Genomic DNA, 144,179 nt, shown 5'->3' with positions numbered 1-144,179 from the left:
TTAAATCGAAGTCGGCTCCACGTTCAGGAATTTAGGGTGGGAAGAGGTGGAGACAGATTAAGTAATCCCGCATTGTCACTCTGTAAAAGCAAATGTGTTTTATGACTGAAGAGATATTTCATTTAACTCAAGACATCGCCTATTCTCCCGCTCCTGATCAAATTCTGGTGTTCGAAATTATTTCCATCATCAGGATTCTAAGCGGCTACGTCTGAGTCCAGCGTTACAGCACATGTGCGTTAACGTCCTCTGCCACGGATGCGATGGTGTCTAGTATCCTTGTTTTTGTCACAAAAAGCTGTACGTCCTAGTGCTTTATATCACCGTTCATCGGCATTGATTGTAACGTCACAGACATTTATATTTTACTTGAATGAAGACTTCAGTGACAGAGAAAAACCTATAATGCTATTTGTCGGTCCCCAGGCTTTATGGGGTCTGATGGAACGTGGTTATGTCTGAAGTATAAAAACTTCAGAGCTTCAATAGCATTGGAAAAAATTTGTTATCCCCTAAGAATAAATTTATGTAATGTTAGATGTTTCGTACTTAGGATTATGACTATAACATATTTCCATTTCAGTCTTCTGTAGAATAAACGAAACTGTCAGTAACCTTTAGTGACTACATCTACATACATACTCCGCAATCCACCATACGGTGCGTGGCGGAGGGTACCTCGTACCACAACTAGCATCTTCTCTCCCTGTTCCACTCCCAAACAGAAAGAGGGAAAAATGACTGTCTATATGCCTCTGTACGAGCTCTAATTTCTCTTATCTTTGTGGTCCTTCCGCGAAATATAAGTTGGCGGCAGTAAAATTGTACTGCAGTCAGCCTCAAATGCTGGTTCTCTAAATTTCCTCAGTAGCGATTCACGAAAAGAACGCCTCCTTTCCTCTAGAGACTCCCACCCGAGTTCCTGAAGCATTTTCGTAACACTCGCGTGATGATCAAACCTACCAGTAATAAATCTAGCAGCCCACCTCTGAACTGCTTCTATGTCCTCCCTCAATCTGACCTGATAGGAATCCCAAACGCTCGAGCAGTACTCAAGAATAGGTCGTATTAGTGTTTTATAAGCGGTCTCCTTTACAGATGAACCAGATCTTCCCAAAATTCTAACAATGAACCGAAGACGACTATCCGCCTTCCCCACAACTTCCACTACATGCTTGTCCCACTTCATATCGCTCTGCAATGTTACGCCCAAATATTTAATCGACGTGACTGTGTCAACCGCTACACTACTAATGGAGTATTCAAACATTACAGGATTCTTTTTCCTATTCATCTGCATTAATTTACATTTATCTATATTTAGATTTAGTTGCCATTCTTTACACCAATCACAAATCCTGCCCAAGTCATTTTGGATCCTCCTACAGTCACTCAACGACGACACCTTCCCGTACACCACAGCATCATCAGCAAACAGCCGCACATTGCTATCCACCCTATCCAAAAGATCATTTGTGTAAACAGAAAACAACAGCGGACCTACCACACTTCCCTGGGGCACTCCAGATGATACCCTCACCTCCGATGAGCACTCACCATCGAGGACAACGTACTGAGTTCTATTACTTAAGAAGTCTTCGAGCTACTCACATACTTGGGAACCAATCCCATATGCTCGTTCCTTAGTTAGGAGTCTGCAGTGGGGCACCGAGTCAAACGCTTTCCGGAAGTCAAGGAATATGGCATCTGTCTAATACCCTTCATCCATGGTTCGCAAGATATCATATGAAAAAAGGGCGAGTTGCGTTTCACAGGAGCGATGCTTTCTAAAACCGTGCTGATGCATGGACAGTAACTTATCTGTCTCAAGGAAATTCATTAGATTCGAACTGAGAATATGTTCGAGAATCCTGCAACAAAAAGATGTTAAGGGTATTGGTCTGTAATTTTCAGGACCCGTCCTTCTACCCTTCTTATATACAGGCGACACCTGCGCTTTTTTCCAGTCGCTCGGGACTTTACGTTTTTCGCCGCCGATCTTTTACTTTCCCCGACGAACTGTGGGACAAGCAGCTTTCCAGCAGGAGGGGGAGAACAGAAAGTAGTGAGTGCCTCTCATTAGCAGTCTTCTGTCAACGAGTTTTCTATAAGTTTTAAATCTTGGAAGAGTGAGTTGCATAAAAGACGACTGCGACGACAATGAAAGCCAACAGAGGTATGACGAAGGAAAATGAACTGTTTATCAATATATAAGACTAGAAGTCTCACGGCATGGCTGGCTGATTAGTGCGCTTGACATCAAGGTCATTAGCACCTTTACTAAAATATTTTAAGATGAATTTGGTTAATGTGAACAGAAATCGGATACACCCAGTCTGTTTTCACTCATTCTCACACATCCGTACACAATCACTCAACATGTAATAATTGCTTGAAACAGTGAAATCCATCAGGTGATTTATTTTACTGCTCACCATTTCCGTTAAACCCGCTGGAACACGAAAACCTTCTCGAACGGCAGGCTGAGCCGGCGCAGCCTTCTGGGCCGCCACCGTCTGGCGAACACAAGCCGCATTCGTTGGTCCGTGGACAACTCTTCCCTCAAAGGGAAACCGTTTCACCGGAGCCATCTCTGTGCTGCGGTAGCTACGTTTCCTGTGGCCGTAGCTTACGAAAACTGGCCTTTCATCACGCGCGTTTGCTGACACAGCTGGATTAATCGACATGCAGTAAAGAGCCGCACAAACTGGCACATCTCTGCAGCCAGGACTAAGCAAGATTGATGGCGGGAAACGAGGAAAGAAAACGCAAAGCCGTTAAGCATACATGGTTCACTTCTCAAGAAGTAAAGGAAAAAACAGACCTTATTCGCACCCTATTGTACACATCATTTCATCTGCCATTAATCTTAAATCAGCTGCGCACTTTTGACACTGACATTCAGATTGCCTCTGCTGTTTTGTTTCTTTGACAGGTTCGTCGCATCTCTTACTGCCATTACAAAGTGGCAATGTTTTCTTCATTTTGATTAATATTATGCTTTTTTCCTTCGAATCCATTCTGTGTAGTATATCCCCATGGCTCGTTTCCCCAAGTTTGAAGCGATAATAACGTCAATATTTCCATGAAGATGTGTCGAAATTTCTTTTGACATTTTGGTAGTATACAACAGACTTCAAGACCGTATAATCTCATCGGATACAAGAAGTGTGTCAAAAATCTAGTGCGATGTGTATCACGATCATTCAATGAAAACAGGAGTATACCGAAAGGAAATCACCGGTAGTGCCGTTCCACGTATCTATTCATAGAAGCAAAAACTCCAGTCGATTTTTACGCTTCAGACCTGACCAGAACTCTGAGATCCATACTGTTATTTGCCTGTACTGTTGGCTTATTCGTTCACTAAGGAGCAATTTCTTGTGTGACTGTGAAAATGGAGACTGTACCCTTTATAAGCGTTACACAATGACAAGATGTTCTACTATAATGATTTTTGTACCAGTGTGACTCACTACCGCACAAGTTAAAAACGTGTAATACACACTTTTGAGCCACACATTATGAATGCCTATTTAATAGCGCGTTGGTCCACCTTTGGAACTCAATACAACAGTGATTCTGCGTTGCATGGGTTCGAGAAGTCCTTGGTAGGTTTTCGGAGATACGTGACAACAGATGTCTACTCACAGGTGGCGCAATTCCCGTAAATTGTGAGCGCTGAGCTGGCTCTCCAGATGTTTTCTATCGGGTTCAGATCAGGCAAATTTGGTGGCCAAGACAAAAACGTGAGTTCGCTATCACGCTCCCTGAACCGCTGTAGCTCGATTCAAACCTTGTGACACAGAGTTATCCTCCTGGAAGATGCCGGCGGGGAAGACAACCATGAAGTGGTGGTGGTGGTGGTGGTGTGTTTAAAGGGACTAAACTACCTGGTTATCAATCCCTTGATTCACAGGAAGATAAATGGTATGAAACGAGAAGAGCAGACCTGTCAGCTCCAGAGTGTCATCGTGGTTTGAAACTAGCGTGACAGATTTAGAAGGATATTTCAAAGTGAGATAAAACCCAGCCAGCCAATAACTATAGCTGGACACTTAAGAATACGCGAACAAATGTCGTCAGAGTCAGTACAACTACAACGGGGATAGAAACGAATATAGGGTGAGAAAGTCCGAACTGTGAAGACTAGTGACCTAATTAGCTTAAACAGAAATAGAATACGTACAGAAAAGTTTGAAAACGCATGTCAGTGCTGAGGGAGAAAGTAGGCTGACACGACTCTTGACACTGAACGTGGACATGCATTAAATTTTGCTATAAAATTCGCTTTCCGTCAGGAAACTTAAGACTTTGGTAGCTACTAACCCATTGTCCGCAGGTATCTTAGATAGTGAGGTCGACACGCTGACTGCTCGTCACACATCGCAAGCAGCGAACACAATGCTAGAATCTGAGCGATCGTGAGACGACTACCACAGCTGGATTGAAGGGAGTCTTCCTGACACGTAAGGAAATCGTGCGAAAGTGTGGTGTGGCCCATACGCAGTTGGTAGATTGCGATGGCATCTTTCCGAGAGGCCTGAAGGCATGTAGGCCATTCCTTATTGGTCCCCTTGATTTTATACCACTTGAAATGACCTTCCCCAAAGGGCAGTCACTTCTGTAAATTTTAGAAAAGTGGAGGTCATACCTTAACAGGGGACCATAAGTAATTATGCCGAAAAAGTGGAACGGAAGATTGGGAAATAAGCGAAAACTGATGGGTGTCAATGTCTGAGTCATCAAGCTTCACTACGTATGAGACTCCTTTTAGTCGTATCTTACGACAGACAAGGAAGAACCGCGGGTCTGTTCTAGCCCCAGACACCGCAGGGGGAAGCCGTCATTATGCCTTCGACGACGACGATATCCACCACCACCACAGGTCCCACAGAACCCAGGTGGATGTCCCCCACGGAGTAATACTGGACCCACCGAACTGCATCTGTGGCGCAATGCACGTTTCGTGTAGCCGTTCGCCTGGATGACGGCCTATCCGGTCACGACCATCACCTGGAGTAACAAGACATGAGATTCATCTGACCATGTGAAGTTTTCATTGATACGCGGTCAATCTGGATTATCCCGTGCCCAGTGCGATAGTAGTTTTCGTTGGCTCGACATGGGAATATGTGGGGATCGTCTGCTTGGAGCCTTAGGTTCAATTTACACTAAACGGTGTGCAAAAGAACACTCGTACCAGTACCACATTTGTACTCTGTCATCAGACCAGCCACGAATCTCTGCGTATCGAGCTGTACACAGTTAAGAAGCCTCCGACCTCAACGTTCTTTGAGGGCAGTGGACGTCCAAAGCCTTGTCTCCTACGCATGGTTTCTCCGTCCTTCAGCGAATTCATGTGAAGTTCACGACACTGGAACGCCCACAGCAACCAGCTTCGCCGCTTCCGAGATGCTCGGTCCCAGGCATTGAGCCACAACAGTTTGCCCATTGTCAAAGGCGCAATGCCGAATTTCCCTATTTGCGTCCCGTATCATCCCTAGAATAATCTCTCTGTTCCGCTTGTATTCTTTCCTTACCCCACCACGTTCCCACTGCGCCATCTGGCGTCATTCCATCTCACGGTGGGCAGTGGTCGTAATGTTTTAGCTCCTTTGTATATTTATGTGTAAGATTACATAATGAAGTAAATTATCGTCACTCTTAAGTTCATTTTTTGACGAATATTTGAGCGGACCGAAAACAGGCTGCCTAGAATTTACAAAATAGATTTTTGTCCGAATATTCGTAGCCAAGCGAAGCGTCTGAAATAGAGAAATGGGGGAATCAAATTGACCAATGTCAGGTCTACTTCTCATAAAAACAAAGATTTCATTGTTTGGAAGTTATCTGAATAATTTAGAAAAGCTTAGTGATTTGAGGGAAAATTGTGAATTGATTCAACCAGCTGCTGATAGCTATCTATATGAAGTGTCACAAAGTTCATCTTTTCAAGGTTCAGCTATTCTACCTGTAAAAAGTTTCTTTGGTGTAGAAATTGTGAAATTCTTTCTTCCATCTTTAAGAAACTGAATATCAAATTACGGCATTAACTGACACTTCTCTGCTTTCTGTTGGTCTGTAGACTCAGGTGACAGAAGTCATTTGATAGCGATATGCACATGTACAGTTGGTGGTAGTATGGCGTACACGAGGTGAAAAAGGGCAATGCTTTGGAGGAATTGTCAATTGTGTTAACGTAATCAAATGAAAGTTTCCACGTGATTATGGCAACACGAGAAGAATTAACCGACTTTGAGAGCGTAATGGTAGTTGAAGCTAGATGCATGGGATATTGCATTTAGGAAATCCTTAGAGAATTCAGTATTCCGCGAACCACAATGCCAACAGTGTGCCGAGAACACCTAATTTTAGTCATTACTTCTCACCAAGGACAACGCAGTGGCCGACGGCGTTCACTTAACGACCGAGAACAGCGGCGTTTGCGTAGTGTTGTCAGACAAGCAACACTCCGTGAAGTAACAGTAGAAATCAGTATAGGACGCGTACGACGAACTTACCCGTTAGGACAGTGCGGCGAAATTTGGCGTTAGTGGGCTATGGCAACAGACGACCGACGCGAGTGCCTTTGCTAACAGCCCGCATCTATGGTTCAAATGGCTCTGAGCACTATGGGACTTAACATCTGAGGTCATCAGTCCCCTAGAACTTGGAACTGCTTAAGGGGCTCCGGAAAGGCTTAAAATCATGAAAAGTTCAATTTTTACTTTTTTGCGTTTTCTGAATCTGCAGACTATTACCTTTTAATAGATATATAATTTATTCAATTCCGAAGACTACAACTATTTTTAAATTTTTTTTGAAATGTGTTCTACATGGGCGTGACCACTGTGGCGCTGTTAAACTGCTGTCAAATGGTATTATTAACGTCCGTGTTCATCAGGTGCATTTTAGTGATGTGAGATAAAGTATGTGTTGTGGCTAACCTATTTTCAGAGACTTAGCAGCACCTGAACTGTTGAAAAAGTGTATTCACGGAAAAACTCAAAACCCCAGTGAAAGTGTAAATAGTGTTATATGGTCGAGAATCCCCAAGACTGTATTTGTTGGAATAGAAACACTTCACTTTGGTGTGTATGATGCTGTTGCGACTTTCAATGATGGCAACATTGTAAGGTGCAAGGTATTTAGAAATATGAGAATGAAGATAGGTTCTTACATGGTACGAGCGATGCTTGCTTTAGACAAGGAACGCCTTCGGGCTGCAGACAGGACTGTAAAGAGTCTAGAAATACAAGCAAGAGTAAACAGGAGGAGGAACAAGAGGAAGCTGGAGGAGGAGTTTGCAGAGGATGAAGATAATCCATCCTATGGACCTGGAATGCACTAAAAAGTTAATCCAATCTTTGTCGCTCGATTCCCAAAACTTTTATTTTCTCATACTAATTACATGTTTTCTAAGGATCTTCCAAACATATTTGTTTCAAACTTTCAGTAAATGTTAGACAGTACCTTCTGCATAATTTAACACAGCCTTTTTCCAAAAAACTGTATATTTTTGAATATATAAATAAAAAATTGCAAAAAATGTTGTGAATTTTCATTACAATTGAAAAAAATCTTTAATAACTGAACCAAAATTTTGTAAAATCCCTGTGTTAAGTTGTAGCCCATATTCCAATAAATAATCTGTAAAAATTTTAACTTCCTACCTCAAATACTTTGTGAGGAAAGATGTAATTTATAAGCGTTATTTTAACATTGCAAGTATAGGGCGTTCCGGAGCCCCTTAAACCTAACTAACCTAAGGACATCACACACATCCATGCCCGAGGCAGGATTCGAACCTGCGACCGTAGCGGTCGCGCGGTTCCAGACTGAAGCGCCTAGAACCGCTCGGCCACTACGGCCGGCAGCACGCATCTCATCGCCTGCAACGCCTCTCCTGGTATCGTCACCATATCGGTTTGCCCCTGGACTACTGGGAAACTGTGGCCTAATCAGACGAGTGCAGATTTCAGTTGTTAAGTGCTGACGGTAGGGTTCCAATGTAGCGCCGACCCCACGAAGCCAGAAGCATGGACCCAAGTTGTTAACAAGGCAATGTGCAAGCTGGTGGTGGCTCCGTACTGGTGTGGGCTGTGTTTGCATGGAACGGACTGGCTTCTCTGGATGTTCGGCTACTTTGAGACGATTTGCAGCCGTTCAATGACGACGTGTTCCCACACAACGATGGAATTTTTTAGCGATGACGATGTGCCATGTCACCAGGCCACACGTGTTCGCGACTGGTTTGGAGAACATTCATGACCGTTCGTGCGAATGGTTTGGCCACCCAGATAACCGGACATGAATCCCATCGAACACTAACATAATCGGGATATCTGTAGGTGCACAAAACCCGGAACCTGCAACACTTTCGCTGTTATGGACGGCTATAGAGGCAACATGGCTCTGTATTTCTGCTGAGGACTTCCAAGGACTTCTTGAGTGAATAATAATAATAGAATTTGTCTAAACGTAAAAAATAAAATGGAGAAGATAAAACATTTGATGCATCTTATTTGCTGTACATGATCTAGTGCATCATTCAAAGACGTGTGGATGTTTCTCTTATCAATTTTACTTCCTAATTTTATACAAATCATTTTTCTCTTGAAAACATCTTTTCTCTCGGATTAGAAGCACGATAACGTAGAACATGTGAATAATTTACGTAGCTCAGTTTGGATTGCTTATCCTGTAGATGAAATAACTGTGTGGTTCAATATCCGGGTACAAGTCTTTCGATTGAACGCCACTTCGGCGACCTAAGTGTCCCTAACCTACCACCGTTATCCAATCAAGGAAAGGATACCTACAATTTAAAATGGAATGCGATTCACGAGTCGTTCTGGGTGGATTCTCATATCGTTGCGAACTGAAGGCTAGACTGAAGGAAAACAAAAACCGGGACACTATCTCTGTTTCGAAGCAAGCGCTTTACCACTACACCACCAGGCCCGAAGTTTATCCTACCATTACTAAGACTATTTTTCCGTACTAATTTTTTTAAACACCATCTTCTGCAAAAAGCAGTTTTCCATTTTATTATTCTTTACCTACCCATATTTCGGTTTTGTGTTGTATCTTCAGTGAGTGTCTCTTTCTGAAAGTTTTACTTTCGATTGAATGGCTGGCCCGCTTTTGAGCGTTTTTTTAGCCTTAAGCCGTGTCATTTTTGGCCATATTGTACATTCTTTGTGTGTTTTGTAGGTTTTAACTAGCCATATTGTTTTCTAAGCTTTTTCCCACTTCATATTCTTAAGTTTTCCTGTACAAAACTTAATTTTAATGAACATATATCGCCACATTCATAGATATTAACAACTTAACCGTGAAGTTTTGTTTTGGGGGGAGAGGTCTGTTGACCAGATACACAAACGTCCTCATCGATCTGTTGTGGTAACAAACCAAAATATGGATGAGTGAAGATTTTATCAGAACCGCGTCCTCGTTTACATTTAATTACGCAAATGTGTTGCCTGTAGCTGCGTGTCCGCTGCCATCCTTGCTCGCTACCGTTAATTCCGCTACGCGGCCCCAATTACGCTTGGAACATCCCGCTTCGACATTTCTCATTTCGTAAAAGCCTCGTGAACGATTAGTTCATCTAAGTGCCAAAAAACACTTAGAAAAGAGAATTAGAGAACAGACTGCGAAACGAAACAAAGATGTAGAAAGTTTTAAGGGGATGCGCCAGATTTTTAAAAATTATTTTCATTCTCTTCTCATACCCTAATTTCCACTTTTGGACGTAGACGCACTCTGTCAGTTCTCTGGTCTTACTCCTGTCCAACTTGGGATACATTAATTTTGGACGGAAAACTATTCCTTTTTCGTATATTATGTGGTAATATTAAAGCCCAAAGTTTTTTATAGATTCAGTCCATTACACGGTCCTTCTTTGTGTCCTCCTCCTGCTTCAATAAACTTCAGATTTTTTCTGAAGTCACTTAGTTTCACTGATAAGGCCATCGATTTTTTTATTTACTTTTGTGACTTCGCTTTGAATGTTTGTTCTGCCTCATTTCTTGTTTCCTTCTTTGTCCTAAGTGATAACACATTGATGTTGCTCAGGTAGTTAGCCGTATAATTTTTCATTTTTTTTAAATTTTACTACCAATCATTTTGACAAGTGAATTTTTTGATGTATGATTTCTCTTTTACATTAATTCCCTTATTCTTGAGTTAGATGAATTGGTGGAAAATGGTGTTCTGTCATGAGAAAATTGTTAAACTTCGTACAGCGCGAATTGTGGAGGGGGGGGAGGAAGGGGTAGGTAGGTGGGGAAGAATGGAAGGAAACTGAGTGTGGATGTTCCTCCAAAGTATCTGATGAATTTATCATTCTTCATATTTTATAAAAACGACTGGCGCGGGGAACTGAACTTCGTCACAGATCATTTTTTCCGAGGTGCACAAGATTGTGTGAATGTTGTGTAATAAACATTAGCACAAGTTGGAGCTTCTTAGTCGGTTTTTAAGTCGACCTATCTGTTATTTCTATCGTTATAAGAGTTACACTATAGTTTATTAGTTCATCTATTAAGTTATAACACCTCTTCGAAATTGCTAAGCTAACTAAAGTCTACTTATTAATCTGACGCGGATTCAAATTTTTGAATTTATAGAGCATATGCATGACTTTTAATTAATGGATTTTGATAAGTCAGGCATTGCAGAACATATGTACGATACAAATAATAACTACTAAAGACGGAAGAAACTGCGAAGTGTCCACCCAAAGATTCGATTATAAAGGACAGAACATCTAGACGGTCGATTTTGTCCTGTTTTGTTCTCATGCCTAAGTGTGTTTTCTTTTTCTTTGCTTCCTCCAAAGTCCAATAGCTGAATTTGGTGAAACAATACAGAAAATACAATAGCTAACGACGTAACACGTACGAAACGAAAACAAGGGAGACATCGCGTTTGCCATTAGTGTCACCCCAAAACGAACGAGCTGGAGGCTGTAAAATGAAAACCGCTGAAGGGATCGTAATTCCATTGCCTATGGAAGCAGATGTGTTCCCTATAAGATTGCCGAAGCCGCGAAGTCGCTGCTAGAGGGACATGGGCGAAAATCCAAGTAACGACAGAGCTAGCACGTGCACGCGCCGATCATCCACCGCACTCAGTCGTGCTGAAACCAGAAATAGAGGCTTCAAAAGAAGAGCGAACGGGTGTAGTGCATTTAATGACAGTGGAAGGCGTACCGAGACCGGGAATTCATCAAAGAATGGCGCAAGCGTACGAAGAACTAAGTCCACTGCAAGGACAAAGTAATGTGACGTGGGATGAATGGCTAGAAGACCCCGAAGGGTAGGTTCAACTGCCTAATTGGAAAGGTTTTCCCTATCCTTCGCGCCCGCAAACACCTTTCCATCGGGAAATGAGCTGTGTATGTAAGTGTAACTTGTGTGTAGGTGATGTGTTTGTATTGTGTAGTGTCGCGTTGGAGATTAGAGAAGAGAAAAAAGGAGATTAAACCCAGTGTCTGCACATAGTCAGCTCCCCGCGAATAGCACCAAGGGGTACCGGACTTGACATCCCCATCCCACGTACAGATCAGCAACCGTGTCACATGCCTTCACTCCATGAGAGAGTGCGGAGAAATTTGGCAGGACATGTGATCAAGAACTCGACGCGATCACCCCACCTCCCTTTGCCGGTCAAATACTGGCAGCGAAAATTTCATTCATTATCGGGATTCGAACCTGTTTATCTCTGAATCGAGCACCACCAGAGAAACGTGCATTGGCTACGCAGGCGTGTGTTGCGAGGGTCAAGTCGTGGCACAAGAGGACCAAGGAAGGACGGCTATCGTTGGTCGATGACGCACGATCTGGAACGCCACACCGCATTACCGATACCATTGCACAGCAGGTGGATGTCATTATTGAACACCGGCGAGCTGGATGTCATCAATTACCCCAGGGGTCGGAATGAGCACCGGAATTGCAATTTACTACCGATTATTCTGCAGACACTTGTGCCATTCTTCGATGAATCTCCTTTCTCCGCAATACTTCCACTGTGAGGAAACTGACTACACCCCTTTGCTCTTCTTTTGAAGTCACGATTTCTGTTTTCAGCACTAATGAGTGCAAAAAATGGCTCTGAACATTATGGGACTTAACATATGAGGTTATCAGTCCCCTAGAACTCAGAACTACTTAAACCTAACTAACCTAAGGACATCACACACATCCATGCCCGAAGCAGGATTCGAACCTGCGACCGTAGCGGTCGCACGGTTCCAAACTGGGGCGCCTAATACCGCTCGGCCACACCGGCCGGCACTAATGAGTGCACTTAACTGTCGGCGCCTACATGTGATCGCTCTGTAGTCACTAGGGTGACCAACATTTGAAATGGTTTTGAGAGAGATGACAAACATTTGTCCATGATTTTAAGGGAGATCCACCCGCAATCCATTTCAGCTGCACAACTACATCGCATTTTCTCGAAATGGGTGAAAGTGGATATTCAGATATAAAAAAATAGCCATCGAGACACATTTGGAGGTAATTCCACGAAGCAAGAGAAAGGTTTTAGAGTGAAAAGTGTGTAATGACACGCGTTTCTGATGTGCATTTAAGAACGGTATGCTGAAACCTATTCAAAGAATTGGCTATACTAACTACAACTTCTTTGAATTACTGATAGCACTTCGTGGTTCAAATGGCTCTGACAAGGGAACCTCCCCATCGCACCCCCCTCAGATTTAGTTATAAGTCGACACAGTGGATAGGCCTTGTAAAACTGAACACAGATCAATCGAGAAAACAGGAAGAAGTTGTGTGGAACTATGAAAAAATAAGCAAAATATACAAACTGAGTGGTCCATGTGCTAGATATGCAACAATAAGGAAAGGTCAAACTTAGGAGTGCCGTGGTCCTGTGGTTATCGCGAGCAGCTGCGGAACGAGAGGTCCTTGGTTCAAGCCTTCCCTCGGGTAAAAAGTTTTAACTTTTTTTCAGTTTATGTGACAAACGCTTATGTTTTCATCACTTTTTTGGGAGTGATTATCACATCCACAAGGAAACCTAAATCGGGCAAGGTAGAAGAATCTTTTTACCCATTCGCCAAGTGTACAAGTTAGGTGGGTTGACAACATATTCCTGTCATGTGACGCACATGCCGTCACCAGTGTTGTATAGAATATATCAGACGTGTTTTCCTGTGGAGGAATCGGTTGACATATGACCTTGCGATCAAATGTTTTCGGTTCCCATTGGAGAGGCACGCCCTTTCGTCTACTAATCGCACAGTTTTGCGGTGCGGTCGCAAAACACAGACACTAAACTTATTACAGTGAACAGAGACGCCAATGAACGAACGGACAGATCATAACTTTGCAAAAATAGAGAAAGTAAACTTTTCAGCCGAGGGAAGACTTGAACCATGGACCTCTCATTCCGCAGCTGGTCACGCTAACCACGTGACCACGGCGCTCCTGAGCTCACACTCTCCTTGATGTTGCCTAACTTGCACATGGACTACTCAGTTTGTATATTTTGCTTATTTTTTCATAGTTCCACACAACTTCTTCCTGTTTTCTCGATTGATCTGTGTTTAGTTTTTCAAGGCCTATCCACTGTGCCAACCTATAACTAAATCTGAGGGGGGTGCGATGGGGAGGTTCCCTTGTGAGCACTAAGAGACTTAACAGCGGAGGTCATCAGTCCCCTAGAACTTAGAACTATTTAAACCTAACTAACCTAATGACATCACACACAGCCATGCCCGAGGCAGGATTCGAACTTGCGACCGTAGCGGTCGCGCGGTTACAGACTGAAGCGCCTAGAACCGCTCGGCCACTCCGGCCGGCAGTACTTCGTGGGATTAATATTTGTTACAGTGATTACTGACTAAATATGAGAGAAAAAGGCAGTCAATAACGGAGCCGGGAGGATTAAAAAATGCTATAGGATGGAAGATCCCGGGAAATACAGGGGAGATGGTCACCCTCAACGTCACATGATTGTGAAGTAGTAGTAGTAGTTGTTGTTGTTGTTGTTGTTGTGGTCTTCAGTCCTTGAGACTGGTTTGATACAGCTCTCCATGCTACTCTATCCTGTGCAAGCTTCTTCATCTCCCAGTATCTACTGCAACCTACATCCTTCTGAATCTGCTTAGTGTATTCATCTCTTGGTCTCCCTCTACGATTTTTACCCTCCACACTGCCCTCCAATGCTAAATTTGTGATCCCTTGATGCCTCAAAACATGTCCTACCAACCGATCCCTTCTTCTAGTCAAGTTGTGCCACAAACTTCTCTTCTCCCCAATCCTATTCAATACCTCCTCATTAGTTACGTGATCTACCCACCTTATCTTCAGCATTCTTCTGTAGCACCACATTTCGAAAGCTTCTATTCTCTTCTTGTCCAAACTAGTTATCGTCCATGTTTCACTTCCATACATGGCTACACTCCATACAAATACTTTCAGAAACGACTTCCTGACACTTAAATCTATATTCGATGTTAAATTTCTCTTCTTCAGAAACGCTTTCCTTGCCATTGCCAGTCTACATTTTATATCTTCGCTACTTCGACCATCATCAGTTATTTTGCTCCCCAAATAGCAAAACTCCTTTACTACTTTAAGTGTCTCATTTCCTAATCTAATTCCCTCAGCATCACCCGACTTAATTCGACTACATTCCATTATCCTCGTTTTGCTTTTGTTGATGTTCAACTTATATCCTCCTTTCAAGACACTGTCCATTCCATTCAACTGCTCTTCCAAGTCCTTTGCTGTCTCTGACAGAATTATGTCATCGGCGAACCTCATAGTTTTTACTACTTCTCCATGAATTTTAATACCTACTCCGAATTTTTCTTTTGTTTCCTTATGTCCCTCTAAAGGCGACTTTGTAGCCTCGGCGCTCTTGCAGGGACCACACCTCCTTCCACACGCAATGGTATTACGATCCCTTCTCTGGTTTTCATTTTAAAGCCTCAGGCTCGTTTCTTTTCGAATGACCCCAATATTTCTGCGATGATATTAAAGGGTATATTAATATACAGTCTGTGAGGTAGGAGGATAAAAGATATCGCCTTAGTTCTTTCACAACCCAACAAGGGAACGTTTGTCCTTGATGCAATGTCCATAAAGCATTAGTCTGCTTTGAATAGTTGACAAATATGCAAGAAGAGACACGAATGCAGCTTAATCGTCGCTTTTATCAAAGATCTTTGATGCCGACTGCCAAACGTTGGTTCATTGACAAAAATTAAGATTGGATAACGCAAGACGACAATGATCCTTAGCACCGCAGCAGATTTTGCAGCGAATGGAAAAAGGACAAAGGTGTACAGATACTGGATTGGCCATCGCAGTCACCTGACGCTAATGCTATTGATATTGTGTAGTCTCACACCAAAAAAGTTGCAAGGAAAAAGGATCTTTACTCCGGAATAGCTGTCAACGCAAATTCGACGCATTTGGAGGTCTCTTCCACGTAAATACACGGGAAACTGTTTCAAGCATGCCTCGGCGATGCCAAGCAATTGACGCTGCGGGTGACTGGACGTATTATTAACTGTAATTGCGTTTTCTTTTGTTCATATGATGTATATATATGTTTTAGTTTGTTGCCAAATACATTTTTCTACTGTCTAACCCGATCACGATGTAACGTAACAGACTGTAGCTTAAAATTTATGCAAAGGTAACTGCAGCGGAGTTTAGAAACTTGTATGTGTGTCGGGTAACGTGCCAGTAAACATTGGTCATTGCTAGTCAGTATCTCCAGTTTCAGTATTTACGTAGTGACTGAGAAACCTGAGAAAAATGAGCGTCCCAGTTGCAGAAAGGCATACAAATTTTTTGCTATTATCTATGACCAAGTAATTCTTGTCGAAGATCTATACATCTAACAGAAGATGAGAAAACTTGTAAACAATAATGTTTACTTTCTGTATTGGTAAGAAACATGACAGACGTATGACGACTCAGAAGTAAATAGGTCAATAGTTAGCAACAATAGCTAGGAAACAAAGTAAGAATACAAGAACCTGTCTTTGGAAAGGAAAAGTATGACAAGACAGCTGGTTCACGTTTCGTGTATTATCAGCATATAAAAAACAAGGCAGATCTAGTTCTTTAACTCACCTCTTGGAAAGTTACTCATGATTAAGAAGTGTGGGCATTAAATAAAAATTGAAAGCAAGAATAGATGTACCAACAGCAGCATTACATCACAAAATAAAAATCGGGATGGATTAATTTTTGCAGAAGACTGTAAAAGACTCGTTCACTGACTAGAGAAAAAGCAGCTATAACGGTGTGGCCGCACGAAAAGATTACCTGAAGGAAGATTAAATGCAACGAAGAGCTTTGTGCAGGAACTCGACCAGAAAATCAATACATTTCTCGGGGAAAGGGCTTATTACAGCGTATGAGCATGAGGAAAGTTCTCCTTACTCTTGAGTATTGGAATGAACGGCCCCTTCTCAGCTTCCTTATCGTCGAAAGAAACATTCAGGCTTTATCAACGACCTGCACTTCATTGAAGAATCAAAACAGACACGACTGAGTGCTCTTGACTGATAACACTTTGGAATAGAATCTCAACAGTGCATCAAGTGGAAAAATAATTGACAATTATATGTTCGTTGGTGCACCAGATACTTATCTCCATAAACGTGTTCGTAGTGAGGTGATACATGTACGAGTAATATCATTACGATTTACCTGGCCTTAACGGAGCTTTAAATTTATACCTGTGTACAGAAATACTCCTGAGACAAGGAAGTCTTTTCTTGAAAGACGTTTTTAATTGTGACCATAAAACAGAGAGATTACATGTAAATAAATTATACACAACTGCAACCAGTCACTTTTTCATTAATTATGCTTTATTACATTAACCGGTTTTCGAACTCTTTCAGGTTCATCTTCAGATGATTTCGGCAGAATCCGGGAAGTTACATCATTACTGGTAGTAGCATAATGCTGGGTGCTGGTTCTATGGCAGAAAGATGGGTCACACTTCAATGTATCGCCATGACTATACCTTATCTTTCGATATCGATGTAAATTTAGTTTTTACTTACTGCGACAGTATAGGCGGCTTTTTTCGTATCTGTCTGCCTCCATTTTGATGTCCTGAACACTTTCACACGAACTATATTAGTTCACACTTTAACAGTGACACTTTACCAGCATCCAGCATGCGCTTTACAACTGTTGCTTATAACAAAGATCTTGACAGAGAGATATGGCATAAGCCTACTTTGTGCAGAGATGTAATTTGTTGTTCTTTACATGTGTTAAAGTCGATATAAGGGCAAGTTTTTTCATTAGAATGTTGATAACGTGAGAGCACTAGAGAAAATAATAATAAACTACTAAAAGAATAAATTTCAGGTGATCTGTTATGTTATTTCTATTTGTATGTTACAGGCAGTTTATATATATATATATATATATATATATATATACACACATGAATCCCTAGGAAACAATAATACAGAGTTATTGGTTCTGCAGTGAGGTGCAGTTGTCTGCATGACTAGGACTTGTATATTTAAATTAATAAATCTGAAGATTTGTTATTAATTTAAATATACAGGTCCTAGTCATACAGACAACTGCACCTCACTGCAGAACCAATAACTCTGTATTATTGTTTCCTAGGGATTCATGTGTGTATGTATATATATATATATATATATATATATATATATATATATAAACTGCCTGTAACATACAAATTTAAATAACATAACAGATCACCTGAAATTTATTCTTTTAGTAGTTTATTATTATTTTCTCTAGTGCTCTCATGTTATCAACATTCTAATGAAAAAACTTGCCCTTATATCGACTTTAACACATGTAAAGAACAACAAATTACATCTCTGTACAAAGTAGGCTTATGCCATATCTCTCTGTCAAGATCTTTGTTATAAGCAACAGTTGTAAAGCGCATGCTGGATGCTGGTAAAGTGTCACTGTTAAAGTGTGAACTAATATAGTTCGTGTGAAAGTGTTCTGGACATCAAAATGGAGGCAGACAGATACGAAAAAAGCCGCCTATACTGTCGCAGTAAGTAAAAACTAAATTTACATCGATATCGAAAGATAAGGTATAGTCATGGCGATACATTGAAGTGTGACCCATCTTTCTGCCATAGAACCAGCACCCAGCATTATGCTACTACCAGTAACGATGTAACTTCCCGGATTCTGCCGAAATCATCTGAAGATGAACCTGAAAGGGTTCGAAAACCGGTTAATGTAATAAAGCATTATTAATGAAAAAGTGACTGGTTGCAGTTGTGTATAATTTATTTACATTAATATACAGTCACGGTTCTAAAATATCCGTAATGGATAAGCATAAAGAGAGATTACAAATCTGCAGCAATGTTGCCACAGTATATATACCTTTTACCGTATTACATTGGTCTCTGAGTATCCCTGGTGTCCGACATTATCTAAAAATTAACATCTCCCCCGTTGTCGAGAAAGAAAACTAAGGCCATACAGTTACCAGAAGGCAGAAAAAATTAGTGATGTCTTTCTCCAAGTCAATAAGACGAAAATTTGTAGTTTTACAAACAGCAGGGGTATTATTCTGAATAAACATCCGGAATGCGTATACGACTACATCTATGACTACCTCTTGAGTTGAGAAAAAACACTAAAAATTGTCGAACTTACCAGCAACTAATGTCCACAGAAAAATGTCCTCGCGTGTTTCGGCGCCTGACTGCACCTTTCTTATTTCCGTCCTTTCTAACGCGTATTTTTATCGCAACCCCTCTAACTGTAGGCCACGAGAAACCCATAAAGTGGAAGCTCGAGTGTCTAGTAGCAATTTACTGCTAAGGCTAGTTTTATGTCTTTCTTGCTTGCTTGCTTCGCTTCACTTCATTTCACTTCCAGAACGTCCTGAACGACCAATTAAGCCTCATCACCAGCCTTCCCATATTTAGTTCAACAGTCTAGGAGGCATACGCACTTGTGGTAAAATGAGACACTACAATCATCAGCTTCAATTCGAATTTGGCCTGTTTTAATTAGCTGACTCACAGTTAAAGAACAAGCATTTTTATTATCTACTTTGAACGATGATGCAAAGCTGTTTTGTTTTTCAAAGAACTACTCCTCCATAACAACGCAATTTTCGTGTTTCGTTACGAATACGTACGTCGAAATTGTGTCATCTGCGCATCTCTCGTTTCTCGTTTTCGTTGATGTACTCTGGGCCTAAATCTGTAACAAGCGTTTGTACTTTTTTGTTCTTGCTGAACTGAAGCTCTGATAATTTAAAGGCTGGTTGTACAGGATCAAGTGCTGTTACGTATTTGGGATTTGACAGCATGCAACCTGCAAAGTAGTCCCAAAAATGTTTCTTTGCTCAGAAAGTAATTGTTTTTGTATATTTTCTTCAGATGGCAGCAGTGATGGATGACTACCGGCATCTGAAAAATTCTACAGAAACTACGTTTTAAGCCATTTAACCTAGCGTTTTCGATTATTGCTGACGACATATCGTCTAAACAGCAGGCCACTCTGTATAACAGAAATTTTAAATTAATGAAGCTCCAGGGGATCTCTCAACAAAATAAATAGGAGAGTTTTAAATTTCAGCCTAAAACAGAAAACCAAAATTGTGTACAAAATTTTACAGCAGTAAAAATTAGAGCCGTATAAAATGAAATGGGTGTCTAAACGGGTATGAGTAAATAAAAAGAAATAAAAGCAACACGTTTTGCGGTAGTTGGTGATTTTTCAGATGAAATATAATTCGCGAACAAAGGAGAAAGGTTACAGGAGCACACTCAGCCATATTCTGTACGTAGTGTCACCGTCATCTCCTGACGTTTCCCGCTTAACTTCTATCAAATTGTGTATCGAGAGCAACATTTTTCAACATCAGAGGCACTTTAATCCATAATTTGGATACCACATGAAATCATCGTGATAATGATACAGGCCACTCATCATACAAAGAAGAGATCATTTATTCAGTCAGGTTATACTGGTCACACTGTCTCAAGTCAGAGTTTAACGATAAATTATAGCGACATCGTACGTATAAGAGACCTGCCACTAATGAAGACACATCAGAATATAACGTCCTGACAACATCATGGTTGCTAGACACAGCAGTATCTAGTCAGGGATGTGGATTCTGAATGTATCCTAGTACAGAGGCACCACAGGGGTACAGCAGTCAGAATTTTCGCATATCTTGACGGGTTTTATATCTGGATAATAACGTACATTTAACATGTGTCTGTTGTATAAAAGCATCTGACGTTCGTAAAGAGAGGTCTATGTCAATCGTTGGGGTATCGGGAATCTAAGGGCTTAGTTCGTGGGACGAACTGGAAGCCTTTTCTAACGGGCTATCTGTTCTTCACGTATTTTTTAGATTGATGGTACACGCCATGTGTGTATTTGTTAGATGGCTGTGATGCGGAGTAGTCTGACCTGGACTGATTGCAATGGCTTTAGGTGCTAACCTTGCTACTTTTCCCACATATCTCAGAACAATACAGAATTGCACCCTATATTATGTATATATACACGCAGCATAACAAGTTCTATTGAAGCAACGAGACTTGTTGAAACTCATGAGTCATGGAATTGAGGAACGCCCATTTGGAACATATCAGTTCGCACAAGTATGTTGGGTTATATGGATTCTAATCAAATCGTCCACCGAGTTATGCTAGTAAATTTCCCTTGATAGCACAGTACTTTAACTAAGGATAGGCTCGATTTTAGATCAGCTTCCCTGTTAGGATATTAGGTTTCTGTAGCACTGCGCCATCTCTTCGGCACCAAGTTGGTTCTCCAAGACAACTTCACACTGGAAATGTAGAAAGGATTAGGGCGTATCTTACATACATGCTACGTGGTTTAATAACAACTGATCGTGATCCTGCTTAAAGTTTTGACCTCAAATAAAAATAAGATGGAGCATTACCCGCGAAAACTCTCAGAAATCTACAATGTATATAACTGTGCGAACAGGGCCGGCCGCGGTGGCCGTGCGGTTCTAGGCACTTCAGTCCAGAGCCGCGTGACTGCTACGGTCGCAGGTTCGAATCCTGCCTCGGTCATGGATGTGTGTGATGTCCTTAGGTTAGTTAGGTTTAAGTAGTTCTAAATTCTAGGGGACTGGTGACCTCAGAAGTTAAGTCCCATACTGCTCAGAGCCATTTGAACCATTTTTTGTGCGAACAGGTACGAAGCTTAATGTTCAAGATCTTGAAATGGCATAGAATGAGCAGACAAGAAAACTGGAGGAAGTGATTCATAACCCCCATTTCAAGAAATAATTTTGGTGATCCACTGGTCAAAAGACAAAAAAATCTTCACTTTATCTGGTCTAACGTGAATTCTTTACAGACTAATGGAAACACTGGTAGAAGCCGAACTCGGGGAAGATCAGTTTGGATTCCGTAGAAATATTGGAACACGTGAGGCAATACAGACCCTACGACTTATTTTAGAAGCTAGATTAAAGAAAAGCAAGCGTACGTTTCTAGCATTTGTAGACTTAGAGAAAGCTTTTGACAATGTTGACTGGAATACTCTCTTTCAAATTCTGAAGGTGGCAGGGGTAAAATACAGGGAGCGAAAGGTTATTTACAATTTGTACAGCAAGCAGGTGGCAGTAATACGAGTCGAGGGGTATGAAAGGGAAGCAGTGGTTGGGAAGGGAGTGAGACAGGGTTGTAGCCTATCCCAGATGTTATTCAATCTATATATTGAGCAAGCAATAAAGGAAACAAAAGAAAAGTTCGGAGTAGGTATTAAAATTCATGGAGAAGAAATAAAAACTTTGAGGTTCGCCGATGACATTGTAATTCTGTCAGAGACAGCAAAGGACTTCGAAGAGCAATTGAACGGAATGGACAGTGTCTTTAAAGGAGGATATAAGATGAACATCAACAAAAGCAAAGCGAGGATAATGGAATGTAGTCGAATTAAGTCGGGTGATGTTGAGGGTATTAGATTAGGAAATGAGACACTTAAAGTAGTAAAGGAGTTTTGCTATTTGGGGAGCAAAATAACTGATGATGGTCGAAGTAGAGAGGATATAAAATGTAGACTGGCAATGGCAAGGAAAGCGTTTCTGAAGAAGAGAAATTTATTAATATCGAGTATAGATTTAAGTGTCAGGAAGTCGTTTCTGGAAGTATTTGTATGGAGTGTAGCCATGTATGGAAGTGAAACATGGACGATAAATAGTTTGGACAAGAAGAGAATAGAAGCTTTCGAAATGTGGTGCTACAGAAGAATGCTGAAGATTAGATGGGTAGATCACAAAACTAATGAGGAGGTATAGAATAGAATTGGGGAGAAGAGGAGCTTGTGGCACAACTTGACCAGAAGAAGGGATCGGTTGGTAGGACATGTTCTGAGACATCGAGGGATCGCCAATTTAGTGTTGGAGGGCAGCGTGGAGGGTAAAAATCGTAGACGGAGTCCAAGAGATGAATACACTAAACAGATACAGAAGGGTGTAGGTTGCAGTAGGTACTGGGAGATGAAGAAGCTTGCACAGGATAGAGTAGCATGGAGAGCTGCATCAAACCAGTCTGAGGACTGAAGACCACAACAAACAACAATAGTGGGGAAGTGCGACACTACAGGAGCAGACACTTTACCCCTCTGTAGCCGACCACAATTACAATCTGAGAATCACGCAGATATTCAGCGATCTTCCAATGCGATCACTGGAACAGAGAACAGCTGCCGAAGAATCTTCGACGCGTCCTATTCGAGACGTATTCCACCAACTATTAAGTTTTCCCCCAGAACATCCCTCGTTTGGTGACACAGACAAGAGGACGGACGGTGGGGGGTTGGGAGGAACCACCAACAGCACACTTTACTAGGACGTCTAATGGCAGCACAAAATTTATAGTACGTGATTCTAAGTTTGTAGTTCTCATTGAAACTGGCAGCGACCGCTCTGTACATGAGATGTTGAATCAGAATTGAAGTAAATGAATGGATGTGCACATTTTCAGAAGTAGTCGAGTAAACAAAATTAAGATGCTGAACAGTGTGAGAGTTGGCAATACCCTTAGGATTTAAAGGTTGGCTACAGCGCGCATACACAAGCTCTGGAATCTAAGATATTGTTGTTGCGCTTCGCAGCGCACGGATTAATGAGTGGAAGTTTGGAAGCCAGTGTAGGAGCCCGCCTGCTGTGGTGCGCACGTGTGTTGGCGAGGGGTCGTCGCCGAGCTGCCGTACTACCGTGTCCGCCAGCGGCGACACAAGATTTGGTATTGAGTTTATATTTTTTATAATTTGCAGCGCGCTTATTAATTTAAAGAAAAGGGTTTGTTTATGTGCGTAGCAGCAGATGGTAATTTTGATAATGACAGGAGTTGAATTCTTAAGGGAAACCATTGTTAGGCGAATAGATTAAGTATTGATTTTGTCATTTATTTCTTTTGTAATTGTGAGGGAATTGTTTCACTATGTATTTAATTGAGAAGTATTTCAGGCTGTCTCAAGAGTTTGATTAATTTGTAATATTGCTTTACTGCCATTGGAGGCAGATTTACATACGAAGCGATTGTTCAAAGAGCTTCTAGCGTTTTGTTAACTGAATGAGAAAGAATCACTTTCAGAATATAGTTTTTGAAAAAAAGGAATTACTTGTTTGGGTTATCACTTATCGAGTTTAGATTTGACCGAACCCTTTCTCTAGAATTATATGTAGTTGTAGTAAGCAGCCGCAGCAAAGCAGGAGCCGCCATACAGAACATGCATTGCACTCAGCATGAATAATAGGTTTTTTATGTTTTTGTTAAATAATGAATTGCAGCAGATCAAGCAGTGGCAGCAGAAAGACCAATCAAGTTATTTGTTGCGCACACGACCAATTAAAAGAAAAAGTTTAGGCGATCTCTGTAATAGTAAAGTTAACAAGAGTACAAGCACGAGATTTTCAGTAGGAAACACGAGATAAGAAGATAGAGCTCGCGACTTTCAAGCGCAATTCACCTTCACCTGAGGGCGGTGCCGCCAAACTTTTCTTCAACCAAATCATGATTAAAGCTCTGCATTTACAGGTTACAATACCAATATTTCTCGACACCAATTTCCAATAGGGGAGTTCTATAGCCTAGTGTCGTAATGAATCCATGAAACAGAATGAAGTAAATTTGTGCATCTTTAGCTATGGAACTATCGCAGAGTCATTCTTTTAAAAATATACTGTCCAACACGAACGACGATTTCGCTCTTTAAGCGAAAATGTAGCGAACACCAAGCAGAGTTCCCGGCCCGTTATCTTTGAAGCTTAAACAGCCGAAGAATAAATCTCGTGCGCGAACAGTACTAAGTTCTTCGTTAATAAGCGTTTATGGTCGCGTTCATTTTGGTGAAATGAGTCGGGAGAAACCTCTGGGAGGTGGCAGCTACTCTCCGCATTACTTAATACAAGGCAGTGAACAGACGTAGTCATTATGACGCTAACAGCAAAGCTGGTAATTTGTGGGCTTGACGTTCAATTACGGAAGTAGAAATTTTGCAGCATTTTCGTCATTACAAAGTTCATATTTCCAGGAGGCCCACGAGCTACCGCATAGCCGCCACCGTGTCATAATTGTGAATGCTGCTGCTGCTGCTGCCGCCGCCGCCGCCGCCATGGCCAGTGCAGGCAAGTCCATCGAAGATAAAGTGGAAGACACCAGTATTCAGTGACTTAATGTGCACAAAAGGTTCAGTGTCCAGACGGAGAAATCACATCTGTCTCTAAGATTAAAGATTTTATTCGCAGCAGTCTTCTTTTTATTGCCATGTTCACCATAGTTCACCCTAGTTTCCTGCGACGGATTGCGAGATTTGCCTTTTTTTCGTTGTTGTTGTTGTGGTCTTCAATCCTGAGACTGGTTTGATGCAGCTCTCCATGCTACTCTATCCTGTGCAAGCTTCTTCATCTCCCAGTACCTACTGCAACCTACATCCTTCTGCATCTGCTTAGTGTATTCATCTCTTGGTCTCCCTCTACGATTTTTACCCTCCACGCTGCCCTCCAATACTAAATTGGTGATCCCTCGATGTCTCAGAACATGTCCTACCAACCGATCCCTTCTTCTAGCCAAGTTGTGCCATAAGCTCCTCTTCTCCCCAATTCTATTCAATACCTCCTCATTAGTTATGTGATCTACCCATCTAATCTTCAGCATTCTTCTGTAGCACCACATTTCGAAAGCTTCTATTCTCTTCTTGTCCAAACTATTTATCGTCCATGTTTCACCTCCATACGTGACCACACTCCATACAAATACTTTCAGAAACGACTTCCTGACACTTAAATCTATACTCTATGTTAACAAACATTTCTTCTTCAGAAACGCTTTCCTTGCCTTTGCCAGTCTACATTTTATATCCTCTCTACTTCGACCATCATCAGTTATCTTGCTCCCCAAATAGCAAAACTCCTTTACTACTTTAAGTGTCTCATTTCCTAATCTAATACCCTCAACATCACCCGACTTAATTCGACTACATTCCATTATCCTCGTTTTGCTTTTGTTGATGTTCATCTTATATCCTCCTTTCAAGACACTGTCCATTCTGTTCAACTGCTCTTCCAAGTCCTTTGCTGTCTCTGACAGAATTATGTCATCGGCGAACCTCAAAGGTTTTATTTCTTCTCCATGGATTTCAATTTCTACTCCGAACTTTTCTTTTGTTTCCTTTATTGCTTGCTCAATACATAGATTGAATAACATCGGGGATAGGCTACAACCCTGTCTCACTCTCTTCCCAACCACCGCTTCCCTTTCATACCCTTCGACTCGTATGACTGCCATCTGCTTTCTGTACAAATTGTAAATAGCCTTTCGCTCCCTGTATTTTACCCCTGCCACCTTCAGAATTTGAAGGAGAGTATTCCAATCAACATTGTCAAAAGCTTTCTCTAAGTCTACAAATGCCAGAAACGTAGGTTTGCCTTTCCTTAATCTTTCTTCTAAGATAAGTCGTAGGGCCAGCATTGCCTCACGTGTTCCAACATTTCTACGGAATCCAAACTGATCTTCCCCGAGGTCGGCTTCTATCAGTCTTTCCATTCGTCTGTAAAGAATTCTCGTCAGTATTATGCAGCTGTGACTTATTAAACTGATAGTTCGGTAGTTTTCACATTGTCAACATCTGCTTTCTTTCGAATTGGAATTATTATATTCTTCTTGAAGTGTGAGGCTATTTCGCCTGTCTCATACATCTTGCTCACCAGATGGTAGAGTTTTGTCAGGACTGGCTCTCCCAAGGCTGTCAGTAGTTCTAATGGAATGTTGTCTACTCCCGGGGCCTTGTTTCGACTCAGGTCTTTCAGTGCTCTGTCAAACTCTTCACGCAGTATCTTTCATTTCATCTTCATCTACATCCTCTTCCATTTCCATAATATTGTCCTCAAGAACATCCTTGTATAGACCCTCTATATACTCCTTCCACCTTTCTGCTTTCCCTTCTTTGCTTAGAACTGGGTTTCCGTCAAAGCTCTTGATATTCATGCAAGTGGTTCTCCTTTCTCCAAAGGTGTCTCTAATTTTTCTGTAGGCAGTATCTATCTTACCTCTAGTGAGATAAGCCTCTACATCCTTACATCTGTGCTCTAGCCATCCTTGCTTAGCCATTTTGCACTTCCCGTCGATATCATTTTTGAGACGTTTGTATTCCTTTTTGCCTGCTTCATTTACTGCATTTTTATATTTTCTCCTTTCATCAATTAAATTCAATATTTCTTCTGTCACCCAAGGGTTTCTACTAGCCCTCGTCTTTTTACCTACTTGATCCTCTGCTGCCTTCACTATTTCATCCGTCAAAGCTACCCATTGTTCTTCTACTGTATTTCTTTCCCCCGTTCCTGTCAGTTGTTCCCTCATGCTCTCCCTGAAACTCTGTACAACTTCTGGTTTAGACAGTTTATCCAGGTCCCATCTCCTTAAATTCCCACCTTGTTTTCGTTACTCATGGCAAAAACACGGGTATCATCCACACTCTTATTGTGAATTTTATCTGGCACAGACGTTTCACAGAATGATTGTACAAGGAAGAGCTGTCCACAAACACAGTGAGCAGCCGAATATGTTACTTATTTCTAGCTGTATGGTTTCTAGAAATATCGGCAATGACTACTAATGCTAAATAACATTACCCAAGGCATGATACTTCGCCGCAGACCAAATGGGTCGTCGTTTAACACGTGTCACACAGAGCTGGAAAGCATGTTACTACTGCTGCGGTCGTTTCATAATCTTTTTTCACAAGCAAGGTTTAAGTATCTTAAACGCTTACTTGTTTCTACTGTAATTAACGAGTGTCAGTATCACGTCAGTCTTAAGTATCTTCCGGGACTGTTTTATTTTGTCCATCCTGTACTCGTAAATATCTGTTACATTCGTATGAACGGTTAAGAAATTTCCTAAATGAATGAGGATACTATGAAGCTACAGTTTATATTCGTAACTGCTTAAAGAGAAGCCTGCAAGATGTTTGTGAATCCCACACACAATTTTAATTATTTTCTTTTGCGCAACGAGTTTGTTTTTCCAAACGAGAAGTTATCCCGGAACATTATCCTGTAAAGCAACAGTGAACCAAAACATGAAAAAAACTCACCGACTTATTTATCGCTAATTTCATTAAATATTGTGATGGTAAAATTAGTTAAGCATTTTAGAAGGTAGACTGCATGGATTTCCCCGTTTTTGTTTCCATCAATATGCCCAGATAAGAACTTTTTACCCTGTTAATTATATAGGATGATCAAAAGTTTCAATTCGGAGGCTGTATCGTCTAGAATCCGTATGCCGATTAGGCAAAATCGCTGTGAACACTGAGGCAATCATTCCACCGACGCACCAGGTGGAACATACCCGTTTGATAGAGAACGGTTTGTTGCTGCGTGAAGTCTGTAGTTGTTTGCTGCACATCCTCGTCCGACAGGAATCTTCGACGCTTCGAGGGCTTTTTTACGGGACCAAGTGCGTGATAATCGCATAGGGAGACATTAGGCTAATAGAATCTGTGCTCGAGTTGCACTGTCCTTAACGGACGAGGTTGGCCTCCCGCATCGACCGGAGTTTTGTGTCGAATCGCGACTAGCACCGACCTTAGCACATCAATTCCTCAACGGTGGTTTTCGACATATATGCTGCCCCTTACACATTCTTAATTCTCCGATGGATGTCTTCTGGTGTTTGTCCTTCAGTAGGCAAGGAAAGAATAACATCATGTTGGTCCGGTTTGGACACGTATGGTAATAATGTCGCCATAGTTGCCGTTTCCGCACGTCGGAAAGATAGAAATGCCACACTAATTGCTTATCTACATGTCGGTGACTACACAACCGCATCTGAGCATTGTTACGCTGCAGCAACGTCCTCAAACGGAAACACTTAAATCGTCGCTTATATTTGTTGGTATACTAGGTGGAAAATTTTAGGAAGTACATAACTGTATGAACTGTGTTTTTCAAAGGTTAATGCTAGCCGGTTTGTGCAAAAGCAGTCAGTAACTTGCACTAAATAATCATTTATCATTTTATCTGTTGATGCTTCTTTGTTCGGCTTCGCAACACTGCTTGTATCATCTGTAAACGAAACTAATTCTACTTGTTGACTGAAATGAAATGTAAATTCATTAACATGAAGCAAGGACAGCAGTGGGCCAATGATCGATCCCTATATGACACTCACAGTTACGTCTCTCCATGCCGCTGATACGGCGTCCCTCTGCCAGTGTCTGTTACTTAAGCCTAGGTAACCGTCAAAATTCGACGATGACGTAAAAATTAATCTGTCTCTCTGGGAACACAGCTTTGTAATTCCGTACTGGGTAGTATTACGTGATGCTATACTAGTTTTTGTCGAGACGCAGGGTATCGTGGAATTCACTGAAGGGTCTGTCATATTCTGTTGTTGAAACGACAAAATCGTAACTTCTGTTCAAGACTAGGGTCCTTCACTGTAATTCAACCGTCTTTTATTGGAATTAATATACTCTGTATGCACATTTGGAGAAACAGTTCTCTTACAAATGAAATAACGTTTTGTGAAGAGAACTCTGACATACACTGAAAAGCCAAAACATTTTGACCACTGACCAATGCGCCTTGGTAACAGAAGAATGTAAGAGGAGCAGACACGGACGGGGGATAACCCAAGCTAAGATATGGGCTGTAAACGGGGAAATCCATTGCAATATGCGACTTTTACAAACGCCAGATTATTATTACGCACAGCCTGTGAACGAGTACCTCGAAAACAGCGAAGCTGATCAAATGTTCACATGCTGCTGTCGTGAGCATCTGCGAAAAGAGGTAGGACAGTGGAACTACCATCATCATCATCATCATTTAAGACTGATTATGCCTTTCAGCGTTCAGTCTGGAGCATAGCCCCCCTTATACAGTTCCTCCATGATCCCCTATTCAGTGCTAACATTGGTGCCTCTTCTGATGTTAAACCTATTACTTCAAAATCATTCTTAACCGAATCCAGGTACCTCCTCCTCGGTCTGCCCCGACTCCTTCTACCCTCTACTGCTGAATCCATGAGTCTCTTGGGTAACCTTGCTTCTCTCATGCGTGTAACATGACCCCGCCATCTAAGCCTGTTCGCCCTGACTACTACATCTATAGAGTTCATTCCCAGTTTTTCTTTGATTTCCTCATTGTGGACACCCTCCTGCCATTGTTCCCATCTACTAGTACCTGCAATCATCCTAGCTACTTTCATATCCGTAACCTCAACCTTGTTGATAAGGTAACCTGAATCCACCCAGCTTTCGCTCCCATACAACAAAGTTGGTCGAAAGACTGAACGGTGCACAGATAACTTAGTCTTGGTACTGACTTCCTTCTTGCAGAAGAGAGTAGATCGTAGCTGAGCGCTCACTGCATTAGCTTTGCTACACCTCGCTTCCAGTTCTTTCACTATGTTGCCATCCTGTGAGAATATGCATCCTAAGTACTTGAAACGGTCCACCTGTTCTAACTTTGTTCCTCCTATTTGGCACTCAATCCGTTTATATTTCTTTCCCACTGACATTACTTTCGTTTTGGAGATGCTAATCTTCATACCATAGTCCTTACATTTCTGATCTAGCTCTGAAATATTACTTTGCAAACTTTCAATCGAATCTGCCATCACAACTAAGTCATCCGCATATGCCCACTGCAATCGTAATTGACAGTGTCGTTTGGTCAACATGTAAACACGCAGGGATGATCTGGGATGGAGCTCCATGTTAAACAATGTACGATAAACGACTTGCTCCGAAACACTTGTGCGTGCATCAGCATTGCGCTCTGGACAGAGATGCCAGTGGAACTACCACTAGACGCTAAATGATTGGACGTCCACGACTCTTCACAGAACGAGGGATTCGAAGGCTTTTCTGCTCTGTGAAGTAGGACAGATGGTAATCTGTGGCATCTCTGTCCAGAGCGCAATGCTGCTGCACGCACAAGTGTTTCGGAGCAAGTCGTTTATCGTACATTGTTTAACATGGAGCTCCATCCCAGATCATCCCTGCGTGTATACATGTTGACCAAACGACACTGTCCATTACGATTGCAGTGGGCACGGAACCATTGGGATTCGAACGTCGATCGATGGAAAGTATCACATTTTTCTACACTAAGTTGATTGTCGTCTCCATAAAAGCCGTCACCGAGGTGAGCGTCGGCTCGAAACGCGCAGTGCTCCACACACGCAGTCTGGTGGGAACAGTATTATGCTATGGGAGGCATTCTCCTGCTCTTGTAATCGAAGACACACTGACTGCAGCGGACCACCATCACTTCACGCTTTGTGTGTACCACGACGGCGATATCATCTTGCAGCACTATAACTGTCCGTGTCTCGGAACCGGAGCCGTGCTACAGTGGTTTGAGGAGCATTACAGTGCACTGACGTTGATATCTCGGCGACCAAATTCGCCTGATGTAAATACTATGGGACCCAGGGCGCCGTCAACGCGTACGAAAATCAGCGGCCCATTATTTACACGAGTTACATGACCTGTGCGTAGGCATCTAAAGCCATGTATCTCCGCAAACCTACCAACAAACTGTCGGATTCCAGACGCGGATATTCTGTGACGTTTCGTGTCAATGACGGAAAAACAAACTATTAAGCAAGTGATTAAGGTTTGGCTCATCACTGTATATTGCTATTTTCGTTATTTATTAATCAATAAGAATAGGCTAATCTCTGACCCGCCAGATTAGCCGAGCGCGCGTTGCTTCCTGGACTCGGATAGGCGCACCGGCCCCGGATCGAATCCGCTCGGCGGCTTAACGACGAGGGCCGGTGTGCCGGATGGGGTTTTTAGGCGGTTTTCCACATCCCCCTAGGTGATTACCGGGCTGGTCCCCACGTCCCGCCTCAGTTACACGGCTCGCAAACATCTGAACACTTTCGCACTATTCCATGGATTACACTAGTCACAGACAGTTGGGGTACACCAATTCCTTCCCAGGGGTGGGGGTGGGGGGTACGGGGTGGCGGAAGGAAGGGCATCCGACCACCCCTTCAACTAACTAACACTGCCACATCCGATTAACCATGCCGACCCTGCATATCCGCGGGAAAAACGGCACAAGCGAAAGAAAGAAAGAAAAGAATAGGCTAATCTTTTAAGTAAAATCAAGTATTTAATTAGAACTTTTAAATTATTTTAATGAAATTTGGAGGCGGTCGGAGTGGCCGAGCGGTTCTAGGTGCTACAGTCTGGAACCGCGAGACCGCTGCGGTCGCAGGTTCGAGAGTCTTCCCTCGGGCATGGATGTGTGTGATGTCCCTAGGTTAGTTAGGTTTAAGTAGTTGCAAGTTCTAGGTGACTGATGACCTCAGACGTTGAGTCCCATAGTGCTCAGAGCCATTTGAACCATTTTTGAATGAAATTTGGAATCATAGGTACGCCATCACAATCACAGGATTTGTGAAATTATAATCCATGAAACGAAACCATAAATATTTGTTGTTCAATGACAAAGCATGATTAAACTGAAAAATCTGAAATGTTCTCAAATCAATGATCTGTATACCTCTTATTTTCGGCGCCCACACTGCCCTGTGCATATCTGCGAAAGTTAATTTTTCAGCAGAACTCAATGCTAGAGATCGTTGTACAAAATTTTGTTGAGATAAGATATTAAAAATTGAGCTGAATACACTAAATCCGTCAATTATGACATCTTTTAACGAATGGAAGGTATATACAATTGGAATCCACTTTAAACATAATGACAACCAAGTTCCTTGAATTTTTCAAAGTTCTACTAACGTTCATGGGACCGAGGCGAAGGGCTTTCAACGCTCATTGCAAGAATGCAGCTATATCAGGTAAGTATTGAAACTAAAATGTTGAGCTTCCTGAAATTTTTATTTGAAAAAATTATTCTGCAAACGTGTTTAGCACACATGAAATTTTAGGTAGAACGCACCAGCAAGTTACGACAGGGAACGGTTTTATTACCGATTCCGGTCAGTTAATCTCTGTCCGTAATGCTGCGTAGTAGGTATGTGAACCCCGTTCCGAAGGTAGGCGCCCTAGTCACGCACCCACTGCGCAATATTGCGTCCGCAGCCTAGGTCGTAGTTAAACATTTGTGTTCGGGAAGAGACAAGCAGGCAAGCATACGGCGTAGAGATCTGCGAGACAGCTACAGCCGCTGCGCAAATGACTGAAGCTGTGGGCGGGATCTCTGAGTTACCACATCTTCCGCATTCTGAGCACCGGGCAAACCGGTTCTGGCCACTACTTATCTGCTCGCGAGCGCTTCACCGCGGTCTGGAACGGCCTTTAGTAGCGTAAATAGAAAACCGTGGCGGCGTTAATGACGAGAAAACGCTCGTTTTGTGGTGCTACAGCTAGCAAGTGGAAACGGAACCTACTCGTATCAACTGTCGGGAGAGCGACGACAAAAAGAAAAACCAAATGACAATAACAGCTAAGCGAGACGCCGCGAACAGGGTTTCAGCTAGCCGGACAAGCCAATGAGAAACCAAAGAGAGAAAACGTTTAGCGGCTTGTGTACAGTTTAAACGATGCGAGTGGAGAACAACAAAAATCGGCCCTGCTTTTCCTATGGATTAACTCCATTCCTATGTTAGTGGCACAATTTGTTGACGCTCCTTCACTTAATTGTTAGAATTTTAGTTCAGTCGCTATTTATTAATCACGCTACGTGCATTTTTCTCCTTTATACCACATGTATCGACAAACAAGGGACGTTTTAAATAGCGATTCCCTCTCTGAATACCAACAGCAGCATCTACATAACGCGCCATGGACAAGAACTGGCAAGTATTTATGCTTTACTTGTAATATGGGTTGGTTAGACAGTTACATCTGCTGTCTATCTTCGGCTTTAATGTTTATTCGAAGTGCCATGTTACGCTTATAGTACCCCATTTTTAGCACGAAAGTGGATGCAACATGTGTCCTGGGTTTCTACTGGTCCACAAAATCTTTACTATCTTGACAAGCGTACCTGGCTTTCTTTCAGAAGAAGAAATATACATATTTTCCACAATGAATAATAAAAAGTATCATTGTCTTCAGAATCTGGAGTAGAAACAGACTTCACAACTTCCACTCTAATACGGAGCTAAACTATGAACATTTAGCTTTTTCTACTATTCTGAAACACTATCTATGCAGCATTTTTCCTTTAAAAAATTGGCACGAATGTCTCTAAGTAAAAAAGTAAGTTATGAACCAAATTTGTCGATTAACAGTTCAGATGACTTTATGCCAAATATATCTTTCGATCCAAATGTGACAAGACATCCATTAAAGTAGTTCTTCGATTTTTCGGTGTACTTTTAGGTTATCTGCTACCACTACCATTCTGATTAACACATCGTAGCGTTGAGGTGCTAGCCGAACAGGAGGCTTTGAATCCGCCCATCGGACAGGGTCTTCAAACTGTACACCACTTGGTGCTGTTAAAGATTTCAGCCTCACTCAACTGCATACACGCATATGCTCACATGTGCTTTTGTTTCACGCAGGTTTCGCCTTTATCTAAATTTTTACCATGTAACATTTTTCAGCAATTTACTTTCGCCAGGCGTACAGCTCGGTTCAGAACGGAACTTATTTTTAAATCTTGAAGGTTATCGACCAAAGAATGCATTTTATTATGTTTTGGGCCAGCCTACACTATAAAATTAAATTCCACTTCATGGTCACCGACGTGTCGCCTTGTGACAATGTTATTTAACGGCTTATGGCTGCAGATTTGTCACATATACGTGCTTATACCTAGAGTAGCCACACCAGGCAAGTTCTGAACTGTTTGGATTTATGCTATGTCTAACAGCGTATGCTAAACAGATTTGGACATTAAGTGTCTATAGTTGCACAAAAATTCAGCCTTCTTCCATTTGCACTTTTACATATTTGAAAACACAAATGCTGTGAACGACACATCAGCCGACTTCTCCGCTCTGACAAGTAGCGTAACAAGTTATTCCAATGCAATTAACTTCGCACTTGCCTGTAAATATTTCATGGTGAGTGTCTTAAAATACTGAAACTGCATGTTGTTAAAAAGTTAATCTCACACTCGAGGGGGAAGGCCTCAGACACAGCCAACCGATTCGGCTTATACTTGGTAGGTCGCTTGTGTGGAGTCTAAAGTGAAAGACAAATATATTTTGGCTCAATAAAAGCCCGTTTTGAGAAAACCACCCCAAAGTTTGGTCTCCTCAGTCTATGAACGTGTGGGACAAAATGACGATTTCGTATTGCTTCCCTGGGAAAGATTACACAAACAAGAGGTTGTTCACAGTAAAGGTACCTTCCTCCAACCTGCTGCAAAGAGTATCTTCACTGTGTGGCTGCAACTGTGTGTTTGTACAGCACAGTGTTCGTGTTATTGGTGAGTGTTAAATGAAAGGAGGAGAGAGTGAAGTCCTGTGCCGGAGAACTACTCTCGAATGGCAACTACAGGTTCAAGGTTAGCCGAGCTTATTGTCCGCAAACGACAAGAAACTGCTCCACTTTTACGCAACAGGTGAGAGTGATGCTGCACTCCTACACACCAACAATCTTACCAAAGCACACCCTCATCGAGTGAGGTTGAGGTCAGTGTAGTGATTTTGGCCCGTATTCGTCTTATACGACTACTGATGTATCAACATCATTGGGATACGATATTGCAGTGACTGTGTTATCCTGATTACGTTGCAAAGTTCCTTTGGACATGCATGCATGTCCAAAGGAACAGGCACTGTGGCAAAAACAGCAGTTACGAAACACATCAAATGAATTCGCAATTGCAAATAAGGACTACCATCAGCTGTAGAATGGAATGACGTCAATTAAAATCTGTGCCCGATCGGGACCCGAACTGTGATTTCCCGCTTATCGCGAGCGGTCGCCGTACCATTTGGTTATCCGAACACGACTCAAGGCCAGACCTAAACTTCCACATGTCGTCAACCATGCGTCTACGACCTGCAACTCTTGCATCCATTATGTATATTCCCGTACAGAAAAAAAAAAAACCCTGAAGCACCCAGAAGGCGAGGAGGAAAGGAAAAGTAAAGCAAAGCAACTTGTGTATGCAGTATCATTTCAGTGATAAAATCGAGCCAAGTTTACAAAGAACGTGGCATTACGAGTCTAATGATCGGAATGACTACATCTACACGGCCCGCCCTGTTGGCCGTGCGGTCTAACGCACGGGTTTCCGGGCGGGAAGGAGCGCCGGTACCCGGCACGAATCCGCCCGGTGATCTGTGTCGAGGTCCGGTGTGCCGGCCAGTCTATGGATGGTTTTTAGGCGGTTTTCCATCTGCCTCGACGAATGCGGGCTGGTTCCCCTTATTCCGCCTCAGCTACACTATGTCGGCGATTGCTGCGCAAACAAGTTCTCCACGTACGCGTACACCACCATTACTCTACCACGCTAACATAGGGGCTACACTCGTCTGGTGTCGGACGTTCCCTGGGGGGGGGGGGGGGGGGGGTCCACCGGGGGCCGAACCGCACAATAACCCTGGGTTCGGTGTGGGGCGGCGGAGGGGTGAAGTGGACTGCGGTAGGCGTCGTGGGGTTGCGGACCACTGCGGCTGCGGGGGGACGGAGCCTCCTCGTCGTTTCTATGTCCCCGGTTGACATAACATCTACACGACGTTGCACAACCTCTAGCCTCGATGCAGCCGCAGATTCGGTTAGGAAGGGCGCAAAGCCGTTATATCCTCTCCTGAAGCAAGGCGGCCCTCAAAAGTTGTTAATGGCCTGGTATATCTGGATCTCTGCACTGTGACGTCCGAGCGTGCAAGTGCAACAACCCCCCCCCCCCCCTCCCTTTCATGTTCTATCTGGGACAGATCTTGGCACACTATTGGTCATGGGCCTGCCGCAACATAACGAAGGCGCTTCATAGAGACACGTGTCATTTGAGTACGAGCACTATGGTACATGATGTCCGTGGCATACTGTTGTGTCGTTAGAGATCCCTCAATCACTACCAGCCGTTACCTGAAATCATACTTTAACCCTAGGACGCCTAAGGGGGAGGTTCGTTGAACCCACAATTTTTTTATGTCCCCTGCTTTTGCCCAAGTAACTTTCATACTACACATTCCCTTTGACTTATTGTTTGTTGGCTATTTTATGAAACATTCGTGTCAATATAGTTTATAGAAAATTCCTGCTTTGAAAGAAAAAATATATAAACTTATTATGGGTCCAACACCCCCCCCCCCCTTAGGGTTCCACGCTATGGAAAATTTCCCTTAGTAGGATTTCGTATTTCTCATTTCTACAACAACGCAAGTTAGTTTCTTGTTGGTTGGTATTCTTGATATTCACAACAATCGGTTTACTTTCAGAGGAAGTGATTGTTGATGTCAGTCAGCTGTTATTTATCTTGTAAACTTGCAGTGAGTTAGTGCAGTTCCCAACACGTAGGCCTCCAGTAGCTTTGGTGTCCTACACAGCAAAAATGAAACCAAGTAAAAACTTACTGATGTAGTCAACAATGCACCAAGATAAAGGCACTGTTGGAGGAGAGAAGAATAAAACTGAGACAAATGCATAATATAATTCCACTAAAGGTGGAATTGATACCATTGATCAAATGGCGCGTATGTACACCTGCAAGAGGGGAAAAAAGAGATGGCCTCTATCTGTATTTTACCCTCTCATCGACATTTGTGCTATCAATGCAACCGCCATATTCATCCAAGAACATCCAAGATGGAATGAAAAGAAACACAACAAACGGCAACTTTATCTTCTGCAAGCTGGGATGGAACTAGTGAAATTGCAGGTAGAAGAAAGAAGTGCCAATGCAAGAGAGTTATCTAACCAAATTGTTCAATCAATGGAGACTATTCTACAAAAGAAAATCAAAGAAGTGACAACAGAAGCACGTCAGCCTCCTGCAGGAAAAGGTCGAAGCCATATTTGTGTAAGAAAAGCTAAAAGAAAGAAGCAGAAGTACAACAATCTAAGTAAACCAAAACAGTATTGTGGACAGTGTCATAAACATGTGTGTAACACACATTCAGAAAAAATTGTGAAGTGTGTCTCTTGCCTTGAAGTTGAGGATTCAGAGTAGTATATTGTATATGTATATGTATTTTGTATTGTAATGTGTCAATTTTTTATTCACTCAATCCAATATTTATAACAATTAACAACATTTATAAACCGATGCCTTAGTCAAAATACATAAACCATTTTGAAAGTTGTAATTTTTCGTCAGTAAACTTATTTAATTCGTGTGGGCTCGCCGAACTCCCCCTTAGGCATCCAAGTTAGAAAAAAAGGCTTGGGCGTCCTAGGGTTAAGGCTCTCCACACTATGACGCCATGAGTAAACGCAATTGTCCCACCCAGACACTGGAGGAATAGGACCTCTGCCCCTGTCGCTGCCATACTTGCCAACGATGGTCAACTTGGGTAATGCAGAACCGCGATTCAGCGCTTAACTCAATGCTTCAATGCGACGCCATTCATCAGCAGCCCATGCTTCCCAGTCGCAGCACGACTCCAAACGCAGCGTTTTTGTTGTGTTATCGGCAGCCTATGCATGGGGCGGTAATTCCCTAGTCTGGCAGCTACTGGCCTCTGGCGTGGGATGACACTATTGCAGGCAGCCATTACTTTTTCTCGGACGGCAGTTGCAGATGTGAAGGATTACGAAGTGCTTGGTGCACAACACGGCGGTCCTCCTCCCTCGCGCTGAGGCGTGACTGAGAAGAACTTCATGCCCCTTCTGTATCCTACGAGGCTTACAAGGGAACCTCCCCATCGCAGCCCCGTCAGATTTAGTTATAAGTTGGCACAGTGGATAGGCGTTGAAAAACTGAACACAGATCAATCGAGAAAACAGGAAGAAGTTGTGTGGAACTATGAAAAAAATAAGCAAAATATACAAACTGAGTAGTCTATGCGCAAGATAGGCAACATCAAGGATAATGTGAGCTCAGGAGCGCCGTGGTCCCGTGGTTAGCGTGAGCAGCTGCGGAACGAGAGGTCCTGGGTTAAAGTCTTCCCTCGAGTAAAAAGTTTACTTTTTTACTTTCGCAAAGTTATGATCTGTCCGTTCGTTCATTGACGTCTCTCCTCACTGTAATACGTTTAGTGTCTGTTTTGCGACCGCACCGCAAAACCGTGCGATTAATAAACGAAAGGACGTGTCTCTCCAATGGGAACCGAAAACATATGATCGCAAGGTCATAGGTCAACCGATTCCTCCACAGGACAACACGTCTCATATATTCTATACGACACTGGTGACGGCATGTGCGTCACATGACAGGAATATGTTGTCTACCCACCTAACTTTTACACTTGGCGAATGGGTAACAAGATTCTTCTACCTTGCCCGGTTTAGGTTTTCTTGTGGATGTGATAACCACTCCCAAAAAAGTGATGAAAACATAAAAGTCAGATAATAATTATCTGAAAATAAAAAATTAAACTTTTCACTCGAGGGATGAACCGAGGACATCTCGTTCCGCAGCTGCTCACGCTAACCACGGGACCACGGCGCTCCTGAGCTCACACTATCCTTTATGTTGCCTGTCTTGCCACGGACTACTCAGTCTGTAAATTTTGCTTATTTTTCTCATAGTTCCACACAACTTCTCCCTGTTTTCTCGATTGACCTGTGTTCAGTTTTTCAAGGCCTATCCACTGTGCCAACTTATAACTAAATCTGACGGGGGTGCGATGGGGAGGTTCCCTTGTTAGTAGCAGCACTGCACACGAACGCCACTAATGAACTCTCGTAGCAGTCCTTCCTGTCAGAATTGGGACACTTCATTTACATACCCACCGATGATGTGTACGTCTAATAAGTTACATTGACGTCCGACCATTCCTTCTGGGTGACTCACTTTGTCAGGAAATGTCTGTACGACGCTTGCCACCTAATCACAATATCGGGAGAACTACACGTCAACTAACGGATGTCCGCATCCGCACCCCTCTTCTCCACACGACCTCGTGTGTCATACAAAATACATTCCGTTAGTTGTCTCTGTACGCTGCGTTTACCGATAGTTCTCGAATTTAACACGGATGCTAGCAGCCTGAAAGGCAGATTTCCACATCTGGCCTTCACAATAACTGTCCGTGCGTCAGGACGCAAGACAGCGATGTTCTGCGCCGTCACGCGCTAGCACCTCAACACAACGAGTCGCCCGCAGCCCAGGCCGAAATAATCCGAAGGATTAATGGCCCACGCGCTGCTTATAGCCGACGTCCCGTTCTTCCATTCGTCACTTCTAAGAAGTAGGAGTTGCCAAACAAAAAGCTTCTTTTTCAGACTTATTCTCGGTGGCCATCAACATTTTTCTAGGGAAGCGATCAGAAAGCTCAGTCTAAGTATTATGTGCTCCTTTCTGTGCCTGAGTAGTTAGCAGAGCCGTCAAGAGTGGAGGCCTTGCCGAACAGTTGTGGACAGAGCGCGGTCGATGTTTTGGATGCTCAGGAAATCCAGCAGTACGTCTGACTTTTGCAGGACGAAGAACAAGTACAAAATAACGTGTAATTCAGAAAGTACTTTTACTGCTCAGTAAAATTATGAATCCAGGCACATTTAACTAGACCGTATACCTGCTTTTCTAAAGACAGTTTCCTATGAATAGGTCACCTATAAACAGGGTGTTTCAAAAATGACCGGTATATTTGAAACGGCAATAAAAACTAAACGAGCAGCGATAGAAATACACCGTTTGTTGCAATATCCTTGGGACAACAGTACATTTTCAGGCGGACAAACTTTCGAAATTACAGTAGTTACAATTTTCAACAACAGATGGCGCTGCAAGTGATGTGAAAGATATAGAAGACAACGCAGTCTGTGGGTGCGCCATTCTGAACGTCGTCTTTCTGCTGTAAGCGTGTGCTGTTCACAACGTGCAAGTGCGCTGTGGACAACATGGTTTATTCCTTAGAACAGAGGATTTTTCTGGTGTTGGAATTCCACCGCCTAGAACACAGTGTTGTTGCAACAAGACGAAGTTTTCAACGGAGGTTTAATGTAACCAAAGGACCGAAAGGCGATACAATACAGGATCTATTTGAAAAATTTCAACGGACTGGGAACGTGACGGATGAACGTGCTGGAAAGGTAGGGCGACCGCGTACGGCAACCACAGAGGGCAACGCGCAGCTAGTGCAGCAGGTGATCCAACAGCGGCCTCCGGTTTCCGTTCGCCGTGTTGCAGCTGCGGTCCAAATGACACGAACGTCCACGTATCGTCTCATGCGCCAGAGTTTACACCTCTATCCGTACAAAATTCAAACGCGGCAACCCCTCAGCGCCGCTACCATTGCTGCACGAGAGACATTCTCTAACGATATAGTGCACAGGATTGATGACGACGATATGCATGTGGGCAGTATTTGGTTTACTGACGAAGCTTATTTTTACCTGGACGGCTACGTCAATAAATAGAACTGGCGCATATGGGGAACCGAAAAGCCCCATGTTGCAGTCCCATCGTCCCTGCATCCTCAAAAAGTACTGGTCTGGGCCGCCATTTCTTCCAAAGGAATCATTGGCCCATTTTTCAGATCCGAAACGATTACTGCATCACGCTATCTGGACATTCTTCGTGAATTTGTGGCGGTACAAACTGCCTTAGACGACACTGCGAACACCTCGTGGTTTATGCAAGATGGTGCCCGGCCACATCGCACGGCCGACGTCTTTAATTTCCTGAATGAATATTTCGATGATCGTGTGATTGCTTTGGGCTATCCGAAACATACAGGAGGCGGCGTGGATTGGCCTCCCTATTCGCCAGACATGAACCCCTGTGACTTCTTTCTGTGGGGACACTTGAAAGACCAGGTGTACCGCCAGAATCCAGAAACAATTGAACAGCTGAAGCAGTACATCTCATCTGCATGTGAAGCCATTCCGCCAGACACGTTGTCAAAGGTTTCGGGTAATTTCATTCAGAGACTACGCCATATTATCGCTACGCATGGTGGATATGTGGAAAATATCGTACTATAGAGTTTCCCAGACCGCAGCGCCATCTGTTGTTGAAAATTGTAACTACTGTAATTTCGAAAGTTTGTCTGCCTGAAAATGTACTGTTGTCCCAAGCATATTGCAACAAACGGTGTATTTCTATCGCTGCTCGTTTAGGTTTTATTGCCGTTTCAAATATACCGGTCATTTTTGAAACACCCTGTATGAAGTATTTTCTCCAGAGCAACTATCAACTTTAGCATCACCGAAGCTCTGTAAACTAATTAAAACTAATTTCAATTGTTAAGGTAACTCTGCTAGTTTCTATATGAACTGCTGGAGAAGAGAAAATACTTAGGTCTAATCAATAAACTTTAATTAATTGTGTGTGTGGCGTGGTCGCCGTTAAGAAGAACGTATAATGAAGAAACCATCGTGGTACCAGAGATGCTCACTTCCTACATTCTATTTTCACGTCTACTACAAAAAAATCTTAGTATTTCAGATTTTTCCTTAACCACCTCGACGATACAATGACGTAACCTCTTGAATGGAAGACACTGCATTATTATTAAGATGTTTTATACTTGTAATCAGAAATCAGACGTAAGACTTATGAGATAAGATAGCTACCTCGGTTACAGTTTAAGACATATTACACAACGATAAAATATCGAGCGACCTTCCTTGAATTATCACAGGGCGACCTTGTGAAAGATAAGCGAATGCAACTTACGCGAACCTCACAGTAAAACAGCAGGAAATAACTGAAACGCGCAGTATGTAAAGCAGATATTGTGTGTGTGTGTGTGTGTGTGTGTGTGTGTGTGTGTGTGTGTGTGTGTGTGTGTGTGTGTCAGTTTGACTCGCTGACGCACGTCGAGGATGAAGTGCTTTCAACAAACCAAGCTGGAACGGTTGTTTAGACCACTGAAATCTTGTATTTATGAAGCGCGCGCGTTTCATACCCGCGCCCGTCTTTACTTAAGTAACGAAGCCACAGTTTATGTCTTTCCAATCCATATAACTGAAGTTCATCTCAGTTTATGATGGCCTCGTCCCAAGCGGGCGTTAAACTCAAATCCTGATTGCTTTGCAATATGGTTGGTTCAGTTTTCGACTTGGATGAACAGATGAGGTGATAATTGTCACTGCAGCTCCGGAAGTGGAAAGTGATCGGCGTATTTCCACTGCAATGCGCACACTTTTCTTTTATTGTAAAAATATCTGAAAATTTACGTGGAGAATTCTGTACTTCCGACCAATTTCACAATTCCGGTTAAAGCAAATTAGCTAGTCTACATTTACATTATCTGATCAAAAATATTCCGACGCTGCTATTTAATGTGGAACTGATCAATACACGTCAACAGAGGCGGACCTGTCAGTATAAAATGGAGCGAGGAGTATCGTGTCGACAGCAAAGAAGCGTAACAAAAGAATGGGTGTCGGGAGAGCTCCGTGAGTTCGAGCGTGGTCTAGTCATTGGATATCACCTGAGAAACAAATCCATCAGTGTGATGGGCAAACATCTATTAGGCGCACTAAGAATGTAGTGGTGTGGACATGTTGGGAATGTGGGTCTCACGGGGAGCGTGCAAGGGATAAGTCCCTGCAGGCACACTATCCTCTGTGCCATCTGTGGCTCAGATGGACAGAGCGTCTGCCATGTAAGCAGGAGATTCCGGGTTCGAGTCCCGGTCGGGGCACACATTTTCAACATGTCCCCAGTGATGTATATCAACGCCTGTTTGCAGCTAGGGTGTCGATTTAATTATCATCTAAATCCATGAGAGACAGCCCCATCGGAGCCACCTAAGTGGACTGTCGGTGACGTGATTGTGGACTGGAAACGCAAACTAACAACCACAGATAAAACAAGACCAGGCAGGCCTCATGCATTGGCGGGCAGGGACACACACTGTGGCAATCCCATGGAAAGGTTCGGGTTTGGCTAATGCCTGGAGGACATTGCCTGCCACCAGGCGTAGTGTCTACAGTGAAGTGCGGAGGAAGTGATGTCACGATATTGGGGAGTTTTTCGTGGTTAAGGTGTCATCCTCTTATTGTGATTAAGAAAACGTTAAATTCGTAACGATATGAACACATTTTACAGTATTGTGTACTGCGTACAGTGGAGTAACAGTTCAGGGACGATGAATACGTGAGCGTGACAATGAACCGTGTCATAATGCAGCCTCATCAAGCAATGGTTTGTGGACATTAACATTCCTGAAATGGATTGCCCTACCCAGAGCCCTGACAACCCAGTGGACCGCCTTTGGGATGAGGTAGAATGTTCCACTTCGCTGCAGACCACAGCGTCCAACGTCACTACCTTCTGTGGTTTCGGCTCTTGATGGGATAGACAGCGCTGCCATTCCCACCACGTATACGTAACCATATTAATATCCACTAAGAGATGTCCGGATATTTTTGATCAGATAGTGTTTTCTTTGTGTATCATTGGACAGTGAGTGGTTGAGTGTACTATCGGTAGCGTCTATTTTCTGTCCTATTACATTGGTGTAATTAGCGAGGGAAAAATGACTCCACATAGCTCTGCGCGCTCTCTTCTCATATTAAAAAATGCTCGGAGCACTATGGGACTTAATATCTGGCGTCGTCAGTCCCCTATAACTTAGAACAACTTAAACCTAACTAACTTAAAGACATCACACACATACATGCCCGAGGCAGGATTCGAACCTGCGACCGTAGCGCCGGTCGCGGTGGTCTCGCGGTTAAGGCGCTCAGTCCGGAACCGCGCGACTGCTACGGTCGCAGGTTCGAATCCTGCCTCGGGCATGGATGTGTGTGATGTCCTTAGGTTAGTTAGGTTTAAGTAGTTCTAAGTTCTAGGGGACTGATGACCACAGATGTTAAGTCCCATAGTGCTCAGAGCCATTTGAACCATTTTTTTTGCGACCGTAGCAGCAGTGCAGTTCCGGATTGAAGCGCCTAGAACCTCTCGGCCACCGCGGCCGGCCTTCTCGTATCCTCCCGAGACCTACGGCATATATACGGTAGCGGCAGCAAACTTTTGCATTTTTCCTTGAATACTGGTTCTCTAAATTTAGCCACAGAGGTTTCGAAGCAACGTCACGTTTCGTTCTGAAAGTACTCCAAGTTGTCTGAGCATTGTTACAGTTTCGCATGGACTATACCGGCTTGTTTTATCCTATTAGTTTATGTCTGAATTTGTTACCTGCTGTTGTTCCTATTAACTAACGAATATTTTGTCTTCAGGTACGCTCTAGAATTGGTCGAAGTAGCGCCTCGTATACGATCTACTTTACAAATGCACTGTATTCTTACTAGCACGTTTCCAACCAGCATGTCTCATTTGATTTTGTTGCTACAGATTTTACGTTTTCATCCTAATTCACAAATTTAAGAGAGATGAAGTGCTCTAAATATTCCCCGCAAATCATGTAACCAAATACTATCTAGTTCATTAGCTTTGCTATAGTTGGTATCTTGCATGTTCTGAGAACTGTCATTCATTATCCTTAAGTATATGTTTAGTCCAAGGATTTCTGAATTTGCTTCTGATCGGTCGACGAAAACACGTTTCTGTTGACAACACAGACAACGAACTGATGCTCAATATCTGATAAAATCGTCTACATATTTTGAGAACATTAGTAGTTTTAGTACGCTTCTCCGGGCACCGAGACGTTCCCTTGGTTTCTGTTAAACATTCACCGTTTAGTATAACGTCTTTCGCCCCATCAAACATTCATTCATGGAGTCAACCGAATACCCGAAAATTTAACTGAAGAACAGGTACTGGATATAGCTGGGGAGGAAAGAAATTTATGCCACCACTTGAATAAAAGGAATTATTTGGGAGGACAAATCCTAAGACCTTAAGGAATAGTCCGTCTGGTAATGGAGGGAAGTGAGATGGGAAGTGGGGAGGTAAAAAATTTTAGGCGGAGACCAAAGATGGACTACAGCAAGAGGCCTGAAGTGGATGCAAGATTTGATGGATCTGCATACGTTAAGGGGCTTGCACAGGATAAACGGATACGGAGAGCTGCACCGAACCAATCATTTGACTGAAGGCAGTGGTGACGATGACGACGCAAACAACATCTTCGTGTAATCTAGTCTTGGTTATTAGTCGATGATGTGATACAACAAAGAACACCGTTCTGAAATGTTGAAAGGCGTATACACTGATAGGTTAAAACATTATGAACACTGCAGAGCGCGATGCTGCATGCCGCCTTGCAGCGTTGCGGGCACGCGACGTAGTAACGGATGTCCGCATATGTAAGCGGAGCAGACACAGACGGGGGTTCACCCTAGCGAAGACATGGACTGCAAACGGTGACATCCACTGTAAGTGACTTCGACAAAGGCAGATTATTGTAGACAGAGCGTGTGACGAGTATCGCGAAAACGGCGAAGCTGGTCAAATGTTCACGTGCTACTGTCGTGAGCATTTACGGAAAGAGGTAGAAGAAGAGTAGAATTACCACTAGGCGCTAAATGGTTGGACGTCCACGACTCATCACAGAACGTAGGTTTCGGAGGCTTCTGTGGTACCTTTGCCGAAAGAGCACGATGCTGGTGCATGCACAAGTGTTTCAGAGCACACCGTTCATCGAGCATTGTTAAACATGGAACTCCGCAGCAGATCACCCCTACGTGTTCACATGTTGACCCAACGACATCGTCAACTCCGACTGCAGTGGGCACGGGACCATCAGGATTCGACCGTCGATCAATGGAAACTTGTCGGATCTTCGGGTGAATCACAGTTTTGCTACATTTCGTCGATGGTTGCCGACACAGACGCCGTCATCGAGGTAAACTGTGGCTCGAAACGTGCAGCGCGGCACGGACGCAGGCTTGTCGGAGCAATATTACGTTGCGGAAGACATTCTCCTGCGCTTGCGTGTGACCTGTGGTAGTAATCAAAGACGGGTTGACAGCTGCGAACCATCTGCATCCCTTCCACGTCTTCCTCGACGGCGATTCTGTCAGCAGCATAGATGTCCTTTTGTCGGAAGCAGAACAGTGCTACAGTGGTTTGAGGAGCATTATAGTGAAATCATGGCGATGTCTCTGCGACAAAATTCGGCCGATGTAAATCCTATGGAACCCAACTGGTCGCTATCGGGCGGCATCGCCGTATATGCAAATCTGCGGCCCGTTGTTTACGCGAATTACATGACCTGTGCGTAGACATCTCATGCCACATAGCTCCAAAAACCTACCAACAAACTATCGGATCCCTGATACGAAGAATCAGTGATGTATTTCGTTCGAAAGACGGACAAACTATTAATGATGTCATAATGTTTTGGCTCATGAGAGTATCTGTCCCGCGGCGGTTAATATACTCTAAACTCGGCATAAGCCAACATTTCTCATTGTGCTAAGAAGTAGGAGCATTCATGTTTATAATAAAGTTTTGGATAAACGCTTTATAACGAAAAGTTGCTATAATACTCCATGCAAAGGCCGAAGCGCGCTTGCCAAGATAAGACTGAAGTCGTGCCGAAATAAAATCTGTTTAAATATCGCGCTGATTTACTTTGATGATTCCCACAAGCGACAAAGTTTTTGCGCATTCATCGGCGGCCATGTAACGTGTAGATACCGGCTGACGCTATGCGCGAGCACACGCCGCGTTGTCAGCAGGTGACGGAAGCACTAACGCAAGCAGCCTTTGTCACTCCACAACCGAGCCCACACCTCTGCTTTTCTTTTCTTCGAGATTCACTACCATTCGCATCTTACAGCTTTTATCTGAAACAATGAGACTTCGTAACACACTGCCGTGTGAACAAAGGGCCCCAAGTTTCTATTCACTGATCATTAGCTACTACACCCAGTGGTTATGCAGGGTGTTACAAAAAGGTTCGGCAAAACTTTCAGGAAACATTCCACACACACAAATAAAGAAAATATGTTCTGTGGACATGTGTCCGGAAACGCTTACTTTCCATGTTAGAGCTCATTTTATTACTTCTCTTCAAATCACATTGATCATGGAATGGAAGCACAAAGCAACAGAACGTACCAGCGTGACTTCAAACAATTTGTTACAGGAAATGTTCAAAATGTCCTCCGTTAGCGAGGATACATGCGTCCACCCTCCGTCGCATGAAATCCCTGATGCGCTGATGCAGCCTTGGAGAATGGCGTATTGTATCACAGCCGTCCACAATACGAGCACGAAGAGTCTACATTTGGCACCGGGGTTGCACAGACAAGAGCTTTCAAATACCCCTATAAATGAAAGTCGAGAGGGTTGAGGTCAGGAGAGCGTGGAGGCCATGGAATTGGTCCGCCTTTACCAATCCATCGGTCACCGAATCCGTTGTTGAGAAGCGTACGAACACTTCGACTGAAATGTGCAGGAGCTCCATCATGCATGAACCACATGTTGTGTCGTACTTGTAAAGGCACATGTTCTAGCAGCGCAGGTAGATTATCCGTAAGAAATCATGATAACGTGCTCCATTGAGCGTAGGTGGAAGAACATGGGGCTCAATCAAGACATCACCAACAATGCCTGCCCAAACTTTCACAGAAAATCTGTGTTGATGACGTGATTGCACAATTACGTGCGGATTCTCATCAGCCCACACATGCTGATTGTGAAAATTTACAATTTGATCACGTTGGAATGAAGCCTCATCCGTAAAGAGAACATTTGCACTGAAATATGGATTGTCACATTGTTGGATGAACCATTCGCAGAAGTGTACCCGTGGAGGCCAATCAGCTGCTGATAGTGCCTGCACACGCTGTACATGGTACGGAAACAACTGGTTCTCCCGTAGCAATCTCCATACAGTGACGTGGTCAACGTTACCTTGTACAGCAGCAACTTCTCTGACGCTGACATTAAGGTTATCGTCAACTGCACGAAGAATTGCCTCGTCCATTGCAGGTGTCCTCGTCGTTCTAGGTCTTCCCCAGTCGCGAGTCATAGGCTGGAATGTTCCGTGCTCCCTAAGACGCTGATCAATTGCTTCGAACGTCTTCCTGTCGGGACACCTTCGTTCTGGAGATCTGTCTCGATACAAACGTACGGCGCCACGGCTATTGCCCCGTGCTAATCCATACATCAAGTGGGCATCTGCTAACTCCGCATTTGTAAACATTGCACTGACTGCAAAACCACGTTCGTGATGAACACTAACCTGTTGATGTTACGTACTGATGTGCTTGATGCTAGTACTGTAGAGCAATGAGTCTCAAGTCAACACAAGCACCGAAGTCAACATTACCTTCCTTCAATTGGGCCAACTGGCGGTGAATCGAGGAAGTACAGTATATACTGACGAAACTAAAATGAGCTCTAACATGGAAATTAAGCGTTTCCGGACACATGTCCACATAACATCTTTTCTTTGTTTGCGTGTGAGGAGTGTTTCCTGAAAGTTTGGCTGTACCTTTTTGTAACACCCTGTACATAATTAGACGATTTCGAACGAAAAATTTCACCCAAGTTGGACACGAATACATGTTCTTTTGCATTTATCTTAGACGCATTCCGAGCGAGCTAAAAATCCGTCCGTACAGCACGCTAATTCACGACAAGCTCTCTCAAGCCCTCGTTCGTACGCCACTGCATCGGGTATCAACTCGTTGAATGATAACATGGCTTCCTGCTCCTGGAGTTTATATTAACCATTATCTGCTGAATCAGATTCGCCTGAATGAAAAGAATTGATCGAATAACTGAAGACTCAACGACACCAAATGGTCTTTTATTCCCCCATACCCTGTGTGAGAATGTCACATGACGAAATTCCAATACAGTAAACAAACAGGTCACGATTAATCAAACGTTTGCCAGTTCATGACTCCCAAAACGGATTTCCTGCTTTTTGTAAGTTGTCATCGTAACGATAGAGGTTATCTGAGCACATCTCCAGGCCTGACTGCAACAACTTTTATTAGATTAGATGTGTTTTTTGTTCCCCTGGCACGGAAGTTATGGAAGCCATCACCGCTAGCCTGTATTTCATGTTACACAAACATGTCTTTATCATTAAAAATGTTAATCTTACATCTCGCCAAAATCGTATTTGCTAGTAAATGAAGGTATAAAAAGCCCAGTTTTTAAAAGTCATCCGTGTTTTTCTGCGGGAAACCGCTGCATTTGTCAGCAGACGATGTCACTGTTGTGTCTGAAAGATGTTGCTGTTCCAATCGCGCATTGAAGTCCCTACACTAACCACGGATGTATCATTACCTCTTCATTCTTGTATGTTATATCACTGGGTTCTTCGCGTGTAACGTGATCTACGCCCTGTCAGATATAGCCTATTATGATTCTAACAGCCGAATAAAGGAACACTGTATCTCGGTATTAATTTTTAAAAAGCGTAAAATTAATATACATTATGACTTCAGCAGTGCGCTTCACAAAATCTAGATGGACAGCGCATTTGGGCCACAGGACAAGCAGAAAAAAAATTTTCGCAAACAGTAAATTTTATACGCCTGAACAGCATGCGACTAAGAGCATACTGTGCAGACGTAACATATAGCCAAATAATGCAGACACTGAGCATATGAAGAGAGGAAGGATAACAAATCTTTTGGAAACTCTACTGTCGATGGAATTTTGCATTTATCATTTCAGCCTCTAACACAGGCCGGTAAGGCTAAATGTATATCTACAGGCCGCCGTCTCATCTTCCGCTTTGTGCCGTAATGCTGATGCGGTATGGAGGGCCATGTGGTCAGCACACCGCTTTACCGGCAGTTTTACAGACTTTCCAGACCGTGGAGCCGCTACTACTCGGTCAAGTAGCTCCTCAGTTTGCATCATGAGTGTGAGCGCACTCCGTACCAGTCCAACCACCAAGCAAAAATACTTGGCACATCGGGGAATCGAGCCCCGATCCTGTGCATAGCAGCCATCTACGCTAACCACTCAGCTATGGAGGCTGACACATGGAATGAAATCTGATACCAGGATTACAAAGGCAATTACCGATTCCCTCCATTACATCTTAAGCAGTGTCCTAACCACAGAGCAATGTACGAGGTGCATTCAAGTTCTAAGGCCTCCGATTTTTTTTCTCCGGACTGGAAAGAGATAGAAACATGCGCATTGTTTTAAAATGAGGCCGCGTCCATTGTCAATACGTCCCAGAGATGGCAGCACCGTACGGCAGATGGAATTTTACCGCCAGCGGCGAGAATGAGAACTGTTTTAAATACTTAAAATTGCGACGTTTTCCTTACTTGAACAGCGTGCAATCATTCGTTTTCTGAATTTACGTGGTGTGAAACCAATTGAAATTCATCGACAGTTGAAGGAGACATGTGATGATGGAGTTATGGATGTGTCGAAAGTGCGTTCGTGGGTGCGACAGTTTAATGAAGGCAGAACATCGTGTGACAACAAACCGAAACAACCTCGGGCTCGCACAAGCTGGTCTGACGACATGATCGAGAAAGTGGAGAGAATTGTTTTGGGGGATCGCCGAATGACTGTTGAACAGATCGCCTCCTGAGTTGGCATTTCTGTGGGTCCTGTGCACACAATCCTGCATGACGACCTGAAAATGCGGAAAGTGTCATCCAGGTGGGTGCCACGAATGCTGACGGACGACCACATGGCTGCCCGTGTGGCATGTTGCCAAGCAATGTTGACACACAACGACAGCATGAATGGGACTTTCTTTTCGTCGGTTGTGACAATGGATGAGACGTGGATGCCATTTTTCAATCCAGAAACAAAGCGCCAGTCAGCTCAATGGAAGCACACAGATTCACCGCCACCAAAAAAATTTCGGGTAACCGCCAGTGCTGAAAAAATGATGGTGTCCATGTTCTGGGACAGCGAGGGCGTAATCCTTACCCATTGCGTTCCAAAGGGCACTACGGTAACAGGTGCATCCTACGAAAATGTTTTGAAGAACAAATTACTTCCTGCACTGCAACAAAAACGTCCGGGAAGGGCTGCGCGTGTGCTGTTTCACCAAGACAACGCACCCGCACATCGAGCTAACGTTACGCAACAGTTTCTTCGTGATAACTTTGAAGTGATTCCTCATGCTCCCTACTCACCTGACCTGGCTCCTAGTGACTTTTGGCTTTTTCCAACAATGAAAGAGACTCTCCGTGGCCGCACATTCACCAGCTGTGCTGCTGTTGCCTCAGCGATTTTCCAGTGGTCAAAACAGACTCCTAAAGAAGCCTTCGCCGCTGCCATGGAATCATGGCGTCAGCGCTGTGAAAAATGTGTACGTCTGCAGGGCGATTACGTCGAGAAGTAAAGCCAGTTTCATCGATTTCGAGTGAGTAGTTAATTAGAAAAGAAATCGGAGGCCTTAGAACTTGAATGCACCTCGTATGTTGGTCGAGAATCCAAGAGTCATGTACCAGAGACACCAAAGGTACCTGAAGTACTACTAGTGCGGATGCGGACTCTTCTACAGGAAATACAGGTTGTATCACTACTCTGTCACTTTACTATGAGCAGTGTCTCAGTGATAGTTCTAGGCGTGCTGTACAGCGGATAATGGCACCAAGGAGAGCCACCAAGTTTAAGGTGTTGTCTTCCATTGAAACCGAAACGGAGCCAGTAAAATTAATGTCACCTGTTGGGAAATGCGAAGCTCCACGTGTCAAGGGAAGGCAAAAAAACAGAAGAGCAGGGTGTGTTAATAGTCGGGACTTCAAACGTATTCCGAATAATGGTACCCTTTAGCACAGGTATTCCCGAACTTTTCCTCTGGCGGAACATTGGGAAATTCTTTGATGAGACACCTTGTTTTTTTGAAGGTTAATAAAATTTAAAAAATGAGAAAAACTTTTTTACTCAGTGATTACTTCAATTTTAGATCCTAACAAAATTTTTAAAAATTAGCATCATCGAAATGCCGAGAAAACCGCCATGTTATCAACAGTATTTCGCGGAACGTTCTTTCACTTACTGCGCAACAAAGTTTAGGAAACCCTGTTTTAGGGAAATGGCAGCAAGTGATGGGAAGCAACACCACGGGCAGTCAATGCGCGTGCATGGGGGCCTCATTCAAGATTTTTAATATGCTTTTCCGGCAGCCACTGAGGAAACAGAGCGTAACTGACTACAAATTGGGCACACGCTGGGACGAACGATGCCTGTCGTCTGGGATCAGAGATTATACTTTGATTATTGCAGTGACTGGCAGAAGTTGCGACGATGTTCTCAACCTGCAGCATTGGCTTCAGTAAAGACAGTGGCCCCACGTTCTAAGCCGAGTGATAAGATTGGAGCAGAGAGTGCGAAGGATTTGTGCAAGCTGCGCTATGACTTCCTAGACTTGGGCCATAGATTTTGGAACTGTAAGGTCCCAGCAAAATGAGTAAGATGTGCACTAAACATCAGAGGCTGCTACCCAGGTAGCTGGGTGTATGGGGATACACATAAGGTTATTTTAGATTAGGTTATTCTCGATCCAGTTCAGATAAAATTACCTTTTGTAGATCCAAGAGTATCAGTGTAAAGTACAACGAAATTTACCCCAAAGGCGAGAATACTGTAATCCTAATGGTTAACTGTCGACGCATTCGCAACAGAGTATCAGAGTTTGAAACTTTCCTAAAACGCAGTGAACCTCACGCGTTATTAGGTACAAAAAGATTGTTATAGTCAAAGTTGAGAACAGTGAGATCTCTGGGGAAAATTTAAGCGTATATCGAAAGGATACGTTAATGGGACAGAGACGGTGTACATGGTGCAGCAGACAAGAAGCTCAAATCGAACGAGATATAAATTGAAGTCGCAAGCGAGATTGTTTGGGCAAGACCAATCATCATCAGAGGTGGGTATAGAGCTGTAACTATCCTATCGACTACCATACTCATTTCACGATGTCATAGGAAACTTTAAAGAAAACCTCAGTTCGCTAATAGTAACTACCCAAATCGCACTGTAATCATCAGAGGAGACTTATCTTCCAACAATAAATTGTGGTTATTACAGTTGTTAGTAGTGGGCGTGACAAGACATCTTGTGAAACATTACTACATGCCTTCTATTGAAAACTACCTACAACAGATGGTTTCGAACCCCCACTTACGGTGAAAACATCTAAACTGGTATCAGTGACCATGAGACAGTTATAGCAACAATGATTACCAAAGTACAAAGGCCAGTTAAAACAAGCCGAAATATATTTTCAGTATACTAGGTAAAGAATCAGTAGTGTCATACTTCAATAAGAAACTTGACGCTTTTAGCTCAGTGCAGGAGCATGTAGAGGAACTATGGTTTAAAGTTTGAAAGAAAATTTGACCATGCACGGGAGAGGTATGCATCCAGTACAATAGATAGCGATAGGAGGAACCTTCCATGTTATACAGTCACTGTTAAGGAACTACTAAAGAAACACTACTGCGTAATAGGTGTAACCATGGGCTATAAATAGATATATTCTAAATGAAAAGCGTTTTGCTGAGAAGAGAGCAATACGTGAACCCTTCAGTAACTCCCAAAGCAGAATATTTTCTGAAAGTCTTTCATATAATCCAAAGAAATTCTGGTCGTTTGTGAAGACTGTTAGTGTCATTAAAAAGAGTGTAGAATCACGGATGAGAGAAGACACCGAAATAGAGGGTAACAAAATGAAAGCAGAAATGCTTAACTCAGTTGTCAATTGTTCCTTGACAAGGATTTTAATTCTCATACTACTGGAAAGATGAGTACAGTAGGAATTAGAGTGAGTGGCGTTGAGAAACCGCTGAAATCATTGTAACTGAACAAAGTTGCAGGAGCTGATGGAATCCCTATCACATACTACACTGAATTTGTCGCTCAGTCTCCCTTTTAACTGTTACCTACCGTAGATCCCCAAACAACATGTGCTCCGTAGCTGGAATAAAACACAGGTCACGCCCGTCTACAAGACGGGTAGCAGAAGAGATCCACGGGATTACCGCCTAACACCGGCTAACACATATTTTGACCTCAAACGAAATGAAGTATCTCAAACAGAATGACCATGCCCAGTAGCATAGACTCCGGAAACATCAATCATGTGAAACGCAACTCGCATTTTTGTCACAGCACATGGATCAAAGCAAGCAGGTAAATACAGTATTTATTTCCGAAATACATTTGACTCCGTACCGCATCTACGCTTATTATCCAAAGTGTGATCGTCTGGAGTATCAAGCGAAATTTGTGACTGGATTTTGGTAGGAAGGGCGCAACAAGTTATCTTCGATCGAGAGTCATCGACGGATGAAGAGGTAGCTCCGGAAGTTTCCATGGAAGTGTGTTGGGACCCTTGCTGTTCATACTGTGTTTTAATGACCTCGCCGAAAATATTAGTAATCAAATATGGATAAGATTTTAAAATCGTGCACAAATTGACAACTAACTTTAAATGTCCAGATATGTAGAGTCGTGCATTTCTGTAAATGAAAGAACATATTGTGTGTGTGTGTGTGTGTGTGTGTGTGTGTGTGTGTGTGTGTCTATTGAAAAGGGGACCTACAAAGTGGTACAGAGAGAGAGAGAGAGAGAGAGAGAGAGAGAGAGAGAGAGAGAGAGAGAGAAGGGAAATATGCTACTTTGCCTGTTACTGAAGAGACAGAAAGTGAAATAGTTGTGTGCAGTTTAATGTGTTCCGGTGAACGACGAGAGAGAGAGAAGGGAAATATGCTACTTTGCCTGTTACTGAAGAGACAGAAAGTGAAATAGTTGTGTGCAGTTTAATGTGTTCCGGTGAACGACGTAGCAGCACCACTACCTACAAAACACTGCTGATCTTCGCATCTGTCCCGTCAGCAGTCCCATATAACGACCGAAACTAATGAACTACTAGTATGGCAACCACATCAGAGGGATTTCACATGTACAACGTCAAGCTACTCAGTGTTAAGAAATGAATGAAATCTGAGTCAATGACTGAAATGATCCTCCTGCGAAAGCTTTACACAGAATCAAGTGAACATTTAGAGTACATCAAGATCATCATTCAAACGAATATATGAGACACTTGTCTTTCTGCTGAACTGAAAATATGAAAAATTAAAGCTTTTACTTACTATATGGAAAGAGGCTGACACTTCTCGTGAACGGAAGTCGATCTCCTGAGAAAAAATGAAAGCAACTGTTAAGAAAAAAATTTTTTTTCATGAGATGAGACTGTTACAAAAAACTGCAAACATTTCACAATACTGTTACACACAATGTAGTATCCCAGAACCACACTTATACTCTTAGGCTAGATATACAAATGATATTGTTTATAACGATCTAACTGTCTTTCCTCTATTTAAAAGGGAAGAGCTTAACGCCACACCGGTATCAAAAGGGATTAACAAAGGAAGGAAGATTAGGGTTTAACACCCCGTCGACATCGAAGTCATTAGAGATGGGCTGCTATCAAGATCATTAGAGTGTGTGCAGTGGGAGGATTGGAAAGGGAGGGGCTAACTTTGACCTCTAATGCTACGGCGTTGAACACAGGATGGTATAACTAATCCATCGTGGCTTTGTCAGTCCAAGATCCAGAGAGACCCCACAGTACAGCTGCCAATCATGCTTGGTGTGTGTGTGTGGGGGGGGGGGGGAGGGGGGGGGGGAATTCCTAAGGGACCAAACTGCTGAGGTCATCGGTCCCTAGACTTACACACTACTTACACTATACACTAACTTTAACTTATGCTAAGAACAACACGCACTCATGCCCGATGGGGGACTAACCTCCGGCGGGAGGGGTCGGCGGTCAGTGGTAATCAAATAGGAGAAGAGAAATTTATCGCCCAACTTGACTAAAAGAAGGGGTCAGTTGATACCTGATGAATCAAGCAATCATCAGTTTGCTAATGGAGAGCAGCGTGAGAGGTACAAACTGTAAAGCGAGACCTAGGCATAAATAAGGCAAGCAGTTCGAGTGAATGTAGGTTGCCCTAGCTACACAGAGATGAAGAGGTTTACAGAGGATAGATTACCTTAAACCATGCAGGGAAATCACAACCTTTGTATAGGAAATAACCTACCATTGAAAGATATTAAAGTAAAACAATACTGGATCAAGCGTATTCCCCTTACAGAAGTCCAAAAGATTTTGTTCACAATTCTTGCATGACACAAAGAGATATAATATTTTGGAAGGAAAGTCGATCGAAAGTAATAAAGCTTTTCAAGTTTCAAGTTTAAACTCTTAAAAAACTTTAACCTCTACTGCAACAGCAAAAATTATACGATTATTTTTCCTAATAACACAGGGTTTCCCATGAAGAATGGTCAGTATTCAGGGATACTACTGGAATGATCATTTGAAGCAAAAGTGTCTAATAAACAGACTGTAAAATGCGTATTTTAAGAGCTAGGAGCACTTTTTCGTTTTCGACACCGTGAAACATACCTCTTCTACTGACAAATTTACCAAACTTTTTTGCTTCGAATGAAAGTGTCGTCTCCTTCATTATAGACCACTCCTCCCGGTACACCTACAAAACAATCGGAAGTATCAATTTCACCACGTAGTTTCCTTAATATCGCCTGACAATACAAGTTGTGTGGCTCAAAGTCTGGATGCCAGTCTCTCAACTGGACGCCACTGCAGCGACTTCTGCGTGTCCCTAACCTACCCCAGTTCTCCTACCGCGGGAAGAACCCGCAGTTTAACGTGGACTCTGAACCACATGCAGCTCGTGACAACTCCTCACACCGTGAAGAGGTGAAGGTTAGGTTAAAGCGCAGACTGAAAATATACGTGGCCCGACAGGGATTCGATCGCGCAACCCCTCTGTTTCCAGGCACTTGCTTCACCGCTAGACCACTAGGCCCGACAAATCGCATGAGGACAGCTTAGCAAAGTGAACGCGCAATTCCAAAATTAATTTTTTTTTCTTTTCAGAAACAGATGTAGCTATGCTCATTTACAGAAACTTTTATTTGGGGACAAATGACAGGAAACCCCACATTGTGAACGTGGGCATGCTAGAAAAAATGGTTCAAATGGCTCTAAGCACTATGGGACTTAACATCTGAGGTCACCAGTTCCCTAGGCTTAGAACTACTTAAACCTTACTGACGTAAGGACACCATACACATCCATGCCCGAGGCAGGATTCGAACCTACGACCGTAGCAGCAGCGCGGTTCCAGACTGAAGCGCCTAGAACCGCTCGGCCACAGCTGCCGGCTCGGCATGCTAGACAATACACATTCGGGAACAGAGAACTGTATTACGTGTAATAGCCGAACCGCACGGCTGTAGTGTACTGTGTTTTTCCAACTATGCGGTACTCGCTCTCTGTTCTGCTATGCACATTTGATTTCTTTCTGTTCTCGAAAAACTACTTCTCGATTCTGTCCGTCACTACTTTATGCCATTTTCTGAATCTTCCAACTAATAGGCGGTACTTTACTGCGCGGCAGCAGCTTCCGTTTAAAGCAACTGTACTGTAGGTTACCGGTAAGTTGAGCACAGAAAAAAGAAACCAGACTAGTGGCAGACGTTAAGTAACCGGCAGCTCGGCAAGCAGGACAATGCGCTGTCCAGCCGGTGAATGTAAGAGCCCGTCGGTCCGGATAGAGGGCAGTGCGTCGTGTCCTGTTCGAGATAACGGCCGACTGAAAGCAAAATTTCTGCTCGTGCGCTAGACGCTGACCGGTAGCTGACCATCATTTGAGACTGTCAGCGACTGCCACCAACCATCATTTTGTCATGTGTTTTGATGATGGGAATATTCTCCAATACTATCGTAGAAGAATGGCGTGCGTCCTGTATGAAATAACCGTAGGGCTTTTCGTTAGCTGTTGATAGAGAAAAAGTTGCATATTCTACAGGGCTATTACAAATGATTGAAGCGATTTCATAAATTCACTGTAGCTCCATTCATTGACATATGGTCACGGCACACTACAGATACGTAGAAAAACTCAAAGTTTTGTTCGGCTGATGCCGCACTTCAGGTTTCTGCCGACAGAGCGCTCGAGAGCACAGTGACACAAAATGGCGACAGGAGCCGAGAAAGCGTATGTCGTGCTTGAAATGCACTCACATCAGTCAGTCGTAACAGTGCAACGACACTTCAGGACGAAGTTCAACAAAGATCCACCAACTGCTAACTCCATTCGGCGATGGTATGCGCAGTTTAAAGCTTCTGGATGCCTCTGTAAGGGGAAATCAACGGGTCGGCCTGCAGTGACCGAAGAAACGGTTGAACGCGTGCGGGCAAGTTTCACGCGTAGCCCGCCTAAGTCGACGAATAAAGCAAGCAGGGAGCTAAACGTACCACAGCCGACGGTTTGGAAAATCTTACGGAAAAGGGTAAAGCAGAAGCTTACCGTTTACAATTGCTACAAGCCCTGATACCCGATGACAAAGTCAAACGCTTTGAATTTTCGGCGCGGTTGCAACAGCTCATGGAAGAGGATGCGTTCAGTGCGAAACTTGTTTTCAGTGATGAAGTGATGGGGTTATGTGAAAGATTCAGTGTTTAAACCTCCTCTACCAAGAAACGTGCCAGAACTGCGAGCTCGCATCAACGATGCTTTCGAACTCATTGATGGGGACATGCTGCGCCGAGTGTGGCAGGAACTTGATTATCGGCTTGATGTCTGCCGAATCACTAAAGGGGCACATATCGAACATTTGTGAATGCCTAAAAAAACTTTTTTAGTTTCTGTATGTGTGTGCAAAGCATTGTGAAAATATCTCAAATAATAAAGTTATTGTAGAGCTGTGAAATCGCTTCAATCATTTGTGATAACCCTGTACAAGTAATTATTAGAAGTCACAGTTTGATGGATCAAGATCATTCCAATTGTGTGTGTTGCACTAACTGCAGAACACACTCCTGTTTTCACATTACGCAAAGGGTGTCAACGTCACTAATGCGAATGTTACGAACTCTAAAATGTAGACCTGTTTGCGAGTTCACATAACCTATAAAGGCAACCATGATCGTCAAAAAAGCATTTCAGTATTAACTTCATCACGCACAAACAGCAAAAGCCAGATCTACGGTTCGCAGGATATCGTGCGAAAAAACGGTAAGCCGAGTTTCGAAAGAGCGAAGTTTTCTCAATCCTTGCTTATTTATGGACAGAAGCTCGCCTCGCTCAATGAATTGGGACTTAGTGGTGGGTGAAAGGTTTGCGAGAAACGCAAGTCAAGGAAGGGGTCATTTCGAAAGAGTACTCGGTACAATGAAATTGGGATTCCACCCGGACCTGGCGACTTATTTGTTTTAAACTCCCTTAGATCCTTGAAAGCCAGAGATGCCTATTTCTACGTCTTCCATAAGGAAATCTGTTCGAATGGCAGTGATTCGCCACTTAACACGAAAGAAATATTGGGCCTCCTATTCGGCCATAGCTTATGACGACGTGTCGTAGCTTAGATTTTGGAAGTAATCATTCACATGATCAACAAATTCATGTTATCTTCCTGCAGCAAGTTTTATCCTACTTTCCTATACTAAGTGCATGTAGCTACTCATTCTGATTAGTGAGCAGTCGTACAATAGGCCACATGTAGGGTGAGATGGCAAGTGTTATGTCTCATTTGGAAGGGACAAGAGTAATTTCCTTCCTGCTTCCCATAATTTTTATTCTGATTTTTGAAAGTCGATGAATGCGAAAAATGGCACGATCCATCTCCTTCCCCGTTCTTGTCCTATCTAAACTGGTGCCGGGTCCTTACCCCCTCCTACCAATCTATTGTACACAGTTGCAGCAGCAAAAACAAGGGAAGTAACACCACCACCACCACCACCACCACCACCACCACCACCACGCCTAGCATTCACACTTGATTGCCCTGTACATTGTTCGGTTGTTCATACGCAGTGATAGACATTTTGCAGCCGCTTCATCTTATGACCTCTTCCCCGTCGACCTATTTTCCCTTCAGTGATTAGTTGCGGTAGCTGGTAATTCGAATCTCTTATTAGATGAGCCAAATAAGCAGCGTTTCTTCTTTTCACTGTAACTAACAACTCACAATTTGTTTAATCGCTACAGAACTTCATTTGTGACTTGTGCTGTTCATGGAATTTTGAGGAGACGACGGCAGATCCACAATTCGAATGTGTCTGTTTTCCATTGAGGCGGCTTTTAAACGTCCTTCATTCCATTCCATTCCATTCCATTCAGCAGAAGCGGCTGAATCGAAGACTGAGATGCAGGTTGTACTCATCATTAAGAACCTGTTAAAATTTCATAAAGGTAATTTATCATATCCCATCTCCAGGAAACCGTGTACCAAGATACTTAAACTTTTTTCCTCGTTACGTTGATAGGCTTCAATGACAGTACCGCGTTTTACGTACCTAGAGCACAGTTTTTACCATATTTACTCATAACCTTAAGCAAACCTCCTTGATAGTGCTTACCGTTTGCAATTAATACACAATGTCTAGGATACCTATGACAATACTGGCTCCATTGACTTTTACACCCACTTCACTGTTATAAAAAATACTGAATAGTAAAAATGCACCCTTATCAGACCAAGAATGATCCTTTTTGGATGATTCACCATTTATCTGAGCAGTTTGTTTCTAATTTAACTTTATGTGTGAGATTTTTATGATGACTTTAGATTTTCTTAATAATTTGAGTAATTTTATGATGTTCTACTCTGTCAATTTTTTCACAAGCAATGAAATAGACGTGCGTTTACACGCTTATCAGAGCCACATTGCAGCACCATCTATTAGAAATAATTTCGCGCTACGTATTTATGGAAGTAACGTACCTTGTCTTTATCAGTCCTGCCCACAGGGTTACTATACCAACGACAGCTTGTGTTTCAGTTTCATCGTCATTTTGAAGGAAATAATCTCTAGGTACCAGATGTAATAAGAGTCAGATTATACTGAGGTGTTAAACCTACTATTAACATTTTCGGTGCTGATTTAGTCCAAACATTTCAACAATAACCTGAAATAAGTTATTTCAACACGATCACTAGCCTCCTACAAATTATAGATGCGGCGTGACACGTCACTACATTCTCCAAATCATGCTGGTGACGTTTATCGGTCACCACTCTCGCTTTATCTCCATCCATGGGAAGTTTACTGTGTGGGATGGACACTCGTGAAGCGGCGTAATCTGGCCAGATACTCGACAAGTAATTGGTCCACTGTCAAGCTGTCTTCAATGCAAAGATTAGTTTCAACACCATAGCGTTTTATTAAGCACAGTCCTGTCTGATATGGTCGCCCTTTCTTTCCTGCAATCCGATACCCAACTCTTCCATCCAGTTTTAGGGCAACTACGGTTCAACGTGGAATATAAATCTCTACGAAACGTCTCATTCACGAAGCTTTGTTAAAGGCTCAAGCCATGTCAACTACAAGAAAAAAATTGAACTCCGGATTAAAAGGATGACACGTTACCAAAAATGGTTCAAATGGCTCTGAGCAGTATGGGACTCAACTTGAGGTCATTAGTCCCCTAGAACTTAGAACTAGTTAAACCTAACTAACCTAAGGACATCACAAACATCCATGCCCGAGGCAGGATTCGAACCTGCGACCGGAGCGGTCTTGCGGTTCCAGACTGCAGCGCCTTTAACCGCACGGCCACTACGGCCGGCGACACGTTACCACCAAGGTACACCCGCTATTGAACAACAAGGCGATGAAGCGGTATTTCAAGGAGCTATAGATGGCTAGGAAGGGTAGCGAGTTCGCCACTTTTTCTCTGTACAGATTTATTTGAAGGTCAGTCATCTGGTGATTGGTAGGACACTGAGAATTGCAGTTTGTTTACGAAAGAGACTGGTTACAGAACAACTGTACGGTATATACAGCAATTTCCACTCAAATGCATGGTTATTCTGTCAGGTCGGCCGAGCAAGGGGCAATGATCGCTTGCGCAGAAAGACAAAACCAAACGGCCACAGGCTTGTCTCTCTCGCCAAACAACAAAGGAAATGCCCAACAACCGGTTTCCAGGAGGAAACCTACATATGTTCCTCAGACACCTGCGTATCACTTCTGGAATGATCGTGAAGATGAAATGTCAACATTCGGCTTCTCTTCATACCAGTGCTAAGCCACTAAAGAACACCCTTACCGTGTTCCACGTGCTCTGGCTCTTCATGACACACTGGGTCCCGCTGCGCAAGGTACTTCACTACTGTTGGCCAAAGAACTGTTCATCCAGCATCAATATTTTGCATTTCTGTATTGATGAAATATTTTAAGGTAAGCCAGCTTCGACACATTCCGCAAGACAAGGTGATAAATTCGTAACTCTCACAGCTTATCACAGCCCTGTAGCTATCCAACTGTACTCAGCTAAATTTCAAAATCGATCAATGGGATGGAAAAACAGACAGCCGAGCGGGGTGGCCGTGCGGTCTAGGGCGCCTTGCCACAGTTCGCGCGGCTCCGCCCCGTCGGAAGTTCGAGTCCTCCCTATGCGCGCCCGTGCGTGCGTGTGCGTGCGTGTGCGTGTGTTGTACTTAGTGTAAGTTAGTTTCAATTAGATTAAGTAGTGTGTAAGCCTAGGGACCGATGACTACAGCAGTTTGGTCCTATAGGAACTCAAACACAAATTTAAAAATAAAAGACCGCTAACAATATATTTTTAACGTCACCCTGGTTCTCGGAAAAGTCTTCAGTAACGACAGAAGACAGAACAGAAAAAAACAACAGCCGATAGGCGTAAAGGCTAGACCAGAAGAACATAACCGAATCAAATCCTCAACCTTCGACGGAAACAATACGTTTTATTCATACTTCTTACAGAACGCTCCTATTCTAACTCTTCAATCACTTCCCCGAGCCATCACAAAAACGTCATCGCACTGCTGATTGGCTATTGCTGCAGCATAATCCGCAGCCTTAAAATCATGTACACCCCTGCTAAAAGACTCCATAAGTTTGTCCTACGTTTAGGATCCTTAGCTAATCAGTACTCTAGCTGATGCCTCTCTTTCCAGCACACAGACCCTTTCATTAGTTAAGTCTTGTCTACCAGGCGCGGATCCAATTTGTATTGGGGGGAGAGGGGGGGAGGGAGAGAGGGGTCATTGGGGTGACCACCACCACGGTAAACAATTATGATTACATTTCAATATTTTCTATACTATTATTTTATCATTATTTAAGTCTTAGGCATTTGTGGCACAATGAACGTAAGTGATTATATATAAAGGGACACCAGTGGCCAGAAACTCGGGGAAAAAGTTTTGGTGGATTTCATTCTTCCTGACCCACGATATGAAGGAACACCTCTAAAGGATTCCGAAGCTCTGGATTGCAACAGCAGCCCCATAATAGGATAATTCTACAACGATAATTATTTACTGTTGTACTGAGTTGGAAGATTTTCTGATTTCAAGCAAAGAAAAGTCACGAGACACTATGGTCACACTCCCCAACCCTTGATTAAAATGATCCCGCAAGGCTGCCTATCTATGCATTTCCTCTACAGTACCAACACGGAACGCTAAGGAATCGAACACTTGGTCTGCGCTTGATATCTGTAGCTAATAACACTATAGACTAGCAAAAAACTAGACGGGCTAGAAATTTTCTCGTGGGCTCAAAGGAAACATTCAGCATACCACAAGACACGAAACCATTCCGAAGTGCGTACCTATATTTGTGGAAAATTCTTACACCAATCTCTGGCTGCCAAGAAAAGCCGTTTCCAGCTCGCGTGCAGTTCGGAACGCCTTGTCAAAATCGGCGACTACGGTGGTTTGCCGTGTCGTAAAATAAGTTCTCCGGACTGGAACTCAGACAAACTATCTCTGACAACATGGAAATAATACGTTACAATCTCATGCTGTTCAGAATTCAAGGAGAGGACAATAATCGATCATCATCCTCACGCTTCATCCGTGAATCGAATGGAAAGATAGCCTGATATATTGTGTAAGGGGGAAATCAAAATGTTTCCGTTCGAGGGCGTTGCTGCAGCGTATATGCAAGGTAGCGCGACTCCGATGCTGGTATACAGGGTGTTACAGAAAGGTACGGCCAAACTTTCAGGAAACATTCCTCACACACAAATAAAGAAAAGATGTTATGTGGACATGTGTCCGGAAACGCTTAATTTCCATGTTAGAGCTCATTTTAGTTTCGTCAGTATGTATTGTACTTCCTCGATTTTCACAATCAACATGTGTGAACTGACGAGAATTCGCACGCAATTGTGCAATCACGTCATCAACACAGATTTTCTGTGAACGTTTGGGCAGGCATTGTTGGTGATGTCTTGATTGGGCCCCATGTTCTTCCACCTACGCTCAATGGAGCACGTTATGATTTCATACGGGATACTCTGCCTGTGCTGCTAGAACATGTGCCTTTCCAAGTACGACACAACATGTGGTTCATGCACGATGGAGCTCCTGTACATTTCAGTCGAAGTGTTCGTACACTTCTCAACAACAGATTCGTCGACTGATGGATTGGTAGAGGCGGACGAATTCCATGGTCTCCACGCTCTCCTGATCTCAACCCTCTTGACTTTCATTTATGGAGGCATTTGAAAGCTCTTGTGTACGCAACCCCGGTACCAAATGTAGAGACTCTTCGTGCTCGTATTGTGGACGGCTGTGATACAATACGCCATTCTCCTGGGCTGCATCAGCGCATCAGGGATTCCGTGCGACGGAGGGTGGATGCATGTATCCTCGCTAACGGAGGACATTTTGAACATTTCCTGTAACAAAGTGTTTGAAGTCACGCTGGTACGTTCTGTTGCTGTGTGTTTCCATTCCATTATTATTTTGATTTGAAGAGAAGTAATAAAATGAGCTCTAACATGGAAAGTAAGCGTTTCCGGACACATGTCCACATAACATATTTTCTTTCTTTGTGTGTGAGGAATGTTTCCTGAAAGTTTGGCCGTACCTTTTTGTAACACCCTGTATAAGCAGCGACATGTAGGCAAGGGATTAGTGCGCATTCGTGTCTTTCCGAAGTGCGTGCAGTTAAGTGTGGAACCGTTGACGCTTGCGACGTTATTACCAAATGCGTTCAAGCAGGACCAACGTGCTGTTATACTTTTCTTGGCTGCCGAAGGACAAAACATAGGTTGACATCCATCTGACAATAATGAATTTTTATGGGGCAGCACATCTCTCAAAAACCAACGTTGAGGCGAAGGATGCTGCTGCTTCATGCTAACGCTCGTCCCCTATTTGCAAATGTCATAACACAGAAGTCACGCTAACTCAACGGGGAGACACTAGGGCACCCACCCTACAGTTCTGATCTCCCCCATGCGATCATTATTCCTTCGGTCACTTAAAGGACTTGAAGGGTCGACGATTCTTGTCGGACTTCACGCAGCAGAACACTGTGCTTTACCACATGGCCATCTCCAACATGGTTCGCTGGTGGGATGATTGTCTCCATGCTCGCAGCGATTTGGCTTGAGTGGCATACAGATTTTGGACTGTACGGCCTTTGAACGGGAACTATTTGATCGCCCCCTTATAAATTACAAAAATCTCTGCCATGAACTTTATACTGATTCACGGAATTCAGATTTCGTATTTTGTATGCCTGCCCGCGCAACTGACCGTGCTATTGCGTATAATAGGGTAAGACGTCCATTATTGATCGATTTATCTTTTGACGATAAATCACTGGAAACAGTTATAAGGTGAAAACCGTTGCACAAATCCGTGACCGGGCTACTGGCCTACTGCGGGTAGAGAGCAACCTTTCTTCGCCGCGGCGTTAGGAGGGGCTGGTGGCGGGCACTCCATTCAGGCCGCGTTTTATCCACAGGAAATATGCCTGGTAGTCATTTGATAGCAGGATGAATGGACCTACGTCCTTACTGGATGGAATGAAACTTAGAAAAATCCCCGTCCGTAACCGGGGATGAATCCGGTACCCCAAGGACCAAATCCAGTGGTCTATCCGCTGACTACTACAACTGGAAACAGCAGTGACTGTAAAATGTGTAGGCGTAACAATGCGGAACGACTAAGTGAAATCGCATAAAATTATTTGTCGAAAGATCAGATGCCAGGCTGAGATTTAATGGAAGAACCCTTAGGAAATGTATTTCGTCGCGAGAAGAATTGCTTGCGAAACACTCGTTCTACCCATTCTTGAGTGCTGCACCAGTCTGGAACTATTATCGGGTTGGCGAGCGGCGAGTTTAGTCATAGATTCGTTTCAGGAAATCTCTACAAACTCCAGTGGCTGACTCTACGACAGATGGTATGTGCATTGCGGAGTGGTTTGCTGCTGATATTCCGAGAGTGTACGTTCCTATAAGAGTTCGTCAGTGTATTACTTCCTCTCGTGAAATGACCGCGACGAGGAAATAGAAATCTTCCTATGCATCACTCACAATTAGAACAAGGAGTGAAAATAAGAGAAATACTTCGGCCACACAAAATGTTTTGCGTAGTATGAACGCAGATGTGAAGGTAGACTACATCTACATCTGTACTCTGCAAACTACCGAAGTGCTCGGCATATGGTACGTCCCATTGTACCACTTAGGTTATTTTTCCCACTGCACTCACATATGGAGCGCGGGGAGAATGAATGTTTAAACGCCTCCGTATGTGCTAAAACTGGCCTTATCTTGTCCTCACGAGCCCTACGGGAGCGGTAAGCAGAGTGTTTTAGTATATTCTTAGAGTCATCGTTTAAAGCCAATTCTTCAAACTTTGTAAATAGGCTTTCTTGGGATAATTTGTGTGCATCTTCAGAGTCTGCCAGCAGAGTTTCTTCAGCAACTCTGTGACACTCCCACGGTTCGTGCAAATCTGTCATTCGGGCTACCAATCTCTGTTTACGTTCAATATCCCTCGTTAATTCTATTTGGTGCGAGTACCACACACTTTAGCAATATTCTAGGATGGTTCGCACGGGTGTTTTGCACCCAGTCTCCTTTGAAGACAGCCTGCACTTTCCTGGCATTTCACAATTGAACCGCAGTCTTTCACGTGCTTTACTCGCGATCCAGTCTACGTGATAATTCTGTTTTATATCCCTAATTAAGTGTTACACCCAGGAATTTGTACGAGTTAACTGTTCCCAAATGTGGCTCATTGATAATATAGTGTGCGGATACTACGTTTCTTCGCAGTCTCAAGTACACAATTTTACATTATATATACGGTCCTTCAGAACATCAAACACACTCCTGCTGCGATGGGGTCGAGATCCGTCTTGCATGAACCACGTCTTTGTTAATCAGGATCACTTTGGATAATCATCATCATCATCATCATCATCATCATCATCATCATCATCATCATCATCATCATCATCATCATCATCATCATCATCATCATCATCTGATTATGCCTTTCAGCGTTCAGTCTGGAGCATAGCCCCCCTTATACAGTTCCTCCATGATCCCCTATTCAGTGCTAACATTGGTGCCTCTTCTGATGTTAAACCTATTACTTCAAAATCATTCTTAACCGAATCCAGGTACCTTCTCCTCGGTCTGCCCCGACTCCTCCTACCCTCTACTGCTGAATCCATGAGTCTCTTGGGTAACCTTGCTTCTCCCATGCGTGTAACATGACACCACCATCTAAGCCTGTTCGCCCTGACTGCTACATCTATAGAGTTCATTCCCAGTTTTTCTTTGATTTCCTCATTGTGGACACCCTCCTGCCATTGTTCCCATCTACTACTACCTGCAATCATCCTAGCTACTTTCATATCCGTAACCTCAACATTGTTGATAAGGTAACCTGAATCCACCCATCTTTCGCTCCCATACAACAAAGTTGGTCGAAAGATTGAACGGTGCACAGATAACTTAGTCTTTGTACTGACTTCCTTCTTGCAGAAGAGAGTAGATCGTAGCTGAGCGCTCACTGCATTAGCTTTGCTACACCTCGCTTCCAGTTCTTTCACTATGTTGCCATCCTGTGAGAATATGCATCCTAAGTACTTGAAACCGTCCACCTGTTCTAACTTTGTTCCTCCTATTTGGCACTCAATCCGTTTATATTTCTTTCCCACTGACATTACTTTCGTTTTGGAGATGCTAATCTTCATACCATAGTCCTTACATTTCTGATCTAGCTCTGAAATATTACTTTGCAAACTTTGAATCGAATCTGCCATCACAACTAAGTCATCCGCATATGCAAGACTGCTTATTTTGTGTTCACATATCTTAATCTCACCCAGCCAGTATATTGTTTCCAACCTATGATCCATAAATAATATGAACAACAGTGGAGACAGGTTGCAGCCTTGTCTTATCCCTGAAACTACTCTGAACCATGAACTCAATTTACCATCAACTCTAACTGCTGCCTGACTATCTATGTAAATACCTTTAATTGCTTGCAAAAGTTTGCCTCCTATTCCATAATCTCGTAGAACAGACAATAACTTCCTCCTAGGAACCCGGTCATATGCCTTTTCTAGATCTATAAAGCATAGATAAAATTCCCTGTTCCACTCATAACACTTCTCCATTATTTGCCGTAAGCTAAAGATCTGGTCCTGACAACCTCTAAGAGGCCTAAACCCACACTGATTTTCATCCAATTGGTCCTCAACTAATACTCGCACTTTGGATAGTGGGGATTTTTTTGTTATGGTTTTAGGGCGCAAAACTGCTACGGTCATTAGCTCCCGAGATAATGGGGATGAAATCATCTTTCAAAATCTTCATCTACTGTTCGGTAGTCAAAGTGCCATCAAGGAGAATCACACTGATTACACGGTGACTGGACATTGCACACCATACGGCCACCCATTGAGGATGAAGAGACTTACTGATCGCGAGTTGCGGATTCTCAGTCCCCAAATGCTCCAATTTTGCTTATTGATGAAGCCGTCCAAATTAAAGTGGGCTTCGTCGCTAAATCAAACCATATTCACATCGAAGTCCTGTTCGTCAATTCTGTGGACAATAGTGTTGGCGAAACACAACCGCTGTTCCATGGCCCTGGGGCTTAAATGGTTGATGGGTTTGAATTTTGTATGGGAAGATATGCCCGTCTTCAACAACAATTTGTCGCCCTCTCTCCCGATTGATTCCCACCTGTTGTGCAGCTCGTCTGATCGATTTCATGGGTCTGGTCTGAAACACAGCGCGTGTCGTCGCGATGTTTTAAGGCGTTTTCACCCTTTCTGGAGGACCAGCATTGCCAACACAGTCATCGTGACCACTACCCGTTCTCTCAAACTTGCGAATCAAATTCTTGACTGTTAGCGCACTTGGACCGGTTGTCTTCAGGTTTAACTCGGTCGGAAACTTCCTTTGAGCAGCAGTTGGGCTGGTAATTCTGGCATAGTAAGCCTTCACAAGCGCTATACGCTCAGGCATGTTGTACCGTGACATTTTCACGTGCGAATGGCCGACAACAGCAAGGCGAGTGCGCATACTAATTACCATCATGCTCCGCGGCCAACCGTGCGGTTTGAACGTCCTAACGCAAACTTTTCGACGATTTCATATAGTTCAATAACTGTCACCCTGTACAATACGAACAGCAAGGGTCCCAACACGCTTTCCTGGGCACACCCGGAGTTAATTCTCCGTTTGTCGATGACTGTCCAAGTTAATTATCTGCGTCCTCCCTGCCAAAAAAATCCTCAATCTAGTCACGAATTTCGCTTGACACCCCATAAGACCGTACTTTTGGGAACTATCTGCGCTAGAAATTGCGCACCTCGTGTATTAGCAATGGTGATGCAGGCTGTTTTAATGTTAGTAGGCATACTTGTAGAATTTTTAACTACCGTTTTGCGTCCACCGCTCGTGTTATTTAACAAGAGAAAGATTATATCTTAAGCATTTCTGTACGCTGTTGGTTGAGTCTCTTGGCGAGACGGAACGTCGTCTCCTTGCATTTAACGAGGAACGAAATATTCGCTAACGCCTTTAAATGGCTATCCCACGCCTCAATCTCAGCCTTTCAGACGGTTATTCGAAAGCTCTGTCCTGGCGGCGGACTTTCTCCACCAAATGATACAGTTTTCACTTCTCCTCTACTCAAATAACAACCTGGCACTTATAAATCAGCAGGCGATTGTACAAGAGAACTGGCCAAGCGCGCCTGGGACGTGTCCACTAGCATAAGCGAGCCAGCCAAGCTTTGCTCCGTGCGCACTGCAGGCTGGCGAAAAATGAAACAAGGCGAGAGCGGCGGTGACCTTGCGGATCGGCGCGCGCCCTGTCCGCTTCCTGTTCACAAACACGTCCCCCGCCCTGCCACCTGGTGACCGCACAGCGCACCACAGAGCATTCCTCTTACGGCACAGGGGCCGCCAATTCTGAATTACTGTTAACCCACCGAGCTAACGAATGTAACATACTTCCTACAGTGGATATACGTATCCTGGAAACAGCCAACTAAACGTTAATATTAAGAGGGCGTATATGAAGCATGGATAAGACATATCGTAATGCCAGAAGAATTCGACGGAATTTGAACACGAAACTAAGTAAACGATAATCCCTCAAAATTTCGCAAATTCTCTGAAAATGACAAAATTGTTGCATCTAATACGCAAGAAATACGAGACATGCGAAATTACATCAGGTTTGAAGAAGAATCGTAAGTTCGATTTCCATAGAAAGGCTGTGCTGAGAGGTGTGAATGTTGCCGTACCATCAGTTTACTAAGTCACAGTTACAAAATACCGACATTAATTACCAACGGAAGAATGGAAAAACTTTTACAAGCTGACCTAGGGGAAAATGAGTTTGGATCCCTGAGAAATGTAGAAACACTGTAGTCAATACTGACTCTACGACCTTTCTTGGGAGGTGGGTATTAGAAAGGTAAACCTCCGCTTTCATCAGTTTTAAATTCACGGAAAGCTTTTGTCGACGTTAACTGAAATGTTCTCTTTCATACTGCGAATGTAGCAGGGATAAAATACGGGGATGAAAACCAGATTTCTGTTATAAAAACTGGACATAAAAGGGGAGGAGTGGCTGCGAAGGGATTGAAGTTTATGCCTACCCCCGATGTTCTTGAAACTGTACACTGAGCAAGAATTAAAGGTAACCAACGAAAATGTTTGGAAGGGGATTATGAAGTTCAGGGAAAAGAAGAAAGAAAAACTTTCAGATCTGCCGATGAATTTGTTATTCTGACAGACGGCGAAGGACACTGAAGAGCAGTTTAATGCGATGGACAGTGTCTTGAGATGTTACAAGATGAGCATCAAGAAGAGGAAGACAAAGGTAATGGAATGCGGACGAATTGCATCAGTCGATGCTGAGTGAATTAGATCAGGGAATGACATACTAAAGGTGGTAGATGAGTTGGGTAATCAAAATACGTGACGATGGCTGAAGTATAGAGGATATAAAACGCATACTGGAAATAGTAAGGAAGTAGTTGAGCGAAAGAGTAACTTGCTAACGTCGAACAAAATGTAAGTATTACTAAGTCTTTTCTGAACTTATTTGTGTGGTGTAAAGTTGTGTACGGAAGCGGGACAAGGGCGATAAACAGTTCAGACTAGAAGATAATAGAACCTTCTCAAACGTGCTCCTATAGAGAAGTACACTGGAGGGTAGATCCACAGATTGGATAACTGATGACTAAGTACTGAATAGAATCGGGGAAAGATAAAGTTTATGACAGACTAAAAGAAGGTACCTGTCGATAAGGTATATCCTGAGGTATTAAGCAGTTGTCAATTTGGTAATGGAGCAGAGGGTGGGGGGCGGCCGGTGTGGCCGTGCGGTTATAAGCGCGTCAGTTTGGAACCCCGTGTCCGCTACGGTCGCAGGTTCGAATCCTGCCTCGGGCATGGATGTGTGTGATGTCCTTAGGTTAGTTAGGTTTAAGTAGTTCTAAGTTCTAGGGGACTGATGACCTCAGTAGTTAAGTCCCATAGTGCTCAGAGCCATTTGAACCATTTTTTTGGGGGGGGGGGAGATTATCGGGGGGAGATGTTAGTTTGCCTACGCGAAGTAGACTAGACTGGAAAGTTGCTGTCATCGAGGTATACAAATCAAATTATTTATGTGACTAATCTGTCGACTATATTACCGCTAAGACGTTTCTTGTGGTGACAGTTTTTCGCAGCAGTCGTATATAAATTACAATAGTTTTACAAGCTACATTAAAAATATTAATATGTCTCATGAGAACGATTTTTCTTGTAAACTATTGCAATTTATACTACCACTAATTTGTTAAGTTGCAGGGTGTTCATCAGGACCAGAACGTATGCCTCCCTACATAGAAATTTTAAAAAAGTACGTATGGTGTATTTTTTTTTGCCGAATAGACGTATTGGCAGGTAAATCAATAATCACTGGCTTTACCGTCTTAAGCTTGCTATAATTAATGATCATATTTCATCAGACGCGTTAAAATTTTTTTTATGAAGCATCTTCTGTGGTCACTGGTGGTTTTTGCTTCATGTTAACCTATTCTGAAAACCACTGCTTTTTTCTTTGTGCTATCAGAGATTGAGGTCGAAAAACTTTTTGTACATTCAGTTTTTGAAATTTCTCGACCTTTCTGAATCTATTTTTCCTTACGTGGCATTGGTAGTTTTTCCACTTCAGTTTTGTGTAACTTTAAAAGAGAAGTGGCATTGCAGTTTCGTATGTTATGCACTCCGTAATTGTTGAATGGTTTCGATGTAACGGCAAACCCCACCTGCTGAAAAAGTCTTTAATTCCAGAAACCAATAATAATTGTTAACAGCTGCTGCGCAATATGGCCATGCAAACAAGCTCATGATAAGTAAATTTTTTTGTGATATGGTGGTGACGCACTTCATGTACACTCTACTGACTTCTGTGGCAAGGCAACGAAGTAGCGATAACCCACTTAATAGTGCTAGTAACTTATGTACTATATAAGTGATTTGAATACGTTGATGGCTGATGAGCACCTATGGCTCGAAACGCATTGCCAGTTAAATAGCACTGCACGATTAACAACTAACTGATTGCGATAATTACTTTTAACCTTGATTGTAACGAGTAACGGAAGAAGAATTTGCCAGTATGGTTAATTACACTATCCAAAAAAATTAGTACGCCCTTTTAGAGGCTTACAGTTCACTCAGGATTATTGTTTGCAACAGCACATGTGGTAAACATGAAATGATTACATTTACAGGTCAATAGCACAAGCGGTGCCAGGTATAGACTCATTCTGAAACACACCCACGTTAGTACATCTACATCTACATTTATACTCCGCAAGCCACCCAATGGTGTGTGGAGGAGGGCACTTTACGTGACACTGTCATTACCTGTTCCAGTCGCGTATGGTTCGCGGGAAGAACGACTGCCGGAAAGCCTCCGTGCGCGCTCGAATATCTCTTATTTTACATTCGTGATCTCCTCGGGAGGTATAAGTAGGGGGAAGCAATATATTCGATGCCTCATACAGAAACACACCCTCTCGAAACCTGGACAGCAAGCTACACCGCTATGCAGAGTGCTTCTCTTGCAGAGTCTGCCACTTGAGTTTGCTAAACATCTCCATAACGCTATCACGCTTACCAAATAACCCTGTGACAAAACGTGCCGCTCTTCTTTGGATCTTCTCTATCTCCTCTGTCAACCCGACCTGGTATGGATCCCACACTGATGCGCAATACTCAAGTATAGGTCGAACGAGTGTTTTGTAAGCCACCTCCTTTGTTGATGGACTACATTTTCTAAGGACTCTCCCAATGAATCTCAACCTGGCACCCGCCTTAACAACAATTTTATATGATCATTCCACTTCAAATCGTTCCGCGCGCATACTCCCAGATATTTTACAGAAGTAACTGCTACCAGTGTTTGTTACGCTATCATATAATCATACAATCAAGAATTCGTCTTTCTGTGTATTCGCAATACATTACATTTGTCGATGTTAAGGGTCAGTTGCCACTCCCTGCACCAAGTGCCTATCCGCTGCAGATCTTCCTTCATTTCGCTGCAATTTTCTAGTGCTGCAACTTCTATGTATACTACATCATCATCCGCGAAAAGCCGCATGGAACTTCCGACACCATCTACTTGGTCATTTATACGTATTGTGAAAAGCAATGGTCCCAGAACACTCCCCTGTGGCACGCTAGATGTTACTTTAACGTCTGTAGGCGTCTCTCCATTGAGAACAACATGCTGCGTTCTGTTTGCTAAGAACTCTGCAATCCAGCACACAGCTGGTCTGATATTCCGTAGTCTCTTACTTTGTTGCGAGAAGGGTTAAAGCACGGATCTAACAACACACTTTACGCACTAAGCGCTGGTTACCGTCCCATACAGAAACTCCGTAATGAACGGGAGTTGCAGCTTATCGTACCCTAGACCATTAGGCCTGGGATATGGCCAATGTGCCTTGGATAAATGTCCTCTGCGAGACAGAGTTCTCCAGGTCTTTGTCGTATTGGCGATTTCAAATTGATTACATATTTCTAAATTTCCAGGAGGCTTTTGACACTGTACCACCCAAGTGGCCTGTAGTGAAATTGCGTGCTTATGGCATAGCGTCTCAGTTATGTGACTCGATTCGTGATTTCGTGTCAGAGAGGTCACAAGTCGTAGTAACTGACTAAACGTCGTCGAGTAAAACAGAAGCGATTTATGGCTTTCCCCAAGGAATGTTATGGGTCCTTTGCTGTTTCTTATCTATACAAACAATTTAGGAGACAATCTAAGCAGCCGTCTTAGGTTCTTTGCTGATAAAGCTGTCGTTACCGATTAGTGAAGTCATCAGAAGATCAAAACAAATTGCAAAACTATTTAGAAAAGATATCTGTATGGTGCAAAATTGGAAATTGACGCTAAATAACGAAAAGTGTGAGGTCAACCACATGAGTGCTAAAAGGAATCCGTTAAACTTCGGTTACACGATAAATCAGTCTAATCTAAAAGCCGTAAATTCAACTAAATACCTGGGAATTACAATGACGAACAACTTAAATTGGAAGGAACACACAGAAAATGTTGTGGCGAAGGTTAACCAAAGACTGCGTTTTATTGGCAGGACATTTAGAAAATGTAACAGATCTACTAAAGAAACGGCCTTCACTACGCTTGTCCGTCCTCATTTAGAATATTGCTGCGCGATGTGGGATCGTTACCAGAGAGGATTGACGGAGTACATCAAAAAAATTCAAAGGAGGACAGCACGTTTTGTATTATCGTGAAACAGGGGAGAGCGTGTCACTGAAATGACAAGACTAGGGGTGGACATCATTAGAACAAAGACGTTTTTCGTTGCGACGGAATCTTCTTACTAAATTTTTATCACCAACCTTCTCCTCCGAAAGCGAAAATATTTTATTGACGCCTAGCTACATAGGGAGAATCCATCACCATAATAAAATCAGGGAAATGAGAGCTAGCACGGAAAAATGTAGCTGTTCGCTTTTTTCGCGCGCTGTACGAGATTGGAATAATAGAGAATTATTCTGAAGATGGTTCGATGAACCCTCTATCAGGCACTTAAATGTGATTTGCAGAGTACCCAAGTAAATGTAAATGAAAAAAAATCATTTGCATGCAGGCAGAATGTGCTTCCATCGCTGAAGACCACGGCGCGCCATTCCATCTCCCAAGTGTTGTAACGGAGCCAGTCGAGCCGTGCACGTCGATATTTTGGCATAAGGACCATCCAACGACTCGGTAGGCCACAATTCGACATCTTTCAGATTCGCTCAGTTGGCAGGAAGAAGCACGAGTGTCCCCGTGGCATCGTTACCTGCTTGCTTCATACGTTTACGCCACAATGAGCCTTCTGACTGTGAGTATTCCCTACTGAAGCGTAGACACAGATGCCATCCTGGTTCAAATGGCTCTGAGCACTATGCGACTTAACTTCTGACGTCATCAGTCACCTAGAACTTAGAACTAATTAAACCTAACTAACCTAAGAACATCACACACATCCATGTCCGACGCAGGATTCGAACCTGTCATCCTGGTAGCCATGCCACTACGCTATCTGTTGGGTTCAAATGGCTCTGAGCACTATGGGACTCAACTGATGTGGTCATAAGTCCCCTGGAACTGAGAACTACTTAAACCTAACTAACCCAAGGACATCACACACATCCATGCCAGAGGCAGGATTCGAACCTGCGACCGTAGCGGTCGTGCGGTTCCAGACTGTAGCGCCTTTAACCGCTCGGCCACTCTGGCCGGCTTATCTGTTGGGAGATGACATTGAAACCATTATCAGTACATACACAATCCCACTGGTGGCATATGCCAACGAGATCAAAATCGCCGTCGTCTTTCGAAGTGCACTAATTTTTTTCCAGCGATGTATTATCCTACATTTATTGTTCGGCTATCTGCGTATTTTCCACAGTATTTGATTCACACGAATTGCGTGCAGAGCCAAATACTTTATCCAAGACGACAATGAAACTTCCTGGCAGACTAAAACTGCGTGCCGGACAGTTCGTAACTCGGGTCCCGAGTTCGAGTCTCGGTCCGGCACACAGTTTTAATCTGTCAGGAGGATCAGCGCACACTCCACTGCGGAGTGAAAATTTCATTCAAGGCGACAATTTGTCGTGGTTCAGAATGATCTCCGTATACAACCCGTGTCAAAGAAGTTCCCTATTAACACTTCAGAAACAATGTTGCTGTCACCAGCCCGAAGAATGGTTTGCTTCATGTTTCCTTTTTATATAAATAGCTCACAGAAAGGAAAGGATTTCGGTTTGCATCCTGGTTCGGTACACAGTTTGAATCCTTAGTATGTAATTTACTTTCATATTTGTTTGTTAGCCTGCAAATATCACCCATTTAGTCAGCTAAAGGGTACAGACGTAAGTAACTAACTCTTACGAAAGATATGACTAGATTGTCATGACATGAAATTAGCAAAAACCCGATTCCTTGGCTGCTTCATATTAGGAAAACTGATTAGGATGCAAAACAATGGAACGACACTCAAAATTTTATATCAGGAGATTTAAGTAGAGTGACAACTTTTCCACGACTCTCTCAATGAACAGCTTTCTTTCACTACATCTACATCTACATGACCACTCCGCAATTCACATTCAAGTGCTTGGCAGAGGGTTCATCGAACCACAATCATACTATCTCCTTACCATTCCACTCCCGAACAGCGCGCGGGAAAAACGAACACCTAAATATTTCTGTTCGAGCTCGGATTTATTTTATTTTGATGATCATTCCTACCTATGTAGGTTGGGCTCAACAAAATATTTTCGCATTCGGAAGAGAAGGTTGGTGACTGAAATTTCGTAAATAGATCTCGCCGCGACGAAAAACGTATTTGCTTTAATTACTTCCATCCCAACTCGCGTATCATATCTGCCACACTCTCTCCCCTATTACGCGATAATACAAAACGAGCTGCCCTTTTTTGCACCCTTTCGATGTCCTCCGTCAATCCCACCTGGTAAAGATCCCACACCGCGCAGCAATATTCTAACAGAGGACGAACGAGTGTAGTGTAAGCTGTCTCTTTAGTGGACTTGTTGCAGTCACTCATTCAAGCACCGCTTCCATGTGATTGTGCCGCTTCGTATCAAATTGTGCTATTTCCAGAAATTTAATCTAAGCAACAGAGTGCTGAAGCTTAGCGATAATCACGTAAAGCTACTATGGTGTTCGCCCACCATCTCCTTGTTTTATGCGAATTGTATAGCATTTAATCACATTTAAGACGGGCAGACATTTAAGGTCGCAAGCAGAAGTTTCTGGAACTTTGATTGGAATTTCCTTCAGCTATCCAGCAACGCTGCTTTGCTGTAGACAACAGTGTCCGAAGTTTACGTCAGAATGCTTCTACTGATATCGTTCTTTGTTATTTTGAGTTTCATCTAACTTCCTTCGGTCACACTTCACGTTATTTCTGTTGCCTACGAATACTCGTCGTGTAAGTTATGGCTTCCCATGAATCATTCTTGTCAATCACATACTCAGGAATACGGTCACATAAATCCTGCATACGCTTTCTTGTACTGTATCCCAGTTCGTGCCCAGGACTCAGTGCGAACACTATAATTTGTCAGATGAGCTGCTCTAACGGTGAGGCCCTGGCGGAACGTGTCACTAATAGCGCGATCGCGTGTACCACTACGGCTTGTTAGATTAACGCTGACACAGTTCTTGCGTCTTACACTGAAATGGCACCGCTAGGTGGAAACCAGCGGCAAAACAAGACGATATGAAGACCGACCACAGTGATCACGGAACCAACATTCATTTCAAAGTTATTGTGGATAAAGGAAGAATGAAACACACATCTGCGAACGTTCACGTGACTCTGCTGGCGTCATCCCGAAGAGAGTACTCACGATATGTTGTTACGAAACTGATGTTAAAATGTCCAACAGTGACCAAAACTTCACGTGTTCCGTATGATGAAAGAGTAAGTTGCGAAGACAGCAGAAGCTTTATTGGCGTGTTTCATCTTTTTGAAGCATTTTCTACATCTACATTTATACTCCGCAAGCCACCCAACGGTGTGTGGTGGAGGGCACTTTACATTCCACTGTCATTACCTCCCTTTCCTGTTCCAGTCGCGTATGGTTCGCGCGAAGAACGACTGTCAAAGCCTCCGTGCGCGCTCTAATCTCTCTAATTTTACATTCGTGATCTCCTCGGGAGGTATAAGTAGGGGGAATCAATATATTCGATACCTCATCCAGAAACGCACCCTCTCGAAACCTGACGAGCAAGCTACACCGCGATGCAGAGCGCCTTTCTTGCAGAGTCTGCCACTTGAGTTTGTTAAACATCTCCATAACGCTATCACGGTTACCAAATAACCCTGTGACGAAACGCGCCGCTCTTCTTTGGATCTTCTCTATCTCCTCCGTCAACCCGATCTGGTACGCATCCCACACTGATGAGCAATACTCAAGTATAGGTCGAACGAGTGTTTTGTAAGCCACCTACGTTGTTAATGGACTACATTTTCTAAGGACTCTCCCAATGAATTTCAACCTGGTACCCGCCTTACCAACAATTAATCTGAATTTATACATAAGAAAAATGCGTAAAAACAGATTGGGGTATGGTCCTATCTAGCATGGGGTGGTAAAAACTTTTTTTAAAAATACTATGAAACATCAGATTGAAAAGGGGGGTTTGGAATAAAATCTGTCGAAGCCACGAGCACGCACTGGCGACCCCTTGATACAAAAGCTAATTCTGTGATTTCTACATACTTTCGAAGGCAAAAATTCCTGCTAAGAAATTCATGTTTATATTACATGACAACGTTGACCAATATATTCTCAATGATTGCAGTAAGATGTGTGTTTGTGTTCATAGCTGAAAATCTCTCTTCGTGGTTGTCTTAAGCGAAAATTTGCTAACGAATTTATCTCGTAGTTGTAAATACAGGGTTATTCGTATGGGGATTCAGAAGACACTGTGCGAAAGAAGAAAGTAATAAATTTCAGTGGAAGAGCAACTCTCAATGATTCTGATCATAATATTCGCCGTGGCATAGCTATAGAGCCCACATTCAGGGAGGGAGTGGCCTATGCTCGTTAGACCATAGATATTATGCACATGTGGTCGCCATTTTTTTTGCCAGAATTCGGGGGAGAAATACTGTTGGCTGTTGCCTATCAGAAGACATGGATTTGACATATTATACCAAAAACTCTGGCTTCTTGTTTACAATGTGACTACCATCCATTTAATTTAGAGTAAATTTAAGTATGATGTGGTACGGTGTATTAGGCACATATTACAACGCTCCGAGAAAAATGGGAATTGATCACAAAAAATGCGTTTCATTTGTATTTTAGACGATCAGAATGGGTTTCAGATTTTCCTGCTTGGATATTAAGTGTTCACGTCTGTAGCCTCTAGACTTTATATAGTTTTTTATTCTCAGCTAATATATTTTAGATGAAATCATTGAGGGTTTAGAAACTATCGTAAACCGTAAAAATTCAGAAGACATAATTATGTAATGGTGTTTAGAAAAGCTAAGGAACGAAAGCATGGTAAAACAAATTCACAGTAGCCGATTTTCGAAATCGGAACTGTTACTACAGATACTCCCCAAGTCATGCCATTAGTAATTAAATATTGAAAGTTTATGATCCAGGATTCATTAACTGACATTTCTATTCGATAAATGCAAAGTAATTTGGTGAGAGGGAGTATCTAACTGCGGCAGTATGGTTTACAATTTTTAATACTAGTTACTGAGCTACACGTCATGTTACAACAGAGAGACGAAGTGTTTTTGTAGATAAGTTTAGTCGGAATTTTTGCGAAGGACCTAACGGTGTTCAGAAAGGACAGGCTAAATGCAGTTGGCAGTGGCGTGTTTGTTCCCGTTACAAGCAGTTTATTTCGTAGCGAAATTGAAGTAGATGATGTTGATGTTGTGGTCTACAGTCCTGAGACTGGTTTGATGCAGCTCTCCATGCTACTCTATCCTGTGCAAGCTTATTCATCTCCCAGTACCTACTGCAACCTACATCCTTCTGAATCTGCTTAGTGTATTCATCTCTTGGTCTCCCTCTACGATTTTTACCCTCCACGCTGCCCTCCAATACTAAATTGGTGATCCCTTGATGCCTCAGAACATGTCCTACCAACCGATCCCTCCTTCTGGTCAAGTTGTGCCACAAACTTCTCTTCTCCCCAATCCTATTCAATACTTCCTCATTAGTTATGTGATCTACCCATCTAATCTTCAGCATTCTTCTGTAGCACCACATTTCGAAAGCTTCTATTCTCTTCTTGTCCAAACTATTTACCGTTCATATTTCACTTCCATACATGGCTACACTCCATACAAATACTTTCAGAAACGACTTCCTAACACTTAAATCTATACTCGATGTTAACAAATTTCTCTTCTTCAGAAACGCTTTCCTTGCCATTGCCAGTCTACATTTTATATCCTCTCTACTTCGACCATCATCAGTTATTTTGCTCCCCAAATAGCAAAACTCCTTTACTACTTTAAGTCTCATTTACTAATCTAATACCCTCAACATCACCCGACTTAATTCGACTACATTCTATTATCCTCGTTTTGCTTTTGTTGATGTTCATCTTATATCCTCCCTTCAAGACTCCATCCATTCCGTTCAACTGCTCTATTGAAGTAGATAACTTCTGCGAATTAGTATGAGTAGAAGTCAGATGATGCACTGCGGACTGAAATGCTGAGACATTGGCGGTGCTACGTAATGCCTACTCGCTATTGCTGTTATTAGATGGCTCCGTTTTCAAAACTAACCCTACACCAGTTTCACAGCGCTTCTCTCGTGTTGTCGGAACCACATGATGCGCGCAGATTTCCCGCAGTCCCCATCACGCCGCAGATGCTCTGCTCGCGAGCAAGGGCGTGGGCGCTCACGCTCAAAATCAGCGAGTTGCAAAGACCTGATATAGACAAACCATCAACTCCGTATAGCCGCAGGGAATTATTTCGCCCCTGCAGAGAGGCAACTTCGTAAACAAATGTCTGAAGGAAGTTGCTTTGTTGCCTTACCGGAGAGCAATTAATTGCACGGACGTGCTCTTCTGCCCGCATTGACGTTTGCCGCATCACAAACGGGACCCACGTTGCGCACCTGTCCCGAGAATTTAGAACTTTGAGAGATGTTCTATCCACCGGGCGTATCTTCTGTAAGTCTTAGCTTTAGCACAGTTGTCTTCTGAAACTCCAGAGGTAGTTATTCACAACCCTGTATCTGAAATTACGCGTAGGATGCCTTTTCTTCAATTTTCTTTAGTTATTATTGCGCTCGTCCGCTCATACTACAGGCAGCGACAATTTAGCATTCTATTATGCTCGCATGCCTCAGTCATTGGCACAATCCTAAACGGTATACGAGCACACAGTGAAGTAGTCATAGTACTACGCCTGACTGTCAACTGTCTAATACAATTTGCAACTTTTACTTCAATAATCATGTAATATCGTCATTACAATATGGACGTAAATTACGGATTCGTCGTCATGTTTAGAAAAAAAAAATGTTAACAGCATTTAGGATTCCGCTAAAGAGGTTCGTTAAACTGTAAAGAAATGCTGTCAAGGTTTTCTAACTCATTTCCATGTATTTTAGTTTTGTGACTGATGTGCTAGTTTATGTAAGACTAGCAATCTAACCCGCCTTCGCACGGGTTGCACGAAGTAGATGCGGCCTGACGACTTCTCTGGCGTGGCGGTAATACATCATACACACAAACAAACTTTCCTCGTCAAGCAGGATCAGTGAAAAACGTACAAAATCCCTATAGTAATTCCTGAGATTAACGATCGCAGAGAGAAAAACGCGGTGGAGTATGGGAAGGACTTTAATTTAGCGACATGTACAGATGTACCATACAGCATGGAATGCAGTGCATCGTCTTTATAAATATGTCATAACACCTTTTTAAACGAATTACCATGTTCCAGTTTGGTCCTCCCACTACGCAGCTTAACGGAATTATTTAAGAGTTGCAGTCAAGGACACACTGTTGAGTGGTCAGTCCAGGCGTGCTCGACTTTCCTAATAGCTTTTAAAAGGCCGCACGGCTGGAGCTTGCGATTTCCGTGATGGCAGATATCTGGAAAATTCTGAATACTTCTCTTTTCCTTGTTGCGGAACAGGACGTAATGCGTCCATTCGCCAGAACACGCAAGCTTCAGTCAACACAAGCCGTAATATTAAGTTTGGCGCCGTAAGTGCAGTCGTGTTATGGATTCTTTCCACGGCACATTTTTACACCTCAAGAGACCGAACCTGGCGATACTATTCAATCTACAATTAAGAAATCGCCGAAGGGACATAGTTGTCGTGACTTTATGAATTCGACCAAGTGACTTGGCCCTATCGGCGATTCTATGAGGGTCCAGCACCTCAGCATGCCTCAGTCAGGAAAGGAAAAATTCTGATCTGCAATCAACAGCTCTCACAGTGCGAAGCCCTGGCCTCTCAGACACGATGGTAAATCACTGCTAAAGGGTATTTTAACACTGCCGGCGCAAGCGCGATATTGCGTGATACATATGAGGACGCTCTGAGAAACTTTACTTTAGATGAGAGTAGAAATAAGTCATTTTTTCGAAGTACAGTGACGATTAGGTGAACGATTTATAATGTTGGCAAAGAAACAGTACTTGCAGCAGCTATTCATTTTGTTCCTCTTGCTCTGTCTTGCCCGCGTTGGCGTTGGTCTTTTGCGCAACAGCACTGGTGAGACTATACGGGCAAAAGCTTGCCAACACCCAATGCAGTTCGTGCCAAAGACGCCAGCTATGTAACTAAGAGCACGTATGACCTCATTGTGCTACTATTAACAGATTGTAATCTGTTAACTCTTTCCAGTAAGTTCTGACGCAATTAAAGCGGAACTTTTTTTCCATTCTTCCTGAAGCACTTCCAACAGTAGTGGTGGAGGCAACTGAATTGGCAGCCCACCGACAAACCAGTATACTCCAAAAACGTCGAGTGCGGTTTAGGTCAGAGCCCTGAGCAGATCAATCCAGCCGATTTTTTTTACGAACCACACCACATTATCACGCTGACAGAATAGGGATTGAAACTCAAGCTGCTGACAAAGGCAAACTTGACTTTGTCAGACATGTTTTCATAAGGACGTGCTATCATTTCGCAATCGGCCAAATCTTTGTGATTCTAACGCAGCAAAAAACAGATGCAAACCATAACTCCATAACATCACATTTCACTGTAGCACCAACACGAGCAGGTAAATACCATTCGCCAGGCGTCTGCCGATCCATATTCATGCATCTAACGGCCATGTCGTGTACCGTGTGTGTGTGTGTGTGTGTGTGTGTGTGTGTGTGTGTGTGTGCGCATATTACAAAACGACCCTATCTCCTGCACACTTCAATGAAGGCACTGTTTGCACATCTAACCAATTTCTGCGTCTAACTTCTTGGCTAACAGCAAAAATCTTACCTCTATCAGATCGTTCCGTCACTCACCTGCGTACCTGACAGCTTGACCTCTAACAAAGAATTGTCATACCACTTTAGATTTTGGGAGTCCCTACAGCTTCATTTCGTAACTTACGAGAGTAGATGTAATTCCTTGGACGTATCTAATGTAATATGGGAGCTCTTAGATAAATACAATACTGCTGTGCTGGATCTGAACTATTCCAATTAATCCATTCTGATAAGAAATATGTACATGATGTTGTCCCATTATACTTTTACAGACATATTTTCGAATGCTTACGCGAGGAACGTCCATGACAACGTCCCGTCGACGACAGTGTCATTAAATATGCAGCAGAAGCATGGATAATGACAAGTATGGAACAGCAGTCCGCCGTGTCAGTTTTAAATCGTCCCGGCAACCGTCTTCATCGATTTAAGGACTCTACGGGAGACATAAATCTGTGGAACCACGTGGCGGTATGAACCCTGCTCCTCCGGAATGTGAATCCAGTGAGCTATCAACAGCACCGCCCTCCCCTCCCACTATCCTTTCTCCCTGCCAGAAACTGTTGCATAGGCTAATGTCACATCTACATGACTACTCGGCAATTCACACGAAAGTGTCTCGCAAAAGGCTCACAGAACCACTTTCAGACTATTTCTCGACCGTTCCTCTCGAGTAGCACGTTGAAAAAGTGAACACCAAAATCTCTCCTTGAGAGTTCTGATTTTATCAAGATGTTAGTTTCTAACCTCTGTAGGCAGAACTCGAAGTATTTTATCATTCAGAGTAGAAAACTGATGACTGAACTTTCGTGAGAAGTTCTCGCCGTAACGACAACCACCTTTGTTATAATGACTGCCACGCTAGCTCGATTTTACCTTATTTCGCGATAGTACAAAAAGAGCTGCCCTTCTTTGAACTCTGTCAGTGTCCTCCGTCTATGTTCTCCGACACTGAAGGGATTACGCATGGCGTCTAGACATATTTGATCTCAAACAGTAGCTACTGGAACTGTGTGAAGGTACACCCCGATACGACTGAACGCAAAAAGTTTAAAAAGCAGACCGGCTGCGCGCGCGTCTTGCGACGGAGAAGGCGGTGCGACTGAGCGCGTGTGTATTTGAGAGCGGAGGGGGAGTACCGGCCGTCCTCCCTTTGTTGGGACCAACAGGAAGCCACGCCAGGATCGTAGCGCTTGACATAGGTGGCACCGAGGCTTGTCACTTAGCTCAGCAGACGCTTAAAAATTTCAGATTCCCGTGACTGGTGGATATTTACAGTACGAGAAATACCATGGCTGCACGAGCGCAGCATGGAAACTGGTAATCCAGAACGTACCTACGTCTCGCGGCTGCCAGAGAACGCGATGCAGGGTGGCTAACGTTGATGACGTCATAAGAAAGCTAGAAAATCTCTCGTGTTGACATGGCACTTAAGGAGCTCGACTGACATACGTTGTGTCAAACTTCCTGGCAGATTAAAACTGTGTGTCGGACCGAGACTCGAACTCGGGACCGTTGCCTTTCGCAGGCAAGTGCTCTACCATCTGAGCTACGCAAGCACGACTCACGCCCCGTCCTCACAGCTTTGCTTCCGCCAGTACCTCATCTCCTACCTTCTAAACTATACAGAAGCTCTCCTGCGAAAAAAGGTTCTGTAAAGCTTCTGTAAAATTTCGAAGGTAGGAGATGAGGTACTGGCGGAAGTAAAGCTGTGAGGACGGGGCGTGAGTCGTGCTTGGGTAGCTCAGATGGTAGAGCAATTGCCCGCGAAAGGCAGAGGTACCGAGTTACAGTCTCGGTCCGGCACACAGTCTTAATCTGCCAAGAAGTTTCATATCAGTGCACACTCCACTGCAGAGTGAAAATCTCATACGTGATGTCGCTCACCTGTTTACCAAAATCGTGAAGTGCAGACTAGCTCACAGCTGTCATTTTGGTACGTCACGTCAACACATATTACTGAACGGAGCTTCGGTCCTGTACACGAAATGCAGAAACCAGGTGCGCGTGTGATCTCTGATGTGGAAAAAGACCGACCCGTAGCGCAATCAGGGTTTTAGATCAGAGCAGCGTTCCTGAACCGTTCAGTATTTGCGACCCAATTTTCGATCATAATTTTCATCGCGCCACTTCCCTTCCTCATACGATCCCTATGTATAAATGTGTTTTGAGTATCTTGACACTAAAGCTACACAGTTACAACCTTACAAATTACCATGAGTAACTGAATTTATTATTATCTAGCAACATTATTCGAGGACAGGAAATCTAACCGGAAGCCGAAAAGTTTTCAGATAGTTTGTGTTGAAACTGAGCTGCTTAGTCGACATATTCGAGACTTAAATGCCTTTAATTTTCATCTGCAAGGTGCAAATACACGTATTGGGAATCGAGTGAAAGTTAATGCTTTTGTAGAAAACAGACCATGCAACTGGAACTCAAAGCAAAGGATCGTAGAAATCTAGTTGGATGTGTTACAAATTGGAAGGCAGAAGAAAAACATCCAAAAAATTGTTCTGTAACAACTGAACTGCTCTGGAGAAGTATTTTAAAACTTCTTTTCTTGCTGACGAAAAACTTTCAACCTAATGTAGACTTCGGCCGGCCGGTTCGAGGCGCTTCAGTCTGTATATTGCCACAACCATGGCTTCAGAGGGAGGGGGGGTCCAATATCATACACTAGGTCTATTCTGTGTTATGCTTAAATTTCGGTCGTCGTTATTGTGTAAATAACCAGCAATATGCGAATGCAATGTGCCTATCTCGTATTCGTATACGAAGTTTTTCAGATTACTGTTTATTTGTATGTGACATTCTGATAAACAGAACTGAATGAGGAATTAGTAAGAGGTCTAGCCCATACTGGCATTTCAAATTGTGAGCCTGTTATACACTATGTGATCAAAAGTATACGGACACCCACAGTCACATCGTTTTTCATATTAGGTGCATTGTGCTGCCACTTACTGCTAGGTACTCCATATCAGCGACCTCAGTAGTTATTAGACATCGTGAGACAGCAGAATGGGGCGCTCCGCGGAATTCACAGACTTAGAACGTGGTCAGGTGATTGGGTGTCACTTGTGTCATATGTCTATACGCCAGATTTCCACACTCCTAAACATCCCTAGGTCCACTGTTTCCGATGTGATAGCGAAGTGGAAACGTGAAGGGACACGCACAGCACAAAAGCGTACAGGCCGACCTCATCTGTTGACTGACAGAGACCGCTGACTGTTGAAGAGGTTCGTGGTGTGTAATAGGCAGACTTCTATCCAGACCATCACACAGGAATTCCAAACTGCATCAGGATCCACTGAAAGTACTATAACAATTAGGCGGGAGGTGAGAAAACTTTGCTTATGAGCGACTGCTCATAAGTCACCCATCATGCTGGTAAACTCCTCCAAAAGACGTCTCGCTTAATGTATTAAGTGTAAAAATTGGACATTGAACAGTGGAAAAACGTTGTGTGGAGTGACGAATAACTGTACACGATGTGGCGATCCGATGGCGGGGTCTGGGTACGGAGAATTCCCGGTGAACGTAATGTGCCAGCGTGTGTAGTGCCAACAGTAAAATTCGGAGGCGGTGGTGTTATGGTGTGGTCGTGTTTTTCGTGGAGGGGGGCTTGCACCCGTTGTTTGGCGTGGCACTATCACAGCTCATGCCTACATTGATGTTTTAAGCAACTTTTTCCTGCCCGCTGTTGAAGAGCAATTCGGGGATGGCGATTGCATCTTTAAACACGATCGAGCACCTGTTCATAATGCACGGCCTGTGGAGGAGTGGTTACACGACAATAACATCGCTGTAATGGACTGGCCTGCACAGAGTCATGATCTGAATCCCACAGAACACCTCTGGGATGCTTTGGAAAGCACACTTCGTGCCAGGCCTCACTGACCGACATCGATACCTCTCCTCAGTGCAGCACTCCGTGAAGAATGGGCTGCCATTCCCCAAGAAACCTTCCAGCACCTGATTGAACGTGTGCCTGAGAGAGTGGAAACTGTCATCAAGCTTAAGGGATACTTTTGATCGGTCCGCAGCTCGTGGTCTCGCGGTAGCGTTCTCACTTCCCGAGCATGGGATCCCGGGTTCGATTCCCGGCGGGGTCAGGGATTTTCTCTGCCTCGTGATGACTGGGTGTTGTGTGACGTCCTTAGGTTAGTTAGGTTTAAGTAGTTCTAAGTTCTAGGGGACTGATGACCATAGATGTGAAGTCTCATAGTGCTCAGAGCCATTTGAACGATTTTTTTTATACTTTTGATCACTTTTGATGACACAGTGTAGGAGCAAGTCGCTGATTTTCACAGTGTATCTGGGATATAAGGTGCAGTTTAATGTGGACCCAAACATCCGAAATAAAATTTTAGACTTACTAGTTGCAACTAATATGTTTTAATGTAGTAGATAATCGCAATTTCTCCCGTATTCTTCTGAAGGACATTTAAATACTAAGAAAAGTTTAGTACAAGCACTTCCGCAAGTTCTATAGAACGTATTAACTAAAGTATTCTGATCACTTTTCCGAAAACTTCCGAATCAGTCATTTAAACGCTTGCGCTTTATAGCTTATTACTGCATTGGTAGGATGAAGTTTCATTACTTACTGGAAAATTTCAGGCCTCGTGCGTGCATACAAACTTTTTCTTAGCTGAAACACACTGTAGCACACAAAGCACTTCATGGAATTCGGCATTATGAAACTACAGGATGGGGCAAATAAAAGTGGCCAGGATGAGTGCATACATTTTGAAACCATTTGTGGCAGCATCAACGGAGGTAACGACCTTCAGTTACTTCCAACAGGATGGAATAGAGGTCAGCGTGGTCGCGGCCATAGCTGGCCACCCAGGTAACGTGATCTATTAGTGTACAATTACTTTGTGTGAGGAGCCCTCTAGTCGAAGGTGTCTCGCAACAGCACTCCGAGTTCAAGACATGCAGTAGAACATTTCGGAAGACACTGCAGCAGTTCCAGCAGTCCAGCTTCGATCCGCCTTCAGCAGCTTGCTGACCAAGGCCCAAAAGTGCCAAGAAATAAAGGGAAGTCACTTTCAGTATCTCCTACAGTCAGGTTATTACTGTATTTCCTTTCCTTTACTGTGTCCCCTTGTACCCTAGAACACTGTTCTCCAGGGAACTTTTATTTGCCCCACCCTGTAGGAAATACCAACATCATGATCGTTAGCCAATCAGCAAACCGAATTCCTTGGCAGTCTCGATGTGTAGTACCGGCACGTGGGATGGGAAAACCCTGTCGCCTTGGACACAGGAGTCGTGGTTTGTAGGGCGTAGGCCGCAATGGCGGAAATGAGAGACCACAGTAAACCCCCACACCCAACCGGCCAAATAAACTTACAGGACATGTACAAAAACCAAATACCACCTTCAGGAAAAAATTAAAATTAAGACAAGTGCTTGGGTGGAAATGCGCATTCTGTAAAACCAAAAGTGTTTTAAGTCATTTATTAAATATTTTACATATAATAAAAAATTCAGAACTTAATATTTTTCAGCGCCTTGGGCGATTTTTGTAAGCTAAGTTTACTCGGATAGAGTTATATCAGAACATACCATAAGAATCTGTGTAAATAATATATACAGGCTGAATAGGGAGGAAAGGTACATGCCTTGAGGGGTGACTGATTCTGAATGCCCTATGCCCTATCCCGGCTGGTTTCCGAGGTATAACACGTAATTATACTTTTGTATGTTTCCTTTAGTATCTAAAACCGCACCCTCCAGCGAGAACGTGTGTCAGTAAGAAGATAAACTACATTAAATTTCCTCTAAGGAGGTCCTATTGATTGTTCTCTACAACTAATGGTATGCGCAAAGTGAGCTCGAGAATATTAAAAATCTTGCGCAACGCGGATGCGCTGTAGCTATTATGTACTTTCCCGACTTTATAGACCATGAAGTGTGGTTTCAAATCATTCGTCTCAATTTCCTCTACATTACTGTAGTACGTTGTAAGCAATGACAGTGTCAGAATACTACAGAAAATAAATAACATACATTAAATGTTTTCTATCTCTGAAACAATTCGCAACAGGACATACGTCCATATGTTTTTTGTTCAGAAACGCTAATACTACCATTCTCCTGAGTCTCCCTGTATTTTAAACTACATACAGGGATGTAAACACCAAGCATAAAACGACAATTTTACACAAAATAGTGTGCAAATAATTGAAAGGAACCAAGTATTTCGAAATCCATGAATAGTTTAACCAGTATTTATTCATTCTTATTCCACAAACATATCAAACTGTTGTCGCTTATTCTATATTTTCTTACACTTTGGTACCATACAAGGAGAGCTTGCGACAATTGATACCAGAAATACCGTGGACGTCTGGCCGCATCAGCAACATCGCTGCGCGCAAACCAATTCACTGGCCGCGAGAATCACGCCGCCCGGGCGCGTAAGTATCCGTGCACGAGCAGAAGTTGTAAGGCAGTTCGCGTCTTGCTACGGAGTTCCTGTAGACCGTTCTTCGTGTCTTCAAGTGGACAGAAACAGTGGCCTTCAGCAGAAACAGAACAGTGAATAATCGTGTACGGACAGAGACGGGCTGCCTAGAGATTTAACAGGGTACTATCAGCCATGTCTCCGCAATATCCTTTCTTTCAGGAGTGCTAGTTCTGCAAGGTTCGCAGGAGAGCTTCTGTAAAGTTTGGAAGGTAGGAGACGAGGTACTGGCAGAAGTAAAGCTGTGAGTACCGGGCGTGAGTCGTGCTTCGGTAGCTCAGTTTGTAGAGCACTTGCCCGCGAAAGGCAAAGGTCCCGAGTTCGAATCTCGGTCGGGCACACAGTTTTAATCTGCCAGGAAGTTTCAGGGTACTATCAGTTTGGAACTGTCCTTCGAAGAGCACAAAGCAGAAGATTAGTTTTCTTCCGAGTTTAGTTCAGAGAATATTATTTAGTTTGTGATCAAAGAACTGAAGTCAACGCAGGACAGACAGGCTAAATCTGCATTCTACAATTGCTGTGACCAGCGTTACTGAAGTTGAGTAATATATTTTACTATTCACTAGTCTGCGTTACTTTCAGAGAGAGAGAGAGAGAGAGAGAGAGAGAGAGAGAGAGAGAGAGAACCTAGAACCTACCCGTCTGTTATCAGGACACCTTTATCAATCTTTCTGCGGCAGCGAGATTTTCATCAAAGAGTCTACAACATACACGAAGTGTCTTACAGATGTATACAACAGGACATACTGTTGAATAAATCAGCAGTGTCTTCATTGCAGTGTCTTCTGATTAGACGAGTCTTGAATGCCGCGGCACCTCCACCTGTGGTAGAAATGATGGGAAGAGTAAAGAATATGGTTTGTACCGTCGACGGTGAGAACAATAAAGACTGAGCAGAAGCTCTCACTGGGGAAGCAGAGAGAAGGAAATCGGTACTGCTCATTTCAAGGAAACCATTCCGGCATTCACTTTAAGCGATTTTGTGAAACCATCGAAAACCTAAATCTGGACAGCCTGACAAATTCTAGCCGCCATACTCTGGAATGCGAGTCCTGTGTGTTAGCACCGCGCCACATCGGACGATGTGGCGACACGTCAAATTCGTTGTTTCTGCTACGAGTAAAAACCTTTTGTATCTAGTCGCTGGCTGTGCACGATTCGTGACAGTCGTTTATAATAGCGCGGGAAACGAGACAGCCGGGCCGTGATTTGGTTTCCGAATACACGAAACTTTGTAATAGCAGGGATTCGCCTTTCAATAAAGGTTCGTAAATGACGAGTCAATGGATCTGTGCCTCGTTTGTGGGTGCAGTTGTCCAATTTAGAACGCGGCAAGGAGTTTGATGAACAAAGCGCCGAATCGTCAGAAGTTAGAGACATCATTACAGAGACTAGGTGTTTCACTTCGACGACGTGAAAGTAACTAGCTGAATACCTCTCCAACAGCACATTTTTACGACAAGACAAAAACTGTCCTCAATCTACGATTAGTATCTGAACAATGGAGCCAATTATATAGGAACGTATTTGCATGTTCAATAAACACCATTATACTGTCTCAGCAGCTGCAAGCGTACAAGTAAGGCAATCACAGACCGTGGTGGCGCAGTCATTAAATACCTAAATGCATTACCGAGCAGGTGGGTTGGAATCCCCGTCCTTTCATTCTAACTTACGTTTTACATGGCTTCGTTAAAGTATCTGCAGAAATCTGCCAGGGTGCTTCCAACACTACAGCCAGTTCCCTTAACTATTCTTGCACGAATGTGCTTTTGTTTCCTCTCTAATGAATTTGCAACTGACAGAGCCTCAATGCTATGAGACGATCTCTTGCCATTCAGTGGGAATAACGTCCAACTGATCGTTTCAGATACAAGAGCGGGAGGCATTAGGTTACCCTAGGGGAAAAAAGGCATTTCCTTGTGGCGTTTATGGTGCTGAACAAGTAGATTCGAGAGCAATAATCTTTATACTTTGGGAGACGGAATACAAATCGCGAACTCACTCCTCAGACAAGCAACAGAAACACTGTAAAAAATGATATCTTGGTCTGAAAGGAGCAAACAGCTTTTTGTCTTGCCGTACGGTAGCTCGTGAGGTGAAAGCAAGGGCAACAACGAAGCAGTAAATAGAAAAAAGCGCTGTCAGTTTCGAAGTCGCAGAAGTTAACAGCGGAGAGTTTTAGCCTTGCTACGACCACCGCCTTTACCAGTATAAACACACAGAATTAGTCTGATGGAATTACTTCACTCAACGCTAAACTATAAGGGATTCAGTCAACAGCAATCGTTTTAAATCTAGCTCGCTTTCTCACCTCTCAGATTCTACTATTTCATAGGCAGCAGCTAATGTGTTGAAATTGTTATTCTGCCATTTTGAGAGTACAGCCTGTCAAAATTTTAAAGGAAGTACATCCTTACGAAATGCCATACAATCTTTAGGTATGAACTGATGATTTCTAAATAGGTAGCGATTCATGCGTTTTGTGAGCGAGAAGACGTAAAATACAAGTCGATAAAGCTTAGCGTATCAAAAGATGTGTTTTGGGCGTGCTCCTACACGTAATACACGTAAATTACTTTCCAGATAATGAAAATAACTAATATTTTTTCTAGGACAATACTATTTTTTACACGGAGGAAATATTCAGTGAAACAATTCGCACGAAGATGCGCACAAAAACACTGGTTGGCACATTCATCGACAGTTAACACTACTTGTAAACAAATGCAAAAGGAACACGGTAAGTACCACACTAGTGTGTCAGTCTCATGTGCTCAGAGATGGACAGACGCAGATCGAAACCTTACAAAGTAAAGGTGGTCCATCGACTGATGAGTTCACATAGCCTACTATTAATTGACTTCAGTACTGGAACTAGCTATGTAATGTTCAAAAAATGGAGAAATTGATCCTGAAATTTTTTTCCTCATCAAGGGTGGCTGCATTTATCTACACTCATGCTCATAAATTAAGGATAATGCTAACACATGGTGAAACAACGCTCTGGTGGGCGGTTTGCGGGTTTAAATCACCTTTGAGTATGACCATGGGGTGCATTTGACCTGCGGTCGCCCCACGGTGACGCTACCAGCAGTCCACATACGCAGAAGTTTGTTCGTACACGTCAGGGTACGGTGCAGCGAGTAAGTGCGCAGGCGTCTTCAGACGCGCTAATGGTGACTGTGTGTTGAAAATGGCTCAAAGAACACATTCATGACGTTATCAGGGGTAGAATACTTGGGCGACTGGAGGCTGATCAAACACAGCAGGTCGTACCACGGGCCCTCCGTGTGCCACAAAATGTGATCTCACGATTGTGACAACGATTCCAGCAGACAGGAAACGTGTCCAGGCACTACAGTACGGGATGTCCACAGTGTACAACACCACAAGAAGACCGATATCTCAACATCAGTGCCCGCAGACGGCCACGGAGTACTGCAGGTAGCCTTGCTCGGTACTTTACCGCAGCCACTGGAACAGTTGTCTCCATACACACAGTCTACAGACGACTGAACAGACATGGTTTATTCGCCTGGAGACCTGCAAGGTGCATTCCACTGACCCCTGGTCACAGGAGAGCCCGTAAAGCCTGGTGTCAAGAACACAGTACATGGTCATTGGAACAATGGTCGCAGGTTATGTTCACGGACGAGTCCAGGTATAGTCTGAACAGTGATTCTCCCCGAGTTTTCATCTGGCGTGAACCAGGAACTAAATACCAACCCCATAATGTCATTGAAAGGGACCTGTATGGAGGTCGTGGTTTGATGGTATGGGGTGAGATTATGATTGGTGCACGTACATCCCTGCATGTCTTTGATAGAGGAAGTGTAAAAGGTCAGGTGTATCGGGACGTCATTTTGCACCAGTATGTCCGCCTCTTCAGGGCTGCAGTGGGTCCCACTTTCCTCCTGATGGATGATAACGCACGGCCCGACCGAGCTGCCATCGTGGAGGAGTACCTTCAAACAGAAGATATCAGGCGAATAGAGTGGTCTGCCTGTTCTCCAGACCTCAACCCCATCGAGCACGTCTGGGACGCTCTCGGTCGACATATCGCTGCAAGTCTTCAAACCCCCCTAGAACACTTCAGGAGCTCCGACAGGCACTGGTGCAAGAATGGGAGGCTATACCCAAGCAGCTGCTCGACCACCTGATCCAGAGTATGCCAACCCGTTTTGCGGCCTGTGTACGTGTGCAAGGTGATCATATCCCATATTGATGTCAGGGTACATGCGGAGGAAACAGTGGCGCTTTGTAGCACGTGTGTTTCGGGACGGATTTCTCGACTTATCACCAATACCGTGGAGTTACACATCTGTGTCGTGTGTGTTTCCTATGTTCCTATACTATTAGCGCCAGTTTTGTGTAGTGCCACGTTGTGTGGCACCACATTCTGCAATTATCCTTAATTTATGAGCATGAGTGTAGTATGGGAACTCTCAGAAGAACTGACATTGTCGTTCTGTAAATTAACAGCTTGTGTATGATGTGAAAAAGAAGAGTTGCACAATTATTGCAAAGCTAATGACTGACCCTTTTCTTTTACGAAACCATAACTTATGACCGGTATGTGAAGAATATACTGCAGTTCTCAAATTGCAACTGGACACATAATCAATGCGCCTATGACAGTATTACGACTTTTTAAAAAATAGGAATAGCCTCTACATTCTGCTAGACATACATTGGCGATGTGCGCTTCTGTATGAAACTGTATTAAATGAATCCTTGACCCTAGTGGTACTAATCGCACATATTCCTTTGGGGAACCTTTGGTTGCAGTCTTTCAGAAATCTTAGATGGGAACATCAGAGGTAACTAGTTTGAGACAAACTCTAAAAATATGCTCGCATTGGAGGGTCTCCGGCTTCGAGTTCCAATTTTCGCAAATTTTCGTTACTCATGACATATTTAGACTACCCTTCGCATCTACTAGATAACTGCAAGCTCATACGGAAGTGCGACTAGACTCAATTTATTTGAACGATCTGTGATAATATTCATGAAATCTTTGCTTTCATTCCAGTCTCATCACCCTATTTTTTTCTTTCTGTTGTAGAAATAGTGGGAAGTTCAAAACAATTTAGTACATTTTTGATTTTGCATTTTGAGAATCAAGGGTAGAGTGATGGAATAACGGCAGTTTAATTAATGTTCAGATGTTCAAGAAACCATAATAAAAATGCCTCTACAGATTGTGCAGTACGTATCTAAAAATGAGTTAGTTTACTGTACCTTTCAGTAATCACTGTAGTGGATCGCGTGCGAAGACAAAGGAATAAATAGAACGTAAGAGTAAGGCTCCATCTACACAGTGCTCCCGCTGGCCTTTCCTTAACCGGACGGAGCACTGTCAGTCCACCTCATGTTACTTCGCAAAGAGACGCCGTGAGTTAATGCGACAGTTGTGAAGAACAATCGTATCGTGATACAGTGTACTGAGACAAGCGCTCATGTTACGAATGCGGGAAGAGCAAGAGCGCCACGGCGCGCGGTAAATAAGACGACAGCAATAAGGGGAAGCGGGCGAGCGGCAGGTATGCGCGCCGGTGGATCGCCTTCCCAGAAAGCTATCGCTGCACCTGCAGCCACCAGTCCACCATATTCTTATTGCGAAACCGCGAGAACGAGTGGAGTTCTTCACAAGCAGTCGCGGACACTGTTCATCACTAGATCACACATGCAGAGGCTGGCGAAAATTCCAGCACAATATGTAATTTCCGGAGTGTTTTTCGACTTAAATATCACGGATGAAAGTGCGTGGACTGTCTATACTTCGTTTCTTCGTGCTTTTATTTCCGATACGTATTTCAGAGTTAGAGCTCGACCGTCAGTTTTTCCAGGATTCACTGGAGGTTTTTCACCATGGTTTGTCGAAGCAGGTACACCGGAGGGCGGTTACGTTATAGCAATGGAGAAACTATGAGAGCTAGTAAGAAACTAAATTATATGCCTCGCAGTCCCCCATCTCAGATACTCACCACGCTGAGTATCAGTTTTGCAAGAAGAATTACGTTATCTTGTTGTAAGACCTATAGACGCAATCATGAACAGCATACATACTACACTGCCATCCCGCGCAGTCTAAAACCGTACTGGTATTATTTGTACTTCAACAGATATACTTTAAAAACAGATTAGTAGTTTCACATTGTATTTTTGTCTTATCTAATACTTTTCGGACTGTGTCAAATGTAATAAAACTCCACTGTTATATTTTGTACCACCGGGTAGTAGTAGTTGCATAGAGCAGAACTGTAGAAAAACAATTACACCGCGGCGATCACACCTATTCTGACTATCTACTCCTGTATAAGCTTAGTGTGAAGTTCATCGGCTTGTTAGTATTATTCAAGTGTGTTATTTACACAGTCCGCAGCTCGTAATCGTGCGGTAGCGTTCCCGCTTCCCACGCCCGGGTTCCCGAGTTCGATTCCCGGCGGGGTCAGGGATTTTCTCTGCCTTGACTGGGTGTTGTGTGATGTCCTTAGGTTAGTTAGGTTTAAGTAGTTCTAAGTTCTAGGGGACTGATGACCATAGATGTTAAGTCCCATAGTGCTCAGAGCCATTTGAACCATTTTTTTTGTTATTTACACAGACTACAAAAGTGTTGTACAGTGCTTAATGCTTTATAGTATAATGGCTCACCTAGCAAACCAGTACGTCGACTAGAAGACAGTATTATCGAAACTAGCAGACAAATTATATAGAATTTCTTGGCAATCACACCTTTTTTTCAACGAATTATTGTTTGAGCTACTTTTCGGCTAATTACAGAAACCTATATTGTATTTCCACTACTCGTGCATCACAGAGTGCGTTTCAGCAGCTCAAATTACCAGTATGGCTATGTGACTAGCTTCATCTCGACGTAGCCAAGTCTGAACCGACTCCACACACACCCAAGTCAATTTTATTGTATTCTTTTGTGACGTACGAACATGACATCGCCAGCAAGTAAAGAGGCCAATTACAGTTTCCAGCCTCTTTTGGTAGTCGAAGAATTCATTCTGAGAGTTGACCGTTACCAAATAACGAGCTCCAAGCTACGCCTGCGTATGTTCCCAGCAGCAATATTGTTTACCGCGAGAGACCAACATGTTTCTATGGTCGACTCACTGTCCAGAAGACATGGAAAAAAATGGAAATGAAGTCCCATGCTTCTTTACAGAGCGTAGGGGAACGATGCGGGAGACCCGCACCGCCTTACTAGGCAAGGTCCTAATGGAGGTGGTTTGCCGTTGCCTTCCTCCGACCGTAATGGGGATGAATGATGATGATGAAGACGACACAACAACACCCAGTCATCTCGAGGCAGAAAAAATCCCTGACCCCGCCGGGAATCGAACCCGCTCGGGAAGTGAGAACGCTACCGCGAGACCACGAGGGCGGACCCAGAAGACATACGCAAATAAAAACAAATGATGGCTGTCGCCTCCAACTTTCTAACAAGTGACGCTGCAGTAACCATAGAAGATGGGTGACTTCTGTAATGTCGTGTTTCAACGGAAGGACGTGGTCCTTGAGAATGTTAACATACGGCATGAATGACCTGTGTAGTACCTACAGTAAATCTGCTGCTGAAAATGTATTTTGTGACCCTCTTTCTGGCCGAGATTGTTAAACTTCGTAGTTGTGTGTGGCAACAGCGCGAAAGAGGGTAAAGAACGTTATTCGTCGCAAACACTACGCTGCTTCACTAGATATGGGACGAGGATCAGACTTTGATGACAGTTCCAAATCAGCATCCCACAACTGTTTATCTCTCCCATGTCCTCTCCGAGGAACTATTAACTCTTCTGGAACATAATACTAGCGAGAATGTCACGTTGAAAAAAGCTGAGTTTGTTTTTCCATGGGAGGTACCTCTTTCATGTTGCGCCCAGTCAGTTTCTGTGATGTGTTTCTTTGAATGGTCACCTTCCGCAGTAGCTGTTATGCAACATTTGTTTTCGCACCCTGTCAAATGTATTGAAATTTAAGGAAGTGCCACACTAGAGGCGTTGCACTTTTATTAGCAAGGTACTCACTTTAATCGCAAGACACTCACTGGTGTTTGGCTTCATTGGCAAATGAATAGGTTTTCCTTCTCGTTGTTGGCAGAGACTGTAGTCGAAAAAGCTTTCACTCTCTCCTTTTCTGCTTTTAGGAACAATTTTCCTTATGCTGCATACTGTTTCTTTGCACCTCGATTTAATTTTGTAATACTTCGTACAAGTTCCCTTCATAAAAATTTTATGAGACTAAAGTAAATGCAAAGAAACTATATGTAGTAAAATGAAAAGCCAGTTTCTATAAGCCGAAAAAACTAATGATTTCTCTCTCACCAAGTTTTTTACCACTACAACCTCTGCGCAACGAAGGAAAAATCTGATGACTTCAAAATATGTCAAAAGGAACAATAACAGTCAGTCATCACCGACGATGCTTTGTCAGTAGAAGTAAACAGCGTCGAACTGCAGTACGCGTAACACTAGAAAGTACCGAATGATTGAGTTTCACTGCTATATATATTGAAATAATTCTTCGGTGTTCAGTAATTTTTGTATTCTAAGCAGTAGATTCAAAACTTACGTAGTAGCCCAAAAATGTTATAGCTTTGCACAGAAGAAAGTGAAGTTGTCGCGCTCGAAGCCTGATCAGTCCAAACTTGGCGAGCGGCGCGCCAGAAGGCAGAATGGGACCGAGGTCAGCGTGTTGGTCCTTTCACACGCTAACCACCGAACGCGCGCAAATGTTGTACAGCTGACTCCCACCTGCGAGCACATACTGTTTTTCTTTGCGGCTTCTGTTTGGCTCGACAGTCTGCATTAAGATGTAAACATCCGCAGTGCGTGTACCAAGGTAGCTACTGGACATAGGCACAGCTGTGCGAATGTGATAAGGAACTACGCACCTTATTTCGATGTCTATACGACAGCGTCTTACTCTACACAGCATTCCGTGATATGAAGCATATTTGTTAGCAATATGGCAGAAGTAAACTGCATCATCTCTCCGGTTTCTCTGTGACGTCTGGTTCTTGTAATGTAGACAGTAGTCTTCGGCATAATGATGTGGAGAAAAAGAAAAGTGTTGTTTCTACACCGCATAATATTTAGAAAACGAGTGTTTTACACTTTTTGTATAAAAAGCTGCGACAGTTTGTAACCTCCCCACACGTAAAATTATTCACCACAACCTCTGCCGGCCGCGGTGATCTAGCGGTTCTAGGCACTCAGTCCGGAACCGCGCGACTGCTACGGTCGCAGGTTCGAATCCTGCCTCGGGCATGGATGTGTGTGATTTCCTTAGGTTAGTTAGGTTTAAGTAGTTCTAAGTTCTAGGGGACTGATGACCACAGATGTTAAGTCCCATAGTGCTCAGAGCCATTTGGACCATTTTTGAACCACAACCTCTCAACAGAAAATGTGAGCATAAATGATATTCACGCCAATATAACCTTCCCACAAAATTTATTAAATTGAAATTTAAAATAATTATTATTAATCTCCCCACAAAATTAAATTGAAATTAAAAATAATTATTATTATGGATAGCGATTCTCATTTTTGTGTGACCTCAGAACAAAACGGGTTCCCATTTAATGTACCCACAAAATTCTTTTCTCATTTAATGTAAGCACGAAACAGAAAAATTTCTAAGCCTCATAATAAAAAAATAAATTCAGTAACCTGGTAAAATTTGGACGACAGCAGTGCTGCGTCGTGGACCTGTAAGATCATTCTGAATAAAAAGCAAAAATTCTTACCTCAATAAAAACGGCGAATATATCTGCTCTTAACATTTTTTTTGACACAGCTCCGTGCAATGCTGGCTTATACAATTGTGATTTGTGAAAGGAAGCAACAGATTTTTTTTTGAAATGAATGCTTTTTTTAAAAAAATTACTTTATATTACCAAAATTATTATTAGGACATTTTTTAAAACATTTGGATGACAGTTCAGATACATTACTAGATATGCGCGACGCTGCTTCTTTACCTTATACAAAAATACTCCATCTCCAGATTCCCGACCAGAGCACACTGCAGACAAGCGCAGACCACCTCAGACAAGCGACTAGCAACAACTAACTGCTACAGCGCATACCTCTTACAAGTTTATCTAACTTTTCATTAACACACAATGGCCGGTGCGGTTGATCTATTTCAAATTTGACATACATTGCCATGTACAGACGTATTAAGTCCTGGAGTTCGTTCGCCGTATTATTTAACACACCATTTACGTGTTCCGCTGATTAGTTTGTCGAAGCGATGAACACCATTGTGTCTAAATACTTATTCCCCAGCCCGGAAAGATGTCACCCTCAGCAAGAGATGAAACGATGCACTGAAAATGCTTACTATTACGGCATAAACCTCTGAAGTTAACTGTCCTGAACTCAACAAGAACCGACAAAGAGAACAGGACTGAAAACCGGACAGCTCTTTCTAATATTGTTCAACTTTACTGGGTATTTGCAGCTGACAATAGGAAGTTACTTGCAAGGTTATTAAGCGGAATTCAAACTACAGAACTTAACTATGTTTCCCAAACACAATGTTTCACCACAAAATAAATCTAAGAACGTCCACAGGTAGGACCTTTTGCTTTAACCTTTCGTCAACCACAGGGTCAAGAGAGACGTGGTTTCAACTCGACGGCGCATTAGCCCACTTCGATTATTACGTTCGCGAACACCTTAACAACACGTATCCTTACCAATGGATTGGAAGAGGTTGTCCTCATCCATGGCCAGCGCGATCGCCTGATCTACTTTTTACCCTGGGCTTGCGTCAAGACATAGGTGTATGAAACTCCCATATAAACGGATGAAGGTGCTTGCTAGGGTCCAACCTGTATCTACTGGTACAAAACATACCCGGTATCATAGAGAGATTGCGGCAGAACTCGAGCGCCACTGTCACGCATGCAATGAGACTGGAGGTCGTCATTGAACAATTCCTATGAGCTACGTTGTTATGCTGCGTACGCTGTGTTTGTCCGTAGCACACACACACATATATAATCTATTTTAGACCCACTATCATCTTTTAATTTGCCTCAAAAGGTTTGAGACACACTGCGTGCGCATATATATAAACACACAGCAGGAATCTTCACATTAATGAACTTTCTGACGAAACCAGAATTATTTTTGCATTTACGATATCTCAACAATCCATAATACGGAAATACTAATGTACATCATTAGTACTTATAGTTCAACTACCAATCACACTGCCACAGCAATAATGCCCAGATCGACTGCACCCATCTATTACTGAGACTAGTACAACGGCCTCTACTTCGACTCGAAAAACACATAAACAGTTACACAACAGAATTTACGCTAGTGAATTCTGCAGTCTGCTGCGGAATGTGCTGTGTGACTGGTACTTCCGTACAGATTAAAGATTTTTGGCCGACAGGGGATCTAATCTAGAACATCGCCAACTGCGAGCAATCGTCTCATCGACTGTTGTCCAGCAGGCACGCCTCATAACCCCCCCGACATTCAAGTTGAACAACATCCCCAAGGACTTTTCTGACAGTTTCACGTCGTTATGTGAACGTTGTATGTATTTGAATCAAGTGGAGGTAGATCATGTAGAACACAGTGTGGACGTAAATAGACGTACGGGGTAAGTAAATACTTCCAGCTAGACGTAGAAGTTGCCTCTCGCACAGCACCAGATTAGACGGAAGATATCGTTCCTCAGAACCAGCTACATACCCTCACCTCCACTCTACACCGCTTCAAGCTACAATCCTATCAGTTCCTAGTAAGCCTCGAAATATTTCGTTCTCCTTTCATGCAGTACCGACAAGAGTACTCCGTTCTGACTTTCTCCGTAGAAATGAAGTGCTGTCCCGGCTACGACATTGACCACCCTAGCCGATATATCTAACCCACATTGACTAAATCACTTCACCTATTTAAGAGTCCACGAGCAAGCTAACCTCCCCAGAACTGCTACTTTTAGCTTATGATAACAGGCTTTAGGTGTGTTAGGACTCTTCTTTTTCAATGATTTTTCTATTGCCGTCGGCCTGTCGCATTTTGCCATTCCGTGATGACTACCCTGTCTTGAGGCACGCGTTGTGAGCCATCTCTATTTTTTATTACAAATATGTTCTTTGTACCTTGATATCCAGTATATCCACTTCTATTATGGTCTCTTAGCGAACAAACTGGATATTACTGCAGGAACTTCTTTCCAGCAGCCTCTTGTATTGACTGGAGGAACGTCAAACTTCAGCTTTCGCTTTCTTGTTGTAGAAATGGGACTGAACTAAATTTACACAATGTGTGTTGTGTTCCTTTTACTAGTTTGTGGTCCAAAGCTCGCTACATTGGCTCAGGAAATTACAGAATTTCAAGTTTTATATACATCTTACGTGGTAGCTTAAACCTATGACCTTTCTTTCCTTAATGCTATTGCTAACAAAAAAAAAGTTATTTTAATTGTGTTTTCCCCTAAAAGACGTTAATTTTCATTCTCTACATAGACTTTTTCGTATTAAATTTATTGTTACACAGTTTTATTTATCTGCACTTTGTGTGGGGGTTATCTTTTGATCTTCGTATGATGAGGTTATTATACAATAATATCATCACAGCTTTCTTAGTTGCAAAAAAATGGTTCAAATGGCTCTGAGCACTATGCGACTTAACTTCTGAGGTCATCAGTCGCCTATAACTTAGAACTAATTAAACCTAACTAACCTAAGGACATCACACACATCCATGCCCGAGGCAGGATTCGAACCTGCGACAGTAGCGGTCGCTCGGTTCTAGACTGTAGCGCCTAGAACCGCACGGCCACTCCGGCCGTTTCTTAGTTGCATCTGTCACCATTTGGTGATAACACATGGTACGTAATATCGCTGACAGACGACACCATTGACTATAGGGAGGCGTTTAGCTGGAGGCAAGGATTTGGCACCATTTCGATCGGTGTCCACTTCCTCCAGTTACACAGAGAGCAATGGAACTTAACTGGCGATTCGAAGGGACTGTCTCGAGCTTCAAATTTTTACATATTTCAGAAATTTTCATACAAGCGTGCTCAGAGAGATGAAAAATGGAGGAATGTATTAAAGGTTGTGAAACACGCAACTAGTTTGCTCTTTGGTACGATATACGCGAATATTTTTCAAGATAAGGAAATGCTAGAAGGATGTAGAAACAAACTGGTCGCTATTGCATTCAAGCAAAAATAACACTTAAATTGGTTTTAGTCTGAAGATGAATAATAAACTGTCCGATGACAGGCAAAAAAACAAATTAGCAACGATATATATAACTATCTCTAACAGGAAAAAAGAATGTATCCGACCTGAGCAATTCCACGGAAATCATTTTACTGATATTTCAGCAGAACTAACTACTGAATAACTGCTGTTTCAGTTTAGAAAAATAATTTATCCAGTTTTGTCGGGTTGCAACAATAATTTACCGAGCCTTAGGAAATACTCGTTCGTCTTGGACTGTTGATACTGCGGCATTAGAATACGACATGGAAACACCATTTGGCATCTTGGTATGATTTTCATGTAAACACTTCGTAACTGATTTGAGGCAGTCAGGGATTTTTAACGTACTAAAACATGCCAACCGTAACTCACAGCTGGCTGCACGGTTTGAGCAGATTTATCTTATTGTTTTTCAGGTAGAATTGTATTTCAGATATTATCTTGGTCTTTTGATCATGCTGAATACTCACCTGTAATAAAAAAAAAATGTAATTTTGAAACTAAGAGCCGGCCGAAGTGGCCGTGCGGTTAAAGGCGCTGCAGTCTGGAACCGCAAGATCGCTACGGTCGCAGGTTCGAATCCTCCCTCGGGCATGGATGTTTGTGATGTCCTTAGGTTAGTTAGGTTTAACTAGTTCTAAGTTCTAGGGACTAATGACCTCAGAAGTTGAGTCCCATAGTGCTCAGAGCCATTTGAACCATTTTTTTTTTGAAACTAAGTGTTTCAGAAGTAAACATTCTCAACAGACTACTTGAAGGATGCTAAATATAATTGGGTACTTTGGACAGTCAAAGTTACATTAAACTTGCATGTTTTAAGTAGACACCGTGAAATACAGGGTTATTACAAATGATTGAAGCGATTTCACAGCTCTACAATAACTTTATTATTTGAGATATTTTCACAATGCTTTGCACACACATACAAAAACTCAAAAAGTTTTTTTAGGCATTCACAAATGTTCGATATGTGCCACTTTAGTGATTCAGCAGACATCAAGCCGATAATCAAGTTCCTCCCACACTCGGCGCAGCATGTCCCCATCAATGAGTTCGAAAGCATCGTTGATGCGAGCTCACAGTTCTGGCACGTTTCTTGGTAGAGGAGGTTTAAACACTGAATCTTTCACATAACTCCACAGAAAGAAATCGCATGGGGTTAAGTCGGGAGAGCGTGGAGGCCATGACATGAATTGCTGATCATGATCCCCACCACGACCGATCCATCGGTTTTCCAATCTCCTGTTTAAGGAATGCCGAACATCATGATGGAAGTGCGGTGGAGCACCATCCTGTTGAAAGATGAAGTCGGCGCTGTCGGTCTCCAGTTGCGGCATGAGCCAATTTTCCAGCATGTCCAGATACACGCGTGAAACTTGCCCGCACGCGTTCAACCGTTTCCTCGCTCACTGCAGGCCGACCCGTTGATTTCCCCTTACAGAGGCATCCAGAAGCTTTAAACTGCGCATACCATCGCCGAATGGAGTTAGCAGTTGGTGGATATTTGTTGAACTTCGTCCTGAAGTGTCGTTGCACTGTTATGACTGGCTGATGTGAGTGCATTTCAAGCACGACATACGCTTTCTCGGCTCCTGTCGCCATTTTGTCTCACTGCGCTCTCGAGCGCTCTGGCGGCAGAAACCTGAAGTGCGGCTTCAGCCGAACAAAACTTTGAGTTTTCCTACGTATCTGTAGTGTGTCGTGACCATATGTCAATGAATGGAGCTACAGTGAATTTATGAAATCGCTTCAATCAATTGTAATAGCCCTGTAGAAGTTATTTATAAGAAATTCTTGTAATTTGCTTGGGAGAGTGAAGTATAGGTGTACAATCTTCTCCTGAAATGAAATAAATGCTGTTAATTTGTTAAAATGAGTTACTTATGTATGTAAATCATAAAATGTACGTATAGATGGTGTCTCAGGAGGAGTGGCCGATATTCAGGGACATGACAGGAACGATCATTTGAAGCAAAAACATCTAGTAAACACGGAATCTATAATTTATACATTAAGAGCTCTGAGCACTTTTCATCTTCACTACTGTGACATCTCTTCTTCTGAAGAAGTGCTCATAGCTCCTAAGATATGCATTTTATTGTCCATGTTTACTACACTTTTTTGCTTCGAATGTTCGTTCCCGTGGTATTCCTGATTATTAACCATTACTCTTGAAACCTTGTATATACAAACCGGTAAGAAAACGTGGTGCAACTGCCGAACTCTATTACGCGAGAAGGAATCTATTACGTTCCTAAACCCGTCGTGTAGCGCTGCCTACATTCGCTATTCGCAGCCGGTTGCGGTGGCCGAGCGGTTCTAGGCGCTTCAGTTCGGAACCGCGCGACTGCTACGGTCGCAGGTTCGAATCCTGCCTCGGGCATGGATGTGTGTGATGTCCTTAGGTTAGTTAGGTTTAAGTAGTTCTAAGTTCTAGGGGACTGATGACCTCAGATGTTAAGTCCCATAGTGCTCAGAGCCATTTGAACCATTCGCTACTCGCAACTTCACATCGGTCCTCCGCTTTCATCTACATATCTAAAAATTTGTTTTCCAGTTAAAATTGCAACAGTATTTTCGTATTTTTCGGAACTTTTAAATGAAGGGTTTCGTGAATGTTTTAAATTCAACGTACCAGTTACTCTGTGAGAGAAGTGTGCCAGAACACACTGTGCGCAAGCACATACGCTATCTTTGCTCATCATCACCTCACTGGCTGTAATATCACGAGTATCTTTTAGGACACCTAAAAGATCGTCAAACCTGCTCTCCGGGAATACTTATTAAGAAGACATAAGGGCGTAGTGCATCTGTAAAAGTTAGCTACGAGACTTTAAGAGTGATCAGGGGGAGAGAGCAGCCGCGCCCACACACACAATTCCCGGTCCTCTCTGGTGGGAAGAGGAGTGATTAAGGAACTGGAGCAGAGGTCGACGGCGCCTGCCCTATGCTCCGAGTTGACAGGGCCGGCGACTTCTGCCCGCACCATTTTAAGCGGTCGTTCTCTATGACTTCAGTGCCTTAAATAGGCCGACGGCGGCCGTTATTTTGCAGTTTTAAGCCCATTACGTATTTTTTAAAGCTAGAAATTAAGATATTCTCTCTGTTCCATTCTGTATCGAGGATTCATTTACTGGTGCACTCCAAGTTACACATATTCATATCATACTACCATCACTGCGAAAAACTACGATTAAGTAAGAAATACTACCACAAAAAAAAATCCCGGGATCTATGCGCAGGCACAATAACGGGAAGATGGTAGATAGAAACTGCTTCCGGAGTTATTAGCTGGCAGCGAAACCGAACAAAGGGTTTGGGCTCATGTGCAGTTGCCATCACAGGAGTAATCAACGACTCAGACTAATTTATTAACTTCCGCTAACGAATAGCCAGGGAACGCCAGATTCCGTGTTTTGCTATGCATATAGCAATCTACGTGTCACTGAAGATGTACGAACAAGTCGACGGAAGTTGGACAGTGGAAAGTTCCAACTGAGGTACTGTACTCCGTGTGGGTCGCTTAAGGACTATCGACGATCCCAACCTGTCCCCTACCATGCTCTCATCTATATGGCTATTCTGCAACTCTCACGTAATGCCCCAGCACTTGTAATTTCATCTGACCAGATAAAAGCTATTGGTAATATTGCACCTCGTGTCAGTTAATCACATGAAACTGTTTATAACGTTCTACATGGTGCTTTGAATACGCGAAGGGATTTATTACGCGTATTTTTTGAAGTGCTGTTTCTTAAGAAATAAACTGAAGACAACAGCAGACGATACCACTGCAATGCCGTATGAAGATCGTTTCTGATAGCCAAGCTGACCGGCGGTAATACATAGTGGTTTCTCCGATATGCATAGAAAAACTTGCCACTTAGCTAAATTGAGGGGCGGAAAACTTTTAGAAAGCGGAAGTTTCATGCGGACAAAATAGTTATTTTGAGGTTGGTGGAAGGGGACGGGGGTGGAGAAGGAGGTGTTTGTAGGTATCTGCAGTAACGCGAGGGTCGTTCATTAATATTCCGCTGGGGAAGAGAGAGTGGTTGAGAAAAGGTACCTTGCCGTCGTCCACCACTTACGAGACGTCGCCAGAAGAAAAGCGAAGGAGAAGCCGACTAGGAACCTTTTCTTTTTTTTTCCTTTTGCTTCTTCCATGGCAGCACATCACGCTGGTTATTAACAGTTAAACATTACGTCACCCAGAATGATACTACACAGGAACGTACAGTCGACTCGTTCAGTCTTTCCCGCTTGTAGATTACCAGGACTAATAACGAATCTACAGCTACTTCTTTGCAGGTACTTTGAAACAGTTATTAGAAATTCGACGCCGCAGGTAAAGGAACTTTCTGACAGGATTCCAGGATTGATAGTGTGATTTGACAATAAGATCTACTGTTCTTATATACGCTCTTTTGATGTTCTGCGTACAAGAAGTACGAAAAATTTTAGTTAGACGCTTATTGTGTACAGCACTGTGGCACGGTCTTTGTTGACTGGTGAGAAGTCTGATTTTCAAAACCCGTCGAACCCATTTAATTTGGCTCCTTAAGGGATTATGAAAGGCGCCTTTTACTTCTATAAAATCACTGCTCGGTACCAATATGCACAATCCTAAGCCCCTTTTCCGAACTGTTTTCCGACAAAAGACTATTCCGCAGCCTTAGCACTTTTGTAATTTTCTATTCTGATGCTGGCATTTACAGTAACATACGGGCTCACATCACCTCTGACAGCCGGCCGGAGTGGCCGTGCGTTTCTAGGCGCTACAGTCTGGAACCGCGTGACCGCTACGGTCGCAGGTTCGAATCCTGCCTCGGGCATGGATGTGTGTGATGTCCTTAGGTTAGTTAGGTTTAAGTAGTTCTAAGTTCTAGGGGACTGATTACCACAGATGTTAAGTCCCATAGTGCTCATAGCCATTTGAACCATTTTTGAACCACCTCTGACAAAAGTGAGTGCAATACATAAAACCGCTAGCGATGTTCTGAGACACGTGACAAAAATTAAGTGTGTGTAATAGATAACTGATGCCAGTGGCAATCGAACCGTCGATTTGTCAGCAGGATTTTTCAACATTCAGCGGTCACTCAACATAAAAATGGTGAGTCTCTTGATAGCTTCACGCTATTAATGTTACGTAGTTTCTAAATTTCACTGTGAAATCAGCCTCAACTGACGTCTCAGTTCGATTATACCTTCTGCATGTACAAGCTATACCTGTAGTTATGTTGGACGTTCCGCGAACTCCACAGAACGACAACGTTCGTACCTCTAGCGCTTCTTGCAACTGCAAATGCTGCTTTTAGAAAGTCCCAAACATACAGAATACCTGCCGCATCACACAAGCAAATGTAAATTCCCCAACTTCTTCATTCACGTTATGACTTCTCCATGCATCTTTTAACGTTACAGTTACTCTAAAATCAGATGGTAAGGCCGCACAGGCGACAAGCAGTATGCGCTAGCAGTAAGCTTACCCACCCATCCGCTTCCCCCCCCCCCCCCTCCTCTTCCTCAACTTGGAAGGTAAGAACGAAACTGAACAGCTCAACGGTACGCTTTCGAACTTTGAAAAGTTAAGTTTAAACAGCCGTAACATTGCAAAATGGTTCAAATGGCTCTGAGCACTATGGGACTCAACTGCTGTGGTCATCAGTCCCCTAGAACTTATAACTACTTAAACCTACCTAACCTAAGGACATCGCACACATCCATGCCCGAGGCAGGATTCGAACCTGCGACCGTAGCAGCAGCGCGGCTCCGGACTGGAGCGCCTAGAACCGCATGGCCACCGCGGCCGGCGTAACATTGAATTTTGAGTCATTATTTCAGATATCTTGTTACCCGTATGTTTCATAAGCTATCAATGAAAGGTGTTTAGTGTCATAATCCTGGTTCACATACATGCTGTTTGTCATGAAAATTAACACGAGATAGGTAGAAAATTTAGTCATTTTACGAAAAGCTATTTTAAACCTAGTCCCTACGATCTCCCGTAAATCATTACTTAGACTCGTAGGCTAGTTAGTTAACCAGCTGCTAGTCACATTCGAAGATATATGAATGACGACTACACAGAGTCTTAAAGAGTTCAGCAGTTCATTGGGAAGAAGGGCTCCAGCTTCGTGTTTGTCGGACAGGTGATTGGTCACAATGATTTGCGAACTCACTTTCGTTTAGTTAACATCACCTATAACCGATAAAATTTCTTCTGAATGAGATAAAAATGTGAAATAATAAAGAATACGGATTGCTGAAAATAGAAAACAGTACATTAGATTACAAAAAATGAAAGGCTTTGAAATGCATACTGTAGCTTAAAACCGTTACCCCATATATCTGAAGCTTCCCGGACAGCACAAAGACGTACACACCTATCTGTGCGATTTAATAGAAAGTTGTCTACGCCGCCTAGCCAGCGAGAAGCCTCCTCAGGACATTTCTCTGGTTAACAGGAAAATTTCTATTTTCCTAGCCGAGGTAGCTAACACTTGAGTAAAAAAAAATAGTTGAAATTTTCACTGGCAAAATTGGCAACACAGAGTAACGTTTCAGAACATGTTCTTGTGTTCTACTGTTGTTCCAAAACTCTATCCATGACTCATCGATTACCACTAGAACTGCCACAGACGCTTCCCCCGAAGACTCGTCAGATGTATCTTCTCTGGTGTTTCGGCAGATATTTGCAATACGTAGGTGCTCATCACATCTTTCATACGACTATCAGTGTCAACGGAAAACGTCGGTCAGTTCCTCGTTAAAAACAATTATTTTTAAAGCGTAATAATTTTACGTTACCATTCGATCGAGCAGATACAGGTTAGAGCGATATTCGGTTCAGCGATCTGTATTAAGCGGGGCAGTAAAAACGCAGTATAACCAATACTCCGCATCGCTGCTGCATGGAAGTAGATAGTGGGGGGCAGGGCTGCACGCGTGGCGAGTTGTTCCGTGTTTCACTGTCCCTTTAACACACCACTGAAACAAATATCGCAGTGGAGTAATTTGGGACGGCTCAGTCGAATGGACACGACAAATTACGCTTTGTTTTCAGTTACAAACAAAATTATTTTCAAAGTTACGTTTTCCGTTGACATTAGGCGTCGCGTAAAAGATGTGATGAGCAGTATGTCTCCGCTAGCTAGCGGCACATTACAGAAATGAAATTGCAAACATCTCGCGAAACGCAGAAGATACGTCTGACAAGTCTAACGAGAGACACCAAGTATACAGGGTGATTCAAAAAGAATACCACAACTTTAAAAATGTGTATTTAATAAAAGAAACATAATATAACCTTCTGTTATACATCATTACAAAGAGTATTTAAAAAGGCTTTTTTTTTCACTCAAAAACAAGTTCAGAGATGTTCAATATGGCCCCCTCCAGACACTCGAGCAATATCAACCCGATACTCCAACTCGTTCCACACTCTCGGTAGCATATCAGGCGTAACAGTTTGTATAGCTGCTGTTATTTCTCGTTTCAAATCATCAATGGTGGCTGGGAGAGGTGGCCGAAACACCATATCCTTAACATACCCCCATAAGAAAAAATCGTAGGGGGGTAAGATCAGGGCTTCTTGGAGGCCAGTGATGAAGTGCTCTGTCACGGGCTGCCTGGCGGCCGATCCATCGCCTCGGGTAGTTGACGTTCAGGTAGTTACGGACAGATAAGTGCCAATGTGGTGGCGCTCCATCCTGCTGAAATATGAATTGTGCTTCTTGTTCGATTTTCCTGGGCTGCGAACAAATGCTTGCTGGATGCGTGCTACATTTTCATCACTCGTTCTCGGCCGTCCAGAACTTTTCCCTTTGCACAAACACCCATTCTCTGTAAACTGTTTATACCAACGTTTAATACACCACCTATCAGGAGGTTTAACACCATACTTCTTTCGAAATGCACGCTGAACAACTGTCGTCGATTCACTTCTGCCGTACTCAATAACACAAAAAGCTTTCTGTTGAGCGGTCGCCATCTTAGCATCAACTGACGCTGACGCCTAGTCAACAGCGCCTCAAGCGAACAAATGTACAACTAAATGAAACTTTATAGCTCCCTTAATTCGCCGTCAGATAGTGCTTAGCTCTGCCTTTTGTCGTTGCAGAGTTTTAAATTCCTAAAGTTGTGGTATTGTTTTTGAATCACCCTGTATATCGTCACGCTATATGCCGCTTGAGGACACTGACCTCGTTGGTGACCTGCGAGAAGGGTAGGCTATGCGCCAACAGCGGGTTTCACCATTTCCCTTCTCTTAACAACCCCACCGCATGAAGTCACCCCTCCACTTCACAGGCACTCAATTTCGTCTACACTATACGGACACACTTGGAGACAATTCCCCTACTCCTCGAGATGGTGCGTCAACACAGGCGACAAGAAAAGCTCTCCAATTAGGGCGGCTGGAGGTTGAACCCACCACTCGAGGTCTCCCACCAGTGACGTCACGCACACCTTCGTTTAGCAGCACTGTCTGCAATCTACAGTACTCGATCAAACACGCTGCATATTTACAGCTCACAATAACTTTGTATACAGAAGTCCTAACAGAGCTGTGGAATGTGTTTTCGAATAAAATTAAATTGCGAAGCAATGGATGAATTACATAGACTATTACAAAAGCATATACTCGAATTATCGACAGATTTGTTACTGCCGAGCATAGCACAAACTTCGAAGTTTCAGTTTACCAATGAGAGATCTTTAATGTGATACCAACGCAATGAAGTGCTTAGAAGTGTCTGCGAGCTGTTTATATCTAATAGTTGTTTGCAACTCTGCGTTCAATGCACAAGATACATACTGCTTTAAAAACGTTGTTTACGGTTCTTAAATCTATCACTACTTATGAACTGATTTTGTGTTCGAACTGACACGGAAAAATACAATCAGTTTTGTGCAGCAGCTTGGTGGAAAACTAAGGGCGGACCGATATTTTATAGCTGGTACAGTCAGTGGCTATTATTAGTCCCTTATATATATATATCTCGAAAGACGACTCTATGAAGTGTGAACATGTACTATCTTAAACTCAATCGTCTGATTTATCTTTGCTGGAGCTTACCCCCGTTTTCAGTTAATGACCGACCGTCGACGATTAAGCATTACTCGTTGTAGGAATTTGGAAAAAAGCATTTAATATAAAGGATTATAAAAAAATGAGCAGACGTCAAAAATTTATTCTCACTAGCTACAAAACGTGGAAGCACGAGTCCAACATTCCCGGACAGAGGAAGGCCAAATTTCGAAGGACGGACTGCATGAGCACTGTGTGTTACACGGCAAACATCGGAAGGGTACCGCATTTCCTGCCACAAATGCATCAGCTACCTTTAAGAGTAGCAGGCATAGGTCGAACAAAACACTGTCTTACGTTCTCCATAGACTGAAACCGCAGGAGGCGAGGGCTGGTGACTTCGGAAGCCAACGACGATGATATTTGTATTTTACTCTTCCTCTTCCATTCTAACGTCCTGGAATGGCGTTATTCAGGTAACGTCGTATGAGGTTGGGGAAGTGAGGTGCAATGTTTACATCTTTTATCAAGTTTTCTGAAGTTACAGAAAATAGCCAAAATAGCCATTTCTCTGGCTTATCTGTACACGCGAGTCCGTGACAGTGGTGACAAAAAAGAACGGTGCATAAATCTACGGTTTTTTAAATTTGTGGCACAAAAGGCAATCTTTGGCGAATCTCTGTGTTCGGTAAATACCATAGGTTTTTCACTTTCAGAATCTAACATTACGACGATTAACTGTACCAGAAAAGTTATCTTCTATGTCGTCTGGAACTGATGTACGAAATTCATACCTTTTAGCGCGGTCGTCAGAATGCAGTGCTTTTAAGAAATGCAGTTCTCCTACAAACGGTTTTTCATAACTCACAGTACTGTCAGTTTAGCGATTCTAAGTTCATTAATTAATCGAGTTGTGAACTTCCTACGATTCCCTTCGTAAGATGCACGGATACGCTCCACATTTCCATCCGATGTGCGTGGACGACCCGTGCTTTACCGTTTGCTGATGCAATCATCATCGATCAAAAAATGGTTCAAATGGCTCTGAGCACTATGTGACTTAACATCTGTGGCCATCAGTCCCCTAGAACTTAGAACTACTTAAACCTAACTAACCTAAGGACATCACACACATCCATGCCCGAGGCAGGATTCGAACCTGCGCCCGTAGCGGTCACGCGGTTCCAGACTGAAGCGCCTAGAACCGCACGGCCACACCGGCCGGCTCATCATCTATCTTCCTTCCTTTGCCACTGAAATTTGTTAATGACTAGAGGGCTCTGATTTTAGGCGAAATTCTCGTTTCACGTTAACAGTGGAATAATCTCGTTAACTGCAGCACACAGAACGATCATTCTTGTAGAATCGCCATTTTTCTACAGACGAGCAATTGCACTGATACGGATCTGAGGTCAACTTCTACGCGAATTGTTCAAAATTTAAAATTTCTCTGTCTGTGGATTATGAGACAAATTCTTGAAATCTACTCCTTGAATGACTCTATATGAGGCAGCAGGCTAGTGCCCGGCAAGGAAAACCATTGTGCTAATAAAAATACACTCCTGGAAATTGAAATAAGAACACCGTGAATTCATTGTCCCAGGAAGGGGAAACTTTATTGACACATTCCTGGGGTCAGATACACCACATGATCACACTGACAGAACCACAGGCACATAGACACAGGCAACAGAGCATGCACAATGTCGGCACTAGTACAGTGTATATCCACCTTTCGCAGCAATGCAGGCTGCTATTCTCCCATGGAGACGATCGTAGAGATGCTGTATGTAGTCCTGTGGAATGGCTTGCCATGCCATTTCCACCTGGCGCCTCAGTTGGACCAGCGTTCGTGCTGGACGTGCAGACCGCGTGAGACGACGCTTCATCCAGTCCCAAACATGCTCAATGGGGGACAGATCCGGAGATCTTGCTGGCCAGGGTAGTTGACTTACACCTTCTAGAGCACGTTGGGTGGCACGGGATACATGCGGACGTGCATTGTCCTGTTGGAACAGCAAGTTCCCTTGCCGGTCTAGGAATGGTAGAACGATGGGTTCGATGACGGTTTGGATGTACCATGCACTATTCAGTGTCCCCTCGACGATCACCAGTGGTGTACGGCCAGTGTAGGAGATCGCTCCCCACGCCATGATGCCGGGTGTTGGCCCTGTGTGCCTCGGTCGTATGCAGTCCTGATTGTGGCGCTCACCTGCACGGCGCCAAACACGCACACGACCATCATTGGCAGCAAGGCAGAAGCGACTCTCATCGCTGAAGACGACACGTCTCCATTCGTCCCTCCATTCACGCCTGTCGCGACACCACTGGAGGCGGGCTGCACGATGTTGGGGCGTGAGCGGAAGACGGCCTAACGGTGTGCGGGACCGTAGCCCAGCTTCATGGTTGCGAATGGTCCTCGCCGATACCCAGGAGCAACAGTGTCCCTAATTTGCTGGGAAGTGGCGGTGCGGTCCCCTACGGCACTGCGTAGGATCCTACGGTCTTGGCGTGCATCCGTGCGTCGCTGCGGTCCGGTCCCAGGTCGACGGGCACGTGCAACTTCCGCCGACCACTGGCGACAACATCGATGTACTGTGGAGACCTCACGCCCCACGTGTTGAGCAATTCGGCGGTACGTCCACCCGGCCTCCCGCATGCCCACTATACGCCCTCGCTCAAAGTCCGTCAACTGCACATACGGTTCACGTCCACGCTGTCGCGGCATGCTACCAGTGTTCAAGACTGCGATGGAGCTCCGTATGCCACGGCAAACTGGCTGACACTGACGGCGGCGGTGCACAAATGCTGCGCAGCTAGCGCCATTCGACGGCCAACACCGCGGTTCCTGGTGTGTCCGCTGTGCCGTGCGTGTGATCATTGCTTGTACAGCCCTCTCGCAGTGTCCGGAGCAAGTATGGTGGGTCTGACACACCGGTGTCAATGTTCTTTTTCCATTTCCAGGAGTGTACAAACTTACGAGAAACTGTGTCGTCGTTAAAGCCACAGAGAGCTAGTTAAGGTTCTCGACGAACAACCACACGCTCATCAGAATTTGAGGAAGCTGTGGTCCATCGTATGGAGAGCACTGATGGAGCAGCGTTTACACCCCCTGTCGTGAAGAAGAGTGCTACGAATGAGTCAAACGATTTTGAATCCAGAGTTCAGTTCTATCAATGGACCACGTTGCATTGCACGCTTTGAGATAGGCGGACGTCACTCTGAACAGTCACATGCTCAAGTCATTGCTGCAACTTTTAAGTGGTCTAAGTCAATGAAGGATTTATTTACTACACATATAATTTTGACTAGGCGTTTGGATTATCATTCGTATGGCATTTTCTACCCGTTCCACCCACCCCCTCCGCCTGTCAATGAGGGGGTATTTGTACATCCTGCAATTACCAATTACGTAAGCAGTTACGGTTTTTTATGGTCACTGTGGTGTCACCGCCAGACACCACACTTGCTAGGTGGTAGCTTTAAATCGGCCGCGGTCCATTAGTACATGTCGGACCCGCGTGTCGCCACTGTCAGTATTTGCAGACCGAGCGCCACCACACGGCAGGTCTAGAGAGACGGACTAGCACTCGCCCCAGTTGTACGACGACTTTGCTAGCGACTACACTGACGAAGCCTTTCTCTCATTAGCCGAGAGACAGTTAGAATAGCCTTTAGCTAAGTCCATGGCTACGACCTAGCAAGGCGCCTTTAACCATATCTGAGAGTCTCACTTGTATTATCAAGAGCGATGTACCACAAGGATGAATTAAAGTTATGTAAACCGAAGCTCCGTACTTTTCTTTATAGCATTCATTAAGTATCCTGTTTCAGACCTCAAGCCAGCCGGCGTGTGTGTACGCGTGCCTTTCGGTTACCCGTCACTGTGGACTGGCTGTCTTGTCAGTCCACAACAGTCACTGCATCATTTACCTTAAGATGGGAGCTCAATCCGTGTACGTCACTGCCTGTGGATTTTGTAAATTTTCTTCAGCTTTTTTTTCGTGTTTTCTCTTTTTCGCAGCTAATTGGAGATTGGTGAACCAGTCAGAGATTTGATTCAAGGCATATGATGAAACTGTACATGAACCTCATTCAACGCGTCCACTGTAGCAGACCAACCGGCACTGATCTGGTGTACAGATTTGATCTGTGTTTGGTTCCTCATATCTAGTAAGCTATCACTGGGCCACCCACGGTACCCAAAATTACTGCTCTAATTCCACAACTTAAACACTAGTTACAAGGTATTGACGAAATAATGATCTATTCCGTTCTCTCAGTCTTCAAGACTTGGATCGCAGGTTACAGTAAATTGCTCGACAGTTTCCTTCGGTCTTGTTTTCCGCCTGAACAATTTGCGGCCATACGCTGAAGCGTGTGTTTTCTCTGTGAGCAGTCGTAAAGAAACTTTGCTACTGTGTAGCTCCATTAATTTGAGCCTTGGACCAGAACTGCTGTAAGTACCACACGGATACCTAGCACCAGGCGCGCAACAAATGAGAGTTGCGACAGGCGCTGCCCTTGTCTGCAGCTGCTCCAGTTCCTCCAGGTGCACGACTGACGCGACCACTAACATTGCCACACTAACAAATCTCCAGAGTATCGTTCGGAGGGCCGGCCGCGGTGGCCGTGCGGTTCTGGCGCTGCAGTCCGGAACCGCGAGGCTGCTACGGTCGCAGGTTCGAATCCTGCCTCGGGCATGGGTGTGTGTAATGTCCTTAGGTTAGTTAGGTTTAAGTAGTTCTAAGTTCTAGGGGACTTATGACCTAAGATGTTGAGTCCCATAGTGCTCAGAGCCATTTGAACCATTTTGAATTTGAATCGTTCGGAGAACGAATCTACGCTCAACAAAATATAGTTACACTAAGAGAGAGCCGACTCCCATCTGTTCATCCGTGCATCCGTCATCGATGGTTCATACAATCAAGGGAAAGAAACAGGATCAACTGGATTCTTGTATTCACCACTGTGCAATCCACAGAGTTCCTAGCAATGTCTACATCTACATCTATACTCCGCAAGCCGCCCGACGGTGTGTGGCGGAGGGTACCTGACACCTCGGTGAAGGTATGTTCTCGAAACTTCAACACAAGCCCGTACCGAGCTACTGAGCGTCTCTTTTGCAGAGTCTTCCACTGTATCATCTCCGTAACGCTTTCGCGATTACTAAATAATCCTGTAACGAAGCGCGCTGCTCTCCGCTGGATCCTCTCTATCTCTTCTATCAACCCTATCTGATACGGATCCTACACCGGTGAGCAGTATTCAAGCAGTGGGCGAACAAGTGTACTGTAACATACTTCCTTTGTTTTCGGACTGCATTTCCTTAGGATTCTTCCAATGAATCTCAGTCTGGCATCTGCTTTACTGACGATTAATTTTACATGGTCATTCCATTTTAGATCACTCCTAATGCCTACTCCCAGATAATTTATGAAAATAGCTGCTTCCAGTTGCTGACGTGCTATACTGTAGTTAAATGATTAAGGTTCTTTCTTTATATGTATTCGCAGCACATTACACTTGTCTACATTGAGATTCAATTGCCATTCCCTGCACCATGCGTCAATTTGTTGCAGATCCTCCTGCATTTCAGTACAATTTTCCATTGTTACAACCTCTCGATATACCAGAACATCATCCGCAAAAAGCCTCAGTGAGCTTCCGATGTTATCCACATGGTCATTTATATATATTCTGAATAGCAATGGTCCTATGACACTCCCCTGCGGCACACCTGAAATCACTCTTACTTCGGAAGACTTCTCTCCATGACAATTACATGCTGCGTTCTGTTATCTAGGAACTCTTCAATCCAATCACACAATTGGTATGATAGTCCATATGCTCTTACTTTGTTCATTAAACCACAGTGGGGAACTGTATCAAACGCTTTACAGAAGTCAAGAAACACGGCATCTACCTGGGAACTCTTATCTATGGCCCTTTGAGTTTCGCGGACGAATATAGCGCAAGCTGCGTTTCACATAATCGTCTTTTTCTTTTTGCCATTCTCGCTCAGACACGAGGCATGTCGATTCTGTAAAGGGATGATAGACGCGGAGTCTGTTGTTCTCGTGTTGTGTAAGTGATCGGGAAACAAAGTAGAGAGGATGGAACCGGCTGCTGGCATTCTCCCAGAAAGCATCAACGAGACTGCAAAGCTAAATACCTCCACCCGACTAACTTGATCGCCATCAACAACTTCTCAACTCCTCTTACCACAAGAGACATCTACGTGCATACTCCACAAGCCACCATGCTGTGCATGGCCGAGAGTATTTTGTACCAGTAGTTCCGTATCCTGTTCCACTCGTAAATGTAGTTCCTGTCTATGCGCCTTCATACGAGCTCTTTTTATCTCGATTTCGCGATCTGTGCGCGAGGTGTGAGTTTGTAACAACAGAATAGTTCTGTTGTCTGTCGCAAATGCCAATTCCCCGAACTTTCTCAACAGTGCTTCGCGAAAAGAACGTCGTCTTCCCTCCATAGAATCCCATTTAACTTTAGGAAGCATCGCCGTAATGCTAGCGTGTTGATCGAACCTACAGCTACCAAATCTAGCAGCACGTCTTCGAACTGCTTCGCTGTCTTCCTTTAACTTGATCTAGGGGGGATACAGAACCCACTAGCAGTACTGAAAATGGATTAGAATTCTTTCAGTAAACTGAAGTCGACCATTCGCTTTCCCCACTGCGGAATCGGCCGTGTTTTCGCCGATCGCACTCGGCACGTCACGCATCGCCCTTATCTACGCAGAAGACATTTAAATCGGTTGCTGCGCGCCGCGGCCACGCAGGGCCAGAGGACGCCGAATTCGCAGCACCAAACTGCCTGCAGCTCCGCTTCAGATTTTCGTCATATTACTTTCAGAATTTCTCTCTCTCTCTCTCTCTCTCTCTCTCTCTCTCTCTCTCTCTCTCTCTCTCTCTCTCTCTATCTTCTTCTGTGCGGAACTCTTACTGGAATCGGCAAAAAGCCGCAAGTAATGAGTATAATGGGCAGGGGCACTATGAATATAGTGCGGGACAGTAAGTTGGGAATTTGGGTCTCACGGGAGGTGTGCCAGAGGTAAGACCCTGCAGCCGTACAATCATCTGTGTCCTCGGTGCATCAGATGGATGGAGCGTCTGCCATGTAACCAGGAGAGCCAGGGTTCGAGTCCCGTTCGGGGCACACATTTTCAACTGTCCCCGTTGACATATCAACGCCTGTATGCAGCTACGGGTATTCTGTACTAATGACACACACACACACACACACACACACACAGGCAGAGAGAGAGAGAGAGAGAGAGAGAGAGAGAGAGAGAGAGAGAGAGACTCCAGGATACAAAGTTATGGATGCCTTATACTGAATGTATTGTAAATAAATAGATTTGTGTTTTAATCCTTCTATGGTGTTTGATATGTTCTACAGTGTTCATCCACCTCGTTATGCCGACGGACAACATCCAACCTTACGTGCCAGGTCCTTTTGATGTCGCTTTGCAACATTGTGCCTAGATATTTAACCAACGTGACTGTGTCAAGCAGCACACCGCCGATACTGCATTTGAATTTACAGGCTTGTTTTTCCTACTCGTCTGCATTAATTTACATTTTTCTGTCTAAAGGTTTAGAATTCAGCTGCAACCATTGGTGCACAGTCTGGTGATTCTGTCTTTAACCACCACGGTACAACTGGCTACCAACACACCGATTACCACCATATTAGAGTGAGTTAACGACCTTTGTCATGAAAGCAGGTTCACGTAGTCACGTGGAAGTATGTTTCTGCAGAACGCGCTTTTGTCAGAATGCTTACTTTATAACACGTATTTAGATATAATAAATGTCCAGTTCTCTTCAGGAAAGTTTGGCTTACGAAGAATTTTCTAATACCTTTGCTAATATACTACGGCTGAAGAGAATGTAAAGCGTATTTAAGAGCTCCACAAAGCGAAATCGGCATGCTCGTAGCGAGTACATTGGAAACCGCAGCACTGGCACATTTACGTCTTTGAGTCCACTCTTGTTATGAATAAGACTAATTGCTTAAGTTCGATAACTGAGCTGTTCGGTAGAAATGAAGACACTTGTGCAGTATACTATTTATACATCATTAAGACATTCTTCCCTTCCCACTGCTATTTTTTTTACTGGTACTGTTTATCTCCTACGTATTTTTTATTTTCATTTCTTTACCGTGTATGTGAAGTTTAGAATAGTGTGCCTACAATTATATAACATTTAAAGATCAGCCTGGTAACTTCAACCATGTTTCTTGCAAGAAAATTCCACCGTACTTCTCGTTTTCACGTCGACACTCTTAGGCTTTTCTCGGGATGATTTTTTACCCTATGGACGAAATGTTTTGCGTGGATCTAAGGTTTGTAATTAAACTATCAGAAGGCTGAAGCCTTTACTCCGAAAGTGACGTTGCGACAATCTTATACTGCCTAATAAATGAGACTGCTTCACTGTCATCCCTGCGTTTTTAAATCACACATGTGTACTCTCATGCATTTTTGCCCGAATTTGAATGCGTGTTATGCATCAAAAATATTTTCTGAAAGCATTACAACTCTGTAACGCAATTAAAAATTAGAAAAAACTAACAACAAGTGAGAAAAATTTAGTTCAGTGGTTCACATTCACTAAATCGGGATGTGTTCTCACAACACAACTCCCAGAGCGCTAGAATGAGAGACTTATGTGAGCCCCACACGAGCAACATCTGTTTTTCTGATTAATGACTGTTGGTTTGAGGTAGTCCAGTCCAAGCCGACGTTGAAGTGTAGAGATTATCGTGTTCGCTACCCCACCGCACTCCGAACGTAAGAACGTAAAATACGAAAAAATGCTTCACAGGCAGATGAACACAGCATTATTTTGTCTGGCTTTAATGACGTTGTGGCATTACGCAGGAAGGTCATTCCCACAGAAACTAGCACAAGAACTGTTTTTAAAAAAAAAAAAAAAAAAGTAAGATGGAAGGTCTGAACTCAACATCCCGTCGACTTCGGGTCGTCTGAGACGAATGGGGAAAGAAACCACCGGTGACTTTTCCAACAGAACCATTCGGGTGATCATACAGGGCGACAATTATTGAAATCCACGGAAAAAAAATACAGCGTGCACACTTTATTCAATATGTAAACTTCACTATAGATGTTCGGATTTAGGTTCTCAGCGATGATGTGGCGCAGATAAATAGGGAAATTATGCATGACCCGCCGAAATGTCGCAACATCGATGCTATCGATGACCTTCTGTATGGCTGTTTTCAACTTAGAAATGGTTTTGGGGTTATTGCTGTACACTTTGGCTGTAATATAGCACCACAAAAATGAGTCTCATGTGTTCAGATCCGGAGAATACGGCGGCCAATCGAGGCCCATGCTAGTGGCCTTTGGGTACCTCAGAGCCAGAATGCTGTCCTAAAGCGCTCCTCCAGGACATCATACACACTCCTACTTCGATGGGGTCTAGCTCCGTCTTGCATGAACCACATCTGAGCTAAATCAGGATCACTTTGGATAATGGGGATGAAATGATCTTCGAAAACCATCACGTACCGTTCGGTAGTCACCGTGTCATCAAGGAATATCGCACCGATTATTCCGTGACTGGACATAGCGCACCAGTCACTCGTTGAGGCTGAAGAGACTTCTCCATCGCGAAATGCGGATTCTCAGCCCCCAAATGCGCCAATTTTGCTTCTTGACGAACCCGTCCAAACGGAAGTTTAGCTACGAAGCTAAACCAAACCATATTTACATCAACATCCTGTTCGTCAGTTCTGTGGACAATAGTGTTGGCGAAACAACCGCCGTTCCACGGCGCTGGGGTTTAATGGCTGATGGGTTTGAATTTCAGATATGCAGGTCTTCAACAATTTGTCTCCGTGTCTCTCGGTTGATTCCCACCTGTAGTATAGCTCGTCTGATCGATTTCCTGGGGCTGGTCTGAAACACAGCGCATGTCTTCTCTATGTTTTCAGGCGTTTTCACTCGTTTTGGACGACCAACATTACCATCACTGTCATTTCTCTCAAACTTGCGAATCAAATTCTTGATTGTTATCACATTTGGACCGGTTGTCTTCAGTTTGAACTCTGTCGCAAACTTCCTTTGTGCCACTGTTCGGCTGTAATAATAATAATGAGCGTATGGCAGTGGTGGCCGGGAGACCCCTCGCGGGGCGGTTCGGCCGCCGTTCCACAAGTTCTGTAACGCCACTACGGCGACTTGTGAGTGAATGAGGATGGAATAGACAACACCCAGTCATCTCGAGGCAGAGATAATCCATGACCCCGCCGGGAATCGAACCCGGGACCCCGTGCGCGGAAAGCGAGAACGCTACCGCAACACGAGCCGCGGATTGTTGGGCTGTTATTGCTCGCATTGTATGCCTTCACAAGCGCTATTCGCTCAGGCACATTGTACCGTGACATTTTCACGTGCAAATGGCCGACCACAATGCGCGTGCGAATCTTAATTCCCATCATGCACCGCTGCCAACAGTGCAGTTTTAACGTCCTAACGGAAACCCTTCAGAAGTTAGGAGGATTCTACTTCATACAGTTCAAAAGTTTTCACTCTGTACGAGTGAAAGAAGCAAAGAAAATTTTATTGTATATAAGCACACGGAAATTAGTATTCCGTTGTTTCTAAATGCAAGACAGAGTCATTCGAAGGATCTACGGAGATTAAATTATGTAAATGATAATTAATCGAAATCCTCTGCTGCCGACAAGTGTTGTTGATATTTTTGATTAATTAATTTTGATTATCATTTATTCTAGAGAAGCTGCACTGTCATCAATGCTATCTGTTCTTTCGAGAACAGTTACTATCTTCATATACACCGGGTAACCAAAAAGTCAGTATAAATTTGAAAACTTAATAAACCACGGAATAATGTAGATAGAGAGGTAAAAATTGACACACATGCTTGGAATGACATGCGGTTTTATTAGAACCGCCCCATATTGCTAGACGCGTGAAAGATCTCTTGCGCGTGTCGTTTGGTGATGATCGTGTGCTCAGCCGTCACTTTCGTCATGCTTGGCCTCCCAGGTCCCCAGACCTCAGTCCGTGCGATTATTAGCTTTGGGGTTACCTGAAGTCGGAAGTGTATCGTGATCGACCGACATCGATAGGGATGCTGAAAGACAACATCCGACGCCAATTGCCTCACCATAACTCCGGACATGCTTTACAGTGCTGTTCACAACATTATTCCTCGACTACAGCTATTGTTGAGGAATGATGGTGGACACATTGAGCATTTCCTGTAAAGAACATCATCTTTGCTTTGACTTACTTTTTTATGCTAATTATTGCTATTCTGATCAGATGAAGCGCCATCTGTAGTTCATTTTTTGAACTTTTGTATTTTTTTTTGTTCTAACAAAACCCCGTGTCATTGCAAGCATGTGTGTCAATTTGTACCTCTCTATCTACATTATTCCGTGATTTATTCAGTTTTCAAATTTATACTGACTTTTTGATCACCTGGTAATTAAAAGGCTACCCGGCCATTGATCTTCGTCTGTGCGAATGCGCACAGATTGCCCGAACGCTTACGGGAATCGTCACCTTAGTTGGCGCGAGTAATGAGTGGATGGGCAAATATCTATTAGGAATATTACGAATGTAGATTGTGGACAGTTGGGAATGTGGGTCTCACGGGAAGCGTGCCAGAGATAAGTCCCTGCAGTCGCACTATTCATCTGTGTCTTCGGTGGCTAAGATTGATAGCGCGTGCCATGTAAGCAGGAGATCCCAGGTTCGAGTCCCGGTCGAGGCACACATTTTCAGCTGTCCCCATTGAGGTATATCAATAACACCAGTCGGCAGCTGAGGGTTTCGATTAATTATTTATTCTAGAGAAGTTGCACGGTCATCAATGTTATCTGTTCTTTCGAGAACAGTTACTATCTTCATATATACTAAATTATGTAATTAAAGAGCAACGTGCTTCATCATGGATTCCTTCAGCAAATACGAGAAAGTCATGGACACGTTCATCCCACTCTACTTGCAGACGCTACGAGAGGTTTTTTAGGAGGGTAGGACGTCAAACGGGCCGACTTGGAGCAGGAGAGGCACCACAGGACATTTTAATTTCCACTGTTTATACTTTTACAAATAAATTCATAAAATTTTGTCAGCATGACCAGGAAGGATTCAGAATTCACACTAATAGCAGTGGAAATTCGAAAACATAACGAAATAATTTTCCTTACATGTGAAATTTCATGATTTTTTTCACTTACTAATGGCAGCATTTGTTGCTATAGGTACACTTTTCTTCATAAGTAAGAGAGATTCTTCGATGAATTTTGCACAGCGTACAAACCATACTTAAAGGTGTATGAAACTCTAGAATTTTCCAAATCTATTAAAAACTGTGGTAAAAATTGAGATAATTAACTATAAAATGTGTTTTTTCTAAACATGAAGTTTAAAATATAACAGCTCATTCATTTTTTCATAAATTAAATAAATTCTAGAGTTTCATACACCTGTAAGCATGGTATGTATGCTGTGCAAAATTCATCGAAGAATCTCTTTAACTTATGAAGAAAAGTGTACCTATAGCAACAAAGGCAGCCATAAGTAAGTGAAAAAATGATGTAATTTCACATGTAAAAAAATTATTTTGTTATGTTTTCGAACATCCACTGAAATGAGTGTGAATCCTGAATCCTTCATGGTGATGCTGACAAAGTTTTATGACTATTTGTAAAAGTATAGAGACTGGAAATTAAAATGTCCTGTGATGCCTCCCCTGCTCCAAGTCGGCCCGTTTGACATCCTGCCCCCCCCCCCCCCTCCGCCCCTTAACATCACAGTAATGTTTACTATTAAAATCCGGATGTGGTGGGGAGGCAGGAGATGGGATATGACATTACCTCAAGTACCTTTGCAGTGTATAGATGCAAAAACGCCAAAGGGAGACACTTAAAGAATACAGCAATTTTAGAACGAATTCTGATTCTTAAAAGCAATAAGGTCAATAACGTTAAGAAGAGATTACTGGTTTGGATTCTTTTCCCGCGCACCTTCAGATTGCTGCTCTTTTTATGGAGCCACAAATAACACAGACTGTCGTTTTAGGGGAGGCGGCAGGGCCGAGCCGACAAGCAAGGAGGGCGGCACCGAACAGATGGGGCGTTGGAGCGTTCAGCCCCTGGGAGTTAGTTCTACGTGGCTTACAGAAAACAAACGGCTCTGCGCTTCACTGCCCTCCCCGGGACAGCGGTATGCAGCGTAGTTGTCAGTTTTGATCAAAGAGCTCCAACTCGTCAACTTGGCCTTCAGTGGCGGCAATAGCACTTTTTGTGTTCACAGACGTGAAAACGTTTACTCTTAGCAGTCGAAGTAGCTCACCGCTACAACTCCGCGGAATACGGGAGACAATGAGGAACGGATCACAAGATGAGAGATGGAAGGTATCTGCAGTGACTTTCACAAAGTAATCGTTCCGGAATTCGGATGCAGTTAACCTAAAAAACTAAAACCTTCGGGTAGTCACACCAGTATCTGAGCCAGGTAGATCCGGAATTTCAGCTCGCTATATTAAGACTTCTGAGCCTGTTTTCAAGTGGACTAGTAGTGGACTTTTCGACTGGTCTGTTTCCTCGCTAAGTAAAAGACAGCATGATTTAAGAATAACAACAAATGATTTCGGTCACCATTTTATTGCTGCACTTTATTGTCCTTGTGATTCTTTACTATTCGATCACTAACAGTTCCTTTTACAATATTTACGAGGACCGGCCTTGTAACAAACTGCTCCAGCTGCTTGCTTTGCTCACACGTGTGCAGGAAAGGTTTCGTCACACAGTAATCTTTTCACAGTATTAACGCCTTGCACTTTAATTATGGGCGTAATCTGAAGTTAGTTTATACTATTAACTAGCCTTTTCCTCGCGGCTTTGTTCGTTTATGCGTTCGACACATATGTTGAATAATCCTCCTCCTAATGTCCACCTCTTCCTCCCTCTGTCTGTCCGCCGCATCCTTCCACCTCTATCCATCTCCCTCCCTCTTTGTCCATTTTCTCCAGCCCCTCTCCCTGCCCATCTCAACCAATCTCCAGACCTTCCCACTCGCACAGTGCTGGTACTCGTAAGGCCTGCTGTTTCTGTGCCAGATTTGTTTGAAATTGATCCAGGGGTTTGGGAGGAGATCCTGGAACACACACGCACACACCTTTTTATATATCACGGTACAAGTTCCTGTTGACCATATGGTCACCACTGAGATTTAACTGCCTGTTTTGCTGCTACTAGACACTGGCGTATTCTGAGGTTGCTGTAATCTTTCATGGCAACGACAAAATCCTTAAAGAGTACAGTCTTCCACTTTTAAGCGCCAATAAAACAAATAAGTAAATCTGCATAACGCTGTGGCCTCCGACGCTGACATAGCTCGTTCGAATCGGACTGACGCCAAATATTTTTCATTGCTGAAAATCTGTTGACAGTGAGAGAACAGTTGGCGATGAACAGTTCCTGTTGTTGTTGTTGTTGTTGTTGTCTTCATTCCTGAGACTGGTTTGATGCAGCTCTCCATGCTACTCTATCCTGTGCAAGCTTCTTCATCTCCCAGTACTTACTGCAACCTACATCCTTCTGAATCTGCTTAGTGTATTCATCTCTTGGTCTCCCTCTACGATTTTTACCCGCCACGCTGCCCTCAAATGCTAAATTTATGATCCCTTGATGCCTCAGAACATGTCCTACCAACCGGTCCCTCCTTGTCAAGTTGTGCCACAAGCTCTTCTTCTCCCCAATTCTATTCAATACTTCCTCATTAGTTATGTGCTCTACCCATCTAATCTTCAGCATTCTTCTGTAGCACGACATTTCGAAAGCTTCTATTCTCTTCTTGTCCAAACTATTTATCGTCCATGTTCCACTTCCGTACATGGCTACACTCCATACAAATACTTTCAGAAACGACTTCCTGACACTTAAATCTATACTCGATGTTAACAAATTTCTCTTCTTCAGAAACGCTTTCCTTGCCATTGCCAGTCTACATTTTATATCCTCTCTACTTCGACCATCGTCAGTTATTTTGCTCTCCAAATAGCAAAACTTTATTACATTAAGCGTCTCATTTCCTAATCTAACACCCTCAGCATCACCCGATTTAATTCGACTACATTCCATTATTCTCGTTTTGCTTTTGTGATGTTCATCTTATACCCTCCTTTAAAGACACTGTCCATTCCGTTCAACTGCTCTTCCAAGTCCTTTGCTGTCTCTGACGGAATTACAATGTCATCGGCGAACCTCAAAGTTTTTATTTCTTCTCCATTGATTTTAATACCTACTCCGAATTTTTCTTTTGTTTCCTTTACTGCTTCCTCAATATACAGATTGAATAGCATCGGTGAGAGGCTACAACCCTGTCTCACTTCCTTCCCAACCACTGCTTCCCTTTCATGTCCCTCGATTCTTATAACTGCCATCTGGTTTCTGTACAAATTGTAAATAGCCTTTCGCTCCCTGTATTTTACCCCTGCTACCTCCATAATTTGAAAGAGAGTATTCCAGTCAACATTGTCAAAAGCTTTCTCTAAGTCTACAAATGCCAGAAACGTAGGTTTGCCTAACAGCAGACTTTCGGCCCGTTACAACCTTCTCCGTCGACTCCTTCGTCTCACTACTTTTCCTCTGGTGGTACTTCTAAAGAAAAATTTGGCAATGCACCACCGAAGTGTCATCACATGCGTTCCTTTCATCCACAGTAAAAAAAGTTAAACGTAATCTGAAGCGGGTAACAGAAGGCCACTTCTATGAAGATGGTTGCGATTTTGTGCATTCGACAACGCTGCGTTTTGGAGCAGAATGTGACAATCACTAAGCCAGCCTCTCTGCAACACATTAAAATTGTCCTTAAGAAGGATACCAGGCAACGTACATCATCTTTAAATTCACACGATGTTCGTATAATTTCCAGCTGAAACAAACGGCATATCCCCACAGAAATTTGCAATTTTCTTCTATTTTGACTATAAACTGCAATGTTAAAATGTCACTTGGGGTGAAACTTAAGCGTCAAGCCCCACACTCTGCTCACTCCTGCAGAAGTATGGAGGACATTGCCGTAAGCGGATACGAATAAGAGCAACTTGGCAACAGGAAGCAGATACTCCACAGGTAATAATTATCCCTCAACTGCTGCCCGTTCTTCTCCCCACTCACGTACGACTCATTCAGCAGCGAGATGGTTGCCTGTTTAAGTATGACACTGTGCCCTTGCCGCCTACCATGGCAGCTCCGTCAGCTTGCTTCTGCTCCCTCCCCCCCCCCCCCCCCCTCTCCTCATACTCAAGACCCCGAACTCCAAAGTGTTCATAGCAGGAGAAACACGTCCTAAATATTTTGAGACATTTTCCACACTTGTTTCAGCATTTGAACAGTATGAAGAGCAAGTAATATTTCTCTCTCCCCCCCCCCCCCCCCGTCACTATCATCTGCTGCAATTCCTTCATAATAACATAACGCTTAGCAAGAACTTGTGTAAACCATTAAAATGTCGAATCCTGCAAACACTATCGCCGGGGAATCCTTCCGCACAATGGACGCAGTATTCTACGGTCATTAGGCTAGGTTTTCGACGGTATAAAAGCGTTCCTTTCTTGAAAAGAACTAACACTTTCGGAAAGTATTCCTTTTTCCGCTATCAGAAATACAGAATTACCCTGTGTTTTCTAATGATTCTGCGATCGTCTTTGCTCAGTGGAGTGGAATATCGATATATGCTGTAGTGCTATTGCGTAATTCGGTTACTTGGAGATGAACTTTCTTCTTGATGTGGCGATTCAATCAATGTAAAAATCTCTACGTTCTACCTTCCACAGGCAAGGTCTTTGGCCACTGCCTTAATGATTCTTGAACTTTATTTTAGTTCCAGTTAAAATTAACAAAATGCATAACATGTAAACCAACAGCCCCTTCCACAGACTTCAAATATGAAGGAAAAAGTAAAAGTTTTGCATAAGATTGAACTAATTTCAAAACTTATTTCACAAATTATTTAATGCTCTTACTCTAAATGACGTATCAAAGTAACATTTTATGCGGAATGAAAGGAGGTAATTAATTTCTGAAAATGAAAGAATTGTACAGGGTAGTCTGCTTGGCCAATAGTTAGTAATCTTAAACTACACTGATGAGCCAAAACATTATGACCATGTACTTAAAAGCGTGTTGGTCCACTTCTGGAATCCAATTCAGCAGTCTTTCTGTGTGCAAGTTGGGTTGCATCGGATTCAGATAAGCTGAATTTGATGGTTTGGTTGGTTTAAAAGGAGGGGGGGGGGGGGGGGGAAGGAGCCAAACTGCGAGGTCATCGGTCCCTTGTTCCCAGTAGAACAATTACCCAAGGGAAAGAAAACAAAGAAGACGTACGGCACAATAGTAGGAGAAAGGAAGAACCAAAAGAACACAGGACAACAAACACTACAACGGACAAAACAGGACAAGAAAACCACAGAGAGACGCGAGAAACAGGGAGGAGATTAAAAACAATAAAGTAGATTACCATGGCTGGCTGACCGTGAGAATAAATAAGGAGAAACATGCCACTCTGCAGCACATTAAAATCTCCACCCTGGAAGCCCTAGGGTGGAGGACGTAGAGGGACAAACGACATGCGCTAAAACTCAGATCAAATGATAAAACCCACCCTCACGAATAAAACGTGGAACTAAAGCTGCTATTGAGGCATTGTCGCCCAACACCGTAGGTAGGGTGCTGGGACACTTAAAAGTCCGCCGCAGAGCGGCTAAAGTGGGCAGTCCAGCAAGAGGTGGGACTGTCATTTTGGGAGCCACTGTGACACTGAGGTGGTTCCTCGCGACGGAAGAGCCATATGTGAGCCACGTATGGCCAATGCGGAGCCGAGAAGGGACAACTAATTCCCTGCGAGAAGCCCACAGGGAAGACTTTCACACATTCGCAGTCTCCTTAATGACACACAGTTTGTTGTGCATACTGTTATGTCACTCCGTCTCCCAAAGCCGAAAGACCTTGCAGCGTAAGAGAGAACGCAGGTCAGTTTCAGAGATGCCCATCTCCAGGAGCGATTTCCGCGTAGCCTGTGTGGCCAGCCTGTCAGCAAGTTCGTTGCCTGGGACTGCGACGTGTCCTGGGGTCCACACAAACACCACTGAACGACTGGACCGTTCCAGGGCAGAGATGGACTCCTCGATGTTTTCTACCAAAGGATGGCGAGGGTAGCATTGGTCGATAGCTTCTAGGTTGCTCAGGGAGGCAGAACAGAGAAGAAACGACTCATCAGAACAGGAACGGATGTACTGAAATGCAAGTGATATGGCCACAAGCTCTGCAGTGAATACAGTGCAGCCAGCGGGCAAGTAATGCTGTTCAATATGGTCTCTGTGGACATAGGCGAAGCCAACATTACCATCAGCCATCGAGCCGTCAGTGTAAACAACTTCGGAGCCCTGGAACACGTCAAGAATAGAGATGAAGTGATAGCGGAGAGCCGTGGGGTTAACTGAGTCCTTAGGGCCACGTGAAAGGTCCAGACGAAGTTGCAGCCGAGGCGTACACCATGGAGGCGTACGTGAATGGAATTCAAATAGAGGTGGTAAAGGGAAGGACTCCAGTTCTGAGAGAAGGGACCGCATGCGAACCGCAATCGTTAGCCCCGAGATGGGCCGCCGATGCGGGAGATTAACTGCCGCAGGTGGGAGAAGGAGACGGTAATTCGGATGCTCAGGAGAACTACGAATGTGTGCAATGTAACTGGCGAGCAGTTGTGCACGTCGGATCCGCTATGGAGGGACTCCGGACTCCACCAGGACACTGGTCATTGGACTCGTTCCAAAAGCTCCCGCCGCTAGCTGAACGCCACAATGGTGCACTGGGTCGAGGAAATGCAACGCTGAGGACGCCGTCGAACCGTAAACAAGACTCCCATAGTGAAGGCGGGATTGAATAAGGGCTCTGTCGAGCTGCAGCAGCGTAGAGCGATCTGCACCCCAGTTGGTGTTGCTCAGGCAACGCAGGGCATGCCAGCACTTCCACTTAAGCTGACGAAGGTGAGGCAGCCAGTCAATCGGGCGTCGAAAACCAGTCGTAAAAATCGATACGTCTCCACTACAGTGAGTGGATCGTTATTAAGATAAAGTTCAGGTTCTGGATGAACGGTACGACGCCGACAGAAGTGCATGACACGCAACTTCGCGGCTGAAAACTGGAAGCTGTGTGCTAGAACCCATGACAGCGCCATGTGAATGGCTCCCTGTAGGTGCCGCTCAGCAACAACAATACTGGAGGAGCAATACGAAACGTAGAAGTCATCCGCATACAGAGAAGGGGAGACAGACGGCCCTACAGCTGCTGCTACGCAGTTGATGGCCACTAAAAATAGAGACACACTCAATATGGAACCCTGCAGAACGCCATTCTCCTGAATACGGAGGGAACTATGGCAGGTACCAACTTCGACACCGAAAGGAAGTTTTGGATAAAAATCGGGAGCGGGCCTCGGAGACCCAACCAATACAATGTGGCAGGGATATGATGTCGCCAGGTCGCGTCGTATGCTTTACGGAAGTAAAAAAGACTGCAACCAGATGTTGGCGTCTGGAAACGGCTGTTCCGATGGCAGACTCGAGGGACACAAGATTATCAGTGGTAGAGCGACCCTAGAGGAAGCCGCCCTAACATGGAGCCAGTAGGACACGTGACTCCATGACCAAGCCCAACCGCTGACACTATACGTTCTAGCAGCTTACAAAGGACGTTGGTGAGGCTGATGGGCCGATAGCTATCCACATCAAGCGGGTTCTTACCGGGTTTAAGCACCGGAATGACGGTGCTCTCCCGCCATTGCGATGGAAAGACGCCATCGCACCAGATCCGGTTGAAAATGAGAGATGTTTGATTATCTGACTGTGGATCCGATCCGGCCCAGGAGCTGTGTCGGGGTAATGTGCAAGGGCGCTAAGGAGGTCCCACTTTGTAAATGGGGCGTTATAGGCTTCACTGTGGCGTGTAGTGAACGAGAGGACTTTCCATCCGCCGTTTAAGGGTGCGAAAGGTAGTTCTCCAACGCAGAGGATTGAGCATAGTGCTCGGCAATCACGTTTGCATCGGTAGAGAGCACGCCATTGATGTTAACGCCACGGACACCTGCCTCTGGTACCCAAAAAAGACGTCTGGTCTTCGTCCAGACTCGGGAAGGTGACGTATAGCACCTAATGGTCGACACATACCTCTCCCAACACTCCCGTTTCCGTCGTTCTATAAGCAGGCGAATGCGGGCAAGGAGCCGCTTAAAGGCTGTTAGGTGCTCTAGGGAAAGGTGCCACTGATCTCGCTGTAGAGCTCACCGACGCTCTTTAAGAACTTCAGCGACTTCCGGCGACCACCAAGGGACTGTCTTATGCAGGGGGCACCCTAAAGGACAAGGGATCGCGCTTTCCGCCGCAGAAATTATCGTTTTAGTGACCTGCTCAATCACTACATCGATGGCACCGCGTGTGGGAGATTCAAAAGTGACAGCAGAGGTGAAGGCTACCCAGTCTGCATTGTTTAATGCCCATCTGGGTAGGCGTCCGTGGGTATGACGCTAAGGGAGTGACAGGAAGATGGGGAAGTGGTCACCACCACATAGGTCGCTCTCCAGTGGATAGATGGGAGACGTCCTGGGCTGCAAATTGATAAACCAGTGGCCGAGTAACTACCATGAGCCACAGTGAGATGTGTGGCGGCCCCATTATTTAAAAGGCGGAGGTCGAGCTGGGACAGTAAATTTTCAAAATCTCTGACACGGCCAGTAAGCATGGTGCTACCCCACAAGGGGGTTATGGGCGTTAAAATCTCCCGAAAGTAGGAAAGGTTTAGGGTGCTGATCACAGTGCAGCCAATATATTCAGGAGGGAGACATACGTTGCACACAGTTATTTCCTGCGTCGTCCGTATCCTGACAGCCACAGCTTCAAGAGGTGTTTGAAGGGGCACAGGTGAACAACATACCGAGTTCAGGACATAAACGCATACTCCAACTGACACTATTATATTCGCTACGGTTTTTGTAATATCTCCTGTAGCCGAAAAGGGCAAGGGTCCGCATTTCCTTATTTCCTGAACAGGCTATATCCATTGTGTTGAGGGTCTGGCGAGATCTAGGTCCTCAGAGGACGCCAGAATCTTCACCTCATCCGCAGACGCAAAGCTTATAGGCAGCAGTGGTGTAGGTGCCACCACAATTCCCTTGGTCTTCGGGGTATTCTTTCCGTATTTCTCTCACTGATCCTTGGGTTTCACTGGCTGAGAGGGCTTCACTGATTCAGTCTCTGGGAGTGAGGATGATCGTGAAGCCCTACGACCAGCTGATTTTGGGCACTTCAGTCACTGACTGAAAAACATTCTTATAAACTTTCAGCCTCTAGCCATATTTGCAAATTAATTTCTGAGGCGAGTGCTGAATGACTCGATCCACAGTACGATTTATCGTGAAAATGGTACATGGAACATGACACCAACCGACTATACCTTTCGAACTCCCTTCTATTAGCAAATTAGCTTTTCCTTTATGCCTAAGAATGTCCTGTCAACCCACTCCTACAATTATACGATTTGTATCAAAGCTATTCTTCCTTCCCAAACCGATTACGTACTACATTATTATCCGATTTACTCATCCAATCTCAATCATTCTTCTGTAGCAACGCATTTCAAAAGTTTCTATCCTCTTCGTGTCTGTACAGCTGGTCAACCACGTTTCACTTCCACAGAATGATGAACTAAGGCTCCTAGGAACAGCATTCCTAACACAAATTTATAACTGATAAATCTTTTCCAGGAAAAAGTTGTATTGCCAGTCTGCATTTTGTATCCTTAATCCTTTCTAGTTCAGCCATCGTCAGTTATTCTGCTTCCCAAATAGCAAAACGGTTCTATTTTAAGGGGTGGTCAAAAAGTTTCCGTTCGAAGGTCACACTAACCGCTAGCCTTCATGTCTGTGCTTATATACCCGCATCGGAGTTGCGCTGGGTTGCATACACACTGCATCAAGGCACTCCAGCGGAAACTTTTTGATAGTCCCTTGTACTTTTAGCATATTATCTCCTCATCCAATTCCTCAGTGACACTTTAATTCGACTACATTACCATTTAGGGTTGTAAGTTCGTCAAAACTTGCTACGCCTGTTGTCTTATTAACATTACTCAGGTTTTACTTTTGTTAATATTCATCTTATAAGCTATTTTCGAGACACTATCCATCGCCGAGACACTATCGCCTTACGTAGATATACAGTTTGGATATTTTGTCAATAAAATTAAAAATGTGTAGGTAACTAGTTGCAGCTATGAGGTTTATAGATTTGGCATCAGCTGTATATATTATATTTATTCGTGACTGGTGTCTTAATTTAAGTATCGTTAACTGGAAAAATAATCATAACATAAGTTGGTTTAAAAATGCATATTTCTCATAGAAGACTGTTACATTTGGTATACGAAAATGTCTTCAATGAGAAATGCGCCTTTTTAAACCAACGTACGTTATGATCATTCTTCCAATTGATGATCGTTACAATAACCGAAAACAGTCAATAAATATACACAGCTGATGGCAAAAAAATGCTTTTGTCTAAATTTCGTCAATACCAGAGTCGTGACGTCTGACGTGTATTGTAAAATATTCAGTAGAGCATATCCTAAAGGGACCACTGCCAATCTTGCTCAGCATGTGGTCGTTACTCGTGTGAGCTATTACTATGCCAAATTCTGGTGAAATGTTGATCGACAGTTCCACGAATGAATGTATTGTCCAAAATTATCTGTTCCTCTAACATGCTACATAATTAACAGTAACTGTCTCATATCTTGCGGAGCATCCGCTTCCACTTTCGTTCCAGGCGATGCCTACCCATTGAGAACCACATACTGACGAGACCAATCGGCAATCTGATTTGTGCAATTTTTTACATTTATGGTACGTGAAGTTCAGAACTCAAGTATCTGTCAACCAAAGCAGTTAGATTCGACTCTAAAGTATTACCGAGAAAACTGACTTTCTAGTTTTCGACGGAACAGAAATCACTAAAATTAAGGTGGCTCAAACGGCAGCATTGCAAAGTAGTAATCAGCTGGTCAATGGATCGCTAGTTCGAATCTCGTTATGATCTTTTATCGTTTTATTTCTTTTGTTCAGTTCGAATACCTACACATCAAATATAAAATTCATTAAATATAGCCGGCCGCGGTGGTCTAGCGGTTCTGGCGCTGCAGTCCGGAACCGCGGGACTGCTACGGTCGCAGGTTCGAATCCTGCCTCGGGCATGGGTGTGTGTGTGATGTCCTTAGGTTAGTTGGGTTTAAGTAGTTCTAAGTTCTAGGGGACTTATGACCTAAGATGTTGAGTCCCATAGTGCTCAGAGCCATTTGAACATTTTTTGAACATTAAATATATGCTAGTTAAGTGGTGCAGGTATTCGAACTGAACGGTATAAATAACGGCAAGAGACCATAGCAAGATTCGAACTGGCGATCCATTTGTCACCCGATGACCATCATCCAGTGATACCAAGTCAGACAGGCGGCCCGTCGTGAAAATCACCTTAATTTTAATGAATTACTGTACCTCGAAAAACTTCGAAGTAGATTTTTCTCGACAATTATTGAGAACTGCATCGGATGCTTCTATTGAAATGTTTGACTTCTGATCTTCGCGTACCATAAATATGAAAATTTACAAAAATCTGATCACCGAGTGATCGCCTTGTGAATACTGCTTCTTAACAAGCTTCAGTCGGACTGCATACCAGTCATATTCTGCAACCGCATATTTTGTTTCCCCGGGGTCTAGTATTAAACAGAATCGTTGCCGTATGAGAATGCCGTGATCCGTCCTTTCGTCTGTATGTTTCATGTCCGAGACGCTATGCCGTTCTTGTCCGTCAGGCGCTGCCACGAACATCCACAGGCGGTCTCCGACGGGTTTGCAGACCAGGCGTCAGCGTTCCCTAGCGGGGGTATGTAACCGAAACCCGTCCAGTGCAAGGCGCGCTGGCTAGCAGTACCAGGGTTTCCTGCCTCCCCCTTACCGCTCTGCCTTCTCGCTCCAGCTGTCTCCCGTAACTTCAATCACATTTTATCAGATCCATAGTTTGGCAAAACATGGCACACAATTTGCAACTTTATTATCGACAGGCATTATTTATCTCGAGAAGTTTCCAAATCTAAGCATCTATAAGGCTTATTGTACTTAAAGCGTTTGGTTCTGTCGAGATATTTATATTATTGCGCGCGTGACACCGAATTTCAGTATCCGTGTGGAAAACGAGCTCAGCTAAATTTTCCCAGTTATGAACAAAATATGGAAAGATCAAAAAGCCTTCTCTTTGCGTCTCTACGTAAACTTTATACACTACTGGCCATTAAAATTGCTACACCAAGAAGAAATGCAGATGATAAACGGGTATTCATTGGACAAATATATTATACTAGAACTGACACGTGATTACATTTTCACGCAATTTCGGTGCATAGATCCTGAGAAATCAGAACAACCACCTCTGGCCGTAATAACGGCCTTGATACGCCTGGGCATTGAGTCAAACAGAGCTTGGATGGCATGTACAGGCACAGCTGCCCATGCAGCTTCAACACGATACCACAGTTCATCAAGAGTAGTGACTGTTGTATTGTGACGAGCCAGTTGCTCGGCCACCATTGACCAGACGTTTTCAATTGGTGAGAGATCTGGATAATGTGCTGGCCACGGCAGCAGTCGAATATTTTCTGTATCCAGAAAGGCTCGTGCAGGACCTGCAACATGCGGTCGTGCATTATCCTGCTGAAATGTAGGGTTTCGCAGGGATCGAATGAAGGGTAGAGCCACGGGTCGTAACACATTTGAAATGTAACGTCCACTGTTCATAATGCCGTCAGTGCGAACAAGAGGTGACCGAGAAGTGTAACCAATGGCACCGGGTGATACGCCAGTATGGTGATGACGAATACACGTCAAACACGGATGCGACCATCATGATGCTGTAAACAGAACCTGGCTTCATCCGAAAAAAATGACGTTTTGCCATTCTTGCACCCAGGTTCGTCCTTGAGTACACCATCGCAGGCGCTCCTGTCTGTGATGCAGCGTCAAGGGTAACCGCAGCCATGGTGTCTGAGCTGATAGTCCATGCTGCTGCAAACGTCGTCGAACTGTTCGTGCAGATGGTTCTTGTCTTGCAAACGTCCCCATCTGTTGACCCAGGGATCGAGACGTGGCTGCACGATTTGTTACAGCCATGCGGATAAGATGCCTGTCATATCGACTGCTAGTGACACGGGGCCGTTGGGATCAAGCACGGCGTTCCGTATTACCCTCCTGAACCCACCGATTTCATATTCTGCTAACAGTCATTGGATCTCGACCAACGCGAGCAGCAATGTCGCGATACGATAAACCGCAATCGCGATAGGCTACAATCCGACTTTTATCAAAGTCGGAAACGTGATGGTACGTATTTCTCCTCCTTACACGAGGCATCACAACAACGTTTCACCAGGCAACGCCGGTCAACTGCTGTTTGTGTATGAGAAATCGGTTGGAAACTTTCCGCATGTCAGCACGTTGTAGGTGTCCTGTGTGAATGCTCTGAAAACCGTATCATTTGCATATCACAGCATCTTCTTCCTGTCGGTTAAATTTCGCGTCCTTAGCACGTCATGTTCGTGGTGTAGCAATTTTAATGGCCAGTAGTGTAGCATTTTTCCAGTTATGAACAAAAAATGGAAACGTCAGAAAGCCTCTTCGTTGCGTCGCTTAAGTTGTGTCAACTTTATAGAATGACTATCCGGTATAATAATGGTGCCTCCAAGAACAGGTAGAAATGTCTATGGATTTTCTGCAACTTCATATCTGTTCTACTTTCTCTTGGGTTAGACATGTGTAACAGATTTACTATGTTTCACTTCGCTTTGAAAACAGAATACTTCACGATAAAGAGCCCGCGTGGAGAAGATAGTACCAACAACTGAGAGTTAACATGTTCTTGTGAACACTTCCAGTTTTCTACATGTCAAATTCTGCTGTGACGCTGTCGGGTACGATTACCTTACGAAGGAGATTTTGTAGGAAAACTGTAAATGTATCCATAATTTGTAATTGTCATTTAATTCCACTGTTATTCTTTGATTGGGCTACTTTCCTCCGTGGCAATATCTTATTTGTTGTCCTAGAATAATCTTCATGCAACTGAAGATCTTAATTCCAACATCTACATCTACGTGATTACTCTGCCATTCATAATAACGTGCCTAGCAGAGGGTTCAATGAACCACCTTCAAACTGTCTCTCTACCGTTACACTCTCTAACGGCACGGAGGAAAAACGAGCACTTAAATTTTTCTGTGCGAGCCCCAGTTTCTCTTATTTTATCGTGATGATCATTTCTCCATATGTAGGTGGGTGCCAACAGAATGTATTCGCAATCGGAGGAGAAAACTGGTGATTGAAATTTCATGAGAAGATCCCGTCGCAACGAAAAATTCCTTTGTTTCAATGATTGCCACTCCAATTCACATATCATGTCTGTGACACTATCTCCCCTATTTCGCGATAATACAAAACGAGCTACCCTTCTTTGTACTTTTTCGATGTCATCCGTCAGTCCCACCTGATGCGGATCCCACACCGCACAGCAATACTCCAGAATAGGGCGGACAAACAAAGTGTAAGCAGTCTCTTTAGTAGACCTGTTGCACCTTCTAAGTGTTCTGCCAATGAATCGCAGTCTTTGATTTACTCTACCCACAATATTATCTATGTGATCGGTCCAATTTAGGTTATTTGTAATTATAATCCCTAAGTATTTAGTTGAATTTACAGCCTTCAGTTTTGTGTGACTTATCGCGTAATCGAAATTTAGCTGATTTCTTTTAGTACTCATGTGAATAACTTCACACTTTTCCTTGTTCAGGATCAATTGCCACTTTTCGCACCATACAGATATCTTGTCTAAATAATTTTGCAAGTCGTTTTGATCATCTGATGACTTTGCAAGACGGTAAATGACAGCAACATCTGCAAACAATCTAAGACGGCTACTCAGATTGTCTCCTATGTCGTTAATATAGATCAGTAACAATTGAGGGCCTATGACACTTCCTTGGGGAACGCCGGATATTACTTCTGTTTTACTCGATGACTTTCCGTCTATTACTACGAACTGTGACCTTTCTGACAGGAAATCACGAAGCCTGTCGCACAACTGAGGCGATACTCCGTCGGCACGCAGTTTGGTTAGAAGACGCTTGTGAGGAACTGTGTCTAAAGCCTTCTGCAAATCTAAAAATATGGAATAATAGCACTTATTACTTCAGGAGTACAAAGAGCTAGTTGTGTCTCACAAGAACGATATTTTCTGAAACCGTGCTGACTATATGTCAATAAATCGTTTTCTTCGAGGTACTTCATAATATTCGAATACAGTATATGTTCCAAAACCCTACAGCAAATCGACGTTAGTGATACAGGCCTGTAATTCAGCGGATTACTCCTACTTCCCTTTTTGGGTATTGGTGTGACTTGAGCAATTTTCCAGTCTTTAGGTATGGATCTTTCTGTGACCGAGTGGTTGTATATAATTGCTAAATATGGAGCTATTTTATCAGCATATTCTGAGAGGAACCTGACTGGCATACAGTCTAGACCGGAGGCCTTGCTTTAAGCTGCTTTGTTACTCCGAGGATATCTACTATGTTTCTCATCTTTACAGTTGTTCTTGATTGGAATTCAGGAATATTTACTTCGTCATTCCAACATATCGAACCTTAAGTATAATGTTTGGGTGGTTAATTTGCCCTACAGTATTTGCAGAAACACCTATCACGAAACATGTATGCAGAATTCTTGTAAACTGAGGTGAAAAGGTCCCAGCGACTTACAACAATGCTGCACCATTCGCCTGCACCAGCCACTTTCATTGGCCATCATTGTCCTGTATCTTGCTGCATTAGCGTTTTGTGTAGGCTCTGATGAAAGACGTAGGGAAAGACTAAATATAACAGACAAATTAACTGCTAGCATTGTGAGCCTCAATGCAAGACTAACCCACAGCAACATCAGAAGTGGCAGATTATTATGAAACGCGTAAAACAGATGCGCTGAAGTTGATGGTAATTTTAAAAATATTTACTAAATATTTCTGCGACTTATTGCTTTTTCAACGTTTATTTTCCGTGTAATAAACGAAGCTAAATACCGCAAGAAAACAATCTCCTTACGGTACTCAAAATTGTCCATACTACCGTCTCCATGATACATCGCCTCGTATGCACCTACGCGTAGCTGGGACAGCTGCGTAATTTTGTTTTATATAGATGGCAGTTTTCTGATGACAGCACCCATTACATATAGGCAAAACGCTATACATGGTATCGTGCCTGAACTCACACCAATGTACCGGGTTATCAAAAGGTCAGTATAAATTTGAAAACTGAATAAATAACGGAATAATGTAGACAAAGAGGTACAAATTGACACACATGCTTGGAATGACATGGGGTTTTATTAGAACAAAAAATACAAACGTTCAAAAAATGTCCGACAGATGGCGCTTCATCTGATCAGAATAGCAATAATTAGCATAATAAAGTAAGACAAAGCAAAGATGATGTTCTTCACGCGAAATGCTCAATATGTCCACCATCATTCCTCAACAATAGCTGTAGTCGAGGAATAATGTTGTGAACAGCACTGTAAAGCATGTCCGGAGTTATGGTGAGGCATTGGCGTCGGATGTTGTCTTTCAGCATCCCTAGAGATGTCGGTCGATCACGAGACACTTGCGACTTCAGGTAACCCCAAAGCCAATAATCGCACGGACTGAGGTCAGGGGACCTGGGAGGCCAAGCATGACGAAAGTGGTGGCTGAGCACACGATCACCACCAAACGACGCGCGCAAGAAATCTTTCACGCGTCTAGCAATATGGGGTGTATTTTTTTTTTGTTCTAATAAAATCCCATGTCGTTCCCAGCATGTGTGTCAATTTTCACCTCTTTATCTATATTATTCCGCGATTTATTAAGTTTTCAAATTTATACTGACTTTTTGATCACCCGGTATATAGAACAGACATTTCTTTGCTTGACATACGGTTTATGAAATAACATGTGTATCTCGTTTACGATGCCCTCTGATTTACGCGTTGTAATATGTTTACCAGAGGTACTCAGAGACCCCACCCCAAACACAATATGCTTTATGAATGGGAAGACTGCTCTGTAATGAACGTTACTTTTTTCGTATTAATTCTTTTCCAAGTACTCTACAACTGAACGATTTTCTTAAGATCCTTTTGATTGTTGCTGTATCAGCGAAACTCTGTAGCTTGCACGAATAGCTTCAGCTGCTGGACGAGAGCTGTTCCGCAACATGCAGAGTCAGTCCAAGAACAGATCCTTGGGGAACTCTTGCTACTCAGGACTATAAATCTGAGTCGACCTGCTCCCCGCCCGCCGTACCCTACAAATCTCAGGCCAGATTACAAGGCAACCGCTGCCGCAACCGCCCCACAGTAACAATGGTTATTTTTTAGGGCACTTTCATGGTGACTGGAGCAGTCTGTAATAGTTAAGATTTGCTCCACAGAGTCATTAAAAAATTTCTACTTCGTACTAACATAAGATTTAAAATATCTTGACGAAGAAATGTACCGACAACGAAATATCATGGCATCTACCAGAATTGCAGTGCTTTCTTCACTCTGTCGGCAAAAAGAACCTAACTTAGGGATACGATATTGTGACCGCACGCGATAAGCGGGAAATCCGGCTTCGAGTCCGGTACAGCACATTTTCATTGTAGTCATCCCATTATAAAGCTGATGGTTGCCCATATTCGCAGTTGCAAATACATTTAACGGACGTTAGGAAAGACGGTACTAGTAAGACATTCGTCGATACTCGTCCAGGCTTTTTGGTATAAAATTTCGTCTGGCACAATGGCTTCAGAGAAAGCACGAAATTTTTAATTAGTTTTATCATTTGGTTTGTTACACACTACGTAAATTAGACGTTAGTCTAAACAGTTTCTATAGAAATTCTTCCAGTCCATATGTGGCATACAGCAAACCAGTGCTTAACAGTATTGGTTGAAAACAGTCTTGGTTGCAATTATAGTTTATTTTTTATTTTTCAACGACAAGTTTTGCCTTATTTAGGCATCTTCAGGTTCTAAGATAACCTGAAGATGCCTAAATAAGGCAAAACGCGTCATTGAAAAAAAAAACTATAATTGCAACCAAGGCTGTTTTCAACCAATACTAAATAGTTTCTTTCTAAAATGTTGAGACATCGGGAAAACGAGATCTCAACTCATCCTCAGAGATTTCACTCTTCAGTCTGGTGAAAGTAGCTTCTAGTATATAAGGGGGCGATCAAAAAGTTTCCGTCTGAAGGCCGTACAGTGCTTAATCGGTATGCCAATTAGGCAAATTCGCCTCTTGTACTGATGCAACCAACCCACTGACGCACCAGGTTGAAGCTGCCCGTTCGGTAAAACACCGTATCCTGCTGCATGGAAAAGCCCGTAACTGCCTGTTGCACATCTTTGTCAGACAGGAATCATCGACTCGCCAAGGCTTTTTTAAATGGGCCGAATGCGTGATAATCGCATTGGGGGGGGGGGGGGGGGGGGAGAGATCAGGACTATTGGGCGGATGATGGAGTATCTCCCGCTTGAATTGGCGTAACTTCTGCGTTACGACATTTGCGATATGCGGACGTGCGGGATCATGAAGCAGCAGCATCCCTTAGAGCACCATTCCACGACGGTTGTCGACAGACATCATGATGACACACACACACACACACACACACACACACACACAGTCTCTCTCTCTCTCTCTCTCTCTCTCTCTCTCTCTCTACTTTCCCCGATGTATGTCAACCGGTGTTTGTCCTTCGGCAACCAAGAAAAGAACAGCACATCGGTCCAGTTCGGGCGCTTTTGGTAATAACGTCGCCATAGTTTACGTTTCTGGATTTACTCTACGCAAGACACCAATGGCACTAATCCCTTACTTACATGTCTGTGCTTACACGGCCGCATCAGAGTGTCTACGCTGCAGCAACTCCCTCAGACGGAAACTTTTCAGTCGC

The 144,179-nt window shown here is 43.5% G+C and overlaps 1 non-coding gene across 1 annotated transcript; it reads right to left on the bottom strand.

Moving 5' to 3' along the window:
• Window positions 1–76,430: 76,430 nt before the first annotated feature.
• On the bottom strand, window positions 76,431–76,514 carry Trnas-gga (transfer RNA serine (anticodon GGA)). The gene is given in 2 exon segments: window positions 76,431–76,465; window positions 76,475–76,514. It is a non-coding gene; the product is annotated as a tRNA-Ser (tRNA).
• Window positions 76,515–144,179: the final 67,665 nt, after the last annotated feature.

The sequence above is a fragment of the Schistocerca cancellata genome, chromosome 4, assembly GCF_023864275.1.
Source record: "Schistocerca cancellata isolate TAMUIC-IGC-003103 chromosome 4, iqSchCanc2.1, whole genome shotgun sequence".
Taxonomy (NCBI): Eukaryota; Metazoa; Arthropoda; class Insecta; order Orthoptera; family Acrididae; genus Schistocerca; species Schistocerca cancellata.
Note: the sequence above shows the minus strand (reverse complement) of the source record. Positions and strands in the feature narration are given on the sequence as shown.